Here is a 123,251-nt window from a genome sequence, read left to right as displayed (position 1 = left end):
CTGCTGAGGTGGTCTCAGAGGTGCTTCCCCTCTCCCAGGGCTCACAGCACTGCACCAAAGCCTCTGCCAGCAAAGGCTGGTGCCACAGATGGAGAGGGGACAGCATTCCTACCTGGGGACACTCCACTGAGGGAGGACAGCCCAGGCAAGGCTTTGGAGAAGGCCACTCGCAACTGATGTGAGTACAGCTCACATGACAAAATATATAGCTGCATAACAAAAATTCCCTTTCCTCCTCCAGCACATTTGTTTGCTTCAAAGCCCCCAATACCAACACTGAAGCTGGCCCAGCTCTGCAGCAGGGATGGGGAGCTGGCACCACAGAGGTGACGGGGACGAAACCAGGTCAGGCTCAGTTGGTCTCCTTTGAGCAGAAGCTGCAGCAGATGCACCTCCTCCACTTTGTGCCCTTTCATCCCTTCCTCCTCCCTTGCACCCTGCTGCCTTTGCTGCTGCTGCTTTGCCAGCTCCCAGCTCCCTTTCCCCCTCAGCCAGTTGGACTGAACTCCAAAGGCTGCTGGAAAAGGCAGTGGGGCAGGCACAGCATCCCCTCTGTGCTGGGCTGCCAGGCCTGGGGCTCTCCAAACCCTGGGTCACGGTGCCAGCAGTGCTGGGCACCACACAGGGAGTTGTGGACTCAGTTTCACATCCTGGGCTCACCCTCAGGAATTCTGCAATGCCTGCATTGCTTGTTTCACACCCCCAGAGGAGAGGGGGCTGTTTCCCTGAGGAAAGCACGTGGTCCTTCCTATGCCAGCCAGATCAGCACCCACCCTCCTGGGCTGGGAGATGGGAAAAAAGCCCTGCTGGCTGAGTGTTGCTTTTTTTTTTTTAAGTTTTCTGATGTTTACATTCTTGTAACGAATTTTCTTATGCAGGTTTTTGTAAATAATTACTGTTTTACATTCTTTTTTGGAAGAAGAAAAATTTGATGAACTGTTGGTTTTTCTGATGTTATTGGAGAAGTAGTACTGTTATCCTCCAATCTACTGTCATTTTGGAAAATCTATAGATGTTGAAATAAAAAATTAAACTTCCCTTCTTTTCACCTTAAAAGTCCCAGTGTCTGCATCATTTTATTTTGTGTCCTATAGCGACAGCTGAGCGGATGGTGGCGGGCACAGAAACAAAATCTGGGAGTGCATTTTTAGGGAGGTGAGGGAGACGGACCCAGCTCAGCTCCAGCCCTGCCCACAGCCAGGGTCTCTCTCTGGAACTCAGGGACCCCAGCTCTGGGGAGCAGCTCCCTCTCCTAAAGCTCTTGGAGAACTGGAAGGCAGAGTAACCTCCCAGCTACATGTCAGGAAGCAGGTTTGGATCCCTGCAGTGCTCCTCCTGGCTAGAGCATCATTCCAAGCCTTGGAACTGGAGGCCATGGCTGCTTTTGCTGTCAGAGATGCATTTATCCCAGGATCATGGAATAAGTTTGGGTTGGAAGGGACTGTGATGATCACCCAGCTCCAAATCCCTGCTGCCATGGCAGGGACACCAACTCAACCCACCCAGGCACAAGATGCAGCTGCACTTTTATTTCATCCCAGATCCAGCAGCCTCATTCCACCCCTCCAGCACCATTTCCCTCCTCATCCCACGTTTCCTTACCTTGAGCTCCTTGGCATGGCCCACGCTGAGCAGCAGATGTGGCTTCTCCCAGGCACTGTGATTACTTCCCTGCTGCTCTCTGCAATTCCCTATAAATTATCCCTCCCCTTTTGCAGGGGATCACCCACAGCTCATGGCTCAGAGGCCTGGCAGCATCCACCCCCACATTATGGCATTCCCAGCAGCATTCCCTGCTTTATGCCCAGACCTGGTTCTTGCCCAATTTGCATCTGTATTGATTTTTCTCCTCATTTATTAACCTTCCTTACGTGCATGCCACCGAAACCAAAGGATAAATCCCCCTTTTGCTCACTCCATGCTGCCACAGGGATGCTCTCCACACCTACCTGGTGTCAGCTGGGGATGTTCCACTGGAAAAGCTCTCCAAGCAGTGATCTCAGGGCTCCTTCACCCAGCCCTTGCCAGGGATTTCTCTGAGTTTACAATCCAAGCTGGGAGAGGAGGATGGCCAGAGGGAAAAATGCAAGCTGAAACTGCATGCATCAGTGCACCTCCAAGAGAAATCATTCCAGACACCAGCAGTTGCACAGGATCAGGAATTCTCTTTATTAACAACAGTACCAGAAATTAAGTTCTCCTTCCAGAGGAATTTGGTCTGTAACAAAGAGAGGAGGAGCAGAGATGCAAAGCAGTAAAAAACCAAGCCAAATCTCATAATTCCTTGGATTGGGAGGGAAATGCACAGGTTGAAGACAGCATGGCCCACTGAAGGCCACAAAGGGAATTTTTGGTTGCCAGCACCAGGCTGGGTTGGGCTTTTTGAGCAACTGCTGCATTATTCCAGCACCAGGGAGGGGATGGGAGCACTGACCCCCAGGAGGGGCTCCCAGCATCCCAACCTCAGCCCTTGGGTGGGCTTCACCTGCATCAAGGCAGTCCCTGGCCAAGTGCTGGAGGCCAAAGGGCTCCAAACCCACCAAAGGGACAGGATTAAGAGCCCACATTCCATAAAGCTGCTCCTCACTACTGCACACCTCACACATTTTCCACTTGTGTCTGGATTTCACGTTGAAATAAAAATCAGCCATGAAGCAAAACTCCGTGTGTGTGCATTGCCAAGGGACCCAAACTAAACACTGCTTTAGGGAAGGATTTATGTAAAAACCCAGTGTCCAGCACACCCACATGGCACCCTGGGGCAGGAACCAGTATGGATCCTGTGTGATCCACACATCCAGCAGCTCCACCACCACGTGGGCAAGCAGGAGGTGCTGAGAGAACATTCCAGGAATGGAGCATCTGCTCCTAACCCAGCCTTAAAGGAACCCATTTCCACAGACAGCATCTCTGAGGCATCACTGCACTGCCAAGCTCTGCCTCTACACCCTTGCTGATCAGTTCACCTCTTCTAGACCATAAATCCAGCCAATTTGAGAAAATAAATACAATAATCGGATTTAGTCCAGGCTGTGCTGGCATATGGGAGTTTAAATGACTTGAAAAGCCAGTTGTCTTTAGGTGGGCCATATTTTTGGGTGTCACAGTAGCTCACCCCTCTGAAAACATCTGGAGGCCATATGGTGCCTGTCTACATGAATTAACCAGATTTCTGCTGTGCACCTCACACCAGGGCCTCTCTCACAGCTCTCCCTGGCTTTCACAGAACTCTCTGAACACAGACTGAAGAAAAACCTCAGGTTAGGCTCACTCAGCATTTCACTTGCCTTGGGTGTCACAACACAGTCACAGCAGGAAAAATGATCCTCTCAGCTTGGCCAGAGAATAGTCCCCAACACTATTGGCACCATGCTAGGAGGTAGATGTCCCTCAGTTCAATTTTACATGGAAAAATTAAAGCAAGCAAAATTCCAAGTGGAGCATTGTCCCTTAAATATATAATTTTATTTTTTTTCTGTGCAATGGTTGTATGAAATCTGTGCAAAACTGTGCCCCAATCCCTGGGGCAGCTGCTACTTATTCCCTAAGTTGTGAGAAGGTGCTCCAGGGCTCAAATCCCTTTTAGTTCAACACCACCATCACAGCTTAGTGAGGGGTGAACCCTCCCTAAGACCACCCAACCCCTGAAGGGCTGAACTCGTAACAGTGCAGCAGCAAAACCCAAGGTGCCCCCAAAAGCCCTGGGTTCAGCTTAAAACCACTGGCACATGGGTAAGGGATGGTATCCCTGTATCCCTAAGCTCCCTGAGGAGGATGAGGCTGTTTTGGTCCCTGCTCCATTAAACTGGGGAGTGACAATGCCTGACAGAACCTTCCCAAGCATAGGGGATGCCCCTTCCCAGAAGGGAGACCTTCCCTCTGCATTCCCCCTGGATGCAGCTACCCCCCTGCCCAGACAGGCAGGCTGCCTCAAAACCACAGGATACCTGACTTTTTTGGGAAAAAAAACCCAACCCTCAATACCCAACAGCAGCACCACAAACCAAGGGCATCCTCCTCCTGCAGCTGCCCCCTCTACACGAGGTGCACCACGAAAACAGCACAGGCAGACCCCAGAGCCAGCCCCAGCACGAGGTAAAACGACATCACCACCCCTGCTGCCTCAGCCAGCTCTTTGGGCACGATTTTGGGGCCGTAGACCATGACCAGCGTGCCCAGGTAGCCATTGCTGAGACCCAGCAGCGCCGTGAACACCACGGGGTAGATGTCCCTGTTGAACACCACGGTCCGGATGTGAGCCCGGGGCTGGTAGTTGCTGAGGATGAAGAGAGGGAGGAAGATGGTTCTGAGGAGGACAAGGGCAGGCAGCAGTTTGCTTTTGGGGCCAGGCACCTGGATCCAGGCAGTGACCTGCCTCCCACACCAGTCAGCAAAGTTGTACAGGAGGAAACAGGTGAGTGGTGTGAAGTACTTGGTGCTCCACGGGCTTCCCGAGGATTTGCTGACAGACTCGATGTTGGAGGAGAGGGAAGGGAAGATGATGATGGAGATGAAGAAGACGTAGAAGAGGCAAAAGCCGAGGAGGGCGGTCTTCTGCAGGATGGGGCGGAGTGGGGGGATGCCAGCACTTCTTGTGAGGATGGAGGAGCTCACGGTGCCTCCTGGTTCTGCCTCGTCCTCCACAGAGCTGTCGGGGGGCACAGTCACCAGAGAGGGGCTCTCCTGCCTGCTCAGGTAATACCTGGAGAAAGACACAGAGGGAAGCATGAGGGGAATGCAACTGAGGTTTGGAGAGAGGGCAGGAGAGAAGTTGGAGGCACAGGTATGCCTGCTGGACCCAGCAACTGCACCACACCTGCAGCTCCAACCTTACACAGAGAGGTGACCCCTGCTCACCCACCATCCCCTCTCTGCACCCTCAGTGTTCACAGAGGGGACCCTACTGCATGCAGGCCCTTGGGTGCTCTGGGGGCTACAAGCACCAACCAGAACAATGGGCACACACATCCAAGTGGCAGACAGGATATGGGGACACTCCTGGCTGTCTGCCTCTGGGTTAGGGCTCTCTGCTGACTCCACACATTTTGGGAGCACCAGCACTGGGGGCCCTGGGAAAGCTTGGCAGAAACTCAGCACTGGGCTGAAACTCAGTTTCAGCCTGTGGTTTTGGTGAAAGGGGAAGCACAGCTGGCGGCTGTGACAGGGCAGGGACCAGCACGGCGAATGTCCCATGGATCCCCCAGCAATGCCACTGCAAACCCTCTGTGGGATGGCCCTGGCAGGCTGGCACACACCTGGAGTACTCCAGCCTGGGCAGGAGCAGGTACACCACGATGCAGATGACGATGAAGATGTCAGCGGTGAGGAAATAGGCCAGGGCGCTGTCGGTGACATCGGCCGCCGCTGCCAGGTCTATCACAGAGGCCACGGCGCTGATGGTGCCACCCATGGCCTGGCCTGCATGGGGCAACAGAGGTGGGCACAGTGAGGCACAGAGAACAAGAGGGGCAACCCAGAAGCTCCTCTTCTGACATGCCCAGGTGCCCAGGGAACACTGCCCCACACCCAGCTCAGGGTGCAGCTGCACTCCGCTCCATCTCCACAGCTCAGGTCCCTGTGGGGCTGCACCACGGCCCAGGTGCCATCCTGCACCCCCTTCCAACACAGCACAGCACACAGGCGGCAGGGCTCGCAGGTCCCCACTCCTGCAGAAAAAGTCCAAACTTTTCCCAAAGCCTAAACTTGGCTTTCCACCAGCACACATAATCAGCCTCTCTTCTGCACTCCCCCAGATGGGAATTCAAGGCACCAGCAGCAGGAATGCCATCTCAGGGATGTGGTGCTTTCCTTGTCTGAGATAAACTCATTAAAAACACTCCTGTCTTGGCCCCAGGAAAAATTTCACCATCCTGATTTCCCCCCCCCTTCTCCTCTTGGTTTGTCAAGCATTGCACAGCACATTTATAATGTTAGCAATGCTCCAGGGAGCTCATCACTCATGGCTCCCAGCCTGCCCCTCATCACTCATGGAAATGCTGATCAGAAAGGAGCAGACAAGGCAAACCTGCAGATCCCTCTGCTGGAAATGGCAGGGCAGGGGGATGTCATCTCCTTCCCTCTTTGCTCCCTGCACCCAGCAACACTCCAGGGTCACTTTATGGCAATTTACAGAAACCAAAGCTCATGTGACTGAGCAAGTTTCTCCTTCAGCAACTTCCCTTTATCATTAGGGCAAAGTTAAGCTTCTACAACAACCCCCACATGACAAAACCCCCAGAGAAAACCACAGAGCCGAGCAGGGAAAGTCCAAGAGCATGATCCCAGTGGGATCAGCCAACCTGAGAGCAGAGCCTGCAGGTTCCTCATGGGGAAGCAGCTGCTGAGGCCAAAGATGCTGCTGGAGAAGACGGTGGAGGCACTGCTGACCACGGCCACACAGCCCACAGTGAGGGTGAAGAAGGGCGTGGTCCAGGTGGAGGTGTCCACCTTCACCAGCACCGTGATCACCAGGAACACAGCCAGCATGACAAAGAGGGAGGACAGGATCCTCACACTGGCAGCAACCCTGGGGACAAGGGGAAGAAGTCACTCCTGTGCTTCATACCACAACGTGAACGTTTGACATGGGACGCAATTCCTGTTCTGGCAGAAGGGGCAAAGAAAATAAAGAGAGGTGGGAGGAGATGTGTCACCATGATATTTTTATGAAAATCCTTTGCTAGGATTTTTCTCCTATTCTAGCTGAGAAGCCTCAGAAATGTAAACAATAACTATCTGATGGCTGTGGAATGCAGTCTGGAGGTTGTTTACCAACAGGTGCATCTTTGATTGGTCCATGTGAATTGTTTCTACTTAATGACCAACCATGGTCCAGCTGTATCGACTCTGAGCAGTCACAGGTTTTTGTTATTCATTCCATTCCTTTCTAGCTTTCTCATGGATCCTTTCTCTATTATTTTAGTACAGTTTTAGAATAGCATTTTAATATACTATAATATCATAACATAATAAATCAGCCTTCTGAAACATGGAGTCAAGATTCTCATCCTGGGGACCCTCGAACACTAACACGGAGATGAGGAAGCAGTGAGGCAGGGAGCTGGAATCTGGAGATCAGCCATGCAAACCCATGCCTGCAAGCATGCAGGAGTTTGTGGTGAGATCAGGAAGGGTACAAATGAAGGCAGGAGGCTGTTTGAGATTTAAGCAAAGCTTGCAACAAAGTGCAGTTGGTCCATTTTTACCCCAGTTCAAGGGCTGGTAAGGCCAGGGCAAGGTGCTGGATGAGCCTCACTTTTGTCAACCAGTCCCCTGATGACAATAAAGGTATTTTTAAGAGGGAAGACTTTTTCCAAGCAATTAACCAAGGAATTCATTAGGGATTTATTTACTCAAGCCAACTTCAGGCACTTCTGGAGCAAGGTGCTTCTCCCACTTCATCTCAGCCAGGGTCAAGGAGGGGAATTTTGGCTGCACAGTGAGGCTGAGCTCAGGATGCCCCATGGTCTCCCCCAAGCTGGGAAGTTGGAAAGAAGACAGGAGCAAAGCCAGGGAGAAACATGGCTCAGGCACTTGGGATCAGAGCAACACTTACTTGTTGACAAGCAAGAAGTTTCCAATCAGGCACAGCACTGAGGGTATGGTGGAAGCAATGGAGATGTAACTCTCAAAATAGTCCTGCCAGGAAAAAGAAAAAAACCCAAACAAAGTAAAAAATGTTTGTAGGGGGAACAACACGTGAATTTCAGATCTTGAATATGACCCAACAGGAAGCTATTTGGTGTAGGTGCCCACCTTGTGTTGTAGCCCATGTTGCAAACTGCTCAGGGCAATGGGAATTCTGGGATTTGCCCTCCATAGCCCTGGGCTATTTCAGGAAATCAGGGACATAAATACAGAAGGAAAATACAAGCAGTGAAAGAAATAGCTGCCATGGTGCTGCGCACCATCAAAGTGGGTCTGCTCCCTCTCCTCCCTTCGAGGGGCTTAATCCCATTTCTTTGCTGCAGGAATCTCAGCCAGCAGGTAGGATGATACACACAAAGAGGAGGATGACCTACACGTCCACCCCTATCACAACAGGTTTTCATTTTCTGCACTTATCCAGCTACAGAGATAGGGTCTCATCACATCCAACCAGGAGAAGGCACTTGGCAGGTTTTCTCTGCACAGTTTATTATTTTTTACAGCTTTGCATCACTTTTAATCAGTTTACAAGCACGTTCATCTCCTCTTCCCTATCAGGAGCTTCACTGGAAGCCACAGGAAATCTAATAATCACTCCTAGAGGGTCCAGATAGGCAGAGACTTAAATGTCTGTGCTTATGGCATTTGAGCTCAGCCAAGCAGGAGGCTCAAAGCTCTGTGGCCACAAGATGAATCAGGAGAAAAGACAAAGCCAAACACAAAGCTGGCTGCTAAAACTGCAGCTTATTTACCCACCTACTTAAAACAAACCTCCAAACCATCCTGGGGATACTCAGTAAACTTGCTTAAAAAGTTAATTTGCTTCTGCTTCTGGGGAGGAAAAATGACTTTGTAATGCTTTGCACCAAGCAGAAGTGTACTCAAAGTACATCCCAGGGAAATATTCATTCATTCCAAGCAAATGGGCTCACACCAGCAGTGAGGAGAGAATTGGGCAAGTACTTAAGAACCCCTGCACCACATTTTTAATGCAGCAGCAGAATGGTGGGTGGCAAATTTAATCCATGCCTGGGCCAGTGGAAAAGATCAGGTTCCATACTCCTCTCTCCTGCTTGCTAGGTTTTAATCCACCTCCAATGGCACCTCTTCTCCCTCCTGGGGTTTTCCCACCCTTCAGAGATATGCTTTCATTTCTGGCACTGCAGGATATGCCTAGTTCTTCTCCCTTTCTGCTGAGCCCTTAAAAAAAACCCCAAAGCAAACCTGACATCTTCCTCCCACATCCAGGTCTGATGGGAGAAAGTGTCAAGTGTGATCCCTCAGCCACAGAGCTGAGGCACATGATGGAAGTGTTTAACCCCACATTAACTTCAAACACGCTGCCACCATGCCTTAGACAGCCCCAAACCAGAACAAAGCATCGTGGTGGCAAACCCAAGACAAGATGCTTTTGCAAAGGAGTTTCTGTTCTGCTCCTGCCAGGCTGGAAAAGGAATCCAGGTCTGTGAAGGTGGCTGAAGGTGCTGGAGTGCTACTGAGCACAGGGCATGAAATTAGAAGCAGTGGAAAGGCTGGAGCCAGGAGGTGGCTGTCAGCCAGAGGCGCATCCTTCCAGGGTCCAGCTCTGTGTGCAGGTGAACCCTCCTCCTGCAGCAGCAGGGCACAAACTGGGCTGACTGGTTTGAGGCTGGAGAGAGGAAAAGGCATCGCTCCATGGCCACACAGGAAGAGCAGAAACACCTTTTCAGCAAAGAAATGGCTGATCCAGCCAGGAGCACAGCTGTGCAAGCAAACACCTACTTCAACATACTTTACTTAAACCCAGCTTTTCCCAAGAGGATCAGCATGATGTAGAGGCAGTGAGGAACATGTGGGATGCAGGGAATATGAGAGAACACCATGCCATGTGGTGACAAAGCACCTTTCACCCCTCTCTGAGCACCCTCATAGGCACAGACACAGACAATTGTGGTGATCAGGCAGTGCAGGAGCTTGGGCACCTCAGTTAAATTCAGTTTCTTGCTTTACAGCAGTACACCTGCAGCACCCTGGTCTAAGCACTTCCCTTCCTCCCCATCAAAAAAGCAGCAGACACTTAACAGCTATGAAAATTAAAAGAGCTGTGGGTGTACTGGAGTGAGAAACTGGAGGTGAAACACAGGCATCACACGTGGCCCTGTGTTTATATAAAAACAAAAAGTGCCCAAACCACCTGAACAAGCTCTGCCACGAGAGCAGGATGTGACGCAGCCTCATCGCTCCAAAACTTTTTCAACAAAGCCACAAAGAAAGAAACCCACAGCTTAGTCAGAGAGGCTCAGGGAAATAATGCTGCTGTGGCAGGAGGAGCAGGAGAAAGCAGCCTTTCTGGGGACAGAAAGAGGCCATTAACCTGCCAGCCCAAGGCTGCCACATCCATCACCCCATGACAAGCTCCTTGCTCCATATGCCAAAGCCAGATGTTGATCACTGCAGGGAAATATTCATGGCACACCTGCCAGATCACAAAGGATACAAAAAAGACAACCACAAAAACACCCTGCACTATAGAAAGTGCCCTATGAAAGGTTAAGCCCTATTTTTTTAGATTCACCTTAACACTTAGCAGTTCAAATACAGGTAAAAGGCCACATTTGAAGCATCTTCTCTGCAACTATTTGTAAATAAATACCAACTAAACCTTTGCAGCAGGGGAGACCCTAGAGGATGCTCACTTACCTTCTGGGGAAGTAAAGGGGGAAAATGAGCACGTTAGGAAGGAAAACAGGTTATTTTTTCTGCCTCCAAAGCAGCACTCACCCGCAGGTCTGAGGCCGCCTGCCCCGCCGGGCCTGGCTCATCCGAGCAGTTCTGCAGCTTGTACCTCCAGTAGTGTTTGGCCGTGATGAAGAAATTCCAGGGCAGGAGGGACCCGATGCCGAGGAGGAAAAATATAAGGTAGGCCCCATGCCAGCGGTCCCTTGGCTTCTGGCGGCTGTACCCGCTCCCCACGGCATCCTCCAGCAGGGGCTCCTGGTCCGGGGGAGAGCTGCCGGCTGCCGGGAGCATCGTGCTGGCCCGCTGGGAAAAACAACAAGGCCATTGTCACACCAGGGCTGTCACAAGCTGTGCCTCCAGCCCCCTCTGGCACCAGCAAACCATGGAATCATGGAGTGGTTGGGGTTGGAAGGAACCTCGAAGCCCATCTCGCTGCAAGCCCCCTGCCATGGGCAGGACCACTAGCCCAAGGTGGCAGGGACATTAAGGAGTCATTCCAACCTCCCTGTCCATGGGCAGGGACACCTTCCACTAGCCCAGGTGGCTCCAAGCCCTGTCCACCTCAGCCTTGGACACTTCCAGGGATCCAGGGGCAGCCCCAGCCCCTTGGGCACCCAAACACTGGAGGAGTGAGCCAGGGATGGGAAGGCAGGGGGAAAGGGACCGAGACTCAGCAGATACCACCCATAACTAATAATTAACCTGTCCCCTTGGACTTGCAGGAGTAAGAAACCTCACTGAGCTCATGTCACGCTCCAAAAACCACCCAACAGCTGCCAAAGCAACAGCGCCGTCGGGCTCCGCAGAGCAAGGCGCAAACTCGTAGTAACACCGCCGGGCTTTCGGAAAGCGCTTGTAAACTACTCCAGCACCAGCCGGGATCGGCGGAGCAGCTCCCAGCGCAGCCCGACGTCAGCCAGCATTGCCAAATGACTCACAGACACGCACGGCATCACCGGGCGCAGGAAAACCACCTGCCAGCGCCGCGGGACCTGCCCGGGGCACCGGCACCCACCGCGCCTCAGAGCCCACCCGGGGCCGCGCAGAGCGCGGGGGAGGCGGAAATGCCGGAAACCGCGGGTTTTGTAAACAAACGGGGAATTTCGGCAGCAGGGAGCGCCGTTCCCTCTCTCCCTCCTACAGCCTCCCACTCTACCCACACGGCCCCGCTCCGGCCCCGCTCGCCCCAACACCGCAGCACTTACAGGGGTCCCGCCCGGCCCGGCCGCCTCCGCCGCCTCAGGGCTCCCGGCCCCGCCCCGCCCCGCCTTTGAGGGGAAGGCCACGCCCACCATACCCAGAGCCACGCCCCCACGGCGATTGACCACACCTCCACCTGGATTGACCACGCCCCCACAGAGTATAGCGGGCGGGGCGCTATTGGCCACGCCTCCTATGTGTTGGCCACGCCCCCTCGGACACGCTCCTCCGCCCCAAATTCTGCCCCGCTCAGGTGAGATCTTACCTGTGTCCGACCTGGGAACGAGCTCCAGGGGAGCCCAAGGAGCTGCTCCAGGGCTGCAGAGCCCCTGGGTGCAGCTAGGCTGGGAGAGCTGGGGGTGTCAGCTGGAGAAGGGAAAGGTCCAGGAGAGCTCGGAGCCCTTTCCAGTGCCTAAAGGGGCTCCAGGAGAGCTCAGAGCCCTTCCCGTGCCTGAAGGGCCTCCAGGGAGAGCTCGGAGCCCTTCCCGTGCCTAAGGGGCTCCAGGAGATCTTGGAGCCCTTTCCCGTGCCTAAAGGGGCCCTAGGGAGAGCTCGGAGCCCTTCCCATGCCTAAAGGGGCTCCAGGAGAGCTCGGAGCCCTTTCCAGTGCCTAAAGGGGCTCCAGGAGAGCTGGAAGAGGACTTGGGATAAGGGATGGAGGGACAGGACACAGGGAATGGCTTCCACAGCCAGAGGGCAGGGATGGATGGGATATTGGGAAGGAATTGTTCCCTGGGAGGGTGTGGAGGCTCTGGCACAGGTTGTCCAGAGAAGCTGTGGTTGCTCCATCCCGGGAAGTGTCCAAACCCAAGCTGGATGGGCCTCTGAGCACCCTGGAAAGTGTCCCTGCCCCTGGCACGGGGAAGCAACAAGATGATCCTAAAGACCCCTCCTTCTAACCCAAATGATTCCATGAAAAGCAGTGCTAATCACAGCCTGGCTCACCGCACAGCAGTAAGAAAAGCTTTTGCCTAGGCTTGATTTTTGTCAGAAGTCACCAAAACACCACCTCCTGAAGATGGGAGGGTGGGGAATGCGCAGCATCTTCTGCAGGGTGGGATATGAGCTCCTCCTTTACTCCCTGTGCTTCCCCACCAGCACAAATTCCACTGCAAAGTCCTCGATTCCCCCCACACTCACCTTGAGGGCATGGTGTGACCGAGAAGGAAAACATCATTACCTCTTTTTTCCCTCTTTCTTTCCCCAAAGCTGTGTCTGGCTCCTCAGCAGCCACACCGGGACATGCCCACGCATCCAACCCTTCATCAAAGAGTTTTAATTTTTGCAGAAAGCCCCAAAATGGTCTAGCCAGGAATTTTTTTTTTTTTTTCACCTGTGGGGAAAACACAGAGGGACCCAGATTTTTCCCAGTAGCCACCACCCATCTCCAGCCTCTGAGCCATGCAGCAGGGCAGGTCAGATGGCCTTGGCCACACAGATGTCACAACAAACCCAACTCCAGTGGTTTTTTTCCCTCTTTTTTGAGCAAAACAAGCAGCAGCAGGCAGCCAGCCCGCAGGTGATGTGCTGGAATGGCAGGGCTTGAGAGGAGCACGTGGGTTCCTCCTCAGAGGTTTCTCCTTGGGATTTTCATCCACACTGTCATGCCAGGACGGCAAAGCACCTGTTATAAATGAATGCTCCAATTTAATAGTTCAGGAAATTTATTAAATAATCAAAGTATAAGCTTGGAAAAAGCCACAAGCAATTTTACTCTGAGCTCTCCGACTCAAAGTCGGGGAAAGCCAGGATTTGGCCTCTATGGCACCAAAGTCCCCGTGGGTCTCCAAATGTCATTTCTAAGGGGTTTGTTTTAGTCTTTTGGGCTCTGGAAGGGGCCCTTCTTTAGCATTTTTTTTTCTTTTTTGCTGCCATGTTTCTCAGAACTGGTGAATAATTGTTGAAATCCTGTCAGGTGAAAATCTTCTGGGATAAACTTCTGGTGTTGAGTATTATCTTACTGATGATGTCTATCAAATGCCTCCTGCTGGGGTCTTGTCAGGAGAAAGAATCCCTTGAAATACACATCTCTAGAGACAGTCATCCTCCTGTGTTTGAATCTCCATCATTTTCACTTAGCCTGTTACTGCTTGTTGCCTGACACTGGCTTTAGTACCCAAAATGCTGTGGTTTTTAATTTCCTTCAGCATGAATTATTTCATAGCATATATTACACACCTGAGGAGATGGCATGGCCTCTCCGAGTCAGTACCTGGGCAGCTCTGAGGGATTGCACTGATATTTCTGACCTGCTGCCATCTGTCATGTCAAAAAAGCCACTGCTGGAGAAGAGCCTCTCTGAAATAGGGATCTCCTCGAGCCAGGTCTCATCAGCTCTTGGAGATCTATTTCTCACCCAAGATAGCTCAGCTATCTTAGAAGACATAAAATCAGCAGGATGACTTCTGTTGCAGAGTTGGAACAAAAAAAAAATATTTAATAAAAGGCAAAATAACAAAACTCTTTACAGAGAAGAACCGAGCCGGGTGCAAGAGGGTTTTCCTCCTGGTAAAACACCTCACAAAAGCCATTAGTTTATTTGTTCTCTTCTTTTTCTAGTGAATTGCCCAGGCAGGACTTTTTGGCTCCTGTCCAGTTGGCTATCCTTAAGCTTGAGGTGAAGTCCCCCAGGTCCTATGAGATGCCTTTTCACCTAATCGAGGAGAGAAACTTCTGGGCTTATTTCCTTTCTAAGGGGACAAAGGATAGTTTTGTCACTCCGTCAACAGGGGGACACATTCCTACACCTCCCATCACACCAGCACAGGGGACAGGGACAGCCTGGCAGGGGGGACAGAGCCACCACAACATCCAGAGCTCCCCACGAGGGCTGGGGACAGCTTTGGGGACAGCCCTGTGCTGTTCTGCTGCAGAGTAAACCTTCGTGGGACAGCTGCTGGTTCCAAGCCCGAGTTCAGTGTGCCACTTCAGGGATTTGGGGTGCTTGAATTGTAAGGGGAGTTAGCAAACTGGGTGCTTCAACAGAAGAAGAAAAGGGGGAATTGGGCAGCAGTTGGTCAAAGTTATCCATGGATGACCATTCATGGATGCTGGCCCTTGGAAGGATGGTTTGGTGCAAAAAGTGCCCAGAGAAAGCAGCCTGGGAGGTGGAGGTTAAAGGAATTCTGATGTCAGGAAAGGAGCAAGTGGGAATGGCTTTAAGCTGATAAAAGGACAAGTTTGTATGGGATATTTGGAAGAAATTCTTCCCTGTGAGGGAGGTGAGGCCCTGGCACAGGGTGCCCAGAGAAGCTGTGGCTGCCCCATCCCTGGAGGTGTTCCAGGCCAGGTTGAAGCACCCTGGTCTGATGTTCCATGGCAGGGGGTGGAACAGGACTGTCGGTAACACCCCCTCCAAAGCAAGCCATTCTGGGGCTCTGTGAAAAGCTTCTCCCTCCTGAGAAGGCATCTGCCTCAGCATCCTGTCCCGAGCCGGAAAGCCCAGCAGGGAAGGTTGGGCATATTCCTGTGGCTACGTTGTGATCACTGTGGTGGCAAGTCGGCAATTCCATCCCCGTTTTTCCTCACTGGTTGCAGAATTCCCACTCCTGCCCGGAGCACGGACAATGTTGCCATCTCCTGGTGGCAACTGGATGAGGTTCTATCCTGGAACCTCCCTGCAAACCCTTCTGGCTTCGTTCCCTTGCTGGGACTTTATCAAGACAGAAGATCTCTTACCCCCAGCCAGTCTGGATAGCTACTTTGCACATTTTTTTCTATTTGTTTTAATGCACGGAACTACTTGAAATGCAGGCATTAGTTCAAATCAGTATTGCTTCTAGTACAAAAATGAAAGTGTTTATAATGCCATTAATATGAAACATGCAGTCTGTGAACTGTAGGCATGTCATGGACTAATTTTTCCTTGTTGCAGCCTCAAACAGGTAAGGTTTTGACCAGATATGTCACCTCAGAATCTGGGCAAAAGCCATGAAGTGAAATCTTAATCATATCCAAAATGTCATCTTTACTCTTCTCTGGGCAGCAGCCTGGCTGGGCTGTGGGGTGACCTGAGCAGAGACACACTTGTCAGAGTCTCCTGTCACCATCCAGGGGTAACTGCATGGTCCTGCTCAGGTGGGGAAACAGCAGGAACCCCCAGGCAGGTGGGGAAGCCAGATGGGATGCTGGAGGACAGGGATGCCCCACTTGCAGCTGCAGCTCCATGCTCCATTCCTGTCACCCCGATTTTGTAAGTTTTTCTAAGCCTTCTGATGTTTACATTCTTGTAAGGAACTTTCTTACACACTTTCTGTAAATAACTTATTGTTTTGTATTCTTTTATGGAGGAGGAGAAATTTGACGGACTGCTGGTTTGTCCAGTGTCATTGGAGAGGTGGCACTGTCACCCACCAATCCACTGTCACTTTTAGAAATCTACAAATGTTGGGGTCAGAAATTAAAAGTGCCTTTTTTACCTCGAGAGAAAGCATGTCCACGTCATGTTATTTCGTGTCCTGTAGTGACACCATTCCTACAGTAGGTATTTTCACTCCTGACGAGGGGGAGAGAATGATGCATCTGACTCCATGGGTATCAGAAGGCTAATTAATTACTTTATCATACCATATTATTCTATTCTATATTACATTACATCTAAACTGAATCTGCCAAGCACTCATCTCCACAGAATCTCATGACTGTGGACAGCTGACAGTCCTGACTCACACACACACTTGGCCCTGATGGGCCAAGGAAACAAAACACCATCACTTTGGGTAAACAATCTCCATATTGCATTCTACCTTTGCACAAACACGGGCACAGCAAATTCTAAGAACTGTTTCTTCTTTCTCTGAGGTTCCTCACTGCGATTCCCAGAAAATATTCTTGGGAAGTCGTACCTTGCTTTTCTCCGTGAAGAGAAATACAGCCACAAATTCCTCCCTCCCAAATTATCCCCTCAGTCCTGGAAGGGGCATTTCTTCCTGTAGGATATCCCTCAGGGATGGCAATGAACTGCTTGAGAGTGTGTCTCAAGCAGTCATATTTTCTGGAAAAATCCTTCGGCCAAGATTTCTCTCCTAGGAAGCTGAGAAGCCTCAGAGAAAAAGGAAAACAATTCTTATCTCATTTGCTTCTCCTGTGTTTTGCTGCTTTGGAATGTGGTTGGAGATTGTCTATCCAACAGGTGATTGTTTCATTGGTTTCATGTGAATTGTTTTGACTTAATGGCCAATCATTGCCAAGCTGTGTTGAGGCTCTGGAGAGAACCACGAGTTTCCATTATTATCTTTTTAGCCTTCTGTCTGTATCCTTTCTGTATTGTTTAGTATAGTATTCTTTAAAATAATATAGTATCATAAAATAATAAATCAGCCTTCTGAGAACATGGAGTCAGATGCATCCTTCCTTCCTTCATCTGGGAACCCTGCAAATACAAGAGAGGGATCTCACAGGGATCCCCAATCCCTGCAGATGCCAAACACAGCAGGAATGGTGAGTGATGAACAGGAGACTGGCAAGCAGATTAAGCAGAATGTTTCCTTTTTTTTTTTTTTTTTTATTATTAGACTAGGAAATATAATTTATTGCATAAAAATTAATTTGTTACAATAGGAATGCTAAACTTTATTTACAGTTCTTTAGTTTACAGAATAAACAGATGAGGGTTTAGAGGATGCCACCGGGCCCATCCCCTGGACATATAAATATGGAAACACATTTTGGGGCAAGAGATGGACACTGCCAGACCACGGGGCTGCCTTGGCCAAAATGCCTGGCTGGAGAAACGCCTGGGAGGTGTGGAGGGCTCCTGGGAGCTGGCACCCACGGGAGATGGAGGCAAACCCTGCATCCCCCCTGCCCTGCTCCTGCTGCAGGTTCCCTGGTCAGAAAAATGGGGAGAAGCTCTCCAAAGATGCACTTCAGCCAAGCCAGGTGGCTGCTGCCTGCCCAAAGGAAGGGGGAGGTGAACAGAGATGGAGGGGGATGGAGAGAGGCACCCGTGGGCAGGATGGACAGACAGACAGACAGACACACATCCCAGCACAGTGATCCATGAACCAGAGAATGGGAGTGAGAGAGATTCCCAGGTGACCTGAAAGAGCATCTCATCCCTCAGAGAACCCTGTGGAACTGAGAAAGGAGCCCTCGAGACCACGGGCAGCTGGATTGATCCACCGAGTCTTTATTGCTCTCCAAATCTGCTTTTTCTTCCTTAGCTCAGAGGGTCTCAGAAATGGTCAAATGCAACCCAAAGGACAGATAAATCCTTTCCCATGTGACACAGGAGCTTTCCCAGCAGCAGTTTTCCCATCCAGCACAAGGGGAAAAGATCTCTTCTCTCCCAGAGCCTTGAAAACCCAGCCAGAAGTGAACCCCAGGGACCCCGAGACACAGCAGGGAGCAGCTCAGAGCTTTCCAGCAGTGCCTCAGGAGCTGCCCACAGGAATGCTGTCATGTCCCAGCAATACTGAAAGCTCCTCCCGAGCTGCCCTGTGATGCTCTCCAGGCTCCCTGAATGTGCTCCTGTGCCCAGCACTTTATGGGATAGCACAGGCACTCCAGGACACTGATCCAGGGCTCTGCAGCCCAGAGCAGGACATGCTCCTAATACTTCCACTGATGGAGAATCCACAGCCTGGCCGTGTGACCTAGTCTAATCCTGAGCTTACCACCCCCTTCCTATTTTTTTTTTTTTTAACAGACAAATTTCTAAGATACAGCACTCAGTGAGTAACTATTTCTACCTGCAGGCAACCTAAATTTTTTACCTTCATCAAGACACCGTATCTGTGTGAGGAACCTCATTCCTGCCTACCACTTGATTACATTCCACTCACCCCACAGCTTCTCCATTGTTATAAAAAGCCTATTCCAGGGGAAAAACAGGAGCTGCAGTGAGGGATGGAAACCTGAGCACTGCTCATGATGCTGTCCCTCATGTGAAAACGCTCAGCCTGGTTGGCAGCTTGGGAACACCAGAGTATCCCTCCCTGAATCCGTGCTGAAATACTGCATCAAAATTCAGGCAGGAGCGCAGGGACCTGAGGTGGAGGTGGTTTGAAGTGGCCACATTGCAGCCCACCAGCCCCTGCTCTCCCCTGACCCCTCCACACCCACTCATCGCCTCCCTCTGAGCCCCAAGCCCAGATTTGGGGTGCTCACTGCAAAATCCTGCTGGGTTTACAACATCCCCCCCTTTAGCCTCGAGTCCAGAGGTCGGTGCAGGACTGAAATCTTTGGTTTGTACTGAAGTTATGTAAATGAAGGCGTAGTCATCCTAAAAAGCTCCCCCAAACCATGCCAGGGAAGAATTCATTAAAAATACCCACATCTGGATGTACTCTCCCCACCCTGAACCCTAAACACAGGGCAGCATCCCTCATCCCTCCTTGCAGGTGGAGTGGGACCCATCATTCCCACTGCCAGGGAAAAGGGAGTCCTTTTTGCAAGGACAAAAGCCTTGGGAAGGGTCTGAGACGGCCCTGAAGCAGAGGGGTGGAGAGGCACTTCAACCTCTGGACTCCCTGGGGGTCCCAGGACATGTAAACATGTTTTTCTCAACTTGGATCACACGCTTTTCCCTACAAAAGTTTGTTCATTGAAATCTCTCTCTCTGCCACCCTGACCACAGCAATGCTCTTGCCCTCACACACCAAAAAAAAAAAATTATAAATCTGTCTTTTTTTTCTTTTCTTTTTTTTTTTTTTTTTTTTTAAAAAGGACACATCCAAAGATCTGGATAATAAATTATTTGCGTTTCCTAAGAAACTTTTTTTTTTTCCTTTTTTTTCTTTCCTATTTGCCTCGTGAAGCTGCCTGAAGCCTTTGACAGAAGTTAAGCCTGGATTGTATTCATCTCTTCAACGCAGAAATGCTATTAAAGGAGGAGGAAGGGAACCCAAAAAGAAAAAGGAAAAGGAAAGCCCCCATCCCGACTCGAGAAGCCCTAATTCCTCCCCGTGCCACGAGGAGGAGGAGGAGGAGGAATGCTGTGTAACACTTGGGTTGCTTGTAAACGCTGAGGATGGGTCTCTAAGGCTGACAGCGGTGCGGGAGAAGCGCCGGCCGCGGCTCCTCCCCGCTCAGGACGGATGTGCCTCCCCCTGCCATCGGGGGAGGACCCTTCCTCACCCCCTGTTTCGTCCTCCTGGCCCCCCAGCCGTGGGGAGCACCATCAGCAGTCCCCCTCTGTGGCCATGACCACCAGCATCTCGCTCTTGCCCATCTCCTCTAAGGCACTGGCCAGGGTGTTGAGATCGCCGTCGTCCTGGTGCTCGGCTTCCCACAAGTCCAGGAGCACCCCGGTGGGGCTGGCTTTGGTGGCAAAGTAGTTCAGATACCTGAAAGGGAGAAGCAGGACAGGGTTGGGCTGCTGTGGTGCCCTTTGTGGATGGCAGGAGGGAGGATGCTGGACCTGTTTGGAACACGAACTTGGATGGGAATGCTGTAACACAAACGCCAAAGCCCTCAGAGACCGTCTGCAGTTTACAGACAGAGCTGGTATTCATGCAAAAGCAATGTCAGCTTTGCTTTGCTGAAATTACCCTTTCTCCCTTTGGTTCTGGGGTGAAACCAGGTGGGAATGGCACAGCCATTGTCCCAGATAAACAAGGGCCATTCATAGTGAGACACAGGACTGTGGCACAGATGGATGCCAGAATTGTTTGGGTTGGAAGAGACTTTCAAGATCATCTAGTTCCAGCCCCCCTGCCATGGGCAGGGACACCTTCCATTATCCCAGGCTGCTCCAAGCCCTGTCCAACCTGGCCTTGGACACTTCCAGGGATGGGGCAGCCACAGCTTCTCTGGGCACCCCGTGCCAGGGCCTCACCACCCCCAGGGGAAGAATTTCTTCCCAATATCTCATCTAAACCTCCCCTCTTTTAAAATTTAAAATCATATCCAAGGATAGAGATGGATATAACTATGCAGAACTATATCCCCATTTATGGATGGACCTATACAGCTGGACACAACCCCACTGGATGTCTACAGCTGACAGGGAGCACAGAGTGAAGCCTCCCTGCTGGGGGCAAAGGAAGGGAAAGCAAAGCCAGGGGAGACCCACCGGTCCATGGAAAGCTTCTGGGCGAGAAGTCTCCAGTCATTCCCCCTGGAATTGGGAGCATCCAGGCTGTTGCAGATCTTCTGCCGGATGGAGAGGGGGATTTTGAAGGCGTAGGGTCCCACCTGGGTGGTGCTGGTGGTGGTGGCACCGCTGTGGTGGGAGCGCAGGGTGTCAGAGGAGCTGCCATGCTGGAAGAGAAAGGACAGGGTGAGACGCTGCTGAAATGTCCCAGTGTGTCACCAGCTGTCCCCCCAGCTCCCCTCTGCTCACCTCTCCCAGCGTGACGTGGAGCTGGAAGATCTGCCCTTCCCCTTCCACCTGGCGGACACAGATCTTGCAGGTGAGCTCGGTGGAGGCCTGGCTGTACCTCTCCAGCGTGAAGGTGCAGTGCAGAGCTCGCTGGCTGCCGCTCCAGATGTGGTAGAAGGGGATTTCCTGTGGGCCACCAAAGCACGGGCTCAGCCAAGGCCCCAGCAGCTCCCACCTCCTCCAGCCACCCCATGAGGGATGAGGTGGGACAGCAGGACCTTGTGGGAATCCATAAAATCAGAGGGTTTTGGGAAAGCTGCAAAAGGCAGGCCTCAGAGACAGCAGAACTGTGATTAGAGCTAAGCAGTAGCCATAAGATTGGTCAGCAGAAAAATTATGTAAAAAGTGGAAAAGTAAGGACAAATGGGATAACGATCTGTGTATTAACGCTTGTCTAGAATAACTCCCTAAGCTGCAGAAAAGTATATCTAGCGAGATATTAGGAAGTTCTAAGCTTAATAATGGAGCTCTGTGCATTGTGTTTTAAGGCTTACAAACAGGTATTGTATTCAAAATAAGCAAGCATTGTTTTAACCAAAGGTACGTGTGCTTATAGTGGTAGGATGGAACTAGTGTCAATATGCTTTTGCTTTGTGTGATTGGCCAAAAAACTTTTAAAATAAGTTGTAACATTAAGTTCTTGGTCTGCTGCCTGGGATGTGAGCTGCTGGCATCTTGCCATTGTCATAACCATGGAAAGAGACTGATGCTGGAAAATGAAACAGCTCAAGGCAGATTCCTAGCAGTCCTGTCCGGTTCGTGATTTGTACACAGCTCCCGGCCAGCGACAGACCTCACAGAGAGCATCCCACCAGAAAGACCAGGAAACTGATCCCCTTCCTCCTCTGTCCTTTTGGGAGACAACTCAGCACCACAGCCCTGTGGTGCCTGGCTGGAGATGGAGCTCCCAGTCTGGAAGCCCGGCTGCCCCCAGGTCAGCCCCTCACCTGGTACTTGGCCAGCAGTTTGCTCCTCCACAGCGCGTGGGGGATGTCGTGGATGGAGAGGCGCAGGTTGTGGTAGCTGTCCTTGAAGGGCAGGGGCTTGGGCTCCTCCAGCAGGTACCCTCCCAGTGTCCTCTCCAGCTCCAGCACCTCCTGTGGGCAGCAGGACAGGCAGGGTGAGGCCCAGGAGAAGGGCAGGGGCTGCTCCTCTGCCCAGCTCCACGCCCAAAGCCAGGATGGGGGGAGAAGTTGCCAAGAAGAGCATGGAGAACAACTTTTGCCACCCCAAAAGAACTTGCCAGCTCATCTCATACACCAGTCCCACCTAAAACTTGAATTTCCTAATGGGGGCATCCATAAATGTCTCCTTGGAGAACACAAAGCTCCAACACAAGGAGCTTGAAGGGTGCCACTCTCTCTGCTTTTAACACCATCCCTTCATCACACCAGCACCTTTTAGGAGAAAAAGACAAGCGGGGAGCCAGAGCCCTGCCTACATCCCCACCTAGAGGCACCACATCAATCCCAACAGGATCCACTGGACAAGTCACAGGGAACCAAACAGGCACAGCACTGGTGGGTCCAGGCAGCCAAAGCACCGTGACTCCAGCTTCCCTCGATGCACTGAATGTTATCTATGCCACAAAACCCTTCCAGGGCAGGGAAAGACATGGATCCCTGCAGGATCTATAAAAAACCTGCCCATCAGCAGCCAAACCTCTCGTGTAATGCCTGCAGGAGGGGTCCCAGCAGAAGAGCTGCACAACACCCTCCCTGTTTCCCTGGCAGAGGACGAGGAAGGACAGGCAAAGCAGTAAACACCTCATTATTTCACTGGGGTCACTTTGCAGGCAGTTGCATCAGGTTCTCTGCTCCCCAGGGCCAGGCCATCCTGAGAGGCACCAGGCAGCATCCTGCTGCCAGCACAAACAGCTTTGGGAAGGGGATATTTACCTTCAGAGCATCTGGCGTGTCCTCCAAGCAGTAGACCTTGAGGCTGTACTCCAGGGAGGTGCAGACAGTGGGGGCAAAGATGGCCAGCTGGAGCCTCTTGATGGCTGACCTGGAGTAGGACTCCCCCACAAAGACATAGGTGCCAAGCTGGTCCAGCAAAATGTGGCAGGACTTGGCTTCCAGCTGGCAGTAGCAGGGAGTGTTGAGGGTCTCCTCATCCAGGGTCACAACTTCCTACAGAGACATCAGGACTGAGGCTCAGCCCATCATCCAAGGGTTTGTGCCTGCCCCCCAGGGTCCTCTGGCTGCAGGGCCTGGGTTGCCCCCTTACCTCCCAGTTTCCCTGGTGGGACTGTGTTTTCAGCTGGTAGATCCAGTCCGAGGCGCTGACGTCGGCGCAGTGGGGAATGGTCAGGACCACAGGACGGCACAGGAGCAGGCCCGTGGGCCCGCAGGTCACTGCAGGGCTCAGCACTGTCTGAGTGCCCTCAGAGGGCAGCCTGGGGAGGGACAGGGGACACAGGTTGGACAGGGAACTCCGTGGTGGCCAGCGAGGAGTGGGTGGCCAGCGGGGTGACTTACAGGGCGGTCTCAGCCTTGTTGAGCACCAGGTACATCTCGTAGAACTTCCCCTGGGGGATGGCCCCGTGGGGCACCAGCAGGCTCACCCCTGGAACAGCACACACACGGGTCAGTCACAGGCAGTGAGGGAGAAACCACCCTCCACCCCAGCCAGAGAGCACAAGGAGAGCAGGGAGCCAGGGCAACACGGAGAGGAACACCTCCAGATCACAGAATCATGGAATGCTTTGGGGTGGAAGGGACCTTAAAGATCACCCAGTTCCAGCACCCTGGCTCTGGGCAGGGACACCTTCCACCATGCCAGGCTGCTTCAAGCCTTGTCCATTTTGGCCTTTAACACTTCTGGGGATGGGGCAGCCACAGCTCCTCTGGGCTGTCCCATGGCTGCACTGCTTTCAGGGATGAGCCAGGCCAATGCTTTTCCTTTACTAGGAAGGAAAATCCTCATCTTTGGGTGCCTAATCTTTGGGTTTTTTTGCAAGGTGCCGGCCCTGGATCAATGGCAGGGAAAGACCGAGGCAAGCCCAAGGAGGCTGTAACCTCTAGCCTGAGATGTCTGTCTTGAGAATGGCTTTCTGCCTTCCTTCCCTGAGCCACGTTTGGGATAGCAAAGGGCTGCTCACGCAGGGACAAGATGATGGTTGAGCAGCCACACAATCCCAGCCAGCAGCTTACCTGTGCCTGGCACAGTGAGCCTTCCCCCCAGGTAGCCAAATGTGCCGCTGGCACTGTAGCCATGCTCCCGGGGCAGGCTGAGGAGGTGCTGGGAGCCCAGGCCTTTGCTCCTCACGTTGGCAAAGTGGCCGTCCCTGGCGGTGTCCCCCGGGTAGGTGCCGGTGGCAGGGACACCCCCCAGCAGGTCCGTGCTGTCGTGCAGCCCCGGCGAGGAGGAGGCGGTGGAGGAGTTGTAGACCTTGATCTTGAGGCTGGGCAGGGGGTCCAGCAGGGGGGAGTTGGTCATGGGGATCTTGTCGGAGGAGTCCTGCAGGGCGTACATGGGCCCGCGGTACACGCCCGCGCTGGCCGTCAGGTCCGGCTGCATGGACGGGTGCAGCAGCTGAGGGTTGTCTGTGAGACAGGAAACACAGGTGGGATGAAGACAGCAGTGGAAACAAGGGCATGGAGAATTTTATGTGGGAGACATCCCAGAATGGTTTGGGTTGGATGGGACCTTCTCATCTCATTCCAAACCCCTGCCATGGGGCACCAGACCAAGCTGCCCTGATTCCTACCATCAACACTGACCACTTCCACAGAGCCTTCAGCCTCCAAAAATCAGTATATTCCCTCAGGAAGACAGGACTGGGAGCCCAGTGAGGATCCACCCTCTCCTGTGACTTTCCTTCTGCTAGACCTAAGGCTGGTGAGGACCTCCATGGCTCTTACCATGCCGGGACGTTTTGAAGTTGACCGGGTGGAACCCTCCGGTCAGAGCGGCTGAGGAGTCCGTGATGTCCGTGTCGAAATCCCGGCGTCTCCTCCGGTACACCACCACGCCCACGGCCATGAGGATCACGATGAAGACAAAAATGGCCACCACCAGCCCGGCGTACAGGGCCACATCGCCCGTGGCCTCCAGCACTGAGAGGGATTAAAGACACGGAGATGAAAAAAGGGGCAGCAGGAAAGCATATCAAGACCCACCGTCGCTCCCCAGTCCCACCACTGACTCAGGCATGGGTGGAAGGACGTGCCCTGGGCCTGCTGGAAAGGCTGGCAAGAGGATGGAAAGTGTTTTCTAAGAGCAGGAAGAGCAATGCCAGAGAATGAGATGGAGGTGAAGCCCTCAGACCTTTGGAGGACACCTGGCCACAGCTCGTGCAAACTTCACCTGAGCACCAAGGGTCCCAGAAACATTGGGTTTGTGCAGTTCAGGTTCATGAAGCTGTGAGCAACCCTCACATCCTGACAGAGACAACCCTGAGGAGCCCACAGGAGTTTTGGAGTAGGCTTTAGTTGCTCCACCTTCCCACCCTTTCTTCGCCCAGCTGCCAGGGAATCCCTACCATGGGTTCGACAGAACAAAACCACAGGAACAAACAAAAAAAAATGGCCATGAAATGAGCACTTACGGTGGCTTTTGGGCTCGTTTAGAATTCTTTTATCTGTTAGGAAAAACAAAGTTAGAAAAGAAAAAGGTGAAGGTGATGATGGGGATGAGATGAAACAGAAAGTGGGAGGTGAGCCAGCCCAGGGTGAGGGGTGTGGGAGATCAACATCGTTCCCTGGGGCATTCCAAAACCCTGTTAGAAGCATGGTGACAAGGACATCCCCATGCCCGGGCAGGAAAGGGGACAGTGGTGTCACACAGCAGCAGGTGGCAGCATTGGCTGCCTTCAGCGTGCTACCACTCACAGGTAGCAGCACCATTACCATCATTATGGGTTTATTTCTCAAAAAAACACCTCCAGGACTCCAAGCAGTGACCCAGGGGAGGTGTTTTCATGGTGTGGCTGAGAAACCCCTCCTGCTGCCCTGCCTACCCACAACCAGCTTTATTCCAGCAGAGACCCCGAACCTACAGGGGTGAGACAGGGGCCTCAATGCCAGCAGCACATTTCGATCCCCCAAAATCCCCAATATCTCTTCCTCCAGGTAAGAAATAACTCTGGAAGGGGCAAATCTGCTTGAAAACACCTTTTTAAAAGCACCACTTAAAACTCAGGTGGCAGCGGCTGCTCCATCAGCTTGGAGGCACAGCCAACAAAGCGTGGCCAAATGCCAGAGCGCCACAGCCAGAGTGGCACCTCCTGTGGCACGTCCCCATGCCCGTGGCCACCCTCCTGGGTACTCACTGTGCAGGCAGAGGCCGTCGGTGCAGTTTTTGGAGTCCAGCAGCACCCCGCTGCAGTCCTTGCCGCCGTTGCGGGGCGCGGGGGCCGCGCACTCGCGGCTGCGCCAGTGGGTGCACTCGGTGCTGCACGCCGACCACTTGCTCCACTCCGTCCACGCGCCGTCCACTGCGGGCACCGGACACGGTGGCGTCAGTAAAACCTGCCCCCTTTGGGCAGTGTTATCCCAGTGCTCCTTAAGACCAGCTTGTTCCAACCCCCTGCCATTGGAAGGGACACCTTCCACTATCCAGGGTGCTCCAAGCCCCATCCAGCCTGGCCTTGAGCACTGCCAGGGATCCATGGGCAGCCACAGCTTCTCTGGGCAACCTGTGCCAGGGCTTGCCCGCCCTCACAAGGAAGAATTTCTTCCCAATATCCCATTTAATCCTGCCCTCTGTCTGTGTGAAGTCATTCTCTGTCCTGCTGCCACTCCAGGCCCTTGCAGATAATCTCTCTCCATGTTTATTGTAGGCTCCCTTGAGGTACTGGAAGACTGCAATTAGGTCACCTCAGAGCCTTCTCTGGTCCAGGCTGAACAATCCCAACAATCCCAACCACAGCCTGGTGTCACATGCATATTTTCTGAAAAATCCCTTCGCCCAGGATTTTTCTCCTGGGAAGCTGAGAAGCCTCAGAGAAAAAGGAAAATAATTTTATCTCATTTGCTTCTCTAGTGTTTTACTCCTTTGGAATGTGTTTATCCAAGAGGTGATTATTTCATTGGTTTCTGCTGTGAATTATTTTGACTTATTGGCCAATCAGGATCAAGCTGTGTCAGGGATCCAGAGAGAGTCACGAGTTTTTATTATCTTTTTAGCCTTCTGTAAGTATCCTTTCTGCATTCTTGAGCGCTGCGCCAGTGGGTGCACTCGGTGCTGCACGCCGACCACTTGCTCCACTCCGTCCACGCGCCGTCCACTGCGGGCACCGGACACGGTGGCGTCAGTAAAACCTGCCCCCTTTGGGCAGTGTTATCCCAGTGCTCCTTAAGACCAGCTTGTTCCAACCCCCTGCCATTGGAAGGGGCACCTTCCACTATCCCAGGCTGCTCCAAGCCCCATCCAGCCTGGCCTTGAGCACTGCCAGGGATCCAGGGGCAGCCACAGCTTCTCTGGGCAACCTGTGCCAGGGCCTGCCCACCCTCACAAGGAAGTATTTCTTCCCAATATCCCATTTAATCCTGCCCTCTGTCTGTGTGAAGTCATTCTCTGTCCTGCTGCCACTCCAGGCCCTTGCAGATAATCTCTCTCCATGTTTATTGTAGGCTCCTTTGAGGTACTGGAAGACTGCAATTAGGTCACCTCAGAGCCTTCTCTGGTCCAGGCTGAACAATCCCAACAATCCCAACCACAGCCTGGTGTCACATGCATATTTTCTGAAAAATCCCTTCGCCCAGGATTTTTCTCCTGGGAAGCTGAGAAGCCTCAGAGAAAAAGGAAAATAATTTTATCTCATTTGCTTCTCTAGTGTTTTACTCCTTTGGAATGTGTTTATCCAAGAGGTGATTATTTCATTGGTTTCTGCTGTGAATTATTTTGACTTATTGGCCAGTCAGGATCAAGCTGTGTCAGGGATCCAGAGAAATTCACGAGTTTTTATTATTATCTTTTTAGCATTCTGTAAGTATCCTTTCTGCATTCTTGAGCATAATATAGTATCATAAAATAATGAATTAACCTCCTAAGAACATGGAGATTCCGCCCTACCACAAGGGTCCCCGCAAATACAATAGCCTGGGGTACAGGCAGCATGGGCATGGCAGTTTCTGAGCCCTGCTCACCTGGGCAGAGGGTGGTGCAGGTGATTTTCTGGAAGGGCTGCCCGTCGCAGAAGGAGCCGCCGTTGAGGGGCGCGGGGTTGGTGCAGGTGCGGGTGCGCTTCTGCCAGCCCCGGCCACAGCGGTTGTTGCACGGAGACCACTCGGACCAGGTGGACCAGCCACCATTCACTGCAGAGGAGATGGGCACAGTCAGCTCCAGAGCCCAATCCATCAGCTAAGCCTCGGGCTGGAGCTAAGCCTTGAGTTCTAACACCTTCTGTGACCCCCTGTTACAGCTCAGCCTCATGAAGAGCAAACCACAGAACTCCCTCTTGTATCACCACCCTGTGCCCCAGATGCTCAAGACTGCTTTGGTCCTTTTTCCGCTTGGCAAATATTTTTGCGTCTGGCCCTGAGGAGATCTTTGATTTCACAGCAAAGTTCAGCCAAATACAGCTTTCCAGCTGCTTTGAGAGTCAGAGTAATCCATCTGGATCCAACCTCCATCCATCCTCCTACCCAGCCGAGACCGCTCAGAAATACTTCCACCCCTCCACCTCAAACCTCTCCTTACTGCCTGTGGAAGCCATTAGAGGCTCCTGTTCTGCAGGTTATCACCTAACACCATGCACTAAGTGACTCCTATGACTCCCGGGAAGTGCCCATAATCCCCCTTGGCTTGGGGACAGAGCCAGCACCAAAGGTCCCCTTCCCGGGCCGGTACCGTAGACGATGACAGCGGCCGTGGTGCTCCGGCGCTTGGCCACGATGTTCTTGGCCATGCAGGTGTAGTTGGCAGTGTCCAGCAGCCGGGCCTGCTTGATGATGAGGTTGTGATCGATGGTGATCAGGAAGTTGGTGTCCTGGCTGGGATCGATGACGTCCTCGTTCCTCAGCCACTCCACCTGGCATGAAACGAAGGGATGGGGATTAAGCCATCACCAAGACCAAAGATGTCCTCAGCACTTTAACTACTGACTGGGCAACCTTGCCTCTGACTGGATTTATTTCTCCTGAAAACTGGGCCAAACCAGGTCTGACTGGGGCACGTTACTGGTGTTTTGGCCAAGGATGGGACACTGTGGCTCCCTCCAACACACAGCTCCCAGCAGCTGACGGAGCTGTGGGTACGGAAAGCTCCACTACCATGGTAGGAAAACCCATCCGGACTGATTTTCCCAGCCCTCAGCTCCCACTGGTGACTGCTCCCATCCAGACAACTCCCTGGGCACCTCCTTGTCAGATCTTCCCTCTGAGGCACCTCAGGAAGCGTGGGAGAAGTGTGCTGAGAGGCTGCTGCCCAAAACAAACCGTTCTGCTGAATGAGAGCTGACAGGAGATCATCTGGGATGGGATGGGGTGGGATGGGACAGGGTGGGATGGGACACCCCACCATGCATTCCTTCAGGAGCCACTCACCTCGGCCTGTGGGACCCCCTCGGGCGGGCGGCACTGCAGCAGCACCTCGTGCTCCAGCGGGACCTCCTTGCCCAGCGGCTCCTGATCAAAGTTCTTCCGTAGGTCTGGGAGGGGAAGGAGAAGCCAGGGGTTAGCAGCCTGCAGCAGGAACAGGGCAGCCTCCAAAACTTTGGTGAGCACCTCAGCACCAAGCACCTTCAAGTCAGGAAGCCGCTCTGGCATAGACAGCCAGGGCAAAACGTGCCCTGGGAGGAAGGAGCTGAAGAATCATATTTTCCAGGATGGATTTGGGGCAGCACATGGTGGATGATACATTTCCTCCCTCATGTGCTTGCAAGCTTGTACCCCGTCCTGTCCTTTCCTTTTGGGGCTAAGCTCAGCTTATCCACTGTTTCTTCATCCATCCCAGCAGAGCCCCTCAGGATGTGGGGGACACAGCAGTGCCCTGCTCCATAGCCTGGGAAGGAGCAGGAGCATCACTAGATGGTGCTGCAATCCTCTGCTACAGCTCCCAGACCTTCCATGTGGCTCCTGAACTATCTGCTCCAAAAAACACCATGGAAGTGTCCAAGGCCAGGCTCAAGGGGGTTTGGAGCAAGCTGGTCTAGAGGAGGGTGTCACTCCCCATGGCATGGGGTTGGAATGAGGTCAGTTTTAAGGTCCCTTCCAACCCAAAACTTTCCGTGATTCTATGGTTCTCTGAGTCTGTGGTTTTCCCAGCATAACCCTTCAGCAGCATAGCTGATCCACCACTCTGTTTTGGATAACAAGTTGGATTATTACCCCTCTAATAGCCAAATCCATTTGGGACCGGGCAAGCCTGGCTGTCCCCCTGCAGCTCCGCCATCTCATCTGCTAATTGAGCAAATTCAGGCAGGCCCAGCCTGACTAACTCGCCTTTGATCAGGCTGACACCCCCAAGAGCAGCTCAGGGCAGTGACATGTGACAGCAGGGACTCAGAGGACCGGAGTCACTGAGCGTGCAAGGTGCCATCCGTTGGGTCATTAAGGATAATAAAACCCTGGGAAGCGCTGAGCACGCTGCTGGGCACTGCGGTGTTAACCCTGGCAGTGCCACTGCCCCTCAGAAACAAAGCTACAGCTGGGGTGGAGAGAGAAAACCAGGGTCATCCAGCAGGGATGGGTCATCCCAAACTGATCAGAAAGTGGAGAAGGACATTTGGAGATGGGAGTGATGCCTTGTGAAGGCTGACCTAGACGGAGTTAAAGAACAAAATAGAGATTTTTTAAAGGGCCTCTATGGATCCTCCTTCTGCAGCACAAGAGCCCAGCCAGGGCTACATCCAAGATGAACCAAAATGGTCACAAAAATGAATGCCTGGTCACAGGGTCTCTCACTTTTATAAGTTTTGGTCCATTTGCATATTGGGGTTAATTGTCCAATTCCAGCTTTAGCCCATGCAGTCCAATCCTGCTTGTTTTTCTCTCTTCAGTCCACATTGTTTATGCTCTTGAGATTTGGATCATTTGTCCTTGGTGCCCAGCTAGAGCAGGAATTGTTTTGTCTCCCTGCTCTTTGCAGAGAGCTCACCATCCCCTGATACGAAGCGCAGACCCACACACTACAGCAGCACAGAATCTGAAGAACATAAAAGCCAAACGCTGAGGCGTCAGTGCCAGCACTTACAGGCGATGCGGACGTAGGCGCGGCGGCTCTTGGTGGTGCCCGCCGAGCTCCAGGCCACGCACTGGCACCAGTAATCCTCCAGGCCAAACAGCTCCTCCACCTGCTGCCGGGACACCTCGATCTGCACCTCCCGCACCAGCAGCCCTGCAGGGGGACAGAGGCACAGCATCCGATGGGCAGGAGCAGCCAGGAGCAGGGAAACTGAGGCAGCACCCAAGAGGGTGCATGTGCAAAGCTGGAGGACAGAGGGTTGGAGGCTTCTCCTCTGGGGCTGGCACCTCGCAAATCAGGGAGACTGTTCCCTCTCCGAAGGATGGTTTGGGGATGAAGCCAGGGCTATGGAAATGCCTCTTTTTTCCCTGCTGCCCAGCTGAGCAGGACCAGAATCTCTTCACCATTTCTCAAGGCAGCACCCTCCTCCACCAGCTCTCTCCCACATCTTCCCAATATCCCAGCATCCAACACCCTTGCCCAGACCCCTTCCCACCCACCACGGTGTGAAGGATGCTTCCCCCAGGCTTTGTTGTGGGGAGAAACCATCTCTGTCTGTGCCACTCAAATACAAATATAACAAGACAAACAAAACCTTAAAGAAATCAGCCTGGCCATGGCAGGGGGGCCATGACAAAGGTGACACCACCACAACCAGGACACGGTCCCCTGGACTGCAGGAGCACCAATGATCATCACCAAGGGCAGCAGGGACTTGGGCCTTACTTTTCCTTATTTTAAGCAATACCTGCCCATTTTTTTTCCAGTTTCTATTTTAAAAACGCCTCAATTTCACAGTGATCGAGAGCCACACACTCCCCAGCTGTAATTTTGTTACAGCTCCCTCCCAGTGCTGTGAGGAGCAATTACTGTCTCCCTGCCACCTTCCTGCAGAAGAGCTGACAAGGAAATACAATTTACTTCGTCACTATTCAGGGGGGGAAAAAAAGAAAAGAACCACAAGAAGAAAACCCCAAAAGCAAAGGTATTTGGGCCAAGCACCTCTGGGATTTTAAAAGGACTCAGAATGCAGACATGGCTCCAATCCATATTGTCTATCTGGGAAGCTCTGGTGGGATGATGGAAAGGTGGGAAGCATCCTGCAAACGCCCTACCTCTGTCCCCAAAACTGAAGACTGAGCTCGTGGCACAGAGGAGTCACTTCCTAAAGGCTTCCAGGCACCCAAACAGAGCCGCTCTCCCCGCCCAGCCCTCCTCACCCAGCTGAATTATCCTCTCTGACTTGGCCTACTTTTGCTTTCTTCCGCATGAAATGTTTTGGATCAGACGCAGTCAGAGCATTACTGAGCCAGGCTCATTCAAGACACGTCATCTTAAAAGTTCCTTTTTTTTTTCCCCCCCTTCTTCTTAAAGGTCCCTTTTTCCAAGCTTTTAACCAAGGACACTTAAAAACCAACCATGTTAACCCGTGCCTTTGTGCCTGGCTCTCCTCCGTGCCCTTTCCGGCAGCTTTCCCGAACAACACCGGGCACTGCAAATGCAGATTTTTTACCACCTTAAACCACTTTGGTTCCAGCTCCCTTTTCTTTAGGGAGGCTGCCAGGCAGAGATGCCCACACCGGCAGCTTTACCATGCACCACATCACCTGCAGGCACTGCTGGTTCACTCCCTGATAGCAGCAATGCCATCTTTGAAGCCTGGATGAAGGAGGTGTGTGCTGCTTCCTCCCCAGACTGGAATCTAAGAGGGAGATGCTGGACCAAAGCAAGTGAGCTCCCACAGCAACAGGTCGCCCAGACGGATGCCCCATCCCTGGGAGTGTTCCAGGCCAGGCTGGACAGGGCTTGGAATGACCTGGGCTAGTGGAGAGTGTCCTTGCCCACGGCAGGGGGTTGGACTAGAACCTCTTTAAGGTCTCTTGCAACCCAAACCATTCCATGAGTCTATGAAATAAAAAGTGTTTCTTTCCACACTGCACATCACTAAGGCACGAGACCCCCTCCTACAGGATGCTCCAGAGAAATGAGTCCTAACAGCAATTAGACAAATTAACAAGGGGGGGTGGATTCCACCCAGGGCTGGACCACACTGCTCAGATGTTGCCACCAGAGCTGGGAGTGCCTGATGGTGAGTGGTGGAAAGCTGGGAGGGTGACTGGGCAGCTCCATTGCTCCCTCCTTGTCCTGGTTCATGATCTTCCCCTAAGCATCCTCCACTGCTGTGTGCGGGGCACACAGACCTTTGGCTCCACCCAGTGTGGCCAGATGTTATAAATAAATTAAAAACCCCTTGGCAAAGGCTCCTCGGTCACTGACCAGCAGTGACTCTGCCTCACAGTGGTGAGGGTTTCAAATCTGGCCTCTGCAAGAGCTGGGAGGTAGAGAAGCACCCAGAAAGAGAGAAACAGAGTGTCCCCTGCTCCTGTCAGCCTGCAGAGAAGCAAAGGGACAGCCTGCCTGGGCATCTCTGACTTTGTCTGGCATCTTTGTTTTCCTCTAGAGGAAAAACACCCCATGAATGGCTAAAGCAGCCTTAGGAGAAAGGCTCAAAAAGCTGCAGAGGAAAGAAAGGATCTTCCCTTTCCAGAGCAGGTTCAGGGATGCACCCGAGCACAGACTGGCTCGTGGCTACTACAGGGTGGAGAGCAAGAGATACCAGGGAAGGGCAAGGGTGGGAAATATCACAGGGACAAGAGCAGATCCTGTCAAAATACTGGTGGCTCCTCCAGGCTGGTGAAGTCTCTCCTCTAAGCCCAGCCTGCCTTCCAAGGCCAGCACCACTGCAGTTCAAAAGGCTGCCTTGATTTAAAGCCCTCAGGATGCCACACGTGCAGGGATTAGCTGAGGGCAGATCTTACAGGGGAAAGGTGACCCTTTTCCTCCACTCCTGATCAGCCACAGGTACCAAAACTGGTGCAGAAAAGGCGGGTGCTGAGCTAAAGCATCCCAATTTTAGCAAATCTACTTGATTACGTGATCTATCCAACCCCACACGTCTTGTTCTCATGCCAGGATGTTTCAAGGCATGGACTGAGCAGCTCTGCAGAGCCCAATCCCATGGAGTAAGACCCCCCCCTAAAATGCCTAAACCACCTTCTCACCCCGTTCCAGGCAGCCAGAGGCTGATTTATCCTCTGAGGCAGAAAAGAGCTCATTTGCCATCAACAGGCATTTCAAATCCTACCTGCAATTGCTCTCATTACCCATTAAACACTTAATCCCTCTGCGAACCTGCATAAGCTGCCAGCCTTTGCCACCCCTCCTGGCAATGACTCCTACATGTTGATTAGGCATTTTGTAGAAAAGCACTCCCTTTTTTTTTTTTTTTATCGGATTTAAACATGCTGCCTTCAAAATCCCTTGTAAGAACCCCAAGTCCTGCACAGGGGTAAGAGTGAAATCAGGCAGGGTGACTTCCCCAAGCCTCTGGGGGGTGTGGTGACCACAGCACCATCATGGTGTGTGGTAGTAGGTTCCCAGTCAGGTAATGATTAGTATTGACTTTAGTATCCAGAAGGCATTAAAAAACACTTTATCATTAGAAATCTACAGTTCTTATAGAAACAATGGTGCATCTGATTGGTCTTAAAGTCAAAACCTCTCACACACTATTGGTGAGCTATCAATAGCACACTCTAGCAAACCCTATCTATAAACAATGGTTACAGAGAGAGAGATAATAATTGTTTGAATTCTTTTCCTCTAAGTTTCCCACAGTGTGGCAGTCATATTTTCTGAACTAGCTTTTTAGCCTTCTGTAAGTATCCTTTCTGCATTCTTTAGTATCGTTTAGTATAGTATTCTTTAATATAACATAGTATCATAAAATAATAAATTGGCCTTCTGAGAACGTGGAGTCAGATTCATCATTCCTGTCTGCCATGGGGGCACAGCTACCACAGCTTCTCCACAGCTTCCCAGGATTTTTCTGGGAAAGTCTGTGCCCACTCTCTGCTGCCACAAAGGTGCTTTCACCAACAGCCTGCCTGGAGGAGAACCACCAACACCCTGGATGCGGCAAGAGGGAAAAGGGCTTGGAGAGCAGCGGGAGAAGGAGGGCTTTGCTCACCGGTGACCTCGTCCAGGCTCTCCTTGGTGACGTGGTCGTTCTGGTTGACCCACTCGCCGTTGCACTTGAAGTAGATCTGCGTGGCGGGGTTGGCGCGGCACACCAGCTCCACGGGCTTGTTCTTGACGATGTAGGCGTCCTGCGGCTCCAGCAGGAAGTGCGGCAGCGTCTCGGCCGGCGCCGACGGGAACGAGTCGGGCAGCACGTCGCTGTACTCCAGCCCTGCCAGGACACCCAGAGGCTCAGCAGCTGCCCCACGTCCCCCTGCTCCCTCCCTGCCCCGCACATAGCTGGGCAACAGCAGCTGAGGATGGGTGGAAAAGCAAAAACAGGCAAAACCAGCGAAGAAGAAGCTGACAGAACCACGGGACACAGTCTTAAGCTGCGCCAAGGGAAATATAGGTTGGATATTAGGAAAAAGTTTTTCACAGAAAGGGTGATAAAGAACTGGAATGGTCTGTCCAGGGAGGTGGTGGAGTCACCATCCCTGGATGGGTTTAAAAAAAGCCTGAGTGTGGCACTGGGTGCCATAGTTCAGTTGAGGTGTCAGGGCTGGACTGGACTCTGTGATCTTGGAGGTCTCTTCCAACCCAGTGATTCTGTGAAAGCAAACCAGAGCTGTGGGATCAATCCCCTTTCACCTGGGTACTGGGCCCCCATCCACACCCCGAGCCCAAACCTGGGTGATCTCACTAGGGGACACTGCAAGGGGAAAAGCAAAACAAACCCAGGTCTATGGATAGTGATGGGGACGCAGAGAGGCTCCAAAGGGGCTGGTGTCCCCCACCCCACGCCTCCTCCTCACAGCCCTGAGGAATGTATGGGAATGCTCCAAGCAAAATGCTGGCAGGGCATTTTGGGAATGCTGACCATATCCCCAGGACAAATCTCAGCCATCCACACCTTCACTGGAGCTGCATTTGGGATCTCACCCCCTGCCAACACCTGGATTTCAGCATCACCCAAGAGGTGAGCCATGGCTTCCAGCCCAGGCACCTCCAGAGAACATCACCCAAAGGTACCACCAGGATTCCCAGTAGCCCAGAAAATGGGGGGCTGTGTCCTGGGGAGCTCGATATTCCTGCTTATTTGCTTTCAAAAGCCATCTAAATACAAAAACAACTGGAGGTTGTGTCTGCTGAGGCCAGGCCAAGAAAAATCTTGAAAAGCGGTGAGCAGCTCAGTGCTCACACAGGAATGTTATCCCTTAGGAGTGGGAGCTCCAGGGTGCCTCATTCCCAGCAGCAGCTTGGCAAGATGCTCTGACTGAAGCTGAGCATCATCTGCAGGAGACCTGTTTCCAGCCCATTAAGATCAACCCCAAATATCACAGGAGTAATAAAAACCCCCACACAGGTGCACAGGGATGCTGCTGCTTAACCTGTTGTTCCTGGGAATCTCAGTAGCAGTCAGGTCACATCTCGAGGCTTTTCTTTACACTCAAAGCAGTTATGAGCTTTTCCTCCTCCTCTCTTCCCCCAGCCAGAGCTGTGATTCTCAACTCCAGGCACTGCAGCGTGCAGGAAAACAGTAAATATCCCCAACCCCACGATAACATCTCCAGAGCTGGCAGGGAGAAGAAAGGAGCCCACTCCCTTCATCACCCTTGGCAAGGAGCGGCGCTGCACGGAGAGAATCAGAACCCCAAGCTGTGAGGAGGAGGAGGAAGAGAAAAAAATATAATCAGATGCATCAAGAAAACAAGATGACCAGGCTTCTTCCTGAGCAAAAATCAGTGAGGGGAAAAAAAAAAAAAAAAGCACGAGGTCAGTCGTTTAAAATCCATTTAGGAAAATTGACTTTCCATTTCCATTTAACACAGCACTAAAGGAGAGCGGTAGGACATTTGTCATAATCCATTAACTGCTCTTTTGGAAACAATGAATTAAACTCCGGGCTAATTTCTCTCTCTCTCTGCCTGGCTCTTCCCCACCTCTCTGCTGCTGGTTATTTCCTCCCCCATCTCATTTGCAGACCTGTAATTTTCCCAGGCCCCGTGGCAGGCAGGGAGACAGGGAATGCCAAGGTGTGTGACCTCCACCCTGAACAATCCCACACTGCTCCCTGTGATCACCTCAGGCCACTGCTGCTGCTGCTCCCCTCTCCTGCTGAGCAGCCTTTCGCCTGTCACAGCAGCAAATATCCTTTTTTTAATTTGCTAATCAATTTTTTCATCCACTGGGTCGTTGTTCTGTTGGTTGTGTGTTGTTTTTTTGGTTAATTTCAAAAACCGCTTCGATGCCACGGCTCTAAATTCCCTGGCAAAGGGGGCTGGCAGGAGATAATCGAACTGGCAACAGAGGCAGCCAACAAAACTCCACTCACGGCCCTGTGTGCAAACCTCCCTGATATGATGCTCCCTGCATCCCTGTGGCAAAGTCAGGCCCGGGCTTGGCAGCTGGGAACGGGCACAGGTATCCCCAAGAGCCAGCTTTTGGAAGGATCTTGCCCTATGGAGGTGACACCCCAAAGTGATCATGGCCCTGATCCAAATCCACAGGCCAGGAGGAGAGATCCTTCTCCAACAGCCAACGCCAAGGATATGTTTTCTCCCACCTCATCAGCACTTTGGTGATGCTGAACAAGACTTTAGGTCATCCAAGAGGAGCTGGGAGGGGATGAGTCATGGCCGGATGGGGATGAAAATGCCGGATTTGTGACTCACCGGGATCATCTGCACGGGAAGCTGAAGGCTGCAGTGGAGCCACTTGGGCCCCCAGAACAGTGTTTGGGACTGAGACATCCCTGGTGGTACCAAAAATCCCATCCAGACCCTGCTCCAAGAGGGGCTCTGCCCAAGTAAGAACTTCAAGGTTCTTCTCCATGTGGACACAGTGACTTTGGGGACAAGGATGGGGGAATAGTATGGTGTCACCAGCCAAATCCAACATCTGCTTTTGGTGGCTACAAAAACCTTCTAGGTTTAAGGTTTGAACCCAAAACACCTGAACCTTTTAAGCCAGGAGCATGTTGGAAAGGTTAAAATCCTGCAAACTCACGACAGCTGAGAGATCTTTTGTTTCTCTCCAGGAAAGATCTGGGGCCAAAAAAGCAGCTCTAACAGGAGACAAGGGAAAAGGATGATGGTTTTTTCATGGCAGACTCACAACTGGGGCCACGCCATGGAGCCCCAAGCCCACAGATTCCCCAGACTCATGGATGGGAGCAAATCAAGGGGGAGGGTGATTTTTCCATTCAGAAATTAGCTGGGGAAAAAGCATTTGCAGCTGGGCAAGGAGTTTTCCTCCAGCATGAAATGCTCACTGCTATTTAAACACACTGGGGAAGAATTAAGGCATAGGAACAACGGGGACTTTGGATGAGAAAAGGGAGGAGAACCATGCTGGGCACATTTATCACAAGCCATCAAGCCAGCCTTTCATCCCCGCTGCCGACGCCCGGCCACCCGCTGCATGGGAAACCTCTCGCTCTGCCGACACTCACGGGGGCCCCCCAAAAAATCCACACACAGTCACTGGGGGGAGGAACACGCTGTGGGTGCAGGAGCAACTGCTGCTGCTGCTGTGTGCTCTGACTGCCCAGCAACAACTGCAAAACACCCCCCTAGAAAAAGGCACTTTCCCGGTGGTGCAACTCCATCACCTCCAGAGGCCACCGCGGCTCCGGTGCCACCCTAGGTGACACTGTGGCCCAGTGACCGCAGGAGCAGCAGGCACTGGAGATGCTTTTGCATGGGAAAGCAGGAAAGGAGCCCTGCACAGCCGGGATTTCCAGATCTGCAATCACACCAGCAATAAAACTCCCAGCAGTGACAAACTAATAAATATTTGAGAGCGCGCTCCGCTGCCTGTAATCATCTCCCTGGCAGACGTCTGCAGGGGGTTCCCATCTGCTGGCTTCCCTCCTTCCTGCTGGAGGTGGGTGCCTGCTTCCCAGATCTCTTCTGGGGGGTTTTTTTGGAAGTCCCAGGCTGTCACCATCCCACAATCTCACACGACTTGGGGCACGGTGTTCCGGAGTGTCTGCAGCTCTCTGTGGGCAGGGAGAGACAAAGAGGGGACAGCTCCCAGCTCAACCCACGGGACCAAATCCTGAAGCCTTGGGGATGAGTGTAGTAGGAGCAACGAGAGGAAAAGGGAGGAGGGGAACAGGCACTTCTTTTCCTCTCCCCATCCCTCATCACACATTTTAATCTGCTGGGGCTGAGCTGGATTATCCGCAGCATCTGTTCCCTGGGGGGTGATTTGCAGATGTTTGCCGCCAGCCTTTGCAACTTTGTCAAGACCCACGACCCCAAACCCACCTCACCCCCCAAAGGGAGCAGCACCGGGGCAGGATCCAGCCTTAACCCCCCCTCCATCACCCCAAACACGCGGCACCGGGGATGGCAAACCCGGGAAGCAACTCCCCCTGCAGCAACGGCCAAGCAAACCTCCCCAGGAAAGCGTTAAAATCCTCTCTCCTGCAATTGTTATCCCTCCAAATATTTGGAAGATTACAGGAGCATTAGTGGCTGCCCATCACCCACGGCCACCTCCGGTCCCAGGCAGGCAGGGATGCGATGTAAGGATGCAGGGATTAGGCTGGGATGCCTGGGTTTCTCCAGCTAAATCTCGGTGGCTGTGGATGCTTAACCCCTTCTGCCTCCACCTCCCCACGTCCCTGCCTGCCTCAGGGCAGGCGCTGGCTCCTGGGAAGGCCTGGCAGGGAAGAGTTAAACCTGCCAGGTGGGTTAAAATCCTCCTGGAGAAATGAAAAAATATATGACAGCTTATCTGCAGCACCACAGGAGGAGTCATCAGCCTTCCCAATCCCCTTTCCAATCTCCCAGCAGGGATGGGAATGGTTCTGGTTCCTGAGAAAGAGATGGAGGAGATGCTCCAGCCACTTGCTTGGCTCCAGGAGGTATCTGGAAGGCTGGAGAAGGGCTGTCCCCCCACCCCAAATCCCCCCTCCTATTGCCTCCAGGGAGAATGCATGAACAGGCTCATTTAGAGATTAGTGCTGTTGCCATTTCAACTCCAGCAAATTTTGACACTGGAGCCATGGCATGGCTCCCTGCCATTCCCTGCCTGACTGAGGGCATCCCTGCTGCCAGCCCTGGAGGCACACAAAGGCATCCCACCACATTCCAGCCCACCCCTGAGCTCAGGGGGAACTGGCATCACCAGTCCAGGCCTGTCCTATTCCCATGGGCTTCCCATCACAGGCTGCCATTGGGACAACTTTGTGTCCAGTGGTAACACACCCCCAAACTTTCCCTCCTAAAAGCACCCTGAGCGTCCTTCCTCCTCCAAACATCATCCTCTCTTCCCCAAGCATCCCCTTCCCAGCCTTTTTCAGCCTCCCACACACCCATGTGGGCCCCCAACACGCAGCCCCATCTCTGAGGAGGTGACAGCAGCAGGTGGCACCTGCAAAGACAAAGTCTCCATGAGGTGGAGCAGTGCCACACCAAGCCACAGCCTTCTCAGGGGTTACATCCCATTGGAGACACAGCAGGGAGAAAGGAGGACAGCCCAAGGTACAGGCTGGAACTGAGCATGGGTTTGGGAGGTCTGAAGGCACCCACATGCAGCCCTCTCCCTGTCACTATAGGACATGAAATAACACGACGTGGACACGCTACTCTTTTCAAGGTGAAAAAGGGACTTTTTAATTTCTGACCCCAACATTTGTAGATTTCCAAAAGTGACAGTGGATTGGAGGGTGACAGTGCCACCTCTCCAATGACACTGGACAAACCAACAGTCCATCAAATTTCTCCTCCTCCATAAAATAATGGCAAAACAATAAGTTATTTACATAAAGTGTGTAAGAAAGTTTGTTACAAGAATGTAAACATCAGAAGGCTTAGAAAAACTTAAAAAATCAGGGTGACATCTCCCTGCTGCCTCCTCACACAGAGCCCACAAACCCCTGTGCCTTCAAAAGCCTGGGATTGCTCAGACACAGGCTGGGAAGTGCTGAGTGTGAGCTGCAGGGAATGTAACAGGTCCCCAGGGCTGCAGCTGGCTGATGTAACCCCCAGCCTCATTAACTCAGTGTGGCTCATTAACCTCTCCCTCCCGGGAAGGGACAGTCCCAAGCTGCCAGCAGAAGGCACAAAGCTGAGTGTGGAACCTTCAGGATAACCAGTGGCACCCAGAGCCAGGGTTCACTCGGGTTCAAAGTGAAAGGGGAAATTTCTGGAAGAAGTTCTTCCTCGTGAGGGTGGTGAGACCCTGGAATAGGTTACCTGGAGAAGCTGTGGCTTCCCCATCCCTGGAAGCGTCAGGCCAGGCTGGATGGAGCTTGGAGCCCCCTGGTCTGCTGGAAGGTGTCCCTGCCCACAGTGGGGGTTGGAAGCCCACAATCTCTAAAGGTCCCTTCCAACCCAAAACATTCCATGAGTCTACCCCAGCTCCAGTCTGGAGCAGGGCTGGATTTTGAGCTGAAAATCCCACGGGAATGCCGTGCTCATGGGGTGACCACCCTCGTGCCCCCAGGCTTGGTAATTCTGCAGGAGCTGGACCACAGAGACCCAGCACCCAGAGGGCTGCTGTGTCCAGGGGTGTGCAGAAGGTGTTGTCCTACCTCTCTGGCCCCCAAGAAACTGGAGCCCATCCCCTCCTGCTCCCACCAGCCAGGAAAAGCAGCTGGAATCTGCATCTGGCCTCTCCATTCTCACCACTCTTATTAATAACTAAACCTGGAAAGAACCACTTAACCTTTCCCCCAAGCATCTCTGCCTGACAACTAGCTCCTCTTCCTCCACTGGCTGCCCTCTTCCAGCAGCTTCACAGTCCCTTCCTGTCAAACCTGGCATCATCCAGCCCCATCCCTCCATCCCAGGGCGTCCAGCTCCTCCCAGAGCCCACCCAGCCCGAGAGGGACGGACAGACAGGCATTTCCCAGCGGCTTACAAGTCCCTCCTGTCCCTCCTGCCCGGCGACAGGCAAACTTTATAATTAGAGAGCATTCCTCCTCAGCCTGGGTAATGAGGGGGTGCACCCAGCCAGCCCTAATTACACCCTTGGAAAAAAAAAAATAAGCAGATTCCTCCTCTCCCAGCTAAAGGAAGAGCCTGCAGCTGGCCTCCCTCGCTGCAGACCTTTTTTAAACCAGGACTGGATGGGGACAGGGAACAGAATAAAGAAAGCAAAGTCTGTGCTGAGAAAAGGGTGGGAAGGAGGAGCTGGGCAGCCCCACAGATACTTCTGCATGCAACAGCCACCTCACTTATATAAATAAATATAAAAACAAATCGACTTTTTAGCTAAATCCTCAGGTCAGGTTTTTGCAAAACAGCCTGAGAGGTAAACTAAGGCAGGGTGCCCTCACATAGGCATCCCACCGCAGCATCCCTGTGCATCCCACTGCAGCATCCCTGTGCATCCCACCACAGCATCCCTGTGCATCCCACCACAGCATCCCTGTGCCTCTGCCAGCCTCAGCTAAGAGTCCAACCCAAATTCCAACCATCCCCAACCTCCAGAGGAGAAACAGCCAGGCTCTGGCAGCACTTCCCACCCTGGGAGCTGGAAAGAGAGAGATTTATCTTGTTGGCTGTGAGTTACACTGGAGTATTTATGGAGCCACTACTCTTTTGTTTATCTTTATGATTATGATAATCAAAGGCGAAGCCTCCTGAGAAGTGTAAACAGCTGAGATCCCTTATGGTAAAAATCTCTTCATTTTTCATTAAATGGATTTACAACACGACACAGGCAGATTGGAGTAAATTGTTCCTTATTTCTGGTTTTAGCGGCGCCATGAGCTGCGCGGATCCCCGTAAATACCCACGGAAAACAGAGTGAATTAAAATCAAAAAAAAAAAGAAAGAAAGAAAAAAAGGAGAAGGAATTATGCAGCAAATCCCTGTTACACTCTATTGTGCTGGCTTCTTTTGTGCTATTTTATACATTCCCTTCAGGGAAGCAGTTTTGTCGGAAAACTATCTCCAAATTTCATCTAGCGCTGGTTCTTGTTACGGGCACAGACACTTCCCTTTGTGCTATTTTAATTCCATTGTCACGGTCCTCTTGTCGAGTTTGTTCTGTTTACTGAGCTACAACGTTGTTTTTAATGGATATAATAATTATATGAACTTTTTATTTATTTGCTTTGGCCCATGAAAGAAAAGCCCCAGCAGCGGAGAAGGCGGTAAGGTGCTGTTTATTCACATGTACGGCGTGTGCTGGGCTCCTGTTGTGAAAAGAATAATCATTTCAACAAGAAACGAGAGAAGGGAGAAGAAAACAAGGAACAAATAGGGACTTGTTGCCCTGGTTAACGCCAGAAAGTCCAAAGAATTATTAATTATCCTTCAAATTGCAGCAAACTCCAACTGGAAGCTGCGAGCTCTCCTTGGAAAACAGAGAAGGAAAAAACAAAATAAAAAGAGTCTCCTGTTCAACTGAGCACTGCAGTTTGGAAAATGCTAACTCTGGGAGAAAGAAAGTCGACAGTTTTGCAGACAGAGAGCGATTTCCCCTTCACCCAAATTACATACATATTTCAAAATGTAAATTCCCCAGCGTTCCCCTTGAGAGTGCAACTTTCATGAGGCTGTTTTGCAATGGGTGGGTTTTCTTTTTTCCCCTGAACGTGCAAATCTGGAGGCGACTTTGGGCATGAAAAGTGACTTTAAAGCAGCAGCAGCAGCAGCAGCAAGCAGGGCTGTGAACCTCCCAGTGCTCCTTGGGAAGAGAGGGATGCTCTGCTGCCCACCGGGCATCCCTCCCTAGGCAGCACATCCCACGGGACCATGGGCAGGAGGGGAGCAGCTTTCACCCTCTGAGCACCCCATCAAGGTGGGGACAGCCCAGCCAGGCCCTCTAAAAGTGGCTCACAAGGTTTGGTAGTCCTGAGTGGTGGCACTTTAGTCCCAAAATCCAGAGGAGGTGGCTGTGCACGTCCCACCCTGAGGAAGCCGAGGCGCCGGCAAGGTAAGGCAAAAACTTGAGGCAGCTGGCTGCAAAGAAGGGAACAGCAGTAAAAAAGGAACAGAAAGTCAGGGGGAGAGGGTTGTGTTTAGTTTTGGATTTTTTTTTTTTTTTTCCACCCATCCTTTTTGTCTTTCTCTCACCCACTCTCTCCTCCCGGGAAGCCAAAGCCGGCTGGAAGGACGCTCCCCTCCTGGAAGGATGCTCCCACCGCCTCCAGCCAGCCTCTCTCCAGCCCCCCGCCAGCTGCTGCCCTACTTTTCCCGACGCATTTCCCACTTTTCTCCTGCAGCTCGCTCGGTGGCAGGCGTGGGCTGGGAGCAGCATCCCGGTCCTGCAGCTCCCGGGGCTCCCTGTGCCACCGGAGCCACCCCAGCATCACCTGCCGCCCCCCAGCCCAGGCAGCTCAGCCGAGGGAGGCGCTGCGAGCAACGCTGCCCTGCTTTGAAATCGTTTTAATCATGGTGCTATTGTTATTATTTAATCATTAAAAAATAACAACTGGAGAAAAGGTCCACTCCGTGCCTCAAATTCCCCATTAATTCAGCTGGGGGAGGAACATCACAGGAGAGGCTGATTAAGGTCCCTTTATTAAACAGTCTTTAAAGTTGCCCTTAATCTTTCAGATTTGTTGCTATGATAAAAAAAAAAAAAAAAAAAAAAAAAACACCCCGACAACAACAAAATATCCACCACAAATGGAGGCTGGAAATATTGCTTTTTGTTGTCCTTTCTCTGCCCTTTTCTTCCCTTCTCATTTTACTGTGGGGAAAAATAGAAGGAAAAAATGGGGGGAAGGGGAGGAACAGGGATAGAAAAAGATTTAAGGAAAAAAAAATAATCCCTGCTGATGCTGAATGTCAAATATTAAGATTTTTCTCTCTCTCCCCCCTCTTTCAGCAATATCCTTATTAAAGAATAAGCCTCCAAACCACCAGTGAGAGTAGCTTAGACGACAAGGCTTCCCCATCCCCTTTTTCTGTGCTAGGATTTGATCCCTGAAGCCAGGAGCAGGTGGGATGGAGGGCAAGTACCTCAAGCCCATCGTGGCTTCCCCTCTGTGGCACAAAGAGAGGTGTCCAGCCAGTGGCAAAAGGATTTTAGCAATTACCTTGATTAGTTTTATTCCTGTCCCTCTAAACCCTGCAGCCAGCTGGGCTCCCAGCACCTCACACCCGCTTTAACACAGAGAAAAAAAGCTGTGGTTTGATAAAAACCATGAGGTTTGGGGAGCACGGAAGGAAACCCCCACAAAAAACAAAGCCTTTTCCCCTCAGGCTCCATTTCCAGGGAGGTGGGGAGCCTTCAGGAGCTTCCTAGCGTTGTTTGGTGCCCTCCTCCCCTCTCTGGCATTTCAATTCCACTGGACCCTGTGTCGCCACAGGTTTCTTCCTTTCTCACCACTGGGAATTTCCACCTTTTCTTCTCTGGACAGAGCCTGTGCTCCCACACCACCGAGCTTCTCTTTCCTCCTTTTGTCCTCTGGCACACACATGCCTGCTGGTGTGCAGCACCAAACTAAACTCCTAGGTGGCCCAAACTCCCACAAGCATCCTTTTTGTCTCAACATGGGTACCTCTTGCTGCTGGAGGTGCCTGGGCTGGAAATGCCCCAGTTTTGGGGGTCTGTGCCACCCTGTCTAGGTGGGACTCCACCTGGAAGCATCCCTGCTGATGCTGCAACAAGCCAACATTTCCTCCCACACCTTCCCCTCCCTCTGCTGAGACCCCAAGGTACTGATAAAAATTGACCTTCAAAATACACAATGCTGACAAGTAAAACGAAGTTTGGCATATTGAAATCAGTGACAAATACACTGAGCATCTCCAAAAGCCGAGCATGGCTCTGGTGAGTGCAGAACATGCCAGACACAGCAGTGGAATGGCTCCTGCAGGGCTCAGAGGCACCTCTGAGGGCAGAGACACTGGGCATCCCTCTGCACCATCCTGGGCATCCCAACACAGCATCCTGGGCATCCCTCTGCAGCATCCTGGGCATCCCAACACAGCATCCTGAGCATCCCTCTGCAGCATCCTAGGCTTCCAGGTGATCCACAAAGCTCCCAAGGGAGCAAGGGCAAAGGGTCACCCATACTGAACGTCATGGAAAAAGCAGGAAACAAGTGCCCACCAGCCTTGTACTTTTCCCCCGGCTGTCCATTTCCATAAACGATTTGCACTAATTGCTTTAACCACGGCCGTGCCGTGGCTAATCGGAGTCACTGAGCTCCGGGCGAGCTCCGGGCGAGCGGGGCACAGCGGAGCGGGCACGGCCCCGCAGCCCGGGCACACACGGGCACACAGCTCGGCTCCCATCTGCTCCTCCCCGGAGCCCGACCCGTGAATGGCCTCGTGAAAAACGCCAATCGCTTTTTAAAAAAAAATTTTAAAGTTTAATAGTTATAAAATGGTTATAAAAATAGTAATAGAATTAGAGTAATAAAAAGTTGGACAATTGAGATTAGGGCAATACGAGACAATAAGAACAAAGAGATACGGACGTCTGCGTACCTTTTTCTGGGCAAAATAAGCCTGAAAAAGGACACACGTTAGCAGAGGATTAACCCTTAAAAGCAATAGCCTGTTGCATATTCATACACCTCATACACAATGCATAAATTCCATTCAAACAAAGGATCCTGTCTGGTCAGTGTCAACTTCTTCCACTTAATCCTGATGGGCATCTTCATGGCCGAGCAAGGCAGGAAGAAGTTCCTTTCTTCTGATAAGAGAGCAATAAATTCTTTTTCTCTGAAAGATTTAGGTGTCCTGTGGCTGCTATCTCAGTGCGAGCACCTCATTCCTCTCTTTAAAAAAAGTATCTTACATAGCATAGTTTCTATTTTAACATTATGTTATAACCTAAAACTATATTTAACACACTACGTAAGAAAATTAATACAGCATAACTTTCTAACATAACACATATAATATTCATTTTAATATTTGCGAAAGGCCAATCATAAAATATGCATTTTCACAGCCTCTCTGCCCTGCACTATAGTCTGGATGCTGCCTGATTCCTGAGCCCATCAGGGATGGATCATGAGAATTCCTGCTTGGATTGGCAATGTGCACTGTGACTTGTCACCAGGACTGCCAGCTAGCCCAGCGCTGGTGGGGGTTGGGTTGGGCTCAAACCAAACATGCACAAGCACTTGGAAACCCCCAAATCCTCCCCCTGACATTTTCTGAACACAGGTGTTGCCCCATCCCAGTCCTGGGGCAGGCGGACAGGAGGGAGAGCCAGCTGTCACTGGCCAGGGGACACTGGGCTCCAAGGCTAAGCCCAGGCCTGGATCTGCTTCCCAGCACCCCCAAAGCACCCATGGCACCCCCAAAGCACCCACGGAGAGCTCTGCCAGGGGCTTAGCCTCAGGAAGCCCCCAAAACCCTGTGCTGCATCTCCCAAATTAACCTTGTCCCTGCTCAGGGAGATTCTTGGGTTCAGCCAGGCTGGGAGAGCTGGGGGTGTTCAGCCTGGAGAAGGAAAGGCTCCAGGGAGACCTCAGAGCCCCTTCCAGTGCCTGAAAGGGCTCCAAGAGGGCTGGAGAGGGACTTTGGAGAAGGGCATGGAGTGCCAGCACACTGCCAGAGGGCAGGGTTGGGCGGGATATTGGGCAGGAATTCTTCCCTGTAAGAGTAGAGGACACCCTGGCACAGGCTGCCCAGAGAAGCTGTGGCTGTCCCATCCCTGAAAGTGTCCCAGGCCAGGCTGGACAGGGCTTGGAGCAGCCTGGGATAGTGGCAGGGGTGCTGGAAAATCCCTTGAAGATCCCTTCCAATCCAAACCATTCCATGCTTCCACGATGTCCACCAACACAAAACACATCCAGCCCCCTGCAGGCACAGTTAAAACTGAAAAAAAACCCCACAAATGCTCCCCTCCTTTAAACCCAAACACCTCCATCCCAAGAAGATGAGACCCCAGACCCCAGAGCAGGGGTCCCTCTCACATGCTTGACATCCAAGCTGGGAGGTGTAAGGAAACATCCACGCTGCCAGGAAAATGCACTGCAGCCCCCTTCCTGCCAGTCCACAGGGACCCATTACACTAACAGTGTGTCCATTCAGCCTGATATATAAATTACTAATGTAAATTAATGGATAATTGAAGCCCTTTAGTCCTAAATATTTAAATTATTTAACAGGCAATTAAGAGCGAAGGAGAAAGAAAAGAGGAAAAGGGGCCTTAACCCCAACAGGCAGAAAAAAAAATATAAATGAAGTGTGAGGAGAGCAGAAAGAGCTGAACATACACATTTTGAAGCAGAGCTGCCAGGTTCACTTTGTTTGAGGCAGGCTGGTGTTACAGTGGATGCCCCCAGACCCAGGGGGACAGGGAGAGGAGCACCCACCAAACAGCCCCACGGAGCAGGACAGATTCTGATCCGCAGCTTTTCCAGAGAGAAAAACCCCATGGCTTTGTTTGTAACAGCTCTTGGTTATAGTGATTACCAGAACTTCCTGGCATGCCAAAACAATACTTTTAGATTATTTTTTTCATCCTCCCTACCCCTAAACTGACAGCATTCTCTTTTGTAATACCATTCCTGATTCCTTTTTTAACCTGATTCCAGTACAAACACATTTATTTCACCTGTTTTCACTTTCTTTTTTCTTTCTCAGGTGTTCTACATGGCTGTTTCATTCTCTGCATCCCACCCCCCTCCCTCTCCAAACATCCTCAGCGAGGCAAAGTGGTTACAATTCCTGACAAAGGCAATCCAGCAGGATGCTGGGTGTCATCAGTGTGAGGTAGTTTTGGGGTCCCTGGATGGAGGAGGAAGGAATGAATCTGACTCCATGTTCTTCGAAGGCTAATTTATTATTATATTATATTATATTATATTATCTTTATTATATTAAAGAATGTTATACTAAAACTATACAAAAGAATAGAGAAAGGATACAGACAGAAGGCTAGAAACAATGATAATGAGAACCTGTGACTCCTTCCAGGGTCTCAACACAGCCTGACTGTGATTGGTCATGGAGTCAAAACAATTCACATTAAACCAATCAAATATGCACCTGTTGGTAAACAACGTCCAAACTACACTCCAAAGCAGCAAAACACAGGAGAAGCAACTCAGATAATACGGTTTTCCTTTTTCTCTGAGGCTTCTCAGCTTCCCAGGAGAAGAAATCCTGGCGAAGGGATTTTCAGAAAATGTGACAGTGACAATCAGCGCAATGAGCTTCCCACCCTGGGTGTCCTGGAGAGCCCTCCTAACAATACAGCGACAGGCTGGGGCTCAGAAACGTGGTGTTTCCTCCTCCAGCCTCCATGCCAAAATGCCCAGTGATATTCCCAGCACTCCCCTGGGAGCTGCAAGGGGTCATAAGGAAAAATGGTCCGCGGGGGGAAGACGTCATGTGGGAAAAGCAGGATTTTAACAAAAGCAGCGCGTGAGGCTGTGCGTGCCCAGGGACGGCACCGAGGGCAAGGGGGGATCAAGACAATAGTGAATAGGCTCCAGATTATATCCTGAACTCGCAGCCCCACGGGAACAGGGTTATAAAAACCCTTTTTATTTTGTTTGTAGTCCAAAACAAACAAGTACATAAAAAGCTAAATGCGGAGAAGCCAGACAGGAAGTGAGTAACATCTGGGAAACATCTGGTCCCGGCTGCGCCGCCAGCCCGGCCGCCGGCACAGCTCCGGGTACCTGCTCCCACAGTTCCCAGCCAGGGCAGGTCCCCTAAACCTCTGCTCCAAAAGGGGAAAATGGATTCCCCAAGCAGCACAGGACACCCTGGCACAGGGCTCAGAGCATCCTCTGAGCCCCACAGGAACCTCAGAGAAGGGCTCTGAGCATTAAGCGTGCCCTAAATTCAGCGCAAGGCTCTGAATTTTGCAGGGCATCCACCCAGAAAGGGCTCTGAGCATCTCAGGACACCCCCTGAGTGTTGCGGAACATCCCCTGAATAGGGCTTTGAGCATAAAGGACGCCCTGAGCAGTGCAGGATACCCTGGTGCAGGGCTCTGAGCACCACAGGCCAGCCCTGAGAAAGGTTCTGAGCAATAAAGGATGCCCTGAGAATTTCAGGACTCTCTGGTCCAGGGCTCTGAGCAGTGCAGGAGGAAGGCAGGCTGGCCAGCAGGGCACTCTTTCCCAGCCCTAGGAGATGCCTCACATCCTTCTCCACAGGACAGAGGAGGTGCTGCCGAGTAGTCAGAGGGGCTGGAGGTATTTTCTTCCTTCTGGTTCTCATCTCCTGCTCTTCCTCCTCCAAAAGCCCTGTGAAAGAGCCTCCCAGCACTGCCCCATGCACAGGGCTGGGAAGCCTGGGAGGCTGCAGGGCCTGATGCTTGGGAAGGCTCCAGCCGGGCTGCGAGGGAGGAGAGCTGGCTTGGCAGGATCACCGCCCGGCTCTCCTCACCGGGAATTCCCCCGTGGCTGCCAGCCCGAGCTGCCAGCCCGCAGCTTCCCTCTGCACCCGCCCACGGCCAGCAGGGTGCTCTGGGGGCAAGGAAAGGGGGCTGCAAGAGACCCCACGGAGCCCTTGGACAGCAAGGGAAGGTGTAATGGCAAGAGCAGCGATGCTCAGGAGCGGTCTGGATCACAACAGGAATCACTTCTGTCTCCCCCATATAACTCCAGCTGCATTTCCAGCCAGGAAATGCAAACAGCCACACTCAGACACCTGGAGCAACGCCACTGATCCTTCATGCTGCACCAAACTCCTGGCAAGCCAGCTTCCCTCAGCTCCTCGGGCAGGCTGGGAGCCCCCCAGCTCACCAGACAACCCCAGAGCACCCTCAGCTCTCCCCAGAACGCCTCCTCAGCATTCCCTCTGCCATTCCCTCTGGCAGAGCCCAGGATTAGCACTTGAGGTATTCCAGTGGGGAGGATTAAAACTGGTCCAAGGCTGGACCATGCTGGAGAGGGAGCAGCAGCTGGCTGCACAACATCTGGCGCTGCTGCTCATTTGTTCCCTGTGGGCAGCAGCACGTGGGACTGCTGAGGGCCACCAACGACACTGCTGGTGGCCCAGGTGTCCCACAAGGACAGGAAGGACAAGGACATGTCGTTTGGGGTGTGCTGCAGCCACACTGGCAGCTGGCCTGAGTGTGGAGCATCTCCCCTTGGAAGAGCCCAGACACAATGCAGGAGATTTGGGGATGAGGATGGGAGAAAAACAGGGAGGAAAGAAAATAATAACAGAACAGTTTGGCTTGGAAGGGACCTTAAAGATCACCTCATTCCAGCGCCCTGCCAAGGGCAGGGACACCTTCCACTAAAATACCAGAGGAGGAAGCACACTGTTTGGAAAGGGAAACAAGCAAGGCACATTAAAGGAAAAAATTATCCAGCAGGCTGGCAAGGTTAAAAAAGCAAAAACACTGGGACATGGAAGGACAGGGAGACCTAATTAAAGAAGCCTCACCCAGAACACGCCACCAGCAAAAAGCATCTGATGTGTCAGGGACAGAGCCTCGGATGCTGCGTGTCCCGTCCCGTGTCACTGCACACCCTGCAGCAAAGGGCACAGCTCCCAAACCCCTGAGCCACTGCAGCACCAGGGTGAGCAGTTTGCCTCCTCTTTTCTGCTCATTTCTGCACCAGCTGGTGCCCACCTGTAGCCTTTTTTGTGCTGCTACTTAAAACCAGCTACATTAGAAAGCTCCAGCATCAGGAGCTGCCCAGAAGAGTCAGACCCCACTGCAGGATGAACCTATCCCCATCTTTGCAGCTAAATTTGGCCCAGCCCAGAGGCAGACAGGATCCTGGAGGTGTCTGAACACATCCAGGCTGCCAGGGAGAGCAGGGTGATGCACAGGAACCCACCAGAGCCAGGCAGCCTGTTCCCACCATCCCTCACACGTGCTTTTTCTCTCAGATTCCCAGCCTAAATAAGGCTTTGGGGAGGAAATTAATGAACAGCAAAGCTGATTACAAAGAACAATACAATGACTCAATCTGTTTCTTTTACCTCAATTGTATAAAGCTTTTACATTTATGAAGGTTTCTCTCAGTACACAATGAAACAGCCCTCTGAGGGAAGCAGTAATGGCCCTGGAGACTTTTTGAACAAGACTGGACAAAACACTGTGGAACAATCCCAAAGGAAGGACCAGATGATCTAACAGGTCTTTTGCATCTTTAATTCCTCACCCTTTTCTTTCTCCTCCCGGTTCAGGCGTGGGGGTTTTTAGCTGCTGCTAATTAGATGTTAATGCGGGAGCGGCTGCGTGTAGGAGAAACATCGGGGCCCTAAATGACAACCAGATCACAGGGCTGAGGGTCCTTATTCTCAGCATGGAAAATCTCCCTCTGGAAGCAAAACGGGTCGTAAAATGCTGGTATCCTTTCCACACCAGGAAGGATTGCTCCTGCAGCCACCAGCTGTCACTCTGGGTGACATCGGTGCCAGCTCTGCATCTCCTCCCTCTCTGTCCCCACATCCAACCTCTTCACCAGTGCATGACAAGGATCCCCAAAGTTGTTTTGCCTATCCAGGGACAAAGGGAAAACCCCACCAGCACAAGACACAGTGAAACAAGCTGAGTTTGGTTAATTCCTAATAGCAACCGGCTCTCCTGGCTGCTCCTTTGCAGAGCATCTCCCAGGAGAAGGCAAGGGGATGCTCTCCCCATCACCTCCTCCTGCTCCTCCCTGCTGTTTGTGGGCTGTTTGGATCATCGCTAGCACCTGTCTCAGCGAGCTGCAAGGAGCTGAGCCGAGCTCTTTGTGCTGAAATCAATGAGGTGACACAGAGGCAGAAGTCTGAGCCCCGGCCCCTGGCGCCCAGCCCCGCCAGGGGACAATCACTGCGGCTGCCACTGCCAGCACAACCCTGAACAGACTGGCAGAATCATTTCAGTCAGAAAAAACCTCCAAAACCATTGAGTCCAACCTCTGACACATCCTCACCTCGTCACCCAGAGCAGAGCACCGAGTGCCATGTTCTTGGACACCTGCAGGGATGGGGACTCCACCACCCAACAGTGCTGAGAGATTTCTCCTGGCCCCATGCTGGCTTCCTTTCCCTGCTGGCTGAGGTACAAGGAAGGTACAGCCTGCCTGAGCAGCCTACCACACATTTTCCCCCTCCAACATGTCATTTTCCCCCAAAGCTCAGAAGTTCAGCCTGCCTGGAACTCTGCAATAGCCTTTGCAGACCCATTTGCCTATTACCCTACAGTTCAGGAGTTCAAACTGCCTGGGTTCTGCAAGGTGCAAACACAAAACCTGTTTTGAAGACATCAGCACCCATTTCTCCTAAAGACCCTCACCCATCGAGTTGTTTGTAGAGACATCAGCACCCATCTTTCCAATCCCGCTCCATTGGAGTACCTTCATACCTCAAGATCCACATGGAAGGCCAAGAACGGATGGGGAGCCTCAAATCAGCAGCAGTGGGATGTTAGTGGGGTCAGAGCCCCACCACCAGCACCCCTGTGGGCAGTGACCTCCCTCCCTCCCTGCAGCCCCAGTTCCTAAGCCCAGCCATGACAGGAACAAAAGCCACCGCTCAGAGACACATTTACGACCCTCCAAGAGGGAGCCCGCTGACAGCTTAACGAGCTTTTTGTTTTTCAAGTAGTGGTTTTATATTTACGACCTGAAAGGGAAAGATGCAAGTAGGCAGGGAGGATCAGGGGCTATCTGCTCCTTCTGCTCCTGACCCGATGCTGTCCAACCCACATCCAAGCCGTTCCGGAAAGCCATAAAAAACGATTGCGTTTCAGCTTTCCCACCGCCCCTTCTTTCTCTCTCCCCTCCACTAAAATCAAAAAAAGCACCTTTTTTTTGGTGGTGCTCACTTCTTGTTAATGTTCACCCCAAGGAAAAGCATCAAATATTAATGAAGGAAGCTTCAGAGAGCTCACACCGGAAACCAGAGGCCCCATATGTTGTGGAGTATCCCAGTGGATGTGAGATCCCACCAGTTCATCCCCAAGGCCTGGCTCTTTAATGCCTGGGAAGGAAGGAGGAGGCCAGAAGCTGGGTTTTTACGAGCACCAGGGATCACATTCCTGGGATATCAGCCCAGAGTTACACTTAGAGGAGGAAAAAAACTTTATAAAAAAAAAAAAACCCAAACTCCACCACCCTTCCCCAGAATGCAGCACTGTTATTTATAAGCTTAAGAGTGAAAATAGAGGGCAAAACTCCCTGGGTTTGTTGGGGGCTTTTTTGGGTTTTTTTTTTTATCCCCAGCATTAGTACAGCAGAGAAATGCCTTTGGGCTGCAAAAGCATTCCAGCCACCAGCAGGAAGATAAGGCTCTTCCTTCGCCTCCAGATTCCTTGGCAGAGAGGAGACACATGGGGTTTAATTGCACACAGACAGAGATGCCACAGCCCTGACACCAACACGATAAGAGCTTTTGTCCCGTGGAGGGCTCACCCAGCTGATAAAGACCCTGCCCTGAGCCCCTAAAACCCAGAAGGGACCTTGGCTGAAGAGCTGCAAGGGACTGGTAGGGAGTATGGGAGGGCCAGATGTGCAGTGCAACATCTGGAAGGGGAAGGGAGCCGTGTGCCATGGCAGTGTCCCATGGACACAGTGCCTGCTGCGGGTGACGTTGGACACGCACGTCCCCCCTCCCAGGGAGGAAAGCACCCCCGTGTGCTTGCTGGTGACATCTTTGTGCCCAAATGCTGGGACTCGATGATCTCTCATGGCTTTCCCAACCTGCAGAGCCGTGTCCAGCTCTGGGGCCTCCAGCACAAGGAGGACTTGGAGCTGCTGGAGCCAGTCCAGAGGAGGCCAAGGAGATGGTCCAAGGGCTGGAGAGCTTCTGCAAGGAGCCAGGCTGGGAGAGCTGGTGGTCACCTAGAGAGGAGAAGGCTCCTGGGAGAGCTCAGAGCTCCTTCCAGTGTCTAAAGGGGCTCCAGGAGAGCTGGAGAGAGATTTTGGACAAGGGTCTGGAGGAACAGGACAACAGGGAATGGCTTCCCACTGCCAGAGAGCAGGGTTAGATTGGGTATTAGGGAGAAATGCTTCCCCGTAGAGTAGGGAGGCCCTGGAACAGGGTGCCCAGAGAAGCTGAGGCTGCCCCTGGATCTCTGGAAGTGCCCAAGACCAGGCTGGATGGGGCTTGGAGCACCCTGGGACAGGGGAAGGTGTCCCTGCCCATGGTCTTTAAGCTTTAAGATTCCTCAAGATGCCTTCTGACCAAACCATTCAGCGATTCTGTGAACCCAGCTGCTGAGCCTGGGACATCTTTCCCTCACCTCCCTCCATCCCCACACAAACCCAGCGTGTGAGGCCCCAGCAGCCCTGGGTGCACAGCCAAAAAAAAAATTAAAAAATAATTTAAAAAAGAAAAAAGGGGGGGGGGAAAAGGGAAAGAAAGCAAAAAGCCTTTTAAGTGGGCTTGAGCCTGAGCGCGGCGGTGCTGCCCAGAGCAGGGCAGCCCCCTCCCCGCTCCCCTTCCCCACTTATCGCTGCCCGGGGCTCTGCCCGGCGCCTGCCGATAATCAGGGAGCGCATTGAAACCCCGGCGCCAGACTGGATCCTTATCTCCTCCCGAGCAGGAATGCGGGATGGGGGCTGCCCCTGCAGCAGCAGCAGCAGCAGCAGGAGGAGGAGGGGGAGGAAGAACCCCCTCCCCTGGCCCTGCCGACAGCGAGCAGGAGCTGGGGAGGCCGGGGGGACCCGCGGGGTGCGCAGGGCTCGGTGCCCAGCCCCGGCTCCCGGCACGGCCGGAGGGCTCGGAAGCACCCCCGCCTTGCGCAAGGGCCGCTAATTATCCCCGGGGATAATGACTCCGCTTCATTTCCCCATAAAGTCAAGGCTGGGCGCGGAGAGCCCGGCTGGGAATGCCCGAGGCATGAGCCGGGGGGACGCCAGGCGACAGCCGGGAGAGCCCCGTCCCACCCCGGCCAGCAGCCCAAACTCCCTCCCACCCCAAAAGACGCCAGGTGAGCGCTCTGAGCCATTCCCAAACCAGCCCAAGGGCTCAGGGCTCAGCTTGGGGACCCTCGCAGTCCCTCCCGTGGGACGGGACCCCCGAGCCTTCCTCCCTGGCGAGGAGGGCTCTGCTCAGCCCCCGGCTCTGGAGCTGCTGATCCCCATCACCAACAGGACCGACAGGAACTTCCAGCCAGCCAACACCAGCGGTGAGGAGGGGAGGAGGGAGAGAGCCAAGCTCCCGGCTCCCTCCAGGTGGGACAGCAGCCACGGCTCCAGCCTGGCGCTCCCTCAGCTCCCCCCGGCATGAGGGCTGCATGCTTTAACACCCAAAAAGAGCTCGGAGCGCTCATTTTCACTATTAGGAACCCCGAAATTTGCCCTCGGTGGATGGAAAGCATCGCAGCGTGTAGCCCGTGCCGTGGGTGCACGGACAGCAACCCCCAGCTTCATCCCTGCCGGGGGCAGCCACTCAGGGAAGGACTCCTGATGCCATCAGAGCCCCAGGGAATTCGCAGCCAATTAAGGGGATATTTTAAAAAATCATAATGAAGGGCTAATGAAGTTTAGAAGCTGCCGACAGCAGCCATATGCCTCAAATATGCTGGGTACAGTCGGTGCCTAGGTAATGCAAGTGCAGGTATCAGCTCGCCTAATTAGCTACCAGAAGAAAGTCTAATTTAAAACAAAGCTCTTATTTTATTTATTTGCTGACAGCAGCAGAGCAATTCCCTCCAGCATGAAGTGAAAGCAAACATACTGCCCTCAAAATAAACCACCACGGGCTTTTTAATTTTATCCTCCAACAAGTGTTCCCTGGTTAGTCCTTGGCAAGGGGGGGGGAGGAAAAAAAACCCCAAACAACAACAACAAAAACCCAACCTGCACTTCCATTAGCATTACAGAGGGCTTGCAAAGACAGCTCCCCACTTGTCACCTCCCTGCCACAGAAAACAGCAACCACTTGGGACTCCTCTGCTGTGCATGGAAATCTGCCTTTAATAAAATATCCCTGAGGAAATGTGTGCCCCACCTCTCCTACCCTCATCTAGGTCCTGATTTGGGGTGATGGTCCCTCATTTGGGTGGCACATTCTCCCTGAGATGCCCAGGCTGGTGTCTGGCTCCAGACCCACTGTTGAGAGGGGTAGGGCACCCACACAAGCCAAGACTCCTGACCCTTCCCATCCCTTCCCTTCCTTCACCTCCGGATGCATCCAGAAGCAAACGTGGGGAGGAGAAAGGGAAATCCTAGAAGCACAGAGAGAGTGCAGGGCCACTGTGATTTTATTTAGTATCTTTATTTATTGAAGTGCTTTAAATAGATATGGATTGACTCTCCCGGCTCTGGCTATTACAGCTTGAAAGGGGAGCTGCAGGCTGCTCCTGGATTAATGCACATGAGGCTGCTTCCATGGATGCTCAGCATCCCACTCCATGTGGGACCTCTTCCTGTCTTCCAGACTTCACCAGGGGCCTCTGCATCCCCCTCCACAACGTCCTGGTGCCTCCACACTGCTCCACATCCACATCAAACCCTCTTCACCACCACCCTCAATCACCTCCACAGCCAAGACCGAGCCACCAGCTCCACGTTGTCACCTTCCTCACGGGGTCCGAGCCCATCCGAGCAATCAGGGATTCATTCTTTCCTATCAGCACGTCCTGCCGACCATTTTTGGGTTTATGAAAGCACAAAGAGGTACAGCAAGTCTTTATGGACAACACTGGCTGGGCCCTGCATTTTTCTTCCCGCTGATTAAAGTAATAATGCTCAGTTAAGGAATAAGTAAAAAAAATCACACCATTTTTAGGCAGCTGAGAAAGAAGAGGAAAATCTATTGCAGTGGCCCTGAACAAGCACTTCCCCAGGGCTTCGAGGCAGAAAACTTATCAGACACTGCTCTGATAACATATTCAGGCTGAACCATTAGTCTTGGGCATAAAAAAGGTGTAATAAAAGGTGCCCCTAACTGCAGACTGAGTGAGGAGGGGGAAATGGGATTAAAACCCCCTAAGGCTGAGGAGCAGCAGAGCTCCGGGGCTCGGTGGCATCCCCAGCACACACTCGTGATGCTGGCAGTGGGCACCCACCTCCTGCCACTCAGGTGTCCAGGGACAGTTTGTCTCCTGCATGTTTAAAGCTGCAGAGAAGTGGGAAAATCAGCATCTACAGCACCAGGAGGCTGGTGAAAGATTTCCCCAGGGATCCTCAATCATCCTCAACAATGTATTTTCTCATTCTGGCCTCATCTGGCTCCCCTGTTACGTCCCACTCCCAATACCCATCTTACAACACCTTGCCCTCCACAAACACAGCTCCTTTTCTTCCCTGTAACTCCAAACCAGCCCTTTGTCCCGGGCACAAAGAGCGGTGAGGTTTCTGCTGTGGGTTTTTCCCTGCACTGCTTTCCCATCCGGCTTTTTTGGGAATTCCAGAGCACAAAGCAAGGCCAGCTGTGAGCTGTAGCTACTTTAAAAAAATTGTCTCCACTGGAATTTTCTCCACACCTCCTGCCACGATGGGGATGACAACACAGCCTCAGACGGGTCCCCTTTCTCCTCAGCAACCACCCACTCACCTCATAAATCCCATACAGATCACCCAACCTGGGGAAGCCAAGCAACACAAAATAAGCTGGGAACATCCCCCATCCTGCTTCCAAACCGCCTTAAAACGGTCAAGTTAGTTATCCTTGAGGGAAAAAGAATTTAAATCCATGTTTTTGTTGTCTTAGCCCCCCTCATACATGGATGGGAAGCTCATGGCAGGAGCAAGTAGCAAGCACAAAGCTGATTTTCTGAGTTCCTATTCCAGTGCCTCAGGCTCAGCCTCCCAAGCAGACCCCAGGCTCCAGCCAAACCACCCCCAATTCCTGAGGCTGGCGACCCAAAAACCAGCTACAGAGCTGTCCCCACAGATGCTGAAGGCCACCACCTTCCCCAAAGGTGGCCAGAGACAAGGTCCACCCACAGCTGGGCACCCGACCCCAGCACCACCCAGCCCAATCCATTGCTTCCTCCCTCCTTCCCTCCCTCCAAGGCTGGTTTTCAAGGCAAAACAAGGATGGGAGTTACTCAGGCAGCATGTGACATGACCACCAGAAGGAGGGCATTGCATTACTGGAGCTAAAACTGGATCCTGGTTTCTATTGTCTATTCTTTTGTAGTGATGGGAAGAAAGAGCTGCTGCTCTGTAATCAGGCCTCTTCTGGCTGCTTCCCTGCTTTTAGGGCCAAGCAGGATAATGCCACGTTGCTTTCATGTGGCAAGAGAAGCTTATAAACAACACTATTACACTGCTACACCGCCGAAATTAAAGCCCTGCTCTGAGCCCCAGTCCCTCCCACAGGCAGAGCCTGCTTTGCCTCTGACTTAATTCCTTCTCCCAAAGTCTGCAGTCCAGGGAACAGACTGAATCCGGGCCTGAATAAGCACTTGTGAAATTCAGTGTCTCCCAAAATGATGTGCATTACCTATTTCTGAAAAGAGAAGTAATTCCTTCCAGCTTTTGCTAATGTGCTCTCAGTAAACACTCGTTTCTTGTTTTCCCTCAGAGCAGGGCAGCTCCAATTCACAGCTCACCCCAAAAGTGGATCAAAGTCTTCTCTTCACTGATGCATCTTCGCAGCTTTACTGTATCTTATGGTCCAAAGTGATTGAGATTTACCCCCACCCCACACCCCATAAAAATTCAGATTCTGAGCTCACCCATACACATGGAGCCTAAAACCTCCAGAGTGGATTCACTCAGCCAGAAATGATCTCAGCTGTGAAAAATCACAAGGGGCAGTCACTTTCTCAGCAGTCTCAAAATAGAGGTTGTTTTTCTTTTTTTTTTTTTAAATCAAAAGAGATGCCATCTCTCTGCATTATCTGCAATAAACATCCTGTGCTGGAAGAAAGCACACTTCAGCTTTCCTAGCTCCAGGTTCTCATTTCCACCAGCTCCTTGAGAACCTCCTCCTGGTTTTCCAAGCCTTCTCCTGCACTGCAGTAAGAGCCTGTCTCTGAAAAGAACATGCTTTAAAACCCAGGGGACTCTGCAATAGGACAAGAACTCGTTTCATCACCCAGTCCTCCCTCAGGTTCAGCTCTTCTTGGATTACAGCATCTCCTTGGCAGCTGGAGTGCCCCAAACGCAATGTCCCAAACCCAGTGAGGCAAGAGCCAGGTTTATTGTGGCACTGCCCAAGGGACAAACACCAGCCAGATCAAACCCTCTGGGGACACTCTGAGGGCCTGCAGAGAAGCTTCTGAAACTATCTCAGTGGAGGATGCTCTCCCCCCCACCATCCTTCCCCTTGGTGCTCCACTTTCGGAGGGGCCAGGAACTGCTACTCCCCAAAAACATGGGAAGCCAAAGCTGCAGGATAATCCTGGCCCAGAAGTCTGTGATTAACCCAAACTCCTCCAACCTTTGGGCCCCGTGGTTGACATCAGTGCCCCACATCCAACGTGCCAAGTGATTTCTCCCAGAGCTGGAAGGAAGCTTCCCGACCTCTCCCCGCTGACCCAGGCGTGGGATGTTCCTCTCCTGCTTCCCCTTCCATCTCAAACATCATTAGCAAAGGATCATTTCCTTCAAATTAAGGTCACCTGCCAACAAGTGCCTTTTGCCATGCCCTGAGAGCAGCCTCCAGCGCTTCCTTCACCTTGCCTAAGGTTTTTCCAGCATTTTCCTCAATCTTCCCTTGATTTCCAGGTGCCCATCTCTGCTCATACACCGTGGTCCCCTAAGCAGCAGAGCAAAGCCTGTTTTCCCATGGATCTGCTGCTCCAAATACTCCCTCCCACATGGCATTTGTGATCCCCAATAGTAGGTGGCAAGTGTTATGCTGTTGATGTTTTGGGGTTGGTTTGTTTTGGTTTTTTTTTTTAGTGGTATATTAATAGATCCCTCTCACTAGCCGACCAGCCTAGATAAAAACTTTATTGCTAATTTCCTAATCAGACAGGCACTTAATTACGAGACATCTTCTGAGTCAGAGGGAGAGGGATGCAGACATACAAACAGCAAGGCAGCTAAGGGAAAAAAAAAAAGTCTGGGTTGTTTTTTTTTTTAGGAAATGAAGCTAAAAAAAGAAACACCCCCCCTTCCCAAACAAACAAGCAACAAAAAATAATCCAGCAAGCCCAAAGATAAATCCATGGGGATTTTTGGCATTTTAGGCACTGGAGCTGCTCTTGGGGCAGGGGACAAGGTGGTCCAGAGGGGCTGGATCCCACGGGGGTCACGGCAGTGCCTCCCTCCCCCTGTGTCCCACATACAGCACAGTCCCCACGGGCTGTGAGCAGATGGTTTCCAAGCTGACAGGTTGCAAACAGCTCCGTGGAGCCAGCTGGGGAATCAGATATTGTCTCCATGCCTTTAGTCTGGGGAACAAAAGAGGTCTCCCAGCTCAAAAAGTTTGCTGGGAGACCTTGGTGCTTCTCCTGCTTTGGGGTTTCTTTTTCAAAGCACTTTTGCCCAGCTCAGATCGCTCAGGTCTGATGCCTGTATGACTCTACAAGCTGCCTGCACATAACTTTTTCCACTTTTCCTCTGACTCTCCTCTCTGTAGCTGTAAAGAGACCACAAGGACAGCCTTGGTGCAGGGCACATCACCCTTGCTTTTGCAGCGAGCTGCAGGCACTTCCTTTCTGGCAGAAATTTCTTCCTTCCACTTCCCATCAAACCTGCAAACACCATGAACTCAGGACAACCCAGACAATCTTCTTCCCAGCATCCCTGTTGTTTATTTAGAGGAACCCCAAGACTTGGAAACAGCCCTGGAGACCCCAGTCCTAAAAACACAGGACAGCAGAGTGCCAGGCACAGGACCAAAATCATCTTTTAGGGAGGGTTTATTTTATAAAACCATCCTTGAGCAGGCCACGCTGGATCGCCCCCCACACCTACAGGGATGCAAAGCCCAGCCAAACTGCAGGATTCCGGCTCCTTTGGCTTCCCTGCTGCTTTTAGCTCTGCAACTCGACCCTGGGCGGAACATATGGTTTGCATTCTCCCCCCTAAACTTTCCACAGGCTCCTTCCCCCGCCTCCCCGCAGCACACAAACCCGAGCCCTTGTTCTCTACGAGGAGGAATGGTGAAGCAGCCCTTCCCATCCATCCCTCCGCGAGGGAAGGAGAGGCTGCAGTAAAACCCCTCGGCCGAGACTGCTAAGTGGGCTTTGCTCTTCCGTGCAGGGGTCATTAACAGCCCGGCTGGAGCGTCCCCTTCCTTCCAGCCAGGCCATAAATACTGAGGAAAACACAGCCAGTGGAGATGGAAAGGCAGGGGGGAGCAGCACAGCAAGAACTCGCTCTACAAGGGAAGATTTCCCTTCCCCAGCCAGCCCAGGACCACTGGGGCTCTGTTGGTTTTCCCCGCTTTTACAGAGATGGGGCAAGCGAGAGGTGTTTTAAAAGATTTTATTTAAGATTTTGTTTTACCACACAATACTACTATTACTTCTAACACCAATCACCTATATTTTTACCCCACGTCATCTTACTACAATACATCTTTCACAATTTTAATTCTCTAAAATATCTAATTGTCCTGGCTTAGTATTTAATTTAATATTTTCGCTTATTATTTACTTTAAGATTTTTACAAAGCCATATTTTAAAACTTATTAAAACTTATTTCTAATCCAATCTCTCCCTCAACAATATCATCTCTATTCCATAACCTTCCTAAGTCAACACACTTTATCTCAATGTTTACACACAAATGTACAAGACTGTGTAAGCTTTCTATCAAATTTTAAAAATTCTTTACAAATCCATTTCTCATCCAACCTCATCCCTCTGCACAAGTCAGAAACAGCATCCTTTAGGATGTAGGAATGGTGAACGGGTCCAGCAGTGCTCAGAGGATGTTCAGGGTAAAGCAGCAACTTCACCTCCTCTTTTCCCATCTTTTATTTTCCTGTTAGGCAGTTTTCATCTAATTTTCTGCTTCATCCAGCAGCCAGGCTTGTCCCCCTGAAAATGACTACAGCAGCTTAAGCTGGTCTTTGTTGAGCCAGAAGCCTGATCCAGCAGGAAGCAGCAAGTGGGATTCTTATGGAGCATTACCCTGCCTCACCAAAAAGCCAGGCATCACCTTCTCCCAGCCCACAGGGCTGGGTGGAGTTCCAAATCAACCCAAAGGCCCCTCCTTGCTCCCACTGTCCTCAAAGCACCGCGCTGGAGAGGAGCCCTGGGAGGGCTGTGGGATGGATGGACAGACGGACGGATGGATGGATGCCCCTGGCCAAAACAGCGGCGGCTGTGATGGAAACCAGAAGCCTTGTGGTCTGTGAGCCTGACAGCCTTCCCAAGGCACGCCGAGCATTGCTGGCAAGCCTGCGTGTCCCACACCGGCCTCCCAGCCACGTCTGAGGCAAAAACAACCCCAAATGCTCTGAATTGGTGAGTTTCAGCAGCACAGGACCAGCAAGCCCGACAGCTTCTTGGAGCCGAGCACAGCACGGATTCCTCTTAGCAGGTATTAAAAACCACACTTCAAAAAGGAAGAAAAGCCATCTATTTTTGACCTGCTATGTGCTTAGGATCGGTGTTACTCAAGGTTTTAGCCGAACAGAGGAGGCCCTGCAGTAACCTGTGGCTTCCCCTGCTCCTTATCCCTCAGGATCCCTCCCTGTCGGCTGCGACCCCATCTGCAAAGCCGGCGTGTGGGTTTTTCCATCCCCGGCAGGACCGGCCCCAACACGCCCCAGACTCCCGGAGTTTTGCTATAAACTACAAAGGAACCTGCCCAATTCGCCCCAGTTTGCATAACCAGTTTATCCCAAGCATTTGTTTTAAAAGCTCAGCTCTGGTTAGTCACTGCTCAGCCCAAGCAAAACCCAACCCTCTTCCCGGCTTTTGGATCTTGCTTTTCCAGCTCTGGGCACAGCCAGCATTTTTTATCTTGGTGTATAAATTTTAGAAATATGAAATAAGTGCCTTGATGCCTTGTTTTATATATACACACACATATATATCATATGTATTTTATGTATATTGGGGTATCCAAAGGATCCACAAGCCAGGACAGGGATTAGCACGAGGCTCTAAGTCCTTAAATCCAAACCGAGTCATTCACCAGTAGCAAACCATTAAGCAGAGACACATGGGGGAAAAAAAAGAAAAAGAAGGAATGAAAAGGGGGAGGAGAACAGTTTTATAGCCCTTGGCAGCCCACACCCCACTTCATCACACTCAGGATCCCAGTCACCCGAGCAGCTCCCCAGCCAAATCCCCTCTCCTGTAACAAATCCCGTTAGTGCCGACGCCGGAGCGCGGAAGGAGGCGCTTGCAAGGCTCTGGCTGCAGAAAAGCAGCCAAAATGATGTGCAAGGGGAATGAGACGTCCTGCAGGAAAACCTGCTTCCACAACTGAGTCAGCATCTCCTCCTAAAGACCGGGGGAGGACAGCAGGAACTGCAGGCCTGGGGGACGTGCTCGGATGGACCTGGCAGGGGAGCCCCAGGTGCCACCTCCTCTTCCTCTCTGCAGCCCAGAGTGGCCCCAGGAATGACAATGTGCACCCAGCAGTGACAGCACGTCTACAAATGCCTAGCTCCAAAACACAGACTGATGGAACTCAGGGGAGACCCCAGGGAGCAGGGTAGAGATGCCATCGCCCCAGTGAGGAGCTGGGAGCACTGGCAACAGCGTAATCCCAGTCTAATTCAGATTTCCAGCAATGCTCGACCCACTCTGTGAAGATGCCCCGCAGCCAGGGCCCAGACAGCAGAAGAGACAGGACATTTAAGCTTTTCCAAGATAAGCTGGCAGAGAAAACCCTTCCATGAACCCCTTCTCCAGCTCAGCGACCCAGACCGCTGATTACTTTTAATTGCTGTGTAATTGGACTCTGGGAGCCATGCTTTCATTTGAAGCCTGCCTCTACATTTCACATCTATCAAAGGGGGAAAGAAAAACCTTCAAAAGTAATATTCCAGTGCAGGAACACCGTAGCACCCTCCAGCAACTGCCAAACCAGCCGTGGCAGTGGGGAGGCAAAGGCTGCACCCCTTGTTTGGGATAAACAGGGGTGGAGGGAGGTGCTGGGATCCCACACCTGGGCAGTGGCCACCCCAAAGGCAGCAGTGGCCCCAGGCCAGACAGCAGGGCCACATTGCAGGATCCTCCCTGACGACCAGCACTAATTACTGCCTTGGCTTGCAGGGCCCTGCAAAGCCCTCAGAGATGCCCCTCCAGGTGAGGGTGGGGACGCTTGTTCGACTCCACGGACTAAAAGCAAGCAGCAGACCGCATTTTTTTTTCCTCTCTATTTTTTTTTTTTTTTTGGTTGTTTTAAATAGCAACCACGTTCTGGCTGCTGGAAAACACCCTCCCTTCTGTTCTCCAAGCCAACCCAAACAGATGGAGCCAATAACGCAGCCGGGCAATGGCGTAGGATGGTGACAGCCCATGGGGGAGAGCAGCCCCTGCTCACAGACCCCAAGAGGGGCAACCAGACCCCCTGAAGGTGGCAGGGAGGCACAGCCCATCAACCCAGTGGAAGAATTTCACTTCATCCATCTCCATAAAACCCTCCAAAGTCCTGGTATGAATCATGGAAGTGAAAAAACACTTCCAGGATCGCCGAGTCCAACCTTTGACCAAACACCACCTTGTCAGCCATGGGATTGTCCTCCATCCCAGTTGCTCCCAGTCCTCCAGCCAGCAGCCAGGAGGAATTACAGCTTCCCAGACACCATGGGAGTCCACTGCAGGGTCAGTGAAACAGTGAAACAAAGTCTTCACCACAGTGCCTTCAACCACTGCTGTGGATGCCTTCACGTGTACCCTGAACCTCACAGCCTGGAAAGCTCTGAGGACACCGCTGACAGCACTGCTGCATCCCAGGCGTGTCCCTCCTCCCAGGAATCTGTCCTGAGGAATTCCTGGGCTCTGCAACCTCCTGCCTAAGGAGAACTCCCACGCTGCACAGTGCAGTAAACCCTTTTAATAGCCTCCTGCCCCCGCAAGCCACCCGGCAGGGAAGCCTGGATTTGGCTGGAAATGTCCTGTCCCTCCATCCTGCCACTGCCCCAGGAGGGGCAGGTACACCCAGGAGCCCACCCAAAGATGGGCAGCCCAAACTGCCCCGTTTTAGTAGCTAAATGGGACCTGTAGAGGTGTTTAAATGCTGTTGATGTGGCGAGAAGGGGGAAAGCAGGGGTCACTTCCATGCCAATGGCAGCTCCCAGGGAGGAGAGGAGCCCCACAAAAGGAAAGACTCACAAACCAACAGCAGGACAAAGTCTGGGTGCAGAGAACCTTGCTCTCACCTCAGCTGTGCCCTCACCTCCCGTCACTGAAGAGCCACCACGTCTGTCTCCATACAGCTCCAACAGGGAGGGATGCCTGGCAGGGAGGAGCGTCATGGTGCCTTCCAGGAAGGAGCACTCCCCATCTCCCACCCTGCACTCCAACCCTCTCACCCACGTTCACCTGCACAGCCTTTGGTTCCACACATCAAGGTGCGCTGCACCTCATCCCTAGCACAAGACAAAGCACCGAAAAAATGATGTCACATGCAGCAACATCAGCCCCAAGAGCATTTCCCCACCTCCAGGGAAGCTTTTTTCCACTCCTCACACCTCTTCCTAGCATTCTGTACCATCCTGTACCTGCAGGGATCCTCAGCTGATGCCCCCAGCATCATTCCCACAGAGCCTCCAAGCCCACCTATCTCGGATGTCCTGGGCTCTCCTCCTGCAGCGGCCCCCACTCGAGAGGGAGGCAGATGGATCTAATAGGCATTAAACGTCTCAAAATGAGATTTTCCACGCTCTTTCAAAGGGAAACAATCCCTCAGCTCTCACACTGGGTGCAGGCTTGTGAAGGAGGGGAGCAAAGGTTATTCATGGGGTCTTGAAGGAAACCACACCAGGGAGACCCTCCGGAAGCAGGAGAGATCCGGGATGCGACTTTTGTGTCTGGATCCACCACACTTGGGCTGACACCCTGTGCTCACAGCCTGGGTATTCCAGCTGGGAAGGGATCACTCATGGTACAAACCAGCCCTTTACCTCCTCCTTTGTTATTCCCAAAAGATGTGGGAATAAACTGGGGAGAGAAGCGAGGGCAGTTGTGCTGTATGTGTGTGTGTACACAGCTATTACGCAAAATGCACCCCAAATCCATAGGGTCTTCTTCCTTTTCTGAAGAGACTTGATTCCCTGGAGAAAGGGACAGCCCAGACCTTGAATTCCAGGACAGAAAAGCTCTGCTCACTTTTCTTCTTGTGTAACTAGGTATGTTATTACTCTTAAGTAATAATGTAAGTAGTGAGTGTCTCAACTCGCACCCTTCACCTCCCAGGGTATAAAAAACAACAAACAACACAACACACCATCACTGCCTTAAACTTACACAGCAAGCAAGGCCAAAGGGGAAAAACAGCTCAAAAACATTTGTTTTTTAAATGCTGGGGGACTCTGTCAGCTACATCCACCCAGATCAAGCTGTGCACGGCAGACAGCGGGATGCAGCTCTTGATTTATATTTCACTTGGATAAACACAAGTGCCATGGTCAACAGAGACCCTATTTTGGGCCTCCCGTGCCACTGCCATGTCTGCAATCCCCATGTGGCTTCACAGCCATTCCCAAGGCTTGGCACCTGGTAATTCCTCCTCGTTCCAACAAGGAATTAGCTGAAAAGGGGATGTTTCACTAAACAAGTGAGAGCTGAAACACAAGGAGAGAAGACACAAGGAGCCTCCATGGATGCTCCATCCAGGCAGGCATGGGAAGGGGCCTGCAAAGCCCATGGGAAGGTGAGAAGCAGAGCTCACACACCAGACAAACACATTTTTTGCCTCTCAGGCTGTAGGACACCCTGCCTGTGCTGAGCATGGTGGTGACACAGGGCTTGCTTTGCTCCATGCTTCTTCCCTTTCTCCATGGAGAAAGACTTGGCTGCCTGTAGAAACACAAACTTGTCACCGCTGTCCCTTGACCAGGATACCCCCTGGCCATCAGGAGTTTGGTTTAAAGCTTACAGCTCCAACCCCCCCAGTTACACCAGTCAGGGAAGAGGCCCAGGCGTTCCCCACCAGCCCAGGTGTTCCACCACAAACCTGACCCAGCTACACCACACCTGTGTGGGTCTGGGGGAGCCCTCTGGAACCGGGAACAGCCTCCCTAAGAGTGGGAGAAGCCACCCAAGGCAGGAGGGAGCAGAGGAGACCCAGGCTGCAGCAGGGAGGGACTCGCAGGAGATTAAAGGCAGAGTGCAGGACACGCTGGAGCAAGCCCCGCGCTAAATAATTCCTGCTTCCCTTCCCTTTCCTCGTTTTCCAGCGTGGCTTCACCCAGCTTTTCCCAGCCTGGCTGGCGTTTGATCTCTGCCTTTCCCTCGGCAGAGGTGCTGAGCCCAATAAAAATTAAAAAAAAAAATTAAAAAAAAAGGGGGTTGAGCCCCCAATAAAAATTAAAAAAAGAAAGAAAGAAAAAAAAAAAAAAAAAAAAAAAAAAAGAAAAAAAAAAAAAGAAAAAAAAAAAGGCAAATAGGAGAGGGATGGAAAAAAAAAAAAAATCCCCTAAAAATCCAAGCTCAGCAAACACGTGGCTGCTACCAGCCCAGCCCAGCGGTTTGGGATGGGGAACGGGCTCCGGAGGAGGAGGAGGAGGAGACGGCAGCAGCTCTTCCCCTCGCTGAGGAGCAGGTCTGGGGCTGCCAGCCCAGCGCATTCCTGTGCCGTGAGTCAGGCCTCCGAAAAACCAGGAGGCTTCAAAAATAATTCTCGGTGCAGCCTTTGGGATGCTTTGCTCTGCGGGCTGCCCCGTCCGAGGGCTTGGCTCCCCAAGCGGGGCAGAAATGCTTTATCCCAGCTGCGACCCTGAGGAACAGCATCGCCCTCCGTGCAGGGAGCCCAGGAGAGCACAGCGAGCCCACACTCCTGCAGTGAGATTTTTACTGAGAGTAAAAATGCCAGCAAATGCAGGCAGGCCTGCAGGGCTGCGGGGACGGAGAGGGAGGATTCAGGGAGTGTTCGGGAGGTGCTGCAGCCAGCCAGGGGCCTCCAGGCTGCCACCGAGAGAGTCCCGGGCAGGGAGGGCGGTGTGAAACCAGGCATCAGAGCGGCTTTCTGGGCTTTTCTCTGGGCTTTCTCTGCCTCTCCCCAGCCAGAGCTGCTCAATTCCCAGCCCAGCCCCACTGCAGGCCACAGGATTTTCTCCGGCCTAACACGAGGGGAGACATCACTCAGAAGCTGCTGGCTCACCACAAAGGCTATGATTTTTGGAGATACAACACACACAACATTTCCTTAAGCTCCTGAGCTCTGGCACAGCCAGGGCAGGATCACCCAGACTCCCCTCAGCCCCAGGTGAATTCCCAGGCCCGCTGCAGGTCACACAGGATTTGCTCCGGCCTAATGCGAGGGGAGACATCACTCAGAAGCTGCTGGTTCAGGCTCTGCTTTTTGGAGAAACAGCTCACACAACATTTCCTTAAGCTCCTGAGCTCTGGCACAGCCAGGGCAGGATCACCCAGACTCCCCTCAGCCCCAGGTGAATTCCCAGGCCCGCTGCAGGTCACACAGGATTTGCTCCGGCCTAATGCGAGGGGAGACATCACTCAGAAGCTGCTGGTTCACTGACTCTGGTTCACCACAAAGGCTCTGCTTTTTGGAGAAACAGCTCACACAACATTTCCTTAAGGTCCTGAGCTCTGGCAGAGCCAGGGAAGGATCACCCAGGCTCCCCTCAGCCCAAAGTGAGCAGAAGGGAGTCACAGACTGGTTTGGGTTGGAGGGACCTTAAAGTTCATCTCATTCCAGCCCCACTGCCACAGGCAGGGACATCTTGCACTGGACCAGGACCCAATCCCACCTGGTCCCGACCAGTTCCAGGAGGGATAAGACTCCGTTGTCAGCAGACCCAGATCCCCTGCACAGAGCCCAGCATCCCAAGGGCCAGGGAGGGCTATGTCAGCTCGGTGCCACCGTGCTCTGACTCACAGGCAGGGGTGGCTTGCACAATACAACTGATTACAGCAAATTACAGCTTTGCAGATTATGGAAAACCAAAATTGGAGCCAGTGGGCCTCCAACTGCCACGGAGGAGCTGATGGCAGCCACTGAGCGGCTCAGGCATCCCTTGCACCCCTGTCAATCCCCCCTTCCCACGGGTGGGATGGCAGGAAGGGGGCAGAGGGAATGGGCTGATGGTTTATCTCCCCCCCCCCCCAGCCCCTGAATGTTTTCACTCACATTAGCATGGCTAAAGCCAGGCAGATATAACTGAATACGAAACAGCAGGAACCTGTGGCTTTATGGCACCAACATCTGCCGTAATGAACTCCTCAGACTCCACACAGCCCCCTCTGTCCTCACCTCACAGCATTCCTGGCCTGGCACTGGCCTGCCAGCCTGGCTTTGCCCAGCAAAGCCCAGCTCAGGACTCTACCAAAACCCCACAGGGCTGCCAGGATTATCCCAGTGGGAGGGAGGAAGCCATGGGGATGCCACTGCTGCAATTGGAAGGGAAACAGAACTCCTTGCAGCATCTTGGCTCACTTAACTGACCCAAAATACAGATCTGGTTTTTACATATTTTATATATATAATTCCCGTTGGACTAGGACAGGGATGGAAAGGGAACCAGCATCTACAGCACCCCAGGGACCCAGGGGACCATACAGAGATGAAGGACACAGCTGAACCCTCCAAGCTCCTTACAGGGTCAGCTTTTGCTTTCTAAGCAGAGTAAATGCAAGCTGGATTTCCTCCCTGCCCCCCACCTACTTGGAAACTACCATTTCCAAGCAATTCTACCCCCTCTAAAGTAGTCTTTTTTCCATTTCTCTCATTTTTTTGTTGTTGTTTCAGTATTTCCCTCTGGTGCTACCACGCACAGAGAGCACCAGCTTCTGAGGGAGAGAGAGAGGGCTCCACAACAAAGCAGGTGAAGGAGATAAAAAAAACTCCGAGCAGATCCTTCCACACACCCCTGTCCTCAAGCCTCCACTTCCAAAGGGCAGGATTTGATAGGCAACAGGTCCTGGAGCATTTCTTCCCCAGCCATCTGCTCACGCTGGCAGCAGGCAGGCAGCCTCCTGCCACCCATGTCCTCATGCTGCTGGGGGACAGCAGTGCTGCTATCCCCGCTCCACCCCCTGTCCCTGGGTGTTTTCCTGCTGCTGGCAGGGCAGAAGGATGGAAGGATGCTCCTTCAGCAGGATGACAGCTGTCCAAAAACACCTCTGTCAGCCGAGTCCCCACTTCCAGCATCACCCTCTGGATTTCAGCTGCCTTCCTACAGCCTCTGTGCAGCCCCGTGGGGAAAGACCCTCAAGCAAGCTCCAAATCCTCACCCCAAATTGTTTTCCTACCCAGAGGAGCAGGATGAAGCCTGGAGAGCAGCCTGGCAGGTAAAGCCCCAGGCTCAGGGACACGCTGGGAGCTGGGTTCCCCCAGCAGTGCTCCTAGGGATACATGAGTGGACCAGATGGTTTCTGGGTTTCAAACCCCCATCCAAAACCACACTTCTACCCCCACACTGCAAAACCCGACACAAACAACATGTGCATTCTTTGTTATTGAAAGAGAAAATTGTTTTCTGGGTGAAAACAATTCTGGTTGAAAACAATTCTGCCTCTCCCTAAAAACCAGGCAAGGATGGGGAAGAGAACGGATGATCAACCGGCTGAGCACCCATCTCAGCTCCCTCCTCTGCACCATCACATGCCACCACTACACAGCTCTCCTGGAGAAACACTAATTATAGCTCTCCAGCTAAAAACTTTATTATACACACACGTACATATGCCAGACTAACAGCATAGTGCCTTGAGAGAGCTCCCCAGACTCAAACTGAGCCAGATGGGTCAGGTTTAACTTGTTTTTTTCCTTCTTCATTCCCTTCCTCCCTCCTGCCCAGTTTTATTTCAACCCCTGCATGAACTTGGCACTCACAAAAATAAGAGGACAGAGCCAGGCTCGAACACGGTGATATCCCCAACTCCCCTCAGCATCCAGGAAAGCTTGGCTAAACCCTCACTCACAGCAGCCTGGCTAATCCAGCCTGGCTAATGCAGCCTTCCCAAACCCCCGGTGCTGTGCAGAGCCTCTGAGCTCCTCACTGCCCATCCCCAGGGCACCGCTCCCAGCCAAGCAGGAGCACACCAGTTGCCAGCTCTCAAACCTCTCCCTTCCCACCAAGGGAGAGTTCCTTCTGGCTGGAGGACGCTGCTGCAGCAAGGTCCAGGCCCCTGGATAAGTCAATAGTGCCATTCCTGTTCCCCATTTGCAGAAATACACTGGCTCTTTGTGTGGCGGAGGCGGAAAAAATATTAATCTAATTAGATTCCCTCCCTAAAATTCCTCGTCACCTTAATTACGCTTCAGAAAAGAAGGCTTGGTTCATTTTCCTAGAAAATCAGCTCGTCAGGAGACGCTTTCAACTCCTTAACAAGAGCGATCTGTGCTTCGCGACGCGTCCTCAAACCCTCGCCGGGAGCTGCCGGGAGCGACAGATCCCGAATTCCCGCCGGGATAACGACCTTGCCCAACACGGTTACGGTCTCTGCCAGCCTCCAAAAAACCATCAAACTTTACAGGGCTGCCCTTCTGAGCTGTACACTGGAGCACATCTTTTTACAGGCGGAGAATAAACGCGGGCGGCTGTGCTCTGCCACCGCCGGAGGATGACAAAGGACAAAGTGCCGAGGATGTCCAGGAGTTGTGGAGTGCGTGTGGGGGGGGAATATACGGAGGAAAGGCTGAGTTTGATCACAGGAGTCCTAACGAGAGAGGGCAGCAGGAGAGACGAGCCTCTGTTTCTCGTCCGTGGCAGGGATTGCTAACGGAAGGGCTGGATTTAAGTGCATCTCAATCACAAGATTGGGCTGCGCACAGGAAACTTTGAACAGCCATAGGAAAAGACCACTCGGCTGCCCGGCCATCAATCGCTCAGCTTATAAAAATGCAGATTTAATAATAATCAGTAAAAAAGGAAAAAAAAATTAAAAAATCCAGGCTGAATAGTTACTTATTTGACCTGCCGGGGAATCACAGCCGGCGCTACTACAAACAGGGCTGGGTTTGTTTTGCTTTTGCCAAGAAAAATAAATAAATAAATATATATATATATATATATATATACACAGGGAGAGAGAGAAATATAAGGAAGCGGCACGGCGAGGCAGGGAGCGGCGCTGGCAGCTCGCATCCCCGAGCATCCCCCCCGGAGCGGGGAGCGCTGCCAGCCCGTATCCCCGCGGAGCATCGGAGCGGGGAGCGCTGCCAGCCCGTATCCCCGCGGAGCGAGGAGCGCTGCCAGCCCGCACCCACCCAGAACATCATCCCCCCCGGACCGGAGCATCCCCCAGCGCGGAGGGCGCTGCCAGCATCATCCTCCCCGGGAGCATCCCCCCGCAACGGCGCGGAGGGCGCCCGGCTCTCCCCCCGCCAGCCCCTCCACCTTTATATTAAAGAAAAAAGACATAAAAACACCAACTCGGCGTCCCAAGGCCGGACACCTCAACCGCAGCGAACTTTTTTGGGGGGATGCTGCCCACCTCACAGCCCCCCAAACTTGTGCCCCCCTTACCTGCGGCGGCCAGCGCCCGGCGGAGCAGCAGCGCGGGGAGGAAGAAGGAGAGGAGGAGGAGGAGCCGGGGCGGGCTCTGCCAGCAGCCCCGCCCGGGCTCAGCCCCGCCCCGCCCGGCCCAGCCCGGGATGCGCGGGGCCAGCGCCGGCATCCCGGGGAGTGCATGGATGGATGCGTGCGGAGCCGCTGTGCAGCGGGGCCGGCGGGCACCAGGGGGAGCCGCGCAACGCCAGCGGAGCTGGGCCCCCCGAGCCCCCCGCGGAAATTCTGTAAGGCGTGAAAGCAGCGTCCTGCCGCGCTCTTGGCACAGCGCCGGGAACGGGCTGGGATGGAAGGGACTGCGAGATCATCTCCTTCCTCCAAGCCCCGTCCAAACCGGCCTTGGATACTTCCAGGATGGGGCAGGCACCTGGGCTACCTGTGCCAGGGCAGAGGAGGAGGAGGGAGAGGCGGCGGGGGCCGGGCGGCGGCATGGCGACGGCGGCAGCGGGATCGGCAGCGGCACCGGGAGCGGAGCGCTGCCCGCCCGGGGGCAGGCACCTGGGCTACCTGTGCCAGGGCCTCACCTCCCTCACATGGAACAATTCCTTTGTAATATCCCCATCTAACCCTTGCTGTTTCGGTGTGAAGCCATTCCCCTTTGTCCTATTACTACATGTTCTTTTAAAAATTCTCTCTCCATCTTTCTCATACCACTCCTCTCACCCCCAAAAATGGGCATTAAAATCCGAGCTGCAGGATGTACCTGCGGGAGAATAAAAATAACAGATGCAGATGCACACGAGTAATAAAAGATGAAATTCACACACTGAGGGAGGTATCCTGCAACTGCTTCTTGATATGTGGCCTTTTGAGTTTAAGGGGGGCTAATAAAAAGGATGGAGAGTGACTTTTTATTGGGGCAGATAATACAAGGACGGGGAATGGTGTTCAGCTGAAAGAGGAGAGATTTAGAGGAGATGTGAGAAGGAATTTTTTCCCTGTGAAGGTGGGGAGACCCCTGGATCCCTGGAAGTGTCCAAAGCCAGGCTGAACAGGGCTTGGGGCCATCTGGGATAGTATTAGAGGAGATGTGAGAAGGAATTTTTTCCCTGTGAAGGTGGGGAGGCCCCTGGATCCCTGGAAGTGTCCAAAGCCAGGCTGAACAGGGCTTGGAGCCATCTGGGATAGTAGAAGTTGTCCCTGCCCGTGGCAGAGGGTTGCGCTGAAAGAGGAGAGATTTAGAGGAGATGTGAGAAGGAATTTTTTCCCTGTGAAGGTGGGGAGGCCCCTGGATCCCTGGAAGTGTCCAAAGCCAGGCTGAACAGGGCTTGGAGCCATCTGGGATAGTAGAAGGTGTCCCTGCCCATGGCAGAGGGTTGCAATTAAATTATCTTTAAGGTCCTTTCCAACCCAAACCGTTCCATGATAGGCCCATATCTCTGTCTTTGTAAAGAATTGTAAACAACCTCACAGCTTTGAGAGCTTTGGTGGGACTGCAATTTTCCAGCCACTGAATCCCTACTCAGAATGGGTTTAAACCCCACCCTGGCTCAGTGGAGGAAGAGGGGGAGGCCAAAAGGACTCAGCAATGCTTTTCTGGGGGAAGAGAGACCCCCAAACTCAGCAAAGCCCCATGCTGCAGCAGTGCCTGTGCCATCAGTGTGCCAACAAATCCGTTTTTTTCCCGCTGGGGCTGAGAAGGAGGGGCTGCCACGGCTGCCTAGAAATGGTTAAAACATCATGGGAACTGCTAACTAGTTTTAATTGCTGGCAGCTGCTCAGCTCCTCGGGCTAGGGCAGTGGGGGGAAGGCGCCCTGGCAGTAATTACAGCCTGTGCCTCGCCAGCCCGGTGCAGCCGGGGCCGTGGGTTTGGCGCCGGAGCTCCCCAGGCTCGGCGAGCTGCTCCAGCCACAGGCTTGCTCCCAGGGCTCAGCCTGCTCCGAGCCTTCAGAGGCAGTGCAAACCCTGGCAGAATGCAGAGGCTGTTCCATTGAGGTGTTGCATGCAAGCTGTCACCCAAAAATGAAAATCCACCTTGCAGTGCAAACCCCGGTGGGACGCAGAGGCTGTTCCATCGGGGTGTTACATGCAAGCTGTCACCCAAAAAAATGAAACTCCACCTTGGAGAACCTTCTGGAGCTGTCAGGAGCTCTTACTAGTTAGCCAACCTAAAAGAAATGTTTGGGTGACTTTAGTTAATGCTTCAGGTTTAGATACCACATGTTTGTCCAATATGATCCCCAAGAAACCATTTCCCACATGTTTGGTCGGTGTGCCAGCGGATGTTTCGCCAATCCCAAAAGATATTCAAAAAGCTATGCCAGGCACATTTATGGGATCATCCCCAAATAATCTTTGGATTCCGGTGGATGCATGGGAACAGTGGGTTCCTCACCTTCCCAAGGCATCTTCTGAGCCTCAAGAATTAGAGATCCTTGGCTCTATGTACATGACTTATTGTGTCAAGTTTAATTACACAAGGAAAGATCAATCTGTAGTTAAGGGTGTTACTCCCTTTCACAATATATTTTAAAAATAGAGCCCCCACTGCCCAGGCTGCTTCTCCCACCCTCTCCCTCAGCCAGAGGCACCCCCAAAAACCAGGAGGGACTCGTGGCATGCTGCTTGGGCCACCTGCACATCAGCGGTGGTGCAGGTGCCTTGAGTGCTACCTCGAGCATCCCACACTCGGCTGCACTTCAGCCGGTGTTTACAGAGCAGTGGGACGTGCCAGAAAAGGCTGAAGAGCAGGAAAAGGAAAAAAAAAATAAAAATCTAATTTCCAGTTGCTGTCGAGGGAGTGAAGCTGTAAGGGAAGAGCCTGGAGAAGGGATGCACCTGATGCAAAGCCAGCAGTGTTGGCACCGGGGGTAAGAACTCCGTGAAAATAAACCAGGACAAAAAGGTGTTTTCCAGCTGGATCAGGCCAGCTGAGTGCAATTTCAAAGTGCCTGCTTTGGGAAGCAGAGTGTGGAAAACGAGCGAGAGCGGGTGGGTTAAACCGGGCAGTGTTTAAGGCGGTCTGGTATTCAAAATATGAATTAAAGCCATGCAAATAAAGGGTTCACTTACCCCCATTGCGCCATTTGAGAAAAATATGACATGACAAACTATCATTAAGGCAAAGGGCTGTTTTTCCTCCCAGGTGTTTATGTACTAGCCCTCGTTTTCACTCTAATGGCCAGGCGTGAACGTGTCAATCAAATTCCCGGGGCGGCAGGACCGCTCCCAACAGCGACCCGAGGTGTGAGGAGTTACACCGGCCAGGCTCCAGCCTTTGCCATCAGCCCCAGAGGGGCTGGGTGCAGCCAAGGGGAAGGGGATGGCACATGGGAAAGGGTTCCTGGCATTCTGCACCAGGCAAAGGGAGGCACTGCTCCCAGTCCAGGGTGCAGCAGGACCCTGGTGACAGCACATCCCGCTGGTGACACACCTGAGCAGGGACCTCGCCGGGCTGGACATTCGGGTCTCAGGCACAGCCAGGAGGAAGGGGGTGCATGAAAGCGTTAAAAAAGATGGCAATCAGATGAATAATAAACAGAGGGAACTCCCAGCGCTTAATCAGGAGGTGAGACAAAGACTCACTTGTTTGGGATTCAAGGTCACGGCGCCCTTCAGCTCTGACCGCACCGTCATGGGAGGGGTGGGTTTCTTTTCCCACCCAAACTTCGGAGGCAGAGCAGACCTGAGGTGGGCTGAAACATCCTCTGTTGATTCCTTTCAGACCTTGCTCCTCACTAAATATCTCAGTGATCTGATATAATGGCTGGGCTTGCTGGCACCAACTTATCAAGACATCTTTAAGGTATGAAGAAAATTTCAATCAGTGGGAAGAAGGACAAAAAATTTTCTTTACTTTTTTTTTAAAGAGCTTGTTCTTTTAATCCCTCAGATGTTATTTGCAGCTGTGGTCAGCTGCAGCCAGGGGTAGCCAGAGGTGCTTTTTTATTTGGGGGTTCAGAGGTCTTGGAGGCAATTTGCATGGCATTATCCATAGCTGTGCTATCGGGACAAACAGTCCTGCCAACCTAATTAGGCATTAGGAAGGAGAGAGCGCCTGAAGACCAGCACACAGGGGAAAAAGAGGAGATACACAGCAAAGCTACTGATAACGTGGGGTCGAGGTGCTGGGAAGGGCTTCCCCAGCATGGAAAAGCCTTGCAGAGAGCTCTGATTTCCCTGGGATGTTGCTGCCTGGATGCCCTGGCACTGCCTCCCCACCAGCTCACCCTGCCACGTCCCCTCTCGCTCCACAAAAATTCTCTTCCCTCCTCTGGGAATGCAGGCGGGCTGAAATCCCTCTGCTTTTTGTAAAGAGGGGATTTTAACAGGGAGTTTGTTGTTACCAGGCACGAAGTAAACACTGAGTTAGCCGTGGTTCATTTCATTTTTTTTCCCCTACTGCTGACGATTTCCTCACCTGAGAGCTCTGGGAGCACCAGAGGAGGCTGCAGAAATTCCTGCTGACAGACCTGCTGCAAGGATGCTGTTCCTGCCACGGAGAAGTCCTGGATGCTGCCTGAAAAAGACAGGGAATTTACTTCTCTGCACAGGGCAGAAAAAGGGTTGGAAGAGGACAGAGCAGGTTTTTCTGCAAAACAGGTGGAGCAGTGTATTTTGACAGGTAGGTTGTTGCGGGGGGACACCTGGGTGTGTCCCCTCAGTTTGCCATGGGCCAGCTTCACCCGGCAGGCAGTGATAGGACATGGGGAAACTGTTTGAAACTGAAAGAGGGGAGATTTAGAGGAGATGCAAGATTGAAATTCTTCCCTGTGAGGGTGGGGAGGCCCTGGCAAAGGGTGCCCAGAGAAGCTGTGGCTGTCCCATTTCTGGGAGAGTCCAAGGCCAGGTTGGACAGGGCTTGGAGCCACCTGGTCCAGTGGAAGCTGTCCCTGCCCATGGCAGGGGGTTAGAACAAGGTGATCCTTAGAGTCCCTTCCAACTCAAACCGTTCCATGATTCTATGATTCCCTGCTGATATTCTCCCATGCTTCCTGAGGGTGAAACAGCCAGCACCTTCCCTTCCTTCCCCCTCTCCATGGGCTGCCCCACCCCACACTGGGGCTCCCCAGGTTAAGCTCAGGGCAGGGAGGTGAAGGAGAGGGACTGTCCTGCCCCTCAAACAGGGAGGCACATTCCATGCTTGGGGGCTCCTGAGGGAGCTGAGCAAGGCCCAGGAGAAGATGCAGCACCTTCATGGAAGCTGAGGATGGAGGAGACCCCCTTGATTAGCATGATCATGCATTCCCTGTCAGAGACATGACCAGAGAAGGCAGAACACCCCAAGATGAAGACCCAGACAATGGAGACACCATTTACATATCCCCAGATCCTCCAGCCCGTGGGATAGCTGGTGTGCAGGTGTGGGGAATGAGGTGAGGTCTCTGAGTCCTGGCTCCCTCCCAGACTGAGCTCATGGACAAGAGATGGAGAAGAGAGGCAGGATCTCCACCAGGCACTGGGGAGGGAGCAGGAGTTTGTGGTTCAGTGGCTCCAAAGTCCTTTCTGCTTTGCAGAGCTTTACAAGTGACGCTGGCGTGTGATTCGATTAGGGAAAGCGCTTCACTTTCTCCTTGTCTCCAGAGTCTCCTTGGCTTCAGCTTGAGATGAGATGGAAATCCTGCTAGGCATGGGGAGAGGCAGACACAAAGCACCCCCCCTCCAATCCCCCTGTGTCCTCTTGGACCCTCGTGTCACCTCTCTCCTCCACCTTGATGGTGCTTCACAGCATCTGTGTCTCACAGGACAGGAGGGTGGAGGTGAAAGCTGCTCCTCGGAGCCAGGAAAGCCTGGTTAGGAGATGGTGATTCCCAAGGTGGCCATTCCCAATGTGGTGTTCCATATTAGGAGCCCTTTCCCATGTCAGGGTCTGGGCTGGGTGGCTGGGAACGGCTCCACATGTGCACACAGGGAACCAAGGGGAAGGAGTGAGCACCCCAAACCACCAGGACATGCCTTGGGGGTGTTCACTGAGACCAGGATTTGCTCCAGAGGGAGCTGTCAGCACCTGGACCAGGGTCAGCTGTGCCCCTGAGCATCTGGAAGAGAAGAAGGAGATCAGCACAGCCACAAAGCAAAGCAGGGATCTTCCCATCTCCATCCTCCGTGTGAAGCAGAGCTGGCAGGAGAATTGGAAATTGCCAGGAGGGATGAATAAGGGAGAGGGAAAGAAAAGCCACAGCAGGACAGTATAAAAGCACCAGTGCTGTGGAGCAGGTGCAGAGGCAGTGATAATTCCCCATTTCTTCCGAGAGAGGAACTAGGAGTGTCCAAATCGAGTTATCAGGCAGCAGATTTAGGGACAAACAAAAGACGGCGCTTTTTCCATGCCACCCACGATTAAATTATGGAACTCATTGCCACAGGGTGCTATGGAGACCTGCAGCCTAAGTGGCCCCCAGAAAGCATTTAGGCAAACTCACGGGGCACACGGGTCTGTCAAGGTCTGTTAAACATGATGGAACAGCCCCCTCAGGGAGTCCCTAAAGCCCAAGGCTGCCGGCAGCACGTGTCGGACAAGGGCTCAGCAGACCTTGCCAGGATTGCTGGACCAGCACAGCCTGGGAGATAAATAGCACCTAATCAGCTAAATAAACCATGTCCCACAACCCCCTGAGGGCAAGGAGAGGTTACTGGGCTCAAAAGTGCCCATGATGATGCTGCAGGATAGGCAGAGAGAGGACCCTGGAGTTTCTATCCATGTCCCAGTGCAGGGATTCTCGAGGATCCCTCACCACGGATTTTTGGCTGGGGCTGTCCTCACATTTGGCTGGGTGAGCAGGGCTCTGCTGTTTCCACACCTTCAGGCTGAGATGCTCTTGCTCAGGAAGGAAAGGGGGAAAAAACATCCCCCACTCCCTGTGAAGCCACTACATTCCAGACCCGCCTGCCATGAGCAGGGCCCCTGCTCCCCACTCTCCATCCAGCATGTCAGCTCAATAATTTATCGTCTAGGAGGGGCAATAACCATCCATAATTCAGGAGCAATAATGTTCTACAAGTTGGAACTGGCAATTTTGCTCCGTGGACCATGTTCCACCTTCCCAGGGCTGCCTCATGCCACGTCCAAGGACTCGATTCTTCTTGCCAAAAGGCACAAAGGCAGCAGCCACCTCCAGGTGAATGCAGCCCTGAGGGGCATCCTAGTAACAGCAGGTTCTGGAGCAGTGTCCCTCTTCAGGTTTCTGAGGCCTTCCTCACATGCTGGTCTGAAAATGATGAAGAAATTTTGGAGTTTGGTCTGCAAGGCTGTGAAAACCCGCAGGTTGTGGGGCTCTGTGTTGGTGGAGCAGTGATGGAGGTGCTTGGGAGGAGCAGGACAAGGTGTGCCAGCCCTGCAGAGCCCTGGCACTCAGCAGCAGCTCGTGGTGTTTTTGGTGATGAAGGCAATCCTGTCAGCACAGGAATCCTGTGCCATGGGAGCACACAGGTCCCACAGCAAGATGAACCCTGCTATCTCAGCTTCTGAGGCTGATAAATGGCTCCAAGGCATGGGATCCAAGTGATAAGGTGGGATTGGGGGTGGCAGGAAGGAGAGGGGGGGCTGCAGCCACGGGTTGCCCTCCAGGAGATAACAGAAGCATCAGGGAAGCAGCAGGGAAGCACAGCAGCTCCAGGGAGAGGTGGGAAACGTGAGGCACCGAGTTCTCAGATTAGAAAAACACCTCTTGCTCGGCAAACTCTGTTAGTCAAGACGTAAAACACGGGTGAAGCAGAGCATGCTGGAGCTCCCTCGCTCCTGGGGGAGATGTTTATTAACTCGTCAAAACACAACGGCTGTTGTTGCCGGCAAGAACCTGGAAAGGCAGGAGGAGAAAAAAAAAAAAAAAGAAGATGAAATAGAAAAATGGGAGAAAAAATAAAGATCCCATGTGAAAATCATCATTTGGTTCCCTGTGCTTGGCTGGGGAGTGTGCCTGAACCTGGGTTGTGCAGGGATTTGGGAGCATCCTCCTGGAGAGGACCAGAGGCTGCTGCACCGCCGGGCTCCGGCTCTCATGCTTTTCTCAGGAGCCACTCCTTGGCCTTGGTGTAATTGGGCCCAGCATTAATTACAGCTTGCCACTGTGATATTTTCTGAAAAATCCCTTGCCCAGGATTTTCTCCTGGGAAGCTGAGAAGCCTCAGTTTCTCCTGTGTTTTGCTGCTTTGGATTGCAATATGGAGATTGTTTATCAAACGTGAATTTTTTTTTTCTTAATGACCAATCACCGTCCAGCTGTATCGGACTCTGAGGAATCAGTCACGAGTTTTTATTATTTATTCTTGTTAAGCCTTCTGATGTATCCTTTCTCTAGAGTTTAGTATAGTTTAGTATAGCATTCTTTAATATAAAATAGTATCATACAATAATAAATCAGCCTTCTGAGAACATGGAGTCAGATTCATCTCTTCCCTCATCCCGGGGACCCTCACAAAGACCACACAGCTCCTAAAATAAATAAGGTGATAGCTGGCAATGAGACACCCAATTAGTGCTGGGACAGTGCAGGGCTGCAGTCATTCCATCCCAGGGACACTGGAGCAGGGGACAGCAGAGCTGCTGCAATTATTGTCATCGTATTTGGTTAAAGTGCTGCAAAGCAGGGACTAAGTTTCTCCACCAGTTATTTGCTTTATTTGCTGTTGCTTTACTTGCCTTGAAAGGCAGACAGAGGATTAACTGAGGGGTGGTCTCATTATCCTGGTTTTTGTCAGGAGCATCCCTCTGAAACGAAGCCTTGTTGCTCTGAATAACCCCAGTCCCCCAGAAGTTGCACATCACAGGCAGCATTGTCAGTTAATTATTATAAACCCAAGGGGTCTTTTTGGGGTGATGCTGGCCTTGATCCATAAAATCCTGCAAGGTTCGGGTTGCAAGGGACCTTAAAGAGTCATTCCAACCCCCCTGTCCATGGGCAGGGACACCTTCCCCTATGGCAGGTGACTCCAAGCCCTGTCCAACTCAACCTTGGGCACTTCCAGGGATCCAGGGGCAGCCCCAGCTCCTCTGGGCACCCTGTGCCAGGACCTCCCTCACAGAAAACAATCCCTTCCCAACATCCCATCTAACCATGAAGTCCCCACACAGTGAGGGTGGCCACTACAGCCCAGGGCTGCGGTACTTTCTGTAGGGATTTTCCAGCCTCCAGCACTGTCAATATGTACTTTAAAGAACAATTTACACCTAAAAACGCTCCCCTCCTGTGAAAGCGCCACTGTGCAAAACAGCAGATGGTGTTTGAACACTGCAAAATGGAATATATAGCTTTAAAAGAGAGATCTCAGAGTTGTCTTGGTGCTGCATGGGCACCTCGGGGTCTCGATTTGCAGCTTTCTGCATGGGGGAGAAAAAAAGGTGGCAAGTGCTGTGAGATAATATTGGTGGAAGGAGAATGCTTTCCCTGAGGGGTCCTTGGAAATTGTGGCATGGGAACAATCCAAAAGGTTTCTGCAGGAGGGGCTCTGACACCAACAGCCTTCATGGGCCACCACATGAGCCCAGCCCAGGATGCAGAGCGGGATTTTTCCTCCCTTCCTCCCCTCACTAGTGTTCATCCTGCTTCTTCAGCTGAAATGCTGTTTGTGGAGAAGCAGTGTGGGGTGGGAGAAGCATAAACCCCGCTGCTCCCACTTGGGCTGCTGGGAGAAGTCAGTCCTGTAGGGATGCTGATCCTCCCCAGGTCCCAGCCCGTGGCTGGTGTTCCAGCAGCAGGAGGTCCTGCTCCCAGAACCACGCACCCAGAGCTACGCTGAAACTGCCTTTGTACTTGAAACATCAAAACTATTCCTTAAAAATCCCTCTTTTCTCTCCCTATCCTGGAAGCACAACCTCCATCCTGCAGGCAATCCTCCCTCCATGTGAAAAAAGCCCCTTTTTTCTTAGAGGCTTTCTCAATAAAAAAGCTCGAAGGCTGCTAATTTCCAAAACAAACAAGCAAATCTTTGGAAGAGCACATGCAAAGGGCCCTGAAGGCATCTTGAAAATGTCAGGGAAGAGCATCAGGCCTGACGTGTGCCCGGCTGGCGCTGCGTGCCCGGCGCCGGCCCCAGGCACCGGGGACATCTTTGGCAAGTTTGGGTTTGGTGGGAGCAAAGAAACCCCCAAACCTGGGCCCCCTTACAGCTGCTTTGAAGCTTTGCAACAGGAAGAAAATACCATAAATTGGGCTCGGCTTCACTCCTAGCAACGACATTTTGATAGCTTCTATTTCGGGGATGGCTTTATTGTTTTCCCCCTGGTCCTCAATTAATGCCTTCCCTCAAAATAGCTACCAGCCAGCAGGACTTTTCCACTCACCAGGCTGAGAGCTGCTCCCTGCTTCCCCTGTGGTGCAAATGCTCATGGATTGGGCTGGCTGTTCCCAGCCTGGCCCCAAATCTCCTGTTCAGACCCCTCCAACAAGGACAAGCTCCCTGCTGCAGCCAGGTGCTGACGCTGAAAAGTTAACGTGGAGGAGAAAAAACAGCTTTGCAAACCTGTTCTCCATCCTTCTGAGAGGGCTGTGCTCAAGTATGTGAGGCTCAGGAAGTGCATTTAGCCAGTGCCCAGGAGAAACACAGGCTGGGAGTGCTCTGAGGGATGCAGGGAGGAAGATGGAGCCAGGGCTGATCTTCACATTCTGCACTTGATTTTGGAGGCACGGAAAGCTCGCCATATGGAGGGCCTTACGGATATTTGGGTTGGAAGTAGATGGTCTGTGAGGGCCCTTCTGAGCCATTATAGGATTCCAAAACCATTATATAATGTGTGTGGCTCCTTCTGAAATATTCCTCAATATTTTGATAATTTTCTATCACAGATCACCCCTTCAATCATGGTGGTGCAGATGGGGAAAACCACATATATTTACTCAAAAAAACCCCAAAAAAACAACCCTGCAGTTGCCTCTTTTCCCACATAATTTAGTAGCTATCAATTAGCCCGTGCAGACTTGCCCCTCCCTCTGCTCCGGGTGAGCCAGCAGTGCCCCCAGCTTCCCTCCAGAGCAGATGACACGGGAGTGACTCCAGGGAACAATCCACATGGAGCATGGGATGCCTTCTGCAGCGAGACGCTGGGCACTCAGCTCTGAGGGATCTGGAGCCATCCCAGAGCTCAGCAGCCATTCCAAAGGCTCCCATTTATAATTTACCTATGGGAGCACCCGTGCTCCCATTGCAGGATGCCAGCTGCCCTTTCCCCCTCACCCAGAACTCTCATTTTCCCACATTCCTGAGCCCACATCAGATACCTTCTCCCACAGCACACTGGCCCCAGGTGCTTTTTTAAAAATATTTTCCCTTTTAATCCCTATAAACAGTTTCACCTGGGTGAAGCACTTGCCTGTGCCTCTCCTGGCCCCACTAAAGGACCAAGAGGTTGCCCTTATCTGCCCATCAGTTGCCACAAAATGAGGGAGGGAAAGAGCTCCTGCCTCAGTCAGCTTTTGATTTCAGTACAGCTAATGAAGTTAAAGGAGACCTTTCCTCTCCCCCCAGCCTGAGTTGGAGAAGCCAGAACATTTTAGCTGTTATCTAATTTGATGTGCAAAAAAAAATAAAAAAAAACAGAGGGAGAGGGAAAAAGAAAAGCCCCCACAACTCACCGCTGGCTCCTTCTCGCCTTTAATTGAGGATACAAATGCCAGGCTGATTGTTGCTCTCCTTCAAATTCCCTCTGTCAGTGCAGAGCTCCCTCTGGTTCAGGACAAAAATTGACTTTATGTCATGAATGAAGTAATTATTTCCCCGCACAAATGAATATGGCAATTATTTCCCTTTTGGGGAGGGATGTGTGAGGTTTGAGCTGCTGAGCAGAGCCATGGTCCCTTCCCAGAGCACGGATGAGCTCGGGCTTTGCTCTGTGTTTGTCCCCTGCTCACACCTCTTCCCTTTCCCAACTGGAAAAGGGGCTGGATCCCAGCTGGATCCCCACCAGACACAGGCACTTTCCTGGATCAGGGGCTGTGCTGAGGGGGGAAATCACTCTCCCCTTCAGATCAGCGCTTGAGCTGGAATCAACTTTCATCCCCCTGTGCTGTTTTCCCCCTGCCTCAGGAATTAGGGACATTCCCTAATGTGCCCACCCTCTGTCCTTCACACCAAGGATAAAATACCACCTTGGCTATGGGATGATTAGATGTGGGAAATGAATTTGTAGAAAATTCTTAAAGAAAGAGTTGGCTTTTTATTATTATAGCGTGAATTATAACATCTCACCCTTCATATGATGTAAAAATAGAATAAATTAGAAATATCTATTACATATATTAAAAATATCTATCAAAAATATCTATTATAAGTAATAGATATTTTATAGAATAAATTCTATAAAAATGGAATAAAAGTTTTTAAAACACCTCTCAATTGCCCCATCTCTGGGTTAGAAAAAAGCTTAATCCAACAATTAGAGACATCTAGAATCCCAAGTTGGTTTGGACTGGAAGGGACATGAAAGATCACCCATTCCATCATCCCTGCTGTGTGCTGGGATGCCATCCAGGAGGCCCTTCAGGAGCAGCAGGGCTGTGTTTGGAGACAGAGGTGTGTCACACATTCACCCTGCAACATCCTACCTCCTTTTCCCCATGGATATTCACTCCCCGCCTGCCCACTCTGGCAAGGAAGGCTCCACCAGCTCAGAAATTCTTTCTCCACCAGCTCAGAAATTGTTTCTCCACCAGCTGTCGAGCACCTTGCAGCTTCTGCAGGTGTCAAAAGCTGCTGTGAGGAGCAACTCAAAGGAAGTTCTTTGCAGCACACTCCGAGGTCTCTGAGCCCCACAAAAAAAGCAGCGTGTCCTGAAGAGCCATGAACCAGCACTGAACCATTAACTGTGTCCAGGAATCCCAGGACATCCTGCAGGAACACACACTTCCCCTGCCAGTGCAGGTGGGGCACTTGTGCTGATGCCTTGAGAAGCTGACCTAGAGCAGAGGCCAGACAGAGCTAAAGAATAAAGGAGGGATTTATGAAAATTATCTCCTCCATGGATCCACCTTGGGCAGCACAAGAGCCCAGCCAGGGCTGCACCCAAGATGAACCAAAATGGTCCCAAAATGGACACCCAGTCACAGGGGCTCTCATAAGTTCTGCTCCATTTGCATATTGGAGTTAATTGCCCAATTCCAGCTTTAGCCCATGCAGTCCCATCCTGCTTGTTTTTCTCTCTTCAGCCCACGTTGTTTGTGCTCTCAGGCCTGAGATTTGGATCATTTGTCCTTGGTGCCCAGCTGGAGCAGGAATTGTTTTGTCTCCCTGCTCTGTGCACAGAGCTCACCACCCCCTGATATGAAGCCCAGACCCACAGACTAAAGCAGCACAGCATCTGAAAAATATAAAAGCTAAACCTGAGGCATCAGTGCCAGCACTCAGAAACCTTGTCCTTGCATCAAAGGTTGGAAGGAGGGATTTCAGGCATCTTCTTCAGAAAATCACATCCCTACCACCATGGCCACACCAATTCCAGCAGCACTAGAGCAAGGACGATTATGAGAGGGAGAAAAGTGGTAACAAATGTCTTTTAAAGTGTATTTATTGTATGTGAGGCTGTCACCTTACACACAGTTAAGAAGATCTTTACAATAAGGGTGATAAAATACAGGCACAGAGAGGTGGAAGATAACCCATCCCTGTTATGCCTCAGGTTTAGCTTTTATATTTTTCAGATTCTGTGCTGCTTTAGTGTGTGGGTCATATTAGGGGATGGTGAGCTCTCTGCACAGAGCAGGGAGACAAAACAATTCCTGCTCTAGCTGGGGACCAAGGACAAATGATCCAAATCTCAGCCCAAGAGCACAAACAATGTGGACTGAAGAGAGAAAAACGAGGATGAGACTTCATGGGCTAAAGCTGTAATTGGACAATTAACTCAAATATGCAAATGGAGCAGAATTATAAAAGTGAGAGACCCCATGACCAGGCATCCATTTTGTGACCATTTTGGTTCATCTTGGGTGCAGCCCTGGCTGGGCTCTTGTGCTGCCAAAGGTGGATCCATTGGGGAGATCCTTTTAATTAATCCTTACTTTATTGTTTAGCTCTGTCTGGCCGCTGGTCTAGGTCAGCCTTCACAAGGCATCACCTGGAAGTGCCCAAGGTCAGGTTAGATGGGCCTTGCAGCACCCTGGGATAGTGGAAGATGTCCCTGTCCATGGGAAGGTGTTGGAATTAGATGATCTTTGAGATCCCTTCCAATCCAAACCATTCGGTGATTCTATTATTTACAAGCAGACCAAAAAAAAACCAAAAAAAAACAAAAAAAAAAAAAACCTCTATGTGAGTGCTCTTGTGCTGCCAAAGGTGGATCCATTGGGGAGATCCTTTTAATTAATCCTTACTTTATTGTTTAGCTCTGTCTGGCCGCTGGTCTAGGTCAGCCTTCACAAGGCATCACCTGGAAGTGCCCATGGTCAGGTTAGATGGGCCTTGCAGCCCTGGGATAGTGGAAGATGTCCCTGTCCATGGGAAGGTGTTGGAATTAGATGATCTTTGAGATCCCTTCCAATCCAAACCATTCGGTGATTCTATTATTTACAAGCAGACCAAAAAAAAACCAAAAAAAAACAAAAAAAAAAAAAACCTCTATGTGAGTTATTTACCTGCACAAAATTATGTGTTTATTTTACTGCTGACATTTCCCAGCCCATCATCACATGGGCCAGCACCAAGCCCCAGCACTCCCATCTCTTCACTCCAGGAGCTAAAACCACAGGACACAAGCCCTGGAAAGTCACTTGATTTACAAGCAGACCAAAAAAAAAAAAAACAAACAAAAAAAAAAACACCTCTATGTGAGTTATTTCCCTGCACAAAATTATGTGTTTATTTTACTGCTGACATTTCCCAGCCCATCATCACGTGGGCCAGCACCAAGCCCCAGCACTCCCATCTCTTCACTCCAGATTTACCTGCACAAAATTATGTGTTTATTTTACTGCTGACATTTCCCAGCCCATCATCACATGGGCCAGCACCAAGCCCCAGCACTCCCATCTCTTCACTCCAGGAGCTAAAACCACAGGACACAAGCCCTGGAAAGTCACTTGAAGGTTGTGAGTGACCTTGAAGGGAGCTGGACATTGCCTTGTTGGCTGCGGCGGCAGGAGCGTGAAAATGTATTGCAGCCCTTGGGCAGCCTTCAGTTCTCATTTAAGCTGTTAATCAGAGGGGGAGAGGGAGCAGAGCAGCAGCAGCCACAGCTTTCCCCGCCAGGCTGACTGGAAAAGTGTGAGTGGCACTGGAGGGGCCTGCAGGACATGGGTGTGGGGGCAGGGGGGAAGCAGCTCTGCCTTCTGCAAGAAGGACCAGCTCTGGGAGCTGAATATTCCCTTCTTCTTCTTCTTAGTCCTTCCACGGGTGGAGTTATCCTGGGTTTTTATTCCATGGTTTGTTTGGTTGCTCAGGTGTGCACAGCAGCTCTGTGGGTCTCTGCCGAGGGTGGCATCACCCCATTGCTCTGCCTGGCAGTTTGGGGCAGCTTTGTGACCACGGGGATTTTGTGACCACGGGGACCAACATTAAGGTGCAGGTGCCCCAGAGCATCCTGCCCTCTCTGTGCCATGGCAGTGGGACCTTGCTGCTTTCAGCCTTCATGTCACCATGTCACATCCACTATCCCCAGCATCCCTGTGGGAACCTGGCACAGGGTGCCCAGAGCAGCTGTGGCTGCCCCTGGATCCCTGGAAGTGTCCAAGGCCAGACTTGGAGCAGCCTGGGATAGGGGAAGGTGTCCCTGCCCATGGCAAAGAGATGGAACAAGACGATCCCTAAAGTCCATTCCAGCCCAAACCCTCCCGGGGTTGTGTGACCTTGGGCCATGAAGCTGTGGGAGAAGGACAGAGGAACACAGGAAGAATGTGTCCCTTCTTTCTCCTTGCTGGAAGAATGTGACCTGGCCTGCCCAGAGGACTCAAATACAGCTGGGATGCTCTAAGGGAGAGCAGACAGAATTTGAGCAGAGAATCCACCTCCCTCCTCACCTGCAGCGCTTCCCCTCCTCCAGCAGCACAAGGGTTAAGATGAGTCTATTACTGTTTGCTTGTCACTTTGTCGCTGATCTAATGACCATCGATAATAGCTGAATAAGAATTGATGGAGAGATGGATTTAATTAACCCCGGTGTCAGCAGCTCGCCTTGCTGTCTGTTTGTGTTAATGGAGCAGCTCAGGAAAAAAACTCTCCTGAGCTTTCCGTGGCTCAGCCTGCGGCAAATAAAACACTCCTATTCATCAGCTGCACCCTCCAGGTAAAGCCAGGCAGTGCCACATGGCAATTTCTTCCTCCTGCCCCCAAAAGAATCAAATAATCACCTGCTCCGGCGCTCTCCGGGTCCCAGATCCGTCCTCCACCCCATCTCCACTCCCTGCCCCGCCTGCTTCTGCCCTGGGCAGCGCAGCCAAGGTCTCTGCAGGGTGGCTGGGAGTGCTGATTTTGGGAGGCTGGGAGTGCTGATTTTGGGGGGCTGGAGGTCTTTATTTAGCAGGGGGTTTGATAACAGACCAGCACAAAGACAGCACCTGCTTTGTGTGTCCTGACAGCGCAGATGCTGGGGCAGAGGTACAGGCAGAGCAGTTTTCCCAGCCAGCCAGACATCCTCTGGCATCCTCCACATCCCCTGGGGCCTCCTGCAGCCTCCTCATCCTAAAATCCAGCTGTTGCACGCACTCCACTGGGATTTATCCTCTTCTTCTAGTTTGGGAGCCAGCTCCAGGTGAGCAGGCAGAGAAGCACAGCCCAGCCCAGACCTTCCCAGTCCCACCAACCAGGCTGGTGCTGCTCTCTCCTTGATTACAGCTGCTCATTAGTGTCTGCCAGCTCTTCAGCTGGCCTTCAGATTACAGCTGATATTGCTCCTCATCCTCCTGCCCTGGCTTATCAGGAGGGTGACTGGGGAAATGCCAGCCTGGAGGAAAGGTGGGTGCATGGCCCTCCTCACCTGTGCCCACCCCATCCCAGTCAGGAATTATTTTCCTGGCAGTGGCAGCATCACCCAGCACCCCCAGCTCACCCACCTTCAGCATTTCCCAGGGCAGCACTGCAGGGGTGCACCCTCCCTGGAATTTGGGACATCTCTCAGGGCAGGCTCAGGGGTTGGGGGGTTCGTCTGACACTCACTGGGTTTTTTCACACTTCCCCTTCCTCTCATTTTCAGCTGTGATTGATTTTCGTGTCCTAACACATGTCCAGCCTTGACCCAGGTCTGGATCCATCTGGATCCCCAGCTGGGGATGCACTGGGATGGTGCTGGTGCCATCCCTGTGCTTGCTGTGGCAGACCAAGGCACGACTGTCTGAAGGAATAAACTTTTTGTTGTTGTTGTTTTTGTTTTTAACCTTGCCAGGCTAAAAATATTCCTTCCAGTAAAAACCCCCAGCACTGCCTAGTGGCTGGCACTTCCAGGTAGGACAGGATGCAGAACTTCCATGGCACTGAAAAATTCCAGTTGTTGGAAAACCCCATTTCCTGCAGGGAAACAATGAGGTCAGCACTTGGCCCCTTGTTTGTGGGGAAATGGATTTGTAAAGAACTGAACAGAAAATTTTAATTTAATAGAAAATTTATATTTAGTATATATTTGTATGTAAAGTACATATTTGTATGTATATATAAAGTATATATATATATATACACAGCTTATATATTGATATATATACATTTATATATATAAAGTATATATACATATGTACTTTATATACATATCTACATTTATATATATGTATATAAAAAGTATATATACATACTTCATGTACATATATACACATTTATATATATATATATAAAGTATATATTTGTATGTACATTTAGAAATAAGAAATATTAGAGATATAGAATAAAATAAATATTATTAAGAGGGAAATAGAACAGGAAATAAATTTTAAAATGTAATCTTAAAAATAAGACAAGATGTTTTACAGAAATAAAATTATGAAAAATATATTGTAGCAAGGTTTATGAGAAGTGATTTTAAATGATTAGTTTAAAATATTTATAATATAGTGTAATATTTTTAAATAATGTGTTAAGAAATACTTATCATGTATTTTAATTAAAAATAGTTCAATTATATAGTTATTTTATTATTTTATTAAATTATTTTGTTATTTTATTATATAGTAAATGTAATAGTTAATTTAAAAATAGCTTCTGATTGTGATGGTGTGAATTGTAACATCTGTATTGTCTCACCCTTCACACAAGACTAAAAATAGAATAAAAGTTTTAACACACCTCTCAGTTGCCTCATCTCTAGATCAGAAAAAAATTATTCAAACACTTGTTCAAAATTTTTTTGGTGTTTTAAAAATTTTTATTCCATTTTCAGTCTTCTGATAAGGGTGAGACAATAAAGATGTTATAATTCACAGCATCACAATCAGAAGCCAACTATTTCCTACTATAAACATTTCTTAACTATCAACTTTTACCACACCATACTACAAATACTTTAAAGACAATCATCTAAAATTACTCTTCCTAAGTCCTAATACAATGCATCTTTCATAGTTCTATTTCTCAAAAAATCTAGTCTTTTTTATAAAGCCATTCTTTAAAACTTATTTCTAATTCGATTTCTCCCTCAACAATGTCTGTCCTATGCTATAACTTTTCTAAGTCAGCATTTCTTATCTCAAAGTTTACATACAAATACATACTGTGTGAACCTTCTGTCAAGTTTAAAAATTTTCTACAAATCCATTTCCCACAGATGGGGAGAGCCTGTCCTAGCAATGCAATGGGACACATGGATCTCTCCCTCCCTACCCCAAAATCTTTCCCTTCTCTTTGCTAAAATAAGCAAAGCTGGCGGTGGAATGCAGAACTTCTCCTGGCCTCCTCAAAGCAGCAAAATTCATCCTGCCCTGGCAGGAGTTGGGGAACCTGGGAAGAAGCCCAAGATCAGGAATCATCCCAAGTCCTGCCCAGCCTGGCAGAGCTCCCAGTGATGCCTTGAGAAGGCTGACCCAGAGTAGAGGCTGGACAGAGCTAAAGAATAAAGCAGGGATTTAACAAAAGGATCTCCTCCATGGATGCACCTTGGGCAGCACAAGAGCCCAGCCAGGGCTGCACCCAAGATGAACCAAAATGGTCCCAAAATGAACCCAAGATGAACCAAGATGGTCCCAAAATGCACAAGCGCTCACTGTGTCTCTCCCTGGGATCAGCTCTGCTCCATGTGCACATTGCAGTTCATTGTCCAATTCCAGCTCCAGCCCATACAGTCCCATCCTGCTTGTTTTTCTCTCTTCACCCCACGTTTGTGCTCTTGGGCTGAGATCTGGATCATTGGTCCCCAGCTAGAGCAGGAATTGTTTTGTCTCCCTGCTCTGTGCAGAAAGCTCACCATCCCCTAATATGACCTACACACTAAAGCAGCACAGAATCTGAAAAATAGAAAAGCTAAAACCTGGGGCATCACCAGCTGCTGAGCTGAAGGTGAGCTGGAGCTTTCCTGCCCTCAAAAAACCCTCAGAGTATCCCACATTTTCCTCTTTTAGCTTCATTGTCCCAACAGTGGCTGCCTACAACCCCACTTCATCCCCAGGAAAAGATGGGCAAGGCACAATCAAGGTCTGGAACAGGATGAGCCTTTGGAAAGATGCTGACTTAGAGAAAAACAGGCTTCCTGTTTTGCTCATCCCTGTCCCAGACAGAAAGTACCTTTGCCAAGTACATCTTCAATTCCCTGCCAGTAACCTGCAGTCATGGAATACGTGAGGCTGGGGAAAAGAAAAAAAAATAAAAAAAAATCCAGCAGAATTTAATTTTGAAGACCCAGCCAGTCTTATAGCTTTTCAACTGCTGGAGCAGGTGAGCCAATAATAAAATCAACTGCCCAGAGAGGAAATGAATATTGGGTTTTGTTCCAAAAGGATGAGTTCAGCCAGCGTCAGAAAGAAAGGAAAAAATAATAATCACAGAAAATAAAAGAAGAGTAGGAATTGTTCTGTGACAAACGTATTTTGACAATCCAGCTGAAAGGGCTGACAGAGTTATGAGTGAGGGGGAGGAATTACTGATCTCTGAGTGTCATCTCACTTGTTTTTCTTGATTCAGCCTGGCCCTGCTAACAATGTGTGTCACTGCCCAGCGCTGGGAGCATCCTTTGATGAGTGACACGTGGTGTCCCCACGGCACAGCCTGGCTCCATTTCACCTGCCAGCAACCCCAGGGGTCTGCAGGGGGACCCGCCAGGCAGGCTGGCTTTGGGAAGGTCACAGGTGGAGGTCTCCAGCCACACATCCCAGTGCATTCCTGTTTGTGGTGAGCCTGGAGTTGCATTTCCTGGTCTTCTTCCTGGCTATGGAGTCACAGCATGGCTTGGGTTGGATGGATGAACTTGTTGAAGACGAACTGTTCCTGTGGCAGGGACACTTTCCACCATCCCAGGTCCCATCCAGCCTGGCCTTGAACACACCAAAGATGGGGCAGCCACAGCTTCTCTGGGAATTCAATACCAGCTCCTCACCACCCTCGCAGGGAAGAGTTTCTTCCAAAGATCCCAGCTAGCCCTGCCCTCTGTCCACTGAGAATCATCCCTCCTCATCCTGTCCCTCTATGTCCTTGTCCAAAGAGCCTCTCCAGCCTTCTCCTTGTCCAAAGAGCCTCTCCAGCTCTGTTTAATGCTTTAATTTCCATCCTCACACGCTGAAATGGGGCTCAAGGTCTCTGTTTGCACCCACAACCCTGTGCTGGGTACAGCAGCAGCTGCTGGAATTCGGATCAGGTGATGAAAACAAGAGCCACTGAGGAGTTTTGGAGATCCTGACATCTCTGTGGGGGATGGAGGTGCCTGGTTTGGAATGGAGTTTGGGACTGTGAGGCAGGTGGGTGCTGCTGAGGGGTCTCTAGTGCTGAAATCCACATCTGCTCTGGGCACCTCAGGGATTTCAAAAGCTGCTTCTCAGCCTGAGCTCCTGGAGCAGCCTCTTCTCCTGTGGAACCTGAACCCTGGATGGAGCCAGGCTGCCTAATTAATTTTAATTACCTTTAGAGCAGGGCTCAGCACCGAAGTGGGCAGGCCTGATGGCATTCTGAGAGGTCCCCTCTGGTTAAAGGACACCTGTGAGAGGCTGCTTGAAGCCACGGCCAGGCTCTGGCAGAGGGATGCTCCCGGTGACTCCCTCTGAGTCAGCTTGAGTCACCTCCTTCCACTCGCTGCTGCTAATTAACTACCCACACTAATTGTGAGAATTGGGCATTAGCAGCTTCTTATGCAGATTTTCCCTCTCCAGTGTGGAAAATATCCATCTTGAGGGCTCCTGTGGCAGAAGTGGGTCCTACAGCAGCTTTCTCCATGGCTCCCCACTGCTTTTAGGACTCTAGGGGATCTTCCTGCACTTTCCTTGGGCCCAGCTTCATTCTGCAGCTTTCCAGACAAACACATTTCTCCTTCCCCAGCCAGTGACATCTTTCAGGACGTGTTTCCTGAGGGTCAAAGCAGAGGACAAGCTCCCAGAGAGCAGTGTGATGCTCCTGAGATAAATAAAGCTCTTGGAATGAAGCCTCCTTGGAGGGACAAGGGCAGCATGAATTTCTCCCAAGGCTTGGGGGATGGCTCAGTGTTTCCAGGAACAGCCACCTTGTGTTTGCACTGACAGCTGTTAAAACTGGGGGAGGGAGTTCAGCCAGTTGAAGGTTAGGTTGTCTGGGATGGGAAATGCTCCAGAAATTTCCAGTGATATATTTTTTTAGATTTTTAAGCCTGTTCCTGTGACTCTCTTGTGCAAATCTTTCCCACTCAACTTGATGTCTGGACCCAGCCTGGCCTTGGGAGAAAGAAACCCATCCATTCAGGCTGTTTTGGATGGATAGAAGTTCAAAATTAACAGCTCCAGACATTTTCAGTTGTTCCTCATTTCAAGACAGACATGGAGGGGCTGGAGCCTGTCCAGAGAAGGGAAAGGAGCTGAGGAAGGGGCTGGGGAACCAGGAGAGGCTGAGGGAGCTGGAAAGGGGCTCAGCCTGGAGAAAAGGAGTCTCAGAGGGCTCTGCACAACTCCTTGATGGGAAGGGGCAGCCAGGAGGGGGTCAGGTTCTGCTGCCAGGTACAAAACAACAAGAGGAAACAGCCTCAAGCACTGCCAAGGGAGGTTTAGGTTGGATGTTAGGAAAAAATCCTTCATGGAAAGGGTCACCAAGTACCAGCACAGGCTGCCAAAGGAGTGCTGGACTCCCCAGCCCTGGAGGGATGTGAAAGTCACCTGGATGTGGCACCTGGGTGTGGCAGCAGCTCTCTGGCCACAGAGAGCAGACACAAACTTTCCTGAGAAAGAAGAATCCTGGGAAGCTGTATAAAAGCTGTGAAACACTTAGAAGAAAAGAATTCAAACAATTATTATCTCTCTTTCTGTAACCATTGCTTATAGATATGGTTCTCTAGAGTGTGCTATTGATAACCAGCAATAGTGTGTGAGAGGTTTTTACTTTGAGACTAATCAAGTCTTAGATCCACCATTGTTTCTATGAGAACTGTAGATTTCTAATAAAAAAGTGTCTTTTCATGCCTTCTAGATCATGGAGTCAGTACTAATTATTACCCAGCTAGAGACCTACTACCACACCTGGGGACAAGGTTTGGCAGTGCTGGGGGAATGGTTGGACTTGAGGATCTTAAAGGTCCTTTTTTCAACCTAAATGATTCTTTGATTCTGCTCCCACTACCCTGCTTTGTGCTGATGTTTGTCAAATGCAGGGAAAAGGGAAAAATGAACTCCTTTTATTCACTCTGATGGCAGCTCCACACCTACACCCCATCATTCCTCTCCCTGCTCCTGAGGACACCAAAGCTTCCCAAGCTCCTCGACAGCTGCATTCTGCTCCAAAAATGTGTGTGAGCATGCTGAGGAAGAGCCCAGCTCCCCGGGGGCTGCAGGATGGCAGCAGTGACCCCCAGCTCCACCCTTTAGTCCTGGAGAACAGCTGGAAGTGGTGCTGCCAGGTTTGATCACCCCCAGCCCCTTCCTGGGATGCAGACCTTGTTAACATGCAAAATAATGGGAAGATGCAGGTGGGGTTCTGGCTGGTTAACCAGGAGATGCTTCAGCGGGAATTATCCAATTAAATCTCCATCTCTGCCTTGCTCCTGTGGCTTTTCCCCCCTCCCACTGTGGTGGCATTGTCACCCAGAGCAATGAGCAGGCTCCTGATGGAGTCTGGCCACATTCAGCTGGCACTGGGGGCACTGGGGACCTGCAGGGCTCTCTGGGCTGCTGGGAGGCATGGCAAATTAATCCCAATGTAAATATATACTCTGGCACACAGCAAATCATCTCAGGAGGGGGTAACCAAGTGGTATTTTCCCCTTTTTGAGAGCACATCCTTTTCCCTTTGCCATCACCCCACAAACAAGCCCAAGAAGGTGCTGGTGCTTTCCTAAGGGAGGATGCCAAACCCTGCTCTTGCAAAATGAAACAAAACAAAACAAAACATAACAAAACAAAACAAAACAAAACAGACTAGTGCCTTTCCAGTCCTGTCACTGCTTGGTTGCTCCACGACTTCTGTGTCAGCTCCACATATTCCCAAGAACTGCTTGTCTTGCTACTTTTCCCCCGGTGTTTCCAGTGTGTTTTTAAGGTGGGATTTCTGGTTAAAACAGAGCAAACAAAACAAGAGAAGAAGTAACTTTTAAAAATCACTTTAAAAAAACCCTGGAGGTAAAACCCAACAAACAAACAAAGGGAAAAAAAAAATAAAAACCACCCCCCCAAAAAAACCCAAACAAACTAACAAAAAAAAAAAACCAAAAAAAACCCCAAAAAATATAAAAACTAGAAACACAACAACTCAAAAAATCAGAAAACCCCAAACCACAGAAAACACCCCTACCCTGCCTCCCAGCAGATCAGCCCAGGCCTCTTTGCCTCCTCTCCATGAGCCCCAGGATGGTGGCAGTGAATGGGGACATCTCCCTCACGCCAAGACCCTTCCCCATCCCAGCTGATGATGAGGATGAGGCACCTGGAGAGGGAAGGAGCTCACCCAGGCAGATGACAAAGCTTTGTTGATACAGGGTTCTCCCCAAGGGCTGGGCAGGAGGGGAAAATGGGACTTTAGGGGCAGAGAGCTCCTTCTGAGTGATCATGTGGGATTCCCAACACCACTGGGCACGGAGTTTCTGCCAGGGAAATGGAATGAAAGACAGCAAACCCAGCCCAAGGGCTGAGGAACTGGAAGGAGGAAGCAGGACTCCCAAGAACAGCAGCTTTAGTGTTTGGCTTTTCCCCCATTCCTGGATTTGGGATGGGTGGAATCCTGCTCCCCTCCCTCAGGCAGAGCAGAACTTTGCTTTCTCCTCTGCTGTCCTTGGAATTGCTCTTCCAGAGAAGCTCTGGCTTATTTTTGAGTAGGAAACGGGGTGATATTTGCTAGGTGGACCTCAAAGAGGGGGCTGTGCCATACAGCATTCCCATTACACACAGGTGTTTACCTTCCTCAGGCTCCTCATTTCTCTATCCTCACCAGGTAAGCCCTGGAAATGTCACCTCCCCATGCCTGTAATTAAACCCTGTGCCTTTTGTCCCAGCATGCACACACACCTAGACACAGCTCCTCTCTCTCCTCTTCAAAAACTACCCAAAACTTTGGTTTTGCTCCAGATCAGCCATGCAGATGTGCAGCTGGATATTGTCATGGCAACAGAGTTTGTCCTCCTGCTTCCCTCCCAACCCCTTCCCCCAGATGAAGAAAGGGGGGAAAAAAAAATTAAAAATAAGCTATTTTAATAATGTCACAAAACCAGACAGGGATATAAAAATCCATTAAGAGCTGGAGTGGCCCTCGCAATGGGAAGTGCTCCAGCTCCTTCCCCTTCTGCTGCTCGCTCTCCAACCCCCTGAAAGGTAACCTTTAAAACACACTCAGTACTTAAACCTCTGGCATTTACCTTCATTTCACTCTGCCTTTTATTTCTTTCCAGGGGAGGAGGGCTCTTATGCTGTAAGAGGACAAGTTGGGTTGGTTTTTCCTTCCCCTCAGCTTGATTATTTTCCCCTCCTGTGCAGGTGGTTTATTTCTTTTTTCCCTCTTGTTTTGCTGTCACCATCACCCAGGCACTCAGCGTGCATGGGTGAAGGAGCAGGAGGGGGTCAGCACAACATCCAAATCCCCCCAGATTTTTTTAGTTATCCAGCAATTGGCTCATTTATGGGCAAGGATCTCCTTAGAGCCAGGCAGAAGGCTGGGATCTGTTGGAATCCCAATGGAACTGGAGGATCTTTAGGGTCCCTTCCATCCCAACCCATTTGGTGATCCTATGAATTCCAGACAAGGGAAAGGCCAGCAGAAGCACCTATCCCAAAATGAGATTTGGGTGATGCTGGAGAGGGAGCAGTGGCCTGAGGTTCCTGCAGGGTGGCAAGAAGGTTGTGATGCTCAAGCCCCAGCAGCTTTTGTGGGGCTTTTCCTTTTTACATGCACACATCCCTCAAGTTCCCCTAGGGAAGGAAAACCTCCAAACTCCCCTTAATATTCCTCTGCCCACAAAGAAATCCTCCCTGACCTTGTGCCTGCCAAATACCCCTCTTCAATGGGGTCTCACAGAAATGCCACTTCCCCTCTCATCCACCTGTAACACAAAACTCGGGGTTCTGAGCCACTCTCACCTCTCTGCCTCCCTGGGACAGCCTCCCACTTTTTGGCCCTTTAAGTCCTGCACCAGGCAGCAAATGCTTTGGGATGACTTCACTACATCCCTGTGAATCCTGGTGTGGAGTCTCATGCCTCTTAGAGATGGAGATCCACGTCCCACTCACAACAGTCTCTAACCAGGTTGCTCACTGCATTTGCTTTCCCCCCCTGCTTCAGAAGTCATGGGATGAGCAGAACATCTCATTACAAAATAAAACCTTGTCTTTTCCAGGCTGGAAGAGAGTTTGAAAGCATGACCTGGTTGTGCTTGGACACCTATGGGCAAAGAAAGAGCCCAAACCATATTAATCAAAGGAAAAGCGGCCAATTTTTGCAAAGCCATTCATTAATTTCAAGTGTGACCCAGGAACAGAGACATGAATTATTACTTCTTTCTAACCCAGCAGTGATCCCAGGCTGATTCTGTGCCATGTCCTGCGCAGAGGGAGTCCTGAGCAGTCCAAGTTCCCAGAGGGACATCCCAAATACCTGGGAGTGATGGGGGAAGCTCATCCCCCTGCCAGAGCTGCACCTGGGGGAGGCAGGAGCACCAGAAGCTGCTCACAATTCCCATCATCCCTTTTTCATCCCAGTTGGTTTTTGGGGTTTTTTTTTGCCTCCCAATTTTTCTGAGAGCAAGTTTTCTTTTACACCACAAGTCTTTTCTGAGCTGGCAGCAGTCAGGTAATGAAGGCAGGAGTTCTCAGTGATGCGTCCTCCTGTCCTGCCAAAATCCTCATGGGGCAACCCCAAAATCTCTCTCTCCTGTGGACCACCATCCAGTACAAAGCCTCAACTCATACTGAACAGTTATTCCCTACTTTTTCAGCATGAACAGGACCTGAAGAAGGAGCCAAACATTTGGGTCAATGAGCAGAGCTTGGTTTTTTTTGATGGAGTCTGTGGTTTTGATGTTTTGGGGTTTTTTTAAGGGGAGTGATAATTCCCGTCTGGTAAAGGCCAAACCTTCACCTCTTCATGGCTCTGGATCAAAAGAAGTCATCACAAAATAATCTGTGCATCAGCCCAGTGCTCTGCCCAGCTCCAGGTACCAGCTGGCTCACAGACTGCCTCTCTCTCTGGCTCAGGCCCAAATTTTCATGGCAGGCAATCAGCACAACAAATGGTCAGAAAGGGGAGCAAGGCCTGCGGGCCGATTGCACCAGACTAAAATAGCCAGAAACAAGCAAAAAACCCCACAAAATGCTGCAGATCAGCACCTCACAGCTGCTGCAGGTGGGCTCCTTGCAGCTGTGCAGATTGGAGAGGGCAGAGAAGCCTCCTGGAGGATGGGATTTCCTTTCACAATGCTGCATCCAAGGGCTGGGACATGTCTGGGTGTCACATTCACATTTTCTGAAAAATCCCTTCACCCAGGATTTCTCTCCTGGGAAGCTGAGAAGCCTCAGAGAAAAAGGAAGACAATTTTATCTCATTTGCTTCTCCTGTGTTTTGCCGCTTGGAATGTGGTTGGAGATTGTTTATCCAACAGGTGATTGTTTCATTGGTTTCATGTGAATTGTTTTGACTCATTGGCCAGTCAGGGTCAAGCTGTGTCAGAGAGTAACGAGTTTTCTTTATTATCTTTTTAGCCTTCTGTAAGTATCCTTTCTGTATTCTTTAGTATAGTTGAGTATAGTATTCTTTAATATAATATAGTATCATAAAATAATAAATTAGCCTCTGAGAACATGGAGTCAGATTCATCATTCCTTCCTGCCACAAGGGCACCCCACAAATACAATATCTGGGCTTGACCAAACAAGATGCCATGGGCATCTTCCACTATGCCAGGGTGCTCCAAGCCCTGTCCAACCCAGCCTTGGACACTTCCAGGGATCCAGGGGCAGCCACATCTTCTCTGGGCAGCCCATCATCATCCCCCTTGGTCATTTTTCCAGTCCCTCGACCAGAGAAGAGGATTTCAGTCAGAATTTGTTGGTACAGCTGATGCTCTGCATGAGCGGGGTGGGGGGGGGTTTATTTAAGGAAAGGAAACAAAAAGTGCAAAGGTATGAAATTACCTGAGGATTTTGTCTGAGCGTGACGGGATGGAGCTCTGGTGGCACTGAAAAAAAGAGATAACAAGAGAAAACTTTGCCTCTTCAGAGATTAATCTTTGCAGAGATTAAATTGAAGCCTTCAGGTGTGAGCCATCGATTGCATTTCGCTTCCCTGACAGTTTTGTGGAAGTACAAATTGCAGAGGTTGTGGACAGTACATTTTTTTCACCGTCCAGCAATTGGCTCATTTATGGGCAAGGATCTCCTTAGAGCCAGGCAGAAGGCTGGGATCTGTTGGAATCCCAGTGGAACTGGAGGATCTTTAGGGTCCCTTCCATCCCAACCCATTTGGTGATCCTATGAATTCCAGACAAGGGCAAGGCCAGCAGTAGCACCCACCCCACCCTTTCCTCCTCCAGGGGACAGGTTTGAGGGCCAGAGCACTCCTCCTCTCACAGGAGTTACTCCCATTGCATCAGCAGCAATGACCCTCTTAACTCTTCCCTGGGAGCAGGAGACAATATCAAATGGGATCAACTCAGATTTAATAAACAAATAAAATCATTTCTAACAGCTTAAAGCACCTATTGGGCACAATCCATCCACTTCTGCCTGTTCCCTGAGGCCAAAAATTGGTACAAGGCAGTGGAGAAGCACGAGCTGTGCAAGAACCTCTGTAACTGGTGGTACCCGAGCTGAAGGAACATTTGGGATGAGCAGACTGGAAGGCATGTCTTTCCCTGGCTCAGGCCCAAGGGGAGGGGGTTTCAGAGATCAGCTTTCTTTTTTCATTTCCACCATATCTGTCCAGAAGGGCTGGGCAAGCAGAGGAGATGGACAAGATAAGGGAGTGTTCAGTTAATTCCGCTTTAAAGCCAAATCCATTTCCTTTCTAATCAGAGCAGCAGGCATGTTTTAACAACTGATTATCTCTCCTGGGCAGTTGTGTGTATTCCTCTTGGCTACCTTCTCAGTTTTTCCAAGCAAAGCTCTGCTGTGATTGTAACATAAATAAAAGGGGAGCAAGGCAGAGCACGAGCACTTTGGAGAATGCTCTGCCAAGATTTAGGAGCAAGGTTTCCTTTTGCATTCCTGAGGGTGAAAAATGGAAGGTGCTCACCACAGGAAAATTAAACCCTTAGAAGCAGAGCAGAGACCTCAGCAAATTGTTATTACTAAGGACTATCTGTAAAAAAACCTCTCTATGACAGACACTCAGCCCTCACAGATGTTCCAGAACTGCTGAATCTCCAACCTGTGCATCCCACAGGGCCCAGAAGAGGCTCTGAGCACCCACAGCCAGCATCTCCTACCCACCAGCAGCCCCCACAAGCCTCCTCTGGAGCTGAGAGCAGCACATAGGTGAAGGAATCCCAGCCCTGGTGTGGCTGAAGCCTCTGCAGGTGGATGGAGCATGACCGGATCCTCTGGGAAAACTCTCCTGCTTCCCAAAATCTCATTACATGGGTTTTTTCCAAAGCCTGTTACTGTTATTCTATTTTTTAAAAATATTATTATTATTATTATTGCTAAACTTGTTTGGGAAAAAAAAAACCAGCACAGAGCCGAGTTTCCAATCCCCTCCCCATCCTCAGGCTGCCTCCACCACCAGCAATAGGCTGGGAACCCCAAAGTCCCTTTTTCACCCTTCTTCCACACTGGCAGCCAATTCCCAGATGTGAGATTGAGCTGGTTTTCCCTTTTCCATGACCTCACCCTCACTTCTGTTGGCACTGCCTCTCCCCTTGCCAAGGGCACACTCCCGGGAGGTGTATTTTTTTAAGGAAAAGGGTTTTTTGGCAAAAAAAGGGGGATTGCAGACACTTCACGTTGCCAGGATGGCACTTTAAATATTCCCATCCTCTTCATCACGTTACAGTCACTGATTCCAGATGAAATTCATGGACACCCATCCCACAATAAACACCAGGTCACGCAGAGGGAAGAGCAGGAAAACAAAAAGCAGTGTAAACGCCAGCACTCCTGACACGTTTTTTTTTTATTTTTTGACTCCCTGAAGTCCTGGGCTGGTGCTTAAATTTCCTGTGCCCCATAAAAGCTCATTAAACAGTTTCAGGGGTCACCTCGATGGCATTTTCCTCGCTCCAAATGGGATGAGACAGCTTAGAGTTAATAAGTCCGAAAGGACCGCTTATAAAATAAGATGTTGTCACAAGGTGTTGTTAAAATAGCAGCTGAGCTGGCCCATTTGGAGAGCTTAATGGCCCCACGTTTTAAAAATATCTGTGCTCCATTTCCCCCGACAGATCATAAGTCTGAGGCAGGTATGGATTTTCCTGCCTGGGTGCTGCACTGAGTTCCAGCTTTTCATCCCAGGGGATCTCCCTGTCTGCTCAAAGCCCTCCCGCTGCCTTTGCCACTGGGTTTTTGGGGGTGGTGGCTGCAGGGATGGGCTCGTGCTAAGGTCATTTTGCTGGAATCATCCCCATCCCCATCTGTTGGAATAAATCAGCCAAGATTCTCTTTTCCTCACGCAGAAAGCCAATTCATATTTGTAGGAAATATCAGAAGGCACTGTGTTAAACCTAATTGGTCAGCAGTGCAGTGAGACTCAGTTCATTCATATTGTATATGTCTATCAAATTTTTCTCTCTAGAAATGCTTCCATTTTTCCTTTTTGAGTTCTCATGGGACAAACCTTATTGGTTACACAGGTGCATTTGTTTTTCACCCCCAGAACAGATTGTTGTGTTAAACAAACTTCTCATGCTCAAAATAGCTTCACATGGGAACTTGCAAATTGCTTGTTAGCTGCACTTAGAAGAAACGACAGGCCAGCTTTGGCAATTTCAGCAGAGCAAGGCCTGATTTCATAAGGCCTTTCTTTATAAAATTCTTCTACCTGTCTGTGACATCCATCCGCCTTGCTGGCAGATGCTCCTTCTTCCCAAGCTGCTCTTCCTTCCCAAGGCTCAAACTCCTGGGGGATAGCAAAGCTGCTCCCACCCAAGCTGATATTCTATTTCTTTTTACCTTGTGCTATTTGCAAGAACTTCACGCCCAGCGCGGAATTTTCCGACTGACAAGTGAAATTTAGTCAGCAGAGCTTCCATTATTCCCAATTTATTCCCCCACCGGAGAGTTGTGCGGGATGAAGGGCTGGAGAAAGGAAAACACAGCCCAGCAGCAGCCAGCAAACCAAACCCAAGCAGAATTATGATCCACAATTTATCAACCATTACGTGCAGGGGATTTCAAGTGTATTTATTGCAATCTGACTGCGAGCAGCTCAGAAATCAATTTGGTAAATGTGGAGGGAAAGGGCGGAATGATGTTTTTTGTTATCCTTTCCCTGGTAAATAACGGCAAACCCTCAGCTTTGAAGGGTTTGCCATCAGGGACAGCATTCAGCCCAGGGTGGATAAAACAGTGGGATGAATGAGAGGGGAGGGATGCGTGGAAGAGGATGGAAAAGCCGTGGGATAGGCATGGGGACACGAGGATGGGATTCGTTGAGGCAGGGATGGATCACTGGGAATGAAGCAGAGCGTGTGTGTGGACACATCCGTGGAAGTGGAGGGGTTTGACTTGAAGGATGTGGCAGAAAGTCTGCAGAAATCCCAGCTCCAAGCTGATGCCTCCCACTGGGCACTGCTGAGGCACCTCAAACCCTCACTTCAGGTCTGTCCATTCAGGAAGGACATTGAGGGGCTGGAGCGTGTCCAGAGAAGGGAATTGACTTGGGGAAGGGTCTGGAGCTCCAGGAGCAGCTGAGGGGGCTCAGTCTGGAGAATAGGAGGCTCAGGTGGGATCTTCTTGCTCTCCACAACTCCCTGACAGGAGGGTGCAGCCAGGTGAGAGGCTCTGCTCTTTCCCAACCTAAACAATTCCGGAATTCCCTGACCCTAAGCGATTGGATAAAGGAAAATGTGGTGGGCATGACCCCCAGCAGACTGGAACTGCTGGACCAAATCTGAACTGCTTCCACACCTGAGTGGCTTTAATCCTACGTTAGTCCCTGTCTGGGATTGATTTGGAAAAAGCTTGGCTTTCTCCAGCCTGACCAAGAGCAGCTGAGTGCCATATTGCTGGGTGGAAAGGGGGAAAATTCCCTTTATATCCAGGGAAGGGATGGGTGGAGACATCCTCCCCAGTCCTCACTCCTCACTTACAGTTTGGGAGCCACCAGCCCAACTTTGCCAGGAAAGCTCTCCAGAGACACAGGAGAGGTGGTGGCTGCCATCCATGCCTGTGTGGAAAATCAGGGCATCTGCTCCCAAAGGTTGGATGATACCAGCTTTTCCATTTTGGTGATATGCAACCATCTGGTGCACTTCAAGCAAGAGGGTTTCTTCTCCTCCATTTTAAGAAAAATGATGAGATTAGATGAGAAGCAGAGGGGAGTTTTGCATCTCTTTAATAATGACCTTTTTCCAGGTTTTTTTTTCTTTTTTCCTGTCGCGCTGGGAAGAAAACTTCTATTTTAAAAGAGAAACTGGGTTTCTCATATGTTCCCATGATTCCTGATGCTGGCACTTTCAATTAATCACTGCAAAGAAGCCACCACGAAAATAGCGATACCAGAACTGAATACCCTCTGGGCAAATGCTGCAAATGCTGCCTGATGCGTTTAAAAAATAATAAATAAAATCCTTCTTTTCCTTGGCACCTCTCCTCTGGCTCATCTTATGCAAATCACCTCAGTGAGGAGAATTTCCCAGGCCGTGACTGAGGCTGGTCAGCGGGGCAGATCGAAGCAGCAAGTTCCCAGGTAATTATTTATGTGTGAACTCAATGCCAGGAGATTAAATCTGAGCCACGTTCTCTGCCTGGGTGCCTTCTCCCTCAGAGCCACCAAGTTTAATCTTGTATTTGTTGGGAATGTTCTGATGAAGGCAGGAATGATGAATCTAACTCTATGTTTTTAGAAGGTTAATTTATTACTTAATAATGCTATATTATATTAAAGAATACTATAGTAAAGAATACAGAAAGGATACTTACAGAAGGCTAAAAAGATAATAATGAAAAACTCGTGACTCTTTCCAGAGTCCTGACACAGCTTGGCCCTGATTGGCCAAAGAGTGAAAACAATTCACACCAGAATCTAACAAATCATTTGTGAATGAACAATTTTTAAACACATTCTACATGAGCAAAGTAAAAAAAAAGCAAATAAGATAAGAATTGTTTAAATTTTTTCTGAAGCTTCTCAGCTTCCCAGGAGAAAAATCCTGAGCAAAGGTAATTTTTCAGAGAATGTAAATACTACAGTTTAACGGCTCGGGGGGGCAAAGGTTTGAAAAGCTCCAAATTCTGGTAATCCCATGTGATATGGTAATTCCAGGACTCATCCCACCCCACTGGCATGTGTGGGAAGGGGAAGGGGACACCCTGAGGTGGCGGGTGGCAGCAAGTTCAGGAGCGCTTTTCCAGCGGTGAGGGGAGCTCAGCTCACTTAGCAAGTTATTTGCATGGAATTATGTGATCCCAACAGAGCTTGGTGGTAGAGTTTTACCTGCATGACCCAAAGCCCTCCTGGATTCAGCAGGTGTCACAGTCATATTTTCCGGAAAAATCTTTTCACCCAGGATTTTTCTCCTGGGAAGCTGAGAAGCCTCAGAGAAAAAGGAAAACAATATTATCTCATTTGCCTCTCCTGGGTTGTGCTCACATGTGGAATGTGTTTGGAGATTGTTTATCCAACAGGTGATTGTTCCATTGGATTCTGCTATGAGTGGTTTTCACTCTTTGGCCAATCGGTGCCAAGCTGTGTCAGATTCTGGAGAGAGTCACGAGATTCAGGAGTATTTTTTAACCATCTGTAAGTATCTTTTTTTGTATTCTTTAGTATAGTATAGTTTAGTATTCTTTGGTATAATATAGTATCATAAAATAATAAATTAGCCTTCTGAGAACATGGAGTCAGATGCATCATTCCTTGCTTAGTCTGGGAACTCCACAAATACAATAAGCAGGATTTGTGCTTTTCTCCCTGGGATGAACTGAGAGCAGAAATACCAGGACAGGCCTTGCCCAGAAGGTGTTTTGGCAGAGCCCACGGCTTGGGGATGCTGTTGGAAAGGGATAAATGGTTCTTCACAGAGTAATTTAGGTTGGAAAAGCCCTCCAAGATAAAGTCCAACTATTCCCCCGGCACTTCCCAATCCAGCACCAGCCCATGTCCTTGAGTGCCCCATCCATTCAGCTTTTAAATTCTTGCAGGGATGGAGACTCCACCACTTCCCATGGAACAGAGGACTCTGGAGTGAGAAATCACTTCCTACAGGATGCCAAGAGGTTGCCTGAGCTCCAGGAGAGACTGGACAAGATCATGGGTAAAACTGTTGAACACACAGAAAAGGTTGGTGCCAGGTATCCCCAAGGAAATGTCTGAACTCTGCTGAACAGAGAATTGCCTTCTCTTGCCCTGCCAAGGGACAGAGAGCAGCAGGAACCAGGGTTTCAGGGAAGAGGAGACCCATCATTTTATCTCCCATCAGGGCAACGGAGGCTCACTCAAGTCAGAATTTGGCTCCCAGGGAACACACCTTTCTCTTGGGATGAATATCCCCATCCCTGCCTTCCTGCCCAGCCCAGCACTGGAACAGTTTCCTTGCCTTAGGGGACTGGAATTAACTGATTTGCAGGAATCGTTCCTCACCATTAGCTTTAAACTACCTGGGAGCTGGCTGAGAAGCAGCTCCACATCCCCTCCCCTTGCCCTGACCCCTTCCAGCACTCTGCTTTCCCCCCACCTTGCTTGGGAGCAGCTGGGATAACTTTTGGAGAGGTTATTTGGTTTTTTTTTTTTAATTTTGCACCCATTTATCTCCCTGCTTTGGCTCCCTGGGATGGTCCCACGCCTCGTTTCCCCCAGCTTTGCTCACATTTTTCTACCAGCACTGACAGAGCCACCCAAGGGACAGGAGGAGCTCAGCATTCTCAGCTCCCCTTCGCCCTCTCCCTGCTTTCCCTTCTCCCTCCAGAGCACTTCACCAGGGAGAGAAAAATGTGCCTTGTACAAGCTGTGACAGCTGATGACTGATGACATTTATCTTCCCTCTGAGGAGGATGGCAGAAGTCACTTCTGGCTGCTTTCACCTGGGCTGGCAGCTCTCTCAGGGCTGCCTTTAACCCAGGGGTGACACATCCTCACAGGCCACTGCAGCGATGTGCACGGCGAGGTTTTAACCAGTGTCACGTTCACATTTTCTGGAAAATCCCTTTGCCCAGGATTTTTCTCCTGGGAAGATGAGAAGCCTCAGAGAAAAAAAGGAAAACAATAATTATGTCATTTGTTTCTCCTGTGTTTTGCTGCTTTGGAATGAGGTTGGAGATTGTTTGTCCAGCAGGTGATTGTTTCATTGATTCCATGTGAATTGTTTTGACTCAATGGCCAGTCAGTGCCAAGCTGTGTCAGACTCTGGAGAGAGAGATTCAGTAGTATTTTTTAACCATCTGTAAGTATATTTTTTGTATTCTTTAGTATAGTTTATTTATTATTATTTATTTAGTATTCTTTAATATAATATAGTATCATAAAATAATAAATTAGCCTTCTGAGAACATGGAGTCAGATTCATCCTTACTGCTTCCATTGGGGCACCCCACAAATACAATAAACCAGGGGCTCCCCAAAATTTGGCCCCACACCTTTTCCTCCCCCCTTAAATGCACAAACATTGCCTGTAAGTGCTCTCTGAGGGACACAGGCTGCTGTTTTCCAACTAAAACAACTTCCATTTAACAAAGAGCCCCTGTCCAGACCAATTTTTTTTCATCTGCCCCTTCCTGGAAGGTGCAGAGTTGGGAAGATGGATGGTGTGTAGGACAGCATCCCTGGCATGGGGCTGGAATGAGAGGAAAGGACAGCAAGGCACATTCCAAGGGAAAAGTCACATCCCTGGAAGTGTCCAAGGCCAGGCTGGACAGGGCTTGGAGCAATTTGGGATAGCAGAAGGTATCCCTGCAGGATAGAACCAGACGCTCTTTAAGGTCCCTTCCAACCCAAACCAATCTGATTCTATACAAGGAAATTTGACCCTTGAAGGAGGTTCTGACTCCCTCCCCGCAGACACACCTCGTGCCTTATCTGCAAATTTCAACAGCATTGCTCTGCACATTTCACAGCTTGGGAAGAAGGGATTTGTGTGGGCTCACAGAGGGATGCAGGCAGGGAAATCTGCTGGGTGTTACTAAGCAGAGAAATCACATCAGACTCCAGGATTCCCTGGAGAGGAAAACAGTTGGAGGTCAGGACAGCCTTTGTGGTGAGCACAGACGTGCTCTCCAGCTGAACCAGAAAAGCCTTTCTTGTGTCCTGACAGGCTCTTCCCTGCTGCCAAGTGCAGAGGCACTGGGAATCTGCTTTTTTAGGGGCTTGCTGGTAATGTGATTTGTCACTATAAACTCCCTCCACTGAGTATTTAGATACCTCTGGCCTTCTCCAAAGGCTGTTTACTGGCTGTTTCCCCTCCCCATTTCTGAAAACACTGAATATTTAAGCCAAGTAAACTCACCAGCCCTCCCTGACTGATTTTTCTCGAGGCTTTCACCGGAATAATTCTCCTCCAGCTTCCCATCAGTGGCTGCACCAACAGCCACCAGCAGTATTGATCAAGTACTGAGTCACTTGTGAGCCAGCACAGGCACTTAAAAAGAGAATAAAAAATGAAGTCCTCTACAGAAATATCAATCAAAGTCCAAAAAAATCAGGGAAGAAAGGGCTAAAAGCATATGTAATAAATGCAGCACAATCTGGCTTTATAGAGAGCACTTTAGAGGTAATTCCAAGCTGCTTTAGACAAATTTAAAAATTATCCAAGCAGATACCTCCTGAAAAGAACTAGACCACTCAGGGATGATTATTTTTATTTGTGGTGTTAATGCAGTGTCAAAAGGCCTCGTTACAGCTTTTAGAGGTGAAGTTGGTACAAGAAGCTTCCAGAACTGCCCTTTACCTCCTGCACCTTCCCATCCTCCCTGAGTTGCAAGAGTTTCTCTAGATTTGCAGTAAAAAATTCAGGTGTGACTGGTAAAACACACCCCTGATGAAAAGGCTCCAGAAGAAATTCCCAATTTCCCTTGCTGGGCTCTCAGCACAGCCCCAGGAAGCAGTGGGGTCATCCAGCCCGGGGCAGAGCCATTGGGATGGGGATGCCAAACAAGAACTGACCCAGGCAGCCTAAAAAGGGGGAGATGCACTCATTCAGGTGTGAGAAATATAAATTTTTGGTGGTGGGTGATGCTTGGGTTTGTGCCTTTTTAATTTTTTTAAAAAACAACAACAAAAAAAAAAAAAAAGGGATCAATACTTAATTCAGCTCTAGGGGTAACACACCCTGGAAACAGGATTGGTGGACGATTAAATATTGCCTTTCCATAGCTCTGCCTGGGTTTATCTCTGCTGCCTGCAGTTTTTCTCCTCTCTGTTCCCCTCCTGAAAGCATAGTAGTGATTTTTGTGGGTTTTATTACACAATGCATCTGTTGCCACTTCTGTCCAAACCTCCCAAACAAAAGTGACTCCCTCGGATCACTCCCAAAAAGAAGGAGCTGTCACCTGAGCAGCTGCCACCTCCCTGTCCCTGTGCTTGTGGTGGGGCTGGCACCTCCAGCCCTTTCCCTGGCATCCCCAGGGCTGATGTTGAAACACATTCCAGGCAAGGAAATAGATGTGGAGGTGATGCCCAGCTGCCAGAAGTCCAGGATGTGGAGGTGAACGCCACTGCTGGGGCTAAGATCAAATCTTTGTTCCTTTTTTATGCCTGAGCCAGCATTAATTCCTGTGATTAGTGAAGGGAAATATTATTTACTGCCTGTGCAATGCCATGGGCTGGTGTTTCCCATGCAGGGAAAACCAGGATGCTGGAAAATGGGCAGGGTGAGCTGCTCCCCTGGCTCTGTTACAAAAGAAATAATAATAAAAAAGCCAATAATGGGATTTTGGATTGGTGTGGCGCTTCCAATTTTCAAAGCAAAATGTCCAGGGGAAGGCAGTGGTGGTGTTCACTCGCTGAGGTGGCATCAAGCAGCTCAACACAGCATCTTCAGCAGCCTCTGAAACCTCACATCACTTCAGCTCCCACAGACATAGGAACAGCTCTTTGTTAGACAGGAATTGGGGTGGTGCTGGCTGTGAATCCAGAGGGGTTCTCCTCACAGGCATTGAGGTCCTTCTTCTTCCTTTCCCACAGTGAACAGCAGTCTGGAGCTCTCCTCTGCCCTGGCTGGAGTTTGAAGGTGATTTTCAAAGTCAGGTGAGCCCTGGCACTGGGGCTGCTTTTCTTCTGTGCAGTGACTGACCCACAGCATCCCCCTCTGCACTGTCCAGTGGGAATGGGACCTCTACAACTCCCAGTCCTCCTTTTATGACATCCCAAGGCAAGTTTAGTCAGCTCTTCAGTGTCAGACCTCGGTGTGTTCTCCAGCCCCTCTGTGGGTGCTGGAGTCCCATCACTAGCACAAAAGAGAAGATGTGTGCAGGCAGTTATCAGATCTGGGCTCCTCGCTCATTTCTCAGAGCAGGAAGCACTATTTATTACATCTTCTTGCTGCTTCTAAACACAATCAACCATTTCTTGGCATTTCATCAAAGATAAATAGCCTGATCCTGCTTCATCCACACGGAAGGAAAAATTCCCCTCGGCTTCTTCTGCTGAAAGCGTGAAAGCCCAAAGAATATCAGCTGATGGTTTCAGAGTCCTTCCCACCTTTTTTCCCCTGTTCATTCTCTGCCAGGAGACCAAGCTTCAGGTACAGGCTCCCTTCTGGGGTTAGCCCCATCTTCCAGAGGATCATCTTTCCCAAACCACCGTGTTCCACTGCCTCGGCTGTGAAGGAGGAAGGAGCTGCTGTGCCTCACAGCACAGCCCTGAAATACCCAGAGCTTTGAGTGCTAAATCCAGGCCCGTGGAGTAATGGCATGGATGGTGGGGGGAAAGCCATAACATCACACAAAAAAAACCAAAAAACACCCCCAACAAACCAAACCAGGAGAGAGCAGTGGTGGGGCTTCTTTTCCCTTCCAAAATTTGTAAGCGTGTGTGTTCAGTGCTCGTGGAAATGTCAAATCTGAAGCGGAGGGAACTGGTACATCATCTGTCAAAACTGCAGCTGGCTTCAGCAGCTCAGCGTGGCATTATCAGGGAGCAACACGGGAAGGGGAAAAAACAAACCCGGGAGCCCAGCCCAGCAACAGGAGAAAACGAAGGCCTGCCTGCTGGATCAGAGGTCATCAGGAATAAAAGTGACACTAAAACAGAGTTAAATGCACTTTAAGTTTGCAGCAAGGTTGTTTTAAAGGCTATTTCTGTCCTCGCCTTCTGCTACAAACAGCCTGAGGACACGGAGCTGTGCTTGCCCTTCTCCATCTTTCTCCTGTCTGGGGCTCCTCTTCCCTCTATCTCCCTCCTGATAGCCACGTGGTTCTACCCATGGATCTCAAAGAGCTCCCAGAGCCCTGTTTTCCTCATCTTCAGGGAAAGGGCAGCAGAGAAAAGTAAATGATGTGACTCAAGGTCACGTGGGGGACCCCAAAATAGTGCTGCTCCTTCAGTGAGCTTCCAACAGATCCACACTTCTCTCCCCTTTCTCCTCCAAGTCCCCCACAAGTCTTGCTTGGTCCTGTCCCCAGCAGCCTTCTCCGCTGGCTGTGCCCTTGGGACTCCTCATCTCTCCACAGCTTTGCCACTTCCCCAAATCTGCTTTCCCTTGATGTTTCCAGGCACTCTGGGGAACAGGACCTTGCATTTTTAGTGCCGGTGCCGCGAAGTGCTGAACAAATTCCCAGTGACAGATTATCAATAGTCAGCACTATTAAAAATTTCCCCCAACTCCAGAGAAAGCCAACCAAGTACCCAGCAAAAAGGAGTCGATTTTGAGTCATTCCAGTACCTGTTCCCGTGGTGTTTGAGGAGATGCTTCCATGCAGAGGCAAACAGGGATGAGTGCCTCTCCTGCTGGGTTCCGTGGAAGATTTTTCCCTGGCAGTGAGCAAAGATTTGGGCTGGAGTGTTTGGAGAAAAGCTCGAGGCCGAGAGCAGGTTGGCAAGAGGTGGAGAGGAAGTAAAGATCCCTTTTCTCTGCAGGGATGGAGGAGCTATTTGCTGTAAATCTGCTCCAATTCCAGGCAGGTGCCCTCGAGGACAGCCACGCTCCTGCAGGGAATGCTGGATGCCAGAGATGGATCTTGCAGGGCTATGGCTTGGCCAAGGCAGGGTAAGCATGTCTGGCTGCTGGCTCAGAGCTGTCATTTGGACAGATTTAGGGAGTGCAATCCTATCTTCTGGAGCAGGTAAAGCTGCCTGATGATGAGGAGGGGAGGGAGGAATTAGGAGCCAAGGCAAAGACAGAGCTGGTTAATGGACCCATTAGAGGGCATTAGCTGGCAACGACAGGACATGGCTGGAATTTAAAGGAGAGCACCAGCACAGCCAGAGCTTTGGGCTTGGGGTGTGCTGTGCTCTCCATCTGCCACTCTGGCCAGGGCTTCCCTGAGATCCCAGTTACTGGATTTGCAGGAATGCCCTGAGGAAGGCAGGAATGATGAATCTGACTCCATGTTCTCAGAAAGCTAATTTATTATTTTATGATACTATATTGTATTAAAGAATACTGTACTAAACTATACTAAAGAATACAGAAAGGATACTTACTTAAAGCTAAAAAGATAATAATGAAACTCGTGACTCTCTCCAGAGTCTGACACAGCTTGGCACTGACTGGCCAAAGAGTGAAAACAACTCACACCAGAATCCAATGAAACAATCAGCTGTGGGGAAACAATCTCCAAACACATCCCACATGAGCAAAACAGAGGAGAAGCAAATGAGATAATATTGTTTTCATTTTTCCCAGGAGAAAAATCCCAGGCGAAGGGAGTTTTTCAGAGAATGTGAATGCCACACCCAGGAATGCTCCTGGGTGCTGGAGGAGGTGGGAAGCCAGAGGGTGGCAAGGGGATTGTCCCCAGGGTGTGGGATTGTCCCCAGGGTGCATTCCTGGCTCATGGAGATGAACAGGAGGGGGGGAATTTGGCAACCCCAAGACCTCCCTGCCACACCATCACTGCCTTCCCCTTGCTGCTCCCCTGGTCACCCCAGGACCCTGCTCCCCTTGCTGCAGTGCCAAGAGGTGTCAGTGACTCTGAGAAAGCCACCTGAGCTGCTACAGTTTTCCCAGTTCATTCATCTCATTCTGACACCCAGGATCCCTCCTCACTCCCCAGGGTGGGAAGGGATGGGGCTGGTGGCACCTCTGGGACTTCCCTCCTCTTCCACCCAGTCTAAGGTCAACAGCTCCTGCAAGCAGTGGGACAGATACACCTAAAAACTTAAAAAGAAATAAATATAATCCAGATCACAGCTCTACAAATAGGACCTGGCTGGTGGGAAGGTTGATAGTTAAAGGCTGCAGAAAAATGGGGACATGAGTGATCAGGACATAAGGGATGGGGAGGGTGGCAAAAGAACCAACCCCACCAAAAATAAATTCTCATAGATCCAGCAGGCCTGTGCATGTTGATCCTGGTTCCTGACAAGAGGAAATTCCCCTTTCCATGTGCATTTTCCACAGGCCAGGGCTGATGGAAGAGCAGGCAAGGACACCACAGAACTGCCTGAAGAAGAGCCTGCCTTGGCTCCAGGGCAAGGGTAAGCAACCCCAGCCAGCCTTGCTTGCTGGGACATGCAGGAATGGGGTGGATGGATAATTTGGGGCAGATGGATAATTCAGGCCAGAAGCATTTCCTCTGCACCCCAGGGGTGTCCCAGGTCCAACCTCCCTGGTGTGGGATCCCTCACAGGGCCCACAGGCAGCAACCTGGGTGATGGACACAACCCCACCCTGCAATGCAATTCCTCATGGCTTTCTCCCTTTCCTCTTTTTTTTCCTACATCCTCCAGCTCTCCTGTTCCCCACTGGGTTTTTTCAGCTGGTAATTACAGCTGAAGTGGACAATCTGTCTTTTTATTTTCAGGCTGGAAGCGCTTCCAGGCCAGCTGAAACAAGGCAGCAGCCATGCAGAGGGGAGGATGCTGTGGGGTCCCTGTCTCCCTGCTCAGGCAGATTCAGGGGGGGAATGCCCATGCAGAGATTTTTAGAGCATCCCTTCACCCACACCCTGCACACTGTGGAGCAGTAGCAAAGTTTCCCAAGGCTGGAGTTAATTCCAAAGTGTCCAGGACACCCAGCAGTCTCCCAGCTGCCACTTGGAGAGCAGGAGAGCAACCCAAAGTCCCCTTCCCCAGCTCACAGGGCCTGGATTTGAGGTGAACATCCTTCTCATTTCAGACCTAAAGTGATCTCCCCCCTTGTTTTTTCCTTCCCCTCCCTTTGCTGATGATTTCACTGACACAAAACAACCCCAAAAAAAAAAAAAAAAATGGACAGAGGAGACCCAACACAGGGCAAGTGCAGAGTCAGAGCAAAGAACTTGTGAAGTCCAAGCCCAGCTATTCCATGCAGTCATTAGTAGAAGATGCTGTTGCCTGCAGGGAGACACTTTCTGGGTGACTCGATGTAGAACTTTGAATTTGTTTGGAACAAATTCAATAAAGCCCAGCGTGCCTTTTGCTTTTAAATATGCAGTTTTCTCTAAGCTGGAGCTCCTGGTGGAGGAGCATAGGTTGGGGCTGGGAGTTTGCCAGGGAGGTTTCCAAGATGAAACCTGGGGTGCAGGGGTCACCCCAAGCTGGGAGAGGTGGTGACCCCAGCCTGGCCTGCCTCACCTGGGAGCAGACATTTCACCACAGCCTTCTCCAACAAACCTCCAGAGGGCTTTGGTGCTGCTCCCACATCACATGGAGCTTGGAAGCTAATGTCAGACCCTCCAAAAATCACTGCAAAGCCCGTTTTGGGAGGGTTTTAGTGGTCAACAAACTTCCAGAGGGCTTTGGTGCTGCTCTGACATGACATGGAGCCTTGGAAGCTCATGTCAGACCCTCCAAAAATCACTGCAAAGCCTGTTTTGGGAGGGTTTTAGTGGTCAACAAACTTCCAGAGGGCTTTGGTGCTGCTCTGACATCACATGGAGCCTTGGAAGCTAATGTCAGACCCTCCAAAAATCACTGCAAAGCCCATTTTGGGAGGGTTTTGTGGTCAATAAGTCTCCAGAGGACTTTGGTGCTGCTCCGACATCAAATGGAGCTTGGAAACTAATATCAGACCCTCCCAAAAATCACTGCAAAGCCCATTTTGGGAGGGTTTTAGTGGTCCAAAGCCCAGGGCAAGCCTGGTTTGAGCTACCTTGATTCTCAGTGCCTTGCTCTGGGTTGTCACACGTGCCACACACAGTGCTGAGGCAGCCAGGCACAGAATTCTCCACAGAATCTGCCTTTATTTTCATTTATAAGAGCGTTCAGGACAGGTTTGACTGCTGGGGTATGGACCAGCCATTTCCAGTTCTACAAGTGAATTAAAGTGCTGAAGCCCTGCTTTAATTAAAAGACACGATACCTCTGCCTACCTAGAGTGCAATGGCAACAAAAGCAGGTTATCAGGAGAAGTAATATCATCTAATCCAATCTGATCTGTGTAGTTATTAGACCCAGCTAATATTGGTATTGATTTTATTACTAATATCACTGCCACAATTGGAAACCAACCACAGCTCAGAGTTTTGCATCCTTCATCATTTTGCTCATTTGTTTGGCCTCGGAACAGATGATTTTTTTTTTCTCCATCGCTCAAAATCCACACCCAGGGCTCCTTTTTTTTGGGGTTTTACCTCTTGTTCCTTCATCTTTACCTCTTCCTCACTACATCTTCTGCTTTTCCCCTCTTGGTTTGCCCCTCAGCCTCTACAAAACAACTTGATGCAGGATCAAACCCAGTGCTTACATTTTTGTTAGTCTGAACTCAGCCACAGAAGCTTCCAGCAGTTTATGAGTCAGAAACACAAGACAGAGCTGCTGGTCATTGAGAGAAATTGCCAGGAATTTGGGGAGGGTGAATCACCCTCAAAGACAGCTGAGAAGAGAAACAGGGAAACAACCTCTTGTCCTTTTTCTCTTCATCTTTCAGCTCATTTTTTTTTTTACCCAGCTGTGAGTAAGGAGCACAACAAGGGAATTTTCTTGAACCTTTTTATAGGAAGGAGCTTGGTTCTTGCATTTTCCCACAAGGACAACCTGGGAGATGAACAAACCTGGTGCTGGACAAGCTCCCTCTGTGAAGCCACCTGCAGTGAGCTGGGAAGTGCTCAGCACACAGAGCCTGTCTTTGGCTCCCAGGGAGCTCAATTTGACTCTGGGTTAACTGCAGTTCCCTCGCAAAGCTGTCTGTCACCTCTCAGCCTCTTCCTTGCTCACTGGAGAAAATAACAGCTCCCACACTCTGAAAAATCCCACATAATTGGTACAGCCTCCACAGAGTGCCTCTCAGCCAACAGCAGCACCATTTGGAGCTCGAAAGGTGGCCCTGTCTTTTCAGAAGGGTCATGGCTTGACAACCTTGTTTATTTTCCTCGGTGTCTGTCCAAGAAAAAAAAACACAAACCAACCAAAAAACACCAGCCCAGCTCCTCCAAGTCAAGCCTGGCAGCACCAGTTTGGGGCACAGCTGGAGGAAGGGGACAGGTTTCCATCCCACAGCTGTGTAAAAGCCTCAGACTTAGCCTTGACCATCTGGTGATCAACCAGTCCTCTGCTTTCCTTTTTTTGCCCCGCATCTTGGTAGGATGAAGGATTCTGACACTGAAGCGCAGAGATCTGGAAAATGTGGAGCCTGTTCCAGTCATCCTGCACATCCTTGGCCCTCTCTCCAACCCCATCCGAGCACAGAAAGCTGCCACATCATTAATTTGGTCGGATTTAGGTATCCTGAGGACCAAACCCCGTTTGTTTTGCTGTTTCACCCCCTGCCCTGGCAGCCTCGGCCATGTCCTCATCAGCATCTCTCCCTCACACAACAGATAAATTGCAATACCCAGAGCCACACACACACTTACAAATAAATAGAAAAGGAGCATCAATTCAGCCATGAATACAAAGCTTAAGGATACTGCATCTCATTCCTGTTTGCTGCCTCGGGCACCGCAAGCTGACAATCAAAATTCACCCAGTGCCAAAAGTATTAGTTTAGTTGAATATTTGTGTTTGCGCAGCTCCTTCTCGTGCCGGGATGACAAAGTGCCCTGAGAAGGCATTGCCAGAGGCACTCACACTCCCATTCTCTCTCTCACTGATTCTGGCACACAGAGGGATCTTTTCAAACCAATAAACACTTTCATTTCTGTCTTGGCTGAAAGGGCTTCCTCTGTGGGGTGATGTTTTGCTGGAGGAAATGATTTAGGAGCAGAGATACGGTTGTGATTCAATATGGTTGTGATTCAATATCGTGCTCAGGAATTCCTTGTAAAGTCAAGGGAGAGACAAATTCTGACATTACCTGAGCCTCGTTGAGCTTATCAGAGTATTTTTGGAGTGAGAATCCCGCAACAAAGACGGTGACACTTTGTTATGTGGTGCCTGGTAGCTCTTGTTCTCAGCTGGAACAGCAGCAACACCACCTCTCTCGTGTAAGTTGCGTCCTGACACGTGTGAGAACATGCTGCAGGAAGGGGAGAAGAGAAAAGAAGGAGAGGGAGCTTTTCCAAGCCCTGTGTTGGGGCTGGATAAAGAGGGTGGAGCTCAGATCAGCAGCAGTGTCAGAGCTGGTCCCTCCCAGCCTTCCCTACCTGGGATGCACCAACCCTTGACTCAGAATTGGCAAGCTGATCCAGCGGCAGGGAAGTCAGACCAACCATGAGGGACAGATTTCCTCTTTGCTTTCCCTCCTCACCACCTTCTCATTGCTGAAAGGATGCCCTGAGCTCCTCAGGGAACCATGGAACAGACTGGGCTGGAAAGGACCTTTAAAATCACCCAGCTCCAGCCCCCTGCTGTAGGCAGGGAACACCTCCTGCTACCCCAGGTTTCTCCTAGCCTGGCTGTGATGTGCACCAGAAACTCAGACAAAGAAGAAAGTCCTACAGAAACACATCTGTGAGCTGGAGCTCAGCAGTCTGGCCCACCTGCCTGGAGGGGATGGGCTCACACCCCCCTCCTGCTGCCCTGGGGACACCCCACTTTCCCCCAAAGCCCAGCCTGGGGAGCAGCTCCCTCCCACTGGGAACATCCTTCTTTCTGGCCTCAGGAGGTGTTTGTTGAGGAGCTGCAGAGAAGAACAATGCTGCTGTCTCCTCAGCAAGGTGGGCTGTGGCAAGGCAGAGTCCTGCTTTCACTGCAGCACTACCCTGAAACACAAAGCTTTGTATTTGCCTGTCAATATCCCAGTTGGATTCTGCTTCTCTGTATTTAATTCGAGATGAGTACTGCAGGACCTCTTTTGTTAGCTGGATACCTCATGCACATTGTTATTATTTCTTTCATAAAAATCAATAAAGACTTAAGAACAACAACCACCAATAATAACAGTACATCTCTCTTGGTGTCTTTGTGTTGCAACTTGCTGAATAACTCAGAAAAGCAGCAGACAACAGTCAAGAGAGAAGATTAAAAAAGATGTTGTTTCCAAACTGGACCTGCTCTTCCTTTGGAAAAAGTTTCCAGCCACTTAAAACTGCAGCACCATCTCAGCACACAAGAATTCAGCAGCAGAGGCTCGGGATGGGAAGAAATGCTCAGAGGATGAGGCACCAGACAGAGCTCCTCTGATCTGGTGTCCTGCTTGTCTTGCCTCTGAAACACAGGCAAAAAAAAAATATGAAAATGGAAATGTAAAGATGGAAATTTAAGGGCACCACTTTGAAAGCCGCAGGCAAATCATTCCTACTGAAGTCACTCCCTGGGCACCACCAAAGCTCAGGGAGACGGCATTCCTTGCTGGTTTCCATGCTGCAGGAAGAAAGGACCTAGAGCTGCTGGAGCAAGTCCAGAGGAGGCCATGGAGATGGTCCGAGGGCTGGAGCCAGGCTGGGAGAGCTTGGGGGGCTCACATGGAGAAGAGAAGGATCTGGGGGAGAACTTGAAGCCTTTTCCAGGGCCTAGAGGGGCTCCAGGAGAGCTGGGGAGGGACTGGGACAAGGGATGGCGGGACAGGACACAGGGAATGGCTTTCCACTGCCAGAGGGCAGGGTTAGATGGGATTTTGGGAAGGAATTATTTCCTGTGAGGGCGGGCAGGCCCTGGCACAGAGTTCCCAGAGCAGTTGTGGCTGCCCCTGGATCCCTGGAAGTGCCCAAGGCCAGGCTGGACAAGACTTGGAGCAGCCTGGGATAGTAGAAGGTGTCTCTGCCCATGGCAGAGGGGTGGAATTAGTTGCTCTTCCAGGCCCCTTCCAACCCAAACCATTCCGTGATTTCCCTGCCATCCAATCCCAGGAAACAGCTACAGAAACAGGAATGGAAATCCCACAGGAGCTCTGCAGGGTACCCTTTAATTACTCTACATGAGAGGTTAAAAAACCACCACGTGCCTCGAGGCAACACTTTCTCCACTCCCTGTACTGCCATGAGCTGCTCCCACAGCTCCAGCTGGGATTCCCATGGCCACACCAGGCAGCAGGAGCCAGCAGGACAGCACTGCTGCCACAGGGACCCCGTTGGCTTTGCCTGGGCTTCCCTGGTGGCCACAAACTCCTGGAAGGACAGAGCCCAGTCCCCCGGGTCAGCCTGGCCAGTTGGGCTCCAGGTCAGCACCGTCTCCTAAGGAATTCCAACAGGCTGAGTGCTCCTTCATGAATAAACCCCCCCAAAATCCAATTTCCTGGGAGACCACTTGCTCAACGTGACCTGCCCTTCACATTTACCAGGTTTCCAGCATTTTGGTTAAAGAAAATATATAAAAATCTAATACTATTGTTTTAAAGGTTAATGTATTCCCAGCCACAGCTCAGAGCAGAGATTTGAGTCCAGGAACAATCATCTGGTGGCAGGAAAGTATTGAGTAGATGACCTCGGTCTTATCCAGCTCTATTTTTTTATGCACGTACAGCTCTTTTTTCATTTCTTTCCTTTTCCGGTTCAGCCATCCAAAGCAACATAAAACCAAAGCTAAACACAGCTGGGGTTTTATCCACATCACACACACAGCATCAGCACACAGCACAGCACCAGGGCTATTTTTTCCCTCCCATATCAAGGGTTGCTGCTGTTCCAAGATGCTTTTCAGCAGGCATCTTTCCTGGCTTCCCATCAGGCACCTTTTGTGGCTTCCCAGCCATTCCCACATGCAGCTTTCACACAGAAAAAAAACCAAAAAAAACTGAAAAAAAAAACCTCACAAAGGCTGCTCCAAGTGCCACGAGATAAGGGAATTCAGGCACCACAGAGAAGGAAAAGCTGGTGCTTTTGACTCTCTTAACAACTGATGAGAAGATGAGCTCTACACTTCCCCAAAATCTTCTCCTAAACCATGAAAGAAAAGCTGCAGAAAGCCAGCAAACCCTTTGGCTCTTAAAAGAAAGGGGAAATTAGTAAATGCTGGCCTTAACTGCACACCTGGAACTCTCGCTGCAGACACGCAGCCAAGAGGAGCTCCTGCCATTCCAGCAGCTCCCAAGTAACCCAGAGCTGCTCAGGGGGTCCCTTTTTATCCCCCAGCAGCTGGGTCCACTCAACAGAACAGCCTCAGCAGGGATTGTGCCTCACATCCCATTCCATCCCATCCCATCGATCCCATCCCATTCCCTCCCCTTGCAGCTGAGCAGCAAAGGAAGCTCAGGGACACTCAAGCTCAACCAGAATTTACAGCAGAGGCTGATTTCTGAAGGAGAACGCCTTGGAGAAGCAGTCAGGCCTCCCTGTGCTCCAGGGAAAGGCTCCACTAGACCTGGAATAGCCCTCCTGGGGTGTGGAATTGGGCAGGACCTGTTTAACCCAGCAGGTTTTTAATGGCACCTACCAGGGATGGTATTGGGCTTTGTTTTTATTGGAAGGCCAGGTTTCAGTTTTCCTACAAGCCTGCTAATGCTGAGGAAAAAAAAAAGGAAAAGCTCCTAAATCTTACACTCTGGCCCATCCAGGGTGGATCCTTGTTGGAACCCTGGCTGCTGAGAATTTCAGACTTTCTGTGCTGACAGGCACTGACCCCCAAGAGAACCTCAGACCGTAGAGAAAGCTTCCAAAATTGAATGATAGAACTGAGATTATGAGCGTGTAGTTTGAATAAAAGTGTGTAATATCACGTAGTAGAAAACTTAAGAGTTTAAAGTTTCAGAATACAGTAACATATATAAATATATAAATATCAATATAAATATAAATATCAATATCTATTTATAAATATATTATATATTTAATAATATAAATATATAAATATATATATGCCTGTTATACAAATACATTATTATTTGTATATATAAAAATATATCTAACAATAAATATATAAAATATATAAATATATATTTATAAATAGATAAAAGTATATTTAATAATCTTCTATATAGAAATATGTAAAAATACATAAATATATAAAATATATATGCTTATTATACAAATATATTATTATTTGTATATATTAAAAGATAAATAAATATATAAATATATATAGAGAGATATATAAATATATATAAATTCCTGTTATACAAATATATTATTAATGTATTATTCTATTAAACAAATATATATATAAGCTTCTATTTAGAAGTTTTAAGACAGAAACTAGTCCTTCTTCTTTACCTCCTTCATGAGTTCAAGTAATATTGTGTAATTAAATAATAAAATCCACATTGCCAGTCACTAGTAGTTAGTTATTGAGTTAAAAACAAAAGTAATTTAATGTAATTTCTTAATGAGACAATTTATCCTTAAAAAACCTTATTAAAAGAGAGATTCAGCTCAATTTCCACCTTATTAAAAGGAAGTGCTGTAGAAGTCACAGTTTGTGAGACTGTAACATAAATAAGAACTAATAAACAACACCAAAAAAGAGAAACAAAGAATCCAAGAGATGCTCCTTCCCTGAGGAGCACAGGGAGGGGCAGGGAATGCCGGCACAGGGCACGGACCACCCTGGTGAAGAAAGTCCCTCAAGAGCCCTTGGAGAGGGCCTGAGCCACTCCCAGGAGCTCCACGCCACCAATTTCAACAAATTCCAAATTTGCGTCATTTGGAACAAAGTCCAGTAAAACATCCCCCTCCTTTCCATGCCCTGCCTTGCCTGACCTGATCCCAGCCCGCAGAGATCTCCCAGGTCAGCACAGTCCAGGGGCAGAACTCCCCCTGTGCCAGACCCAACAACCCCTCAACGCTCCCCCAAGGCTGAGGGACAATGGGAGACACGGGAACAGCGACCACGACCAACCCAGAGCCAATTAAAGCGGAGAAAGGCGCTGCCAAGGTGACTCACAAGAAATTTAGGCCATCAAAACACTGCCCTGCTGGTTCCTGCCTTTGAGAGCTCAAAGTGGGCCAGTGG

The 123,251-nt window shown here is 50.7% G+C and overlaps 2 protein-coding genes across 3 annotated transcripts; both read right to left on the bottom strand.

Moving 5' to 3' along the window:
* Positions 1-2,151: 2,151 nt before the first annotated feature.
* Positions 2,152-11,623, bottom strand: SLC29A3 (solute carrier family 29 member 3). Of its 2 annotated transcripts, none has more exons than XM_041490114.1 (6): positions 11,571-11,623; positions 10,408-10,668; positions 7,556-7,638; positions 6,300-6,526; positions 5,256-5,418; positions 2,152-4,702 (listed from the first exon to the last, which is right to left on the bottom strand). In XM_041490114.1, exons 2-6 carry the CDS (start codon positions 10,654-10,656, stop codon positions 4,036-4,038), a joined length of 1,389 nt encoding a protein of 462 aa, XP_041346048.1. In that variant the 5' UTR covers positions 10,657-10,668; positions 11,571-11,623; the 3' UTR covers positions 2,152-4,035. The 2 variants fall into 2 exon arrangements, with proteins under 2 accessions (XP_041346048.1, XP_041346047.1); XM_041490113.1 differs by lacking the exon at positions 11,571-11,623 and adding an exon at positions 11,304-11,481.
* A 5,476-nt stretch (positions 11,624-17,099) lies between these two features.
* Positions 17,100-76,415, bottom strand: UNC5B (unc-5 netrin receptor B). Its single transcript, XM_041490061.1, has 18 exons — positions 76,410-76,415; positions 73,355-73,412; positions 35,052-35,273; positions 31,031-31,174; positions 29,383-29,486; positions 28,688-28,868; positions 27,985-28,152; positions 26,166-26,330; positions 25,443-25,475; positions 24,757-24,951; positions 24,046-24,438; positions 23,371-23,458; positions 23,120-23,288; positions 22,789-23,022; positions 21,838-21,987; positions 20,852-21,016; positions 20,582-20,769; positions 17,100-19,853 (listed from the first exon to the last, which is right to left on the bottom strand). Exons 1-18 carry the CDS (start codon positions 76,413-76,415, stop codon positions 19,688-19,690), a joined length of 2,829 nt encoding a protein of 942 aa, XP_041345995.1. The 3' UTR covers positions 17,100-19,687.
* Between the last annotated feature and the right edge of the window lie 46,836 nt (positions 76,416-123,251).

This window comes from Pyrgilauda ruficollis, unplaced genomic scaffold (assembly GCF_017590135.1).
Source record: "Pyrgilauda ruficollis isolate IOZ18807 unplaced genomic scaffold, ASM1759013v1 scaffold98, whole genome shotgun sequence".
Taxonomy (NCBI): domain Eukaryota; kingdom Metazoa; phylum Chordata; class Aves; order Passeriformes; family Passeridae; genus Pyrgilauda; species Pyrgilauda ruficollis.
Note: the sequence above shows the minus strand (reverse complement) of the source record. Positions and strands in the feature narration are given on the sequence as shown.

What these genes read in the sequence shown, in the direction of transcription:
- UNC5B (XM_041490061.1), bottom strand. An exon ending in ACACGCCAGATGCTCTGAAG is followed by an intron (nt 21,988 to 22,788) that starts GTAAATATCCCC and finishes TGCTGCCCACAG; the next exon opens with GAGGTGCTGGAGCTGGAGAG. An exon ending in TCCACGTCACGCTGGGAGAG is followed by an intron (nt 20,770 to 20,851) that starts GTGAGCAGAGGG and finishes TTTCTCTTCCAG; the next exon opens with CATGGCAGCTCCTCTGACAC.
- SLC29A3 (XM_041490113.1), bottom strand. An exon ending in AACTTCTTGCTTGTCAACAA is followed by an intron (nt 6,527 to 7,555) that starts GTAAGTGTTGCT and finishes CCTTGTCCCCAG; the next exon opens with GGTTGCTGCCAGTGTGAGGA. An exon ending in CCTGCAGGCTCTGCTCTCAG is followed by an intron (nt 5,419 to 6,299) that starts GTTGGCTGATCC and finishes TGCCCCATGCAG; the next exon opens with GCCAGGCCATGGGTGGCACC.